The sequence below is a fragment of the Saccostrea cucullata genome, unplaced genomic scaffold (assembly GCF_032062105.1).
Source record: "Saccostrea cucullata isolate Sc308-1 unplaced genomic scaffold, CSIRO_AGI_Scuc_v1 ctg3407, whole genome shotgun sequence".
NCBI classification, from domain to species: Eukaryota; Metazoa; Mollusca; class Bivalvia; order Ostreida; family Ostreidae; genus Saccostrea; species Saccostrea cuccullata.
Window position 1 is genome coordinate 1 of NW_026930051.1, and position 110935 is coordinate 110935.

At 32.0% G+C, this 110935-nt stretch overlaps 2 protein-coding genes across 7 annotated transcripts; both read right to left on the minus strand.

The window, feature by feature from the left end:
• Positions 1 to 30124: 30124 nt before the first annotated feature.
• LOC134282785 (uncharacterized) lies at positions 30125 to 86026 on the minus strand. Of its 4 annotated transcripts, none has more exons than XM_062765179.1 (9): positions 85974 to 86026; positions 77540 to 77614; positions 74065 to 74187; positions 64770 to 65021; positions 64461 to 64538; positions 46932 to 47048; positions 43361 to 43561; positions 43043 to 43126; positions 30125 to 31435 (listed from the first exon to the last, which is right to left on the minus strand). In XM_062765179.1, exons 3-9 carry the CDS (start codon positions 74173 to 74175, stop codon positions 31319 to 31321), a joined length of 960 nt encoding a protein of 319 aa, XP_062621163.1. In that variant the 5' UTR covers positions 74176 to 74187; positions 77540 to 77614; positions 85974 to 86026; the 3' UTR covers positions 30125 to 31318. The 4 variants fall into 4 exon arrangements, with proteins under 4 accessions (XP_062621163.1, XP_062621161.1, XP_062621165.1 ...); XM_062765177.1 differs by lacking the exon at positions 85974 to 86026 and adding an exon at positions 81461 to 81679; XM_062765181.1 differs by lacking the exon at positions 77540 to 77614 and having other exon boundaries at positions 85974 to 86005.
• A 4880-nt stretch (positions 86027 to 90906) lies between these two features.
• LOC134282786 (uncharacterized) lies at positions 90907 to 99478 on the minus strand. 3 transcript variants are annotated; one of them, XM_062765183.1, is made up of 9 exons: positions 99329 to 99477; positions 99139 to 99252; positions 98321 to 98391; positions 97522 to 97758; positions 97340 to 97411; positions 95321 to 95440; positions 92709 to 92909; positions 92518 to 92601; positions 90909 to 92077 (listed from the first exon to the last, which is right to left on the minus strand). In XM_062765183.1, the coding sequence occupies exons 3-9, from the start codon at positions 98375 to 98377 to the stop codon at positions 91913 to 91915; spliced, it is 936 nt and encodes a 311-aa protein (XP_062621167.1). In that variant the 5' UTR covers positions 98378 to 98391; positions 99139 to 99252; positions 99329 to 99477; the 3' UTR covers positions 90909 to 91912. The 3 variants fall into 3 exon arrangements, with proteins under 3 accessions (XP_062621168.1, XP_062621167.1, XP_062621166.1); XM_062765184.1 differs by lacking the exon at positions 99139 to 99252 and having other exon boundaries at positions 90907 to 92077; positions 95321 to 95434; positions 99329 to 99478; XM_062765182.1 differs by lacking the exon at positions 99139 to 99252 and having other exon boundaries at positions 90910 to 92077; positions 99329 to 99475.
• Between the last annotated feature and the right edge of the window lie 11457 nt (positions 99479 to 110935).

Genomic DNA, 110935 nt, shown 5'->3' on the forward strand with positions numbered 1-110935 from the left:
TAATTTGATGAATACATGTAAATTATAGAATTATTTTGACTATCTCCTTGGAAAGCCGCCCTATATGTAGGAGCGTGTATTTAGAGGCAAACACCTTAGTGCGGGTATTACTGTCTCATGACAGCATCTAGTTTTGGAATGGTATAAAAAAAAAAAGGCCCGTCTTCCCTGAACTCCTTCTACATTTTACTCAGCAGCCTAATCATATTTTGGAAGATGGTTGATGGTGTCATGTAGATGTGCAGTAAGGTTTCGAAATTTTGATTTTGCCCCGGGGGGGTCAAATGAGGGTCGAAAAATGACGTTTTATATGCTAAAAGCCTCGTCTTCCTTGAACTCCTTCTACATTTTACTCAGCAACCTAATCATCTTTTGGGAAATGGTTGGTGGTGTCATGTAGATGTGCAGTAAGGTTTCGGAATTTTGATTTTCCCCCGGGGGGCCAAATGGGGGCGAAAAATGATGTTTTTTATCCTAAAAGCCCCGTTTTCCCTGAACTCCTTCTACACTTTACCCAGCAGCCTAATCATCTTTTGGGAGATGGTTGATGGTGTCATGTAGATGTGCAGTAAGGTTTCGGAATTTTGATTTTCTCCCGGGGGGTCAAATGGGGGTCGAAAAATGATTTTTTTTTTTTTTTTTTTTTTTTTTTTTTTTTTTTTGCGAAAAGCCCCGTCTTCCCTGAATTCCTCTTACATTTGACTCAGTAGCCTAATAATCTTTTAAGAGATGGTTGGTGGTGTCATGTAGATGTGCAGTAAGGTTTCAGAATTTTGATTTTGCCCGGGGGGTCAAATGGGGGTAGAAATTTGTTTTTTTTAAATATATTTGATATGTTTAATCACCCTGCTTTCAAGAACTTCCCTAATATTTTATGCATTAGCTTTAAATCATGATCATTTGGGAAATGATTGGTTTGTTTTGTGCATGTGTAATTAAAATGGTTTCAAAATCTGCATTTTCATGTGGATGGCAAAAAGGGGCAGGAAATACAAATTAAAGAGGAGGGAGGTCAAGGTCACAGAAATGTGCAAGGTGAAGTTTTTGTTGCAGTTAAATAGCTCTCACTAATACATATCAGCATATTATGTTTGATAAAAATATCTTCAATGATTTAATGAAACTGAGCTTAATTCACTTTTTTTAAGAAAAGAGAGGTCAAAGGAAAGGTTAGGGTCAAAATGTTGTTGCAGTTGAAAAGCTTACATCAGTATGAATTTACTATTAGCATATGAAGTTTAAAAAAAATATAACTAAAGGTTTATTCAAAACTTAGATAAACACATATTTTAAAAAGTGAGGTCAAGGTCAAAAGAAAATTCAAGGTCAAAATAAGTTGATGCATTAATAGCTCTCAGCAGTATCTATCAGCATATGAAGTTTGATAAATATATCTTGAATTGTTTATTCAAAACTGATGTAGACATTAATTTTAGAAAAGTGAGGTCAAGGTCACAGGCAATGTCAAGGTAAATAAGAGTGAAGCATTGTAAAGCTTACATCAGTATGTATCATCATGTGAAGTTTCATTACACAACTTGAATGGTTTCTTTAAATAAAGCTAAACACTAATTTAAAGAAAAGTTAAGTGAAGGTCAAAGGAAAAGTCAAGGTCAAAAGATATTGCTACAGTTGGATAGTTTACATCAGTATATGCATCAATATATGAACTTTGATAAAAATATCTAGAAAGTTTCTTTGAGCTCGATGGAAAGACAGATGGAAGGGTGGAGGATGGACATGACAAAAACTTTATATGCATTCCTAATCATGGCATGGCATAAAAAAACTTGAATCTACATTATATGAGGATATTTCCGTATCAAGATTATACAAGCAAATTCAAAGAATTGTGGTCCTCTGTTTTCTCTGTCTTAGTGAATGGGATGCCATAATTTATGGCAGATTGTGTGTCAAATATGCACCCCTATCATATGTTAATTTATGAAAATTAGGTCAAAGAGGAAAAAATCATAGCATGCTCGAAAATGTTTTGTTTTTGTTGCAGGTAATGTACATTTCAAATATGAAAGTCCCATCTCTTTTCAATCAAAATATATATATATATATATATATATATATATATATATATATATATATATATATATATATATATATATATATATATATATATATATATATATATATATATATATATTTTTTTTTTTTTTTCTTCAAAAGTAGGTTAAACTTCTAGGTCAAGGTCACAGAGTCAAAGTCATGATATATTTAGAAAAGTCTTTTCACATGTAATATACATGTATAATTTGAATGCCCTATCTTTTCTCTTTCAAAATGATCAATTTAAAAAGTTATTTTTTGGAAAGTAGGTAAAACTTTAAGGTCAAGGTCTCATTCATAGTACATTTAGAAAGTTTTGTGGTAATGTACATGTGAAATATGAAAGCCCTATCTCTTATTATTCAAAAGTTATGACCAAGGTTAAATTTATTGTGACAAAGATGGACAGACTAACAGACAAATAAGATTTAATGTTCCCTCCCTTTCCCAAAAACGGAGGACAATAATGCCCTTGCTGTTCTTGAGAAGAAGATTTATGATGAAAAAAATCCCCTGCATATTTCTTAACGCAAATCAATATTGTGTTTTTTATGTCATTTGTTTGTTTGTTCCTCCCAGTCCCTCCCAGAAAAAAGAATTCTGTATCTTGTAACTGAATGTAACGTCGATAACGGGCGATAACTCTTTAGAATGTGAAATTCGTCTTATTGCAGCATCGGATGACCTTTGATCCTTTAAACTTTAACCTAACCAGTTGCATTTCAGACTAATTTACCCAAATCTATACCAAAACTTGTACTTACCGACTGTCATAGGTCCCGTAAACCTCATGAAATATAATCCAATTAAAACACAAAATAATTCCTACTGACATACATGCAATTATATGTACACCACACTAGTACTGCACGTGCAGTGCAATCTGAAAATGATAATGGTAAAACTAGTACTTAATTTGGGTACGTGACGCAAGCCCAATGTGATGCAGGTCTTCAGATATATTTATAGTACAAGAACAAATTTTTTAAAATTATCATTTGCAAAAGATGTTTTATCTTAACTTTGCCATCTAGGCCTATTTCCTAAAACAGGCAAATAGGGTGTGTTTGTGTGTGTGTGTTGATGGGAGAGGGGTAGGGGGTTGACTAAATTGATGGGGTATATGGCAGCTTTCAAGGTGTTTCTGCCTAATCAAATATAAAAAGTCTGTACATTTTGAAAAAATCATCAAAAACGCTTTACACAAATTTGAATAATATTTGTTGTTGATCTATATGAGAAAATAGATTTAAAAAGTTCCAATTATGGGCCAAAAATTTATATCCTCCCTTTATCAAACCTAATTTACATCTTTAATTAAATTCTGTTGTCTAATTTCAGACTGGTAATGAAATAAGAATATGAAATACCTATAAGATCGAGGTCCATGGGTCACATGGTCACCTGAGCATATTATGCTCAATTTGATGAATACATGTATAATGTAAATTATTGAATTATATTTTTTCCTTGGTAAAGCCCAATTTGAAGGAGTGTGCATTTAGAGGCAAACACCTTAGTGCAGGTATTACTGTCTCATGACAGCATCTAGTTAATTAAATTACTTTGACTTTTTCTTCAATTAAACAACAATTAAATTACAGGCTTTCTAAGACATGTAATTAATTAAATTACAATATCTTTAATTAATTAAATTACAAATTACATTTTTTTATTTATTTTTTTTTTTTTGAAATATTTTATAATCATATGAATATTCAGAACTGGGATCATTCACTTGTATATAAGCGCAGCCTCTGCATAAACAATACAAGAAATATTAATTATGTTATATGGGCATTTTGTATCTTTGTAGTTTAAATCATTACTTTTATGTACAAAACAGTAAAGAACTATTCAAGATCAGTTTGATGCAACTGTCTCCACACAAAACCTACATATACACAAATTGCAAGGGTATTTTAATAGAGTAAAATAAGTCACAACTATAACCTCTCAAATTAAATATTTCTTTTTAAGGTAACCTTAACATCCTAAATTGCTACTCATGTTGATTAGAACATTTTTACTTCATAAATAATAACTGTACAAAACATAACTTTTTCAGATACAAAATTCATTCATAAAATTCTGTTTGGACGTTAAAATAATTATCAAATTGAAAGTTTTTCTTTTCTCAAACTAGCGGTTGATTTTTAATTGAAATAAATTGAATTATGTGTGTTTCATAGCTGAATAGACCTAAGAATGGTGGTGCAAAATTCAGATAAACATAAACCAAAAGAATTCAAATTTTATATAATGATTAGAAAGAAACTACATTATAATTATAAAATAAACTGTCTTCTGTATAGCTGAAGGACTGTGGATATGTTTTGTGATAAAATAAAAGACAGTATAATGCGGAGCTCGTGGTGACAATATATATCATGCATGTGTATTATATAAAGTAATTGAATGTAATTGAAAAAGCAATTGAAATTACATGGTATTTTTTCAGCGTAATTAAATAAATTACAATAACAAGTAATTGAAAAAAATGTTCAATTACAAATTACATCCAATTACTTAAAAAAATGTAATTAATTACATTCAATTACAACTACTTTTTTCAATTACCCCATCCCTGCTGTATACAGTATTGTATTTGCGAACTATTCTGTATCTAAAATACAGCACGGTCGAAAAATAAGTCTGATTCAATTTAGCAAAAGCACCTACAAATGGTTTCCTATCATAAATTTTGGAGAAATACCCGGTATTTTCCTGAGAATGTAAAATGTCAAAATTTCTCAATCACTTTTTAAAAACTTATTCCATACAGAATCTACACGTGATTTCGATCCAAACTAAAGGGAAAATTCACAATAACGGAAAAAATCTTCTACGAGTAAAATCGATCCAAACGAAAGGGAAAATTCGTAATAACGGAAAACATCCACTCTCCTCGTGCAAAATCATTCAAGTCCATTTTTTCCCGCGTTTTTATTTTTTAAAATCCTTCTAGCTGATGACAGCTACACGTCTCTTTCACTTCGTTTTTATTGTCGCAATTCAATTTGAAAATAAAAATGCGTGACATCAAAGTCCATCAAAGAATTTTCTGTATAAATCCTGTTTTTGTAAATCTAGTTAAACCGGAATTTTAAGACCCTTAAAATATATTATGACCAATTTCCATCTACAAAAGATCACAACAACGACGATTAAATCATCCACCTTTTCCATGAAGGTTGACTATCACTCGATGACGTATACCCCGTTAAATTGTCAAAACTAATCTGACCGAATTTTACGTTTTGCGTGGAAAAGTATATACTGCGGATGCGTACTCCCCGTCGGGGCCTCATCTACCGAACTTTGGCGGAATTTTGGATGCTGCTAAGTTATATTATTATTTATTTAGTCACCAATCAAGGGCCCTATGGGGGCATATACAATTAAGAGGCAAACAATATAATCATTATTATAACAATGCGAAATTGACATGATCCTCACTTGTAAAAGTTCTCAGATTTGAAATACTGATATACAGGGTAGTTCACAATAAAATATTAGCATTACATATAATTTAATAATAATAATAAAATATGAAGAAAGAAAAAAAAAATAATAATAAAATACCAAGCTCCTTTATACTGCAATGACCAGGCGGATAATAGCAAACAAGTACATGTAATCAAATTATTATTAATAATAATCATATTATTACAGTGGACGGAGCTCTTTTTGATTGATCCTGTCACAAATCATTTAGAGAACTCGACAGGTTCTGTATCGTAGATACAAATTTGGGGGTGGAGGCTCGTGCTGCGCACTCGTTCCCCCAAAAATTTGTATGTACGATGTAGAACCCGTCTCGTTTTCTAAATAATAATTAAAATAACACTGATTTTTCCAAATGTAATTAAGTACAGCTCCGTGTAAAAATCATACAAAATAGGCATATAGGTGATATATGAGGGTTCTCAGAATTTCATGATTTTCCACTCATAGATTTCCCTCGCACTATGAACCATGTATGCAAAAAAGAAATGTTTTGGTTCATGGTTACTATGGAAACGAGAGTAAAGGAAATTTTCTTAGCAAACAGCCAATTTTTAGCTTTGATAAACAAAAAAATCTCTTATTTTTCGAGCACTAATTAAATGTAACTACTAAAAGAATTTCTTTTTTATTGCTTTTATTCTCAAGATTAACAACTTAAGTGCTTTCACAATAAAAGACATAGAAATATAATTTAAGATATTTGTATGATAGATATGGGTATATATACATGTTTTACCTTTTTTGCTGACTCGGCATTTTCACTGATTTTGGAATTATTCAATGTCGAATTACTCAAATGATGGACCTGATACAGACATCGTGTGTACATGATATAAAAGCAGAGGATATTTTCTTTTAGAATTTGAATCCCGAAGCGTATAATTTTTTGAAATTCCTATTCGTTGCCTAGCAACAAAAATGGAAGTTTTTGTGAATAAAAATGAGAAAAGATGTAAAATCCTGAAGTCATAAATCACATAACTTCTTAACTTTAAATACTTTGAATAAATTAAAAAATAAATTACAATTTTAAAAACTTTTCTACAAACTAGGGACCATTTTACAATTTCATATCTCCATGGTAACAGCAATTTCTACATAGCAACACATCATAGAATGTTATTTTTAGCACGTCCATGTACAATTGTTAAAGATTCTTCAATCTGTTTTCATTTAACTTTAATTAGGCAGATGTAAAAATGCAATTAGCATCTTATAATTTTTTTTTAACCCATGGCAACGTTTTTGAGCACATAACAAACAATATAATCTATGAAGAGTTGATAGTCATACTCTGTTTCGCACTTCAACAGTTTTTGGTATACAGAATCAAGATTACGGGACATTCATTATTGACATATAAAATGATTGCTGGTAGAACATATGTATTAATATACATGTATACATTCTGCAAACAAGTCTTAAAAAAATAATCTTAGAATATATCATTACATTGTTGTCTCTCCTTTTTCATGCCGAGTTCATTCATGTTTCTAAAAGAAAAGAAAAGAAAAACGAGCATACACGCACGGATTTACAAGTTTTGAAAAAAAATATTAATGAACTTTGTTAATCGGCATTTTACGAAAGAAATGAATTCAATATTTTTATTAAAATATTTAATAACCAAAATGTTGTGTAAATATGCTTCATTAGAACGATGATAAAAGATAAAGTCAAAAACCTGGAAAGTGCCTGTTAAATGATCATATTTCAGTGTGATTTTTTTGTTGTCATTGCTAACGAAACATTAAAAGAGAGATTGCAATCTAAGATATATTGATCCAACATTCATGTATATGATTTTAAACAATAAACCTTTTAAAATTATTCATTTTAACCATTCATTTTAATTGTCAAAGACATTTAAGAGCTGGTTCTGAGGAATTTAAAATTAATAGATAATGTTATGGATTAAAAAATCCCGCTTCAATTTAACATTTTCAGTATGCTTGCATGGTTGAAAAATATTTACAGTTAAAAATCATAGCTTATAAAAAGAAAGTGATTTTATAGCGAGTTGTAAGGGGGTCAGCATTTCTACTTAAGTCGTAGGTCTTTTAAAGATCATTTTGTTTGTTGTTTATCTCATTGACCTCCCCTTTCCAACTTCCACCACTTTTTTAAATTTCATTCCTAATTTAGATTTTAAAAAAAAGAAGTTTTATAAAATAAGTTTATCCATAAAAAAAAGATATGGACCGGATACGAATTCTGAAGTTTTTCTTTCAGTGACCTTACACTTGCAAAAATGAATTTGGGTCAAGGTCTTGACACACCCTACGATCATAAACAAAATTTTTATGAAGTACTAGATTCAAGTTTATCCGTAAGAAAAATATGGATTGGACACAAATTTCAAACATTTTCTGTCAGTGACCTTGAACTTGCAAAAATAACCTTGGGTCAAGGAAATGAAACACCCTTAGGTCATATACCAATCTTTATTTAAAATGGGAACTCACCAAGTTTATCCGGAAGAAAGATATGGACCGAACCTATATGGTACAATGAATCTTACATCACTGACTTCACGGGAGGGGGCTTCCTCTAACATTTCGATACTTTTTTCTTTCAAATGCCTGAATTTGCATAGTTTAGTTTGACCTTCCGGTAACAAAAGGGGTGGGGGCTTCCAATCAAAACTTACATATTAAAAATACAGCAAAAGATAATTCTCAGAAAAAGTGAGTCTCCCTCCCACCGCATACTGCCGGGACAATTTAGACAATTCTCTTAATTCATTAAAATTTCTCAATAATATATTCTTGTCATGTATATGCATACTCCTTTTCGTGACTTTTTATGCACATGTTTAAAAGTTAGATTCTTAAAAAGATGATTCAAAAATGGCATAGCTAAAGTTTGCTGGAATTTTCAGATGAAATCAAAGTGAAACCTTGCATGTAACTTTTGGGTGGTTGGTACCCAGGGCCAAGGTTTTGTAGTTACGTGAAGGAAAGGAAATACGCAAAACTCTATCTAGCGAGCAGAAAGGGCAGATATTGATCTACTTATTTCATTCAAAATATTAGATGTAAAAATATATATAATAATACAGAAAATCAAAATATCTTTCTCTGTCTCTCTCTCTCTCTCTCTCTCTCTCTCTCTCTCTCTCTCTCTGCAAATTGAAGGGGACGTTTCACCCCCTCTGGATCCGCCAATGAAAGCATGTAAAATCCACCACATGCAAAGGCGGATCTTGTAACCCCCCCCCCCTTGATTTTTTTTTTTTTTGAAATTTTGTTTGTATTATCCTATAATCAAGGAAACACCTGTTTTGTTAGAATTCCTCACTGAAAAACTGCTGCGGGCTTCAGTGCAGCCCTTACCCCCCCCCCCTCCCATGCCTTCTACTGTGGCCCCATAATGAAAATCCTGAAATTAAAGGAATTACATTTATAACGAATTAGATTCCAATCCATGGCACTTTGATGTTTTACTGTCTATAGAAAAGTTTGAATTTCTTTCCTCAAAAATAACAAAGCCATGATTATTATTAGTAATATTAATTCAGAAGCATCCTAAGTGCAGATCCAAGTTTGTTCAAATAATGGCTTAGGGTGGTGATCACAATAGACGATAAAAGTGTAAAAAAAAAATGTGTAAAGCTATGACTAGGTGAAAAAATGAGGAAGCATCTTCAATTAGTCAAATAATTCAAGGCCACTATTTTATTTCAAGTTTTCAATACCAAACTTTGAAGATCTGACTTTTTTTAAATTCACTACTACATAACCGTTATTTGGCTATACTACAACAAAAAGTGAGTTATGTCCAAGACACGATGTAGTTACGATATCGACATAACGTTTTTCCCTGCTTTCACTGAAAGTGGGGGTATCAATATCGGTCTGTCTAGCTGGCCGTCCGTCTGTTTGTATTTCTTTTTGTCTGTAACACTTTCCTTTCCCCGCGATATCTCGAGAACCCTTTGGGATTTCACAATGAAATTTTACATATGACCTAGAGGAGAACCCTACTGATTTTGAGGTCAAAGGTCAAACACCAAGGTCATAAATTTAAAACTTTTGTAATTTTCAATACTCTCATTTCCGCACGATATCTCGAGAAACCTTAAGTTTTGCATTGACATTTTATACCACACTCCATAATGTTCTTTGGAAGACCCCTATTTGTTATACATTGAACATTGACAGAAGGAAAAGTTATTAAAACAAAAAGTATTCTAATATACACACAATAATAGAGACAATTCAAATATTATAGCTAGGATCAATATCCTATCTTTTTGATTTTTTTTTTTTTTTTTTTTTTTTTTTTTGCTTCAGTACATACATTTAATAATTCTGAATATCCGGGAGGGGGCTTTGTAGCAACGCACTTTGAAAAAATGACGCACTTTTTTTTCAAAGTGCGATAAAATGGGGACAAAATCAACACACTTTGAACTTGTATTTTTCAGTTACGTTTGCGAGTTTTATATGCATAAAACATAAGGAAAGATTTCAGCGTTTTTTAATCCATATCCAAGAATTTTTTTGAAATATGCTTATGCTTTCAAGCCCAATTTCAATAGAAAACATCATCTACTCCCTTATAAAAAGAGCTGAAATTAAAAGTAATTAACTATTTCACACTGATATTAAAATTATTATTCAGTTAACATTGAAATCCTATGCATTCAACAAAGATTTTTTGGCCAAGTTGACAATTGCATTGAATTATATGGGTGTAAAATGTAGGTGGGAATCGTGAGTTAGCGTATATAGTTCTTTAATAAAACTTGCCGCAATGTAGTGTTTTATAACAAAACATAAATTTCTAAGAGAGAGGGTACAGTATAATAAATGATTAATGTTAAAATGTACAATTTTATAAGCAACGACAAGATGACTGACATCCATGTTGTGACGAACTCAGCACAGGATTTACGATTTAAAGTACAATTTAGCAAATGGAAAGTTACAGACTGTCAAAATTATTTAAACACATAAATATTTACATTCGTTTCCATGGCAATATTTTTGGCTTGGGTTTTAAAGACTTGATTGCATAATATATAAAGAGCGATATATGGTAAGTGTCTCAATTGGCCCCTTAAAATGAATATCTTAATTGTACTTTATATATAGCTTTAATTTGTACAGCTATATATGCGACCTTTATTGGTAATTTTCATTCTGATCAAAATGCCGTTATTTTAGAAATATGACATCATGAAAGTAACGTTTTCCCGCCATTTTAGCATATTTTGTATAAAACTAATTATTTTCAAGCAGTTTTTCTTCCAGAAAATATAGAGCGCAGCCTAGAACATGATTTATATTTTTACCAAAGATATATCTATCCAATACTAATTAGTGACAGAAAAATTACGTATGTTCTACATTGTGCTCTATGTTTCCCATAAGAAAAAACATCAAGAAAAAGGCATATTTTTGGCTTTTTTGTTAGATTGCAAAAATAGCATTATTTCTCATGTCATTAACAGCTAGTGAGTGCATATAAATGTGAAAAATATATTGGAAATATTTCTAATATAATCTCTTCTACAAAATAAATATCAATTAAACATATTCGAATGTCATTCTAAAATGTTGATTTTTAGGGGGCCAAAATTGGCTCTTATCATATCTTTAAATTCTTTTGGCAATCATTTTAAACGCCCAATTTTCCGTGAAATTGATAACTGTTGAAATGCTTTCAACTTTTCATACATTATATATTGGTTGTTATGTGCTAAAAATTGTTGCCATTGGTTTAAAAAAATTAAAGAAAAAAACTTTTATAAGATGCTAATTGCATTTTTACACCTGCCTGATTAAATTTTTACAAAATGGATTGAAGAATCTTTAACAATTGTACATGGACGTGTTGAAAATAACATTCTATGATGTGTTGCTATGTAGAAATTGCTGTTATCATGGAGAGATGAAATTGTAAAATGGTTCCTAATTTGAAGAAAAGATTCAAAATTCTTATTCATTTCAAAAGAACTGCGAACGATAGTATTGTTCTCCCGCCTACCTCCATGTCAATTTTCAAAAGTTAACATATTCGATGATTTTTTAATATTTTTATATAGATAATTATATGAATTTTCATAAAACATTACTTATTTGGGAAAACAAAGAGAGATAACTCTAAAATTTTGGTAAAACTTGTGTTTTTCACTATAGAAATCAATGGAAAACGGAAAATATTTTTAAAACATCTTCCCCCCCCCCCCCCGTGTCACAAAAATTCCTTTTTACAGGTAATATGGAATGGTATTTCACAAATTCATACCAAAGCTTTTTGTGTGACACGGGGGGAACATATGTTTATTCACAAAAAACGATAAAAATGCTTATTTTCCACCAATTTCAAAGCGATATACAACTGAAACATTATATTTTATTGAAATATTTATGTTTTATTTATTTGCCTAAAACATAGGAAAAGATTTAATCATATCCAAGACTATTTCAAAATATGGTGATGCTTGAAACTCCGATTTCAATGGAAAAAATCGTCTACCCCCCTTTTTTCAAGAGCTGGAATTATGGATAATTTACTGTTTAGAGCTGGTATTAAGACGATTTATCAATTGCCATTGAACTGTTCTTTGTATTAAACAAAGATTTTATGGCCAAATTGCTATTCATATTGAATTAAATGGTTCCAAAATGTAGGCGGGAATCAAGAGTTAGCGTGCGTGTTTCTTTATTCAAAGTATTGAAAGATAAGAAGTAATATGATTTATGACTTCAGGATTTTACACTTTTCTCTTTTTTATTCATAAAAACATCCATTTTTGTTGCTAGGCAACGAATAGAAATTTCAAAAAATTATACGCTTCGGGATTCAAATTCTAAAAGAAAAAATCCTCTGCTTTTATATTATATACACACGATGTCTGTATCAGGTCCATCATTTGAGTAATTCGAAATGAATAATTCCAAGATCAGTGAAAATGCTGAGTCAGCAAAAAAGGTAAAACATGTATATATATACCCATATCTATCATACAAATATCTTAAATTATATTTCTATGTCTTTTATTGTGAAAGCACTTATGATGATTATCTTGAGAATAAAAGCAATTAAAAAGAAATTCCTCTAGTAGTTACATTTAATTAGTGCTGGAAATATAAGGGATTTTTTCGTTTATCAAAGTTGAAAATTTGGTGGTTGCAAAAGAATTTTTTTATCCATGTTTCCATAGTAACCACAACCAAAACATTTTTTGTTTTGCATACATAGTTCATAGGGCAAGAGAAAACTATGTGTGGAAAATCATCAAATTCTGAGAACCCTCACATACACGTATCACCCTTTGCATGATTTTTACACGGAGCTGTACTTAATTAAGGTCTTCCGTTTCCAACGGAAGACCTTCTACTGATTCTGATGGTAAAGATTATTATTAAGGTCTTCCGCTCAGGCGGAAGACCTTCTACTGATTCTGATGGTTAAGATTATTCCTATTATTCTTTTTTTTTTTTTTTCCTAGACGCCACCTTTGAGACCTCGTAACTCGCTCATTTCTTAACGGATTTCGCTCAATTTTTCAGAGTTTTTAAACGTTACAAAACTCAGTTAGAATGTTTTCAAAAATTTCAAAAATTTTCTTCCGCTTTCGAGTTATTTCCCTTTAAATGAAAATTTGGTACTGTTCGTTTCCAGACAAAGGCTCAGAAACGACAAAAGCTGGAGCAGAAATTCTACTGAATTCAAATACTAGAAGAATTGAAGTTGTGCACATCGCTTTTTCTTTTTCGATTTCTGCCCTCAAAACGGTGCTAGATAGGGGTCAAAAATGAGAATGCCTTAAGGCGCAAAAATTTAAATATATTTCTATATGTATCTTTTAAACTAAAAATAATTTGTTAAGGCATGTTGAACAAATATTGTGCATAATTTTAAGATCTATCATTTGACATCATTAAAAAGGGGCTGGCTCCTCAAATTAGGGATTTAGGGACCTTGAAAGATCTTGAAAGTTTTTGCTCTATAACTCAAAAACGGTATATATCGATATGAAATGGGTTCTTTAACATCTTATTGATCTCATGAAAACGTTATTTTGTTCGAGTGATGTGTTATTAAATGAGCAGAAAACTTTATAATCCATGTACAGGTAAGTGATTTTATACGGCAAGTGAAGAAGAATTCTATGTGCGTATGCGTATAACACCTATATAACTGAAATAAATGTAATAGGGTGGACAAGAATAATATACCTATAGCTAAATTGAATGTTTAACTTTGTTTAAATAAGTTTTTAACGTATTCTCTAGCTGGATGTCATACAGATTATTCAGAGACAACTTTCTCCTTGTGTTAAGTTTAAATAACAAGACGGGGGAGGGGGAAAATACTTATCATCTTTCCTTCGATTAATATTCAATGTAGCATTATCATTATTATTTATAAAAAAATAATTCAAGCTTAAGCATTGTTAAGATAATTCACTGTCATTTAATTCATGCATCGTGAATTTTCCGCGGACCCTGACTGTTTTGTGTGTGTACTGTTATAAAAGCCGTTCATCGATCGCACATTGACCTATATACATTCATGAGGTCAACATTACCGCTCTTTGATTTTTACTCGAGTCCTAGATTATTTGCGTTAATCGTAAGAATATTTCTAGACACAAATATAAAGGTTTTCTTGAACGTGTATGTGTATTCAAAGATTTAAAAGTGTTAAATGTTCGATTCTTTTCTTTGACGAATGAATAAAATGTGCTGCTTTTCTCTGCTGCTCAGGTATCTGGACGAGTTCATTGGTTACACTGATAGGTGACACAGGATGACCTATCGATCACTCTGCCAATTTTGATAGTGATTTTAGTTGCGCATGTACATAAATTAATGTTAAATTCTACCCTTGTGAAGTCCATTATAGTCTCGTTATTTAAAAAAATGGGGATATCAATACTGCAACTTGTTTTTGATTTGTACGGATGATTCTATTATTGGAAAGGTACACATGTAGTACGAGAATTTTTTTAGGCCCCGTCTCCCCGTCCACTTCGAAGTAATTGCAATCGTTACATGCATACGGGCCTATATCAAGTTATTCTAATTGCTATATATCAGAAAAAATTGCGATGTTGTTCAAATTAGCAAATACAAATAAACATGGCAAATGCGCACAGTAAATTGTAAGTGGAAGTGACGTTTCCAATTCTCATAAAAATCGAAAATTAAATGAAGCAACTTTGAGTTTTGCATGAATTGATACATAACTTATAATTGTATTGTACCGAATGTATTTCTTTTATTTCCTCGAATAAAAAGAATATCACTATGACACGATTTTACGGGTACATGATTGTAACACAGTACATGCTGTTTTACACGAAAGAGCGCCTAAAATATATATACATTCCGAGCTTTCAGAATACGAGAGAAAAAAATGAATAATTAGAATTTTTTTTAACAAATGCAGAATTGTTTCTGAGAAAGCCATGTAGTTGCATACAAATATTCCAAGCCATTCTTTCGTGTTTATTGGACTAAAAGAGATTATTTAAAAATTTCCTCTCATCGCGATTCGTAACCCCCCTTCCCTCAAATGATACAATGTTTTCCTTCAGAGTCGAGAATGTCAATTGGTTAGTTACAGGTCAGGACTGGTGTTGAAATCCATGATTAATCCATAACCTATTATAATGTTAACCAATAATCATACGCGACATTTTCTTTTTATTCGCAGGTTAACAAATAAATGAAAAAAAAGATTAGTATGCGTCACTAAACTTTCCTATATATAAACGTTTTAATTTCTAAAACTTGTGCCGATTAGAGTGTTCAATCGAGCATCGAAATGTGTACATGTACTACATGTATTAGTTTCTTTGGGTAAGTGGAGGTACCAGTTTTTGCTGCATTTTATTTCCGGAATTTTGCATTGCATTTCCGACAATTAATAATGTCATTTTTAACATTCTTTATTTCATTCTGGATTTTTACACTATATTTCTAGCAATTTAAAGTTAACAAAGAAGATGGAATCATTAATTTAATAGAATATATTTGGTTAAAGTAACACAAGTGAACTTGTGATGAAAATTTTTTAAACGTAAGTCAAGCAATAAAAAGTTAAAGTTTCGGTTTATACGGTCTCATCCGAAGGACCGATAAATACTGAGTGACAAATTCCTTTTTACTATTTAAACTCAAATTGATAGGTAAATAATTTAAGCATATGTCAAAAATAAGCATTAAAAATAATTCTTTCCATAAAATTAAATTCTGTTTAAACAATATAAAGCATTAGCAGCGCAAAGACAGACTTTAAAAAAAAAATCAGAGGTAGAATCAGGCAAATTTAATCCTTTTATGACACCACCTACCCCGTAACGAGACAGTTGTGTATACGTTCTCATCGAAATGACCGGTCTCCGCGTCTTGAACCTCCAACGTACATGCATATGTTTTGCATGTACTTGAATAATATGTATTAATAAGTCTTTAAGGAAATCTCATGTAGGAAACCTGATTTATATTCTAATATTTTCTAATTTTTTTTTATTATTATTCGTATTTCTCAATTTATCATGTTCGAATTACATGTATTTATTTTTTTAGGGAACATTAAACCTTCTTCGTCAGCCAGTCTGTCCATCTGTCACGAGAACTTTAAACTTGATAATAACTATTGAATGAGTTGATATAAGACTTTGATATTTCACATGTGCATTATTTATGACATCTGATTTTCAAATATACTGTGATTTTTGACCCTGTGACCTTGATCTTGGAGCTTGACCATTAAAATTGACCATAACTTTTGAAAGCTTCCATTTTATAAAAATGTATTAACTGTGATAATACCTTTCAAAACTCACTGATTTTTTACCCTTTGACCTTGAAGTTTGACCTGCTTTTCAAAAACATTAACAATACTCATACCTTTTGAATGAGAAGAGACAGGACTTTTATTTTATCCCTGTGTATTACCTAAGACTCTTTTCTAAATACACTGACTTTTGACAACTTGACCTTGAGGCTTGATCATAACATTTTAATGAGAAGAGATAAGGCTTTCATATTACACAAACATGACATGTACATAACCTGTGATAAAATCATTTCAAATACTAGTATATCATGAACTTTGACCTTGAAGTTCATCCGGCTTTTCCAAAATTCAAACATTGCTTAAAATTGACCATAACTTTTTACACATGTATATTAGCTGTGACAAGGCCTATCTAAACAAAAGGTATGGCTTAAATCATGCAGAGTGTGTTATGGCCTTGAATCAAGGTCAATTATGATAAGATATTTTGGCTGGATGCATTGTTTGAAAAAACATGTGTGAATTTGTCAATACGGTAGCACACAAATGGGATATGCTCATCACCAGCGTGTGTCATGGGTGACCCAAGGTCATTCTGACAAGGTCAAGGTTGCAAACATTGTTTTACTATCCTTTTTTTAATAGTAAAACATAATAAGTTGATATCTACCCTTAAAAGATTGCTTTAAAATTAGAACGTGGCATTTAATTTAATTTAATCAATATTTTATTATGTAAGTAAGATTACATAATTGGATTGGACATCAGGCATGGCCTATATAAGTCCTATCCAAGGTCAAGGTTACAAATGTTAAGAATTGACAATGATTTACAATGACGAAAAAATTTCCTTATAAGTTACATTAATTTATAGTAAAACATAATAAGATGATATCTACCCTTAAAAGATTGCTTTAAAATTAGAACGTGGCATGACCTTGACTCAAGGTCATTTCTCTCTGTCCGCAGCTCCGACGGAAGACCTACTCGTTGCTTTGCAACGAGCTCGGCTCTAGTTCTTTTTTTTTCTTCTACTTCCTAGACCGCAACTCTGAGGCCTCATATCTCACTCATTTCTCAACGGATTTCGCTCAAATTTTCAGAGGTTATAGACGTTTATAAACTCTACCAGAATGTTGACTAAAATTTCAAAAAGTCACTTCCGGTTTTGAGTTATTTCCCTTTAAACGAAAATTTATAGGCTTTCGTTTCCGGATAAAGGCTCAGAGACCACAAAAGCTGAAGCAGAATTTTTACTGATTTTAGGTAACAGAAGGATTGAAGTTGTGCACATCGGTTTTTGTTTTTCGATTTCTGTATTCAAAATGGCGCTATATAGGGGACAAAAATTAGAACGCTTAAAAGAGCGAAAATTTACACATATTTTCCTTTTTATCTTGAAAACTAAAAACATTTTGTTAAGACATAATGAACAAAAGTTGTGCATAATTGCAAGGGCTTTCATATAATAATATTCAAAAGAGGCTGGCCCCTATAATTAGGGATCAAGGGACCTTGAAAGTTTCTGCTTTATAACTCAAAACCGGTAAATATTTCGAAATGACTATCGATTATAAAGTTGTGCTTTAACATCTTACTGATCTCATGAAATTGTAATTGTGTTCGAGTCTTGTTTTAAATGAGCTGGTGCATGAACTGTATATGCACATGTAATTCTTTTCACTCAGCACGTAAACGAGAGCTTCTCATGCGTGTAACCAAAGCAAGCTTACTATAAATAATAAACATGGCTACATTGGATGCTAATATTCTTCAGAATAAAGTTCTCGAAGTGTTTGTGCTTTTTTTCTTACAAATTATCATGTTTATTCACTGACAACTTTCCCTTTTATTTCATTTTTTTAAAAATCGTATAAACCAAGTCTACTAAAAAGGGAAGAAAATATCATCTTTTCTTCTTATCACATAAAAGCAAACAATATAGTGAGAAAATAAAACATAACTAAAAAGCACATATACTATTCACAGCCATTAAGTGCACGGCTTTAACATTCACCTTGGTTGTTTACAATTATATAACGCGCCTCCCTCGATAGCGGCGGGGCAAAGTCGGTCACTGGGAATCAATCGGCATGTGATCCAGCGACCTACAGTCATACACAAAAAAACCCACTACAGAATGGTTAAATTAAGTCTTGATAAAATTGTTCCTTCTTATACTATCTCTGTCCCATGAAAATATTATTTTGTTCGAGTCTTACGTATGGTAGGAAAGAAAGCTAGATCCGTATTCACCGTAAACAAGGCTCCGTTCTCATTTTGATATTGAAGAACTCTTTATGCGTATAATTGAAATAAACCGTAAGTAATAAATATTTTAACACGCTGCATCATATCTCTTTTTTAAATTAGGTTTTAAACGTGTTCTTTGTTTCCCGTTCAGAGTATTCGATGGTATCTTTTTCCTTTTATTAATAAAGATCTTTCCAAGAGAAAGAGTTATAGAAAAAAAGTACGAGTATCTTTTATTCGTTTAAATATGAACATAATCAATATGAACGGAAACAATATACGCCCGGATTTCATGAAAAAACTTTTAAGAGTCAAAAAATACACAATTATTTACTGCGCGATTCTCATATTCACCTGGAACCAAGATTCTACATGTAAGTGTGTTTACCATTACGTAATCTATCTTTCGATTACACGCGGCCGAGAAATTCTAAAGCGACACACCGCGGTGAACCATTGACCCCGCAGTCATAGGCAAATAATTGGTATATACAAACCATTCTACAACAGTAAGAAAATATTATTTTCTCCAAGTAAATTAAATCTTTCAAAAATATCTTAAAATGTTTTAGGTTTGACTTTAGTACAAAACGCTGCACTGTGGGGCATTTATTTTACATGTACATTAATCAGTCTTCAATTCTTAAATATTCGTTAGATCCATGTGTAATTTGACGATTCATAGCGCAAGGACTGGCGATCTGCAGTTACTTTACTTCAACCAATATTTATTAAAATGCACAAGCTTTGCTCTTTTCACACACAAATAAATCCGTTTTCAACACAAGTTTTCCGAAACACATTTTTTTATCACAGATATTAACCATGGCTATACCAATTTTAAACTTCTTCCGAATCGTAAGGATAGAATTATACTCAATGAAATGGACTAAACATCGATAAGTTACACCAGCATGTGTAAACTTCATAAGTGACTTCTGTGCTGCACACTGTCTATTAATTTATATTACAGGTTTTATAGTAAAGTTCAAGAAATAATGATTTTAAAGCAATGAACTTAATTTGTTTTATAATTTATTCAAAAACCGTATAAATGATAAGTATAGTGTGCTAACGTTGTAATTTTGTTCCGTGATAATATATCAGTAGCAGGTTATACAATGTACATTCAAGTAGTAATAAACCCGCATATGTCCAGAATCGAAAATTTAAGAACTTATATACCGGGGTAAAAATCTTATCTGAATATTACAGACTTATCATGTAATTACACGCTTTTACAGCCTAAATTAAACTGTTAAAATCATAACCGGCACCAAAGTCAAACCATTTGTATCATTTACCGTATATAACTCAGTATTTTCTTTAAAATGATGAACTTATATCTAGCGGAAATTACTTTCCTTGTGGTTTAAAAAATACGCGTACGAGAGAAAATTAACAAGTGAGAGGCATTTTATTCAAGTACATTCAAGTTTTTACCAGCGAGTCCCTGTATCAAGTATTGTCTAATTTTTATTCTATTAAACATAATCTCCCTTTCCTATTTAAATTTAATTTATTTGATGATTTTATTCAACTTCAAGCACAATATCATTATGTAGTACTAAAATGAAGTCCATGCACGGATGCTATTGTACATCGGGAACTTTCTTTAATCCTTTATCCATGCATTCCTCCTTCAAGGAAAATAATTATGAATGAATTGATTGAATAACGTGTATAAAACCATGTGGTTTCGATTTGTCAACGTGTTTTAGATCATGATCAACAAATCACAACTCCTCGGGTCTTCCTGTCTAACAGAATAATAACCTCGAATGTATTACGTATACATCATGACATCCCCATGCTCCTCACCCCCTTTACCCAAACTTTGAAATGAATGAGGAAAGATATTTTATTTGTGGACTTTTGAGTTTAATTTTATTGAAAGTAAAGCTATTACCTAAAATACGTATTATGGAAAGGACTTTCAACCCCGTCTATCTTTCATAAATAGAAACTCCATGTTGTTTGAATATTAATATCCGGTGATGTTTTAAAATACCTCAATGTTGTTTTTCTGACCTGTGACAAAATGGTGCGAGATAATGCAAATTTCAAACATCTTCATCGGCCAATGACAGAAAAGTTGTAAAATTCCTGTCAGGGTTATGAACTTCTAATCACTAAAAGGTGTTTGTCTTGACACAGAGCCAAGGTTATTCTGTTAAGATCAAGGTCACGGACAGAAGAAATATTTTCTTTACTACGCTATGAATTAATAAATGAAAATCATTGGAGGCTCTTCTTGAAACATAGATTACTTATGATTGGAGGTTTTGTCATGACCCTGATCAAATGTCTTTCTGGCAAATCAAGATCACTGACAAAGAAAAAAATGTTTAAGCATAACTTTATAATTAAAATTTACTGGAGACTCATGCTGGGAAGAAAGGTTGTTGACATAAGAAAGTGCAGTGACCTTGACCCAAGGTCTGTACTTCCTGTCCACAGCTCCAACGGGAGACCTACTCGTTGCTTTGCAACGAGCTCGGCTCTAGTTACTTTTAATTACTTTGACAAATGTGATTAAATATATTTCAATTACTTAAGTTTTATTTTTACAAAATCTTGAAAACAAATACATATATAAACCGATACACAAGATACCGGTATTATCTACAGAATTGTTTGTAACAGTTTTGAGTTCAGTTTAATCATTATCAGAAATATAAGATTCACAATGTTTTCTTTTTAAATTAGTTTTAAGATTTACAGTAACATTTTGTGTGACATTAAATTGATCCAATACTTTTGAATTCATGTTCAGTTCTGAATAAGATTTTATTTCTATAGTGAACTTTTATTCCACGTTTTTTCCTTGGGTATGAGAGGGGTTTACATCTGAACAAAATTAGAAAAAAATGTCGGAAATGAAATAAAAAACTTCGGAAATGAAATGCAGCGAAAATCCTTACACATGTTACAAGAAATCAGACTATAATTGTTATCAAAACAAATTTCACACCTATTGTTCTGTATCTAGTCATCAAATGTGTGCAAAAGGGAAGCAAACCAAATTAAACATTAGGAGATATTTAATTATTGATCAAACACAAGCTCATGTCATACATGTATGGGTATACAAACTTTGTATCAATAAGAAACTTTTTTATAAACTTTCAACTTGAAACAGGTAATTAAAATGTAATTGAAAAGTAATTGAAAATACCTGACATTTTTTGAAATGTATTTTAATACATTCAATAACTTGTAAATGAAGACAGACTCAAATACAAATTACTTCCAATTACTTTGAAAAATGTATTTAATTACACTCAATTACAAATACTTTTTTCAATTCTGCATCCCTGATAGATATAGGTTGAAAAACACTATCTGTATTGCCATGACATCCATAGGGAAAGGCTACCCCAAGTTTTCTTACCCAAAATTCTTCTCGTTGTTTACGGAAAGGTGTACTCAGTGAAGGGCTATTTGTGTGGTGATACATCTTTTCGAGAATTTTAACTTTCATTCACAAAATAGAATGATCAGGTAGATTAAATTGTTCGAATAAATTCTGTTGATCTTCATGGTATGAAATCGATGACCTAATATTCTTTTATTACGTGATGCTTTGGTTTTATAGTCTGGTCCGATTTATAGAAAAAATACTTCTAACGGCAAATAATTATTATTTTGTCCAGCATAGTTTTTAACCTATTTCGAGTATGCTGAATCCGAAAAAATATGCTGGCCTTCATGAAAATGGCGTTAAAGAGGTAAAAATGACGGTTCAAAATGGCGGACGTCCAATTTTTCTAATTTCTCTTAATATCGTTCACAAAGGAGAAATAATGTGTGAATATCTCACTGAGTGTAATACAAGTATAAAAATGATAATAGAATGCATTTTAGTCGTTTCTACACTGAATTCGAATTTTCTCTGATTCTTTGGTCTAATGTTCTATATTTCGCTTTGTTCAGGATTTTACATAATATCCATACACTGCAGATTTGTATTTTTTTCCTCTGCATCTCACTATTCTACAACTGAATGATGGCGCAGCTGTAAGTTAAAAGTCAAAATGGCCATTCAAAATGGCGGATATTAATCTTTTTTAAACTATTTCTTAATGTCGTTTACATAGGAGAAAGGATTTGTGAATATCTTACTGAGCGTAGTACAACTATGTAACATGCCAACAGAACTATTAATTTGATCATTTTAAATCGGAAAATTTAGTCGTTTAAATTTGAATTGTGTTAATTAGCTCAAAATGGCGATTCTAAATGACGTCTGATACAGTGAAATTTCGTAGAAACCGCTTAATTATGGTTCGTTTTGCAGAAAATAAATTACAGTTTGTTTTTTTATATATATAGTATATTGATTAGTCCATTAAATATGAACAAAAAAATGCTTGAAAAGATTCACTTTTTTCTGGAAATAGTTAAAACAAACTCAACTTAAGAGTTCCAAATCCCCCCCCCCCCACCTTCGTATTTGACCGTACGTGTTCCAAAGCCTTTGAGCTCCCGTCCACCAAAAATCACTCCCGATTCCTGACATTATCAACTCTCACTTCTACCTCAACATCCCTCGGCACACCATAAAATATTACTAAAGAAATTCTTGTCCCATTTCATCGAACACTTTGTTCTAGCTTTTTAGCACTCATAAAAACGTAGTATTAGCCCCTAACATTTTCTATTCCAGCTTTATTTGGTATATGTTTCAGTCTGTCTTCGGAATTTTGGTATTTTCAACACGCAAGTGAAATGGTGCCCCGTATCAAGAATGACAACCCCACTGGCATGTAAAAGATCGTTTCTCTGGAGTTCGAAAAAGAGTAAGCTCAATGGGGGCCGCCAGAGAAACCAAAATCCTTCAAAAACAGATTATTTAAACTGATTGTCCGCCGAAACATGGCTGAAAAATTGCCGACTTGGCTTTAAACAATATACAATTAATCGACCAACACTCAAGGAACAACACATTTATGTTCAAATGTTAAAAGTATATTTTGCTATCCAAAACCATATGCAAAATGAACTAAAGATACTGTGAGCAATTAGCTTACTAAAGGATACCCCGGTCTCCCATATGAATATAATGATAGTGTCAATGTTCTTCTACGGGAAACCCAAAATATGAGTCGGATCAAAAAGTAAAATAGGATGTAACAATGGCAATATGTAATAAAGATTCTGCGAAAGTTTCATCAAATTTCATTCAGTGGTATGAGAGGAATTGCGGATAAGAGATGGGTACCCCAAAGCGTAACAGACGGACGGACGGACATACCGATTACTCTATACCCTCCCGCTTTTCAAGCGTGAGGTGTAAAAAACATCTCTGATATTCAAGACATGTAGCTCTTTATTTTGTGTCCTCGTATAGATTTGTTGTCTTTTAGGGTAGAAAAGCCATTCTATTAGCAAGAAAATTCTCAAACTTGATCATCTGAAATCACATTGTGTGCATATTTTGGTGAGAAAAGTTGTAAAATTATGCAATTTAAGAGCGCCTGTAGATTCCTCGTGATTCCTATCACTTACAAGCCTTCGTACTAATAGGCCTAAGCCATTCCTGATTTTGATCTAGTCAATATTTTTTTTGACAACAAAATTTTCTTGAACACTTCAAGACCTTTACAAGGCAACTTGATCCACACTTCTTTGTTAGGATAGTGTAAGGTTTTATCAAGAATCGAGGGGGGATTGAACACAAACATTTTCTTCTTTTAGATTTTGTAAATTTCAAAAGTTTTGAATTTCTATACACTGTTCAATACAAAATTATCCGTTCACAGCATGAAATATTTGAGAATGCAGTTGAATTTTTGATTGAGAATAACAAAATGCAAATGTAGGGACACAGAATCAGAGCTGGACAATCAAGAAAATTTATGGTTTACGTATATTATACTGATAATTCTTAAAATATATGTTTACATTTGGATATTATGATATATTCAGATTTATATGATGTAACAATTACTAGACCTATAATTTGTCGTGGTCAATCATTTTAGGAATAATACTAAGTTATGTTGCACTAGACCTTCCACAAGAACATAAACATTTTTTTTCTTCACTGGACTAAAAATAGATCAGGAATTCCCAACAACTGAATGTTTACTCGCCTTAATGCTCGGGGGATACTGCTCTTGGGGTAGATTAATTTTCATATTGTCCTCAAAACAGCAATTATTGTGTGATATTATTAACTTTTTATATGAAGAAGTATGGTGAGACAGGTAAAATGTAAAATGTCTTCGAAATTGTTGTCAAAAATTAAATTAACAATAGAAGTAATTAAACAAAAATCCGTGTTATAAATATCCTAAGTCATTAACAAAAATATCATCCAACTTTCATTGCATACTTGAACATTATTTCATGAATAAAAAAAACAAACTGTAATTTATTTTCTGCAAAACGAAACAGAATTAAGCAGTTTGGGTATTTTACGAAATTCGAGTGTAAAAGACATCATTTGAATTGCCATTTTAAGCTAATTAACACATTTCAAATTTAACGACTAAATTTTCCAATTTAAAGTCATCAAATTAGTGTTCTATTGTCATTATACATAGACTTAGTTGTACTACGCTCAGTAAGATATTCACAAATCCTTTCTCCTATGTAAACGACATTAAGAATTAAATAATTTGAAGAAAAATATGAATATCCGCCATTTTGAATCGCCATTTTGACTTTTAACTTACAACTGCACTATCATTCAATTGTAGAATAGTGAGTTGAAGAGGAAAAAATACAAATCTGCAGTGTATGGATATTTGCAAATGTAAAATCCTGAACAAAGAAGAATATAGAAACAATAGACCAAAAAATCAGAGAAAATTCGAATTAAGTGTAGAAACGACTAAATTTTCTGAGTTTAACTAATAATGTTGGCATCCTATTATAATTCTTATAGTTTTATTACACTCAGTTAGATATTCACTCATTACTTCTCCATTTTGAACATTAAAAAAATTGGACGTCAGCCATTTTGAATCGCCATTTTGACCTCTTTAACGCCATTTTCATGAAGGCCAGCATATTTTTTTCGGATTTAGCATACTCGAAATAGATTAAAAAACTATGCTAGACCAAATAATAATTATTTACCGTTAGATGTTATTTCTAGCCTTCTTTTTCAAAATCAGGACCAGACTATAACTAATATAATTAAGTCCACACAGATTACATTCTATTCCGTAGACAATGAAGTTAAGATTTTCTCAAGTTTTGGTATAGAAGCTATGCCCAGTAAGATTACTGGTGAAAGAAGTGTTAGTTTTCAAAATGTCACATGATTTACGTTTCTTTCACAAATCATTATGAAAAAGAAGACTTGATCAAAAAAATAATTGATGACCGTCAAGCGAAAACCACCCTTATGTGCATTATGATGTTATCGAGAAAACGAGCGCTAAAGTTGACGTCATAAATGTTTGCCGCATTTTGCAAAGAATATGCACTGTGAAGACGCATCATTAATTATAATATTTCTTCATACAGTAAATGCCTATGCTAAACAACATACTGAGTAGTCGTAAATGTGATTATTAAAGCCCACTGTTTAGTATGAAAAAAAAATAATGATTTACAGCAATCTGAAGGTGAAAATCCTTTGAAGTAGCGATTGCCACGATTTCGCCTTTATTTTCATTTTCGAGTAGCATTTTCTTTTCACTTTTAAAGCACAAAATTTTATGGGGGAGAAATCGCATATTATCTTGAGGCTAGGGCAGCAACAAAATGAACATAGATCTACTCTTATTTAACATAATTTTTCGTCACTATTTATTAACATTTCTATATTAATGATAAAAAGTTTAGAAAACCTAATCAAAGTGTAAGTTTATTGCAAACTAAACAGCATTATGTACCTAAAATCAAAAACAAGCTTGAAGGAAGGGGGAGGCGGGTCACAGGAATATACTTAATAGAATTTGGAAAACAAAGCCCTGATCGGTGCAAGGGGCATTTTTTTTGTGGGGGGGGGGGATTCTTGAAAAGCAATTAGAAAGCAAAACAAAACGAACTTTTTTTCATTTGTTATATTAATTAATTGCTTGTCAAGAATCCCCCCAAAAGAGATAAATTTAAAAAATGAATCCCTTCCTATGTGTCTGAAATAATTTACATGGATGTTAACATGTCAGCATGTACAAATACCGCTAATGAAGGGAAGTAACTTGTATTATGATTATTTATTGTTACCTGGCAACAGGAAGCGTTCAGTATTAACCACTTTTCGGTATATCTTATTTACATGTTTTTGATATGAAGAGTGGAAAGTAGAGACTGTTAATTATTCATGCTACAAAATAGTTGCTTAAACAGAATTTAAAAAAATTGATACATTTTTTTTTTACTGTTAATCTGTTGGAATAATAATGCAACATTATGAATCCTTCGATCAGTTAATGAAAGACGAATGCAGTCTACATATTTTAGGAAAAGATAATCACGAAACTGTGATTAGGTCATAAAAATAAAATTATTTAAATTGATTCAAATAAAACTTGAAACTGATGAAATATTTAGCATGTGGCTAATAAATCTAGGAAAGCTTTTTTAATGTGTCATTTAATCAACCAATCAAACCACAATTACACAACTCTCCTTTTTTCTTTATCTCTCTCTCTCAAAAGGAATTGTTTCAGTGATTTTTGCATGAATTGTCTTATGTCGCTTTCGATCCGCATCTGTCCAGAATTAATGTACCGAGGATCGTATACGTTTTGGTTCCTAGTCAATTTATCCAGATATGTGAAGTGTCCGGATACCTGAATTACCAGTTAAACAAGACAAAGCAACATTAAAAAATTCCGTTCCAATGAAAAATCGTCCGGATACTGAAGGGTCCGGATATCTGAAGGTCCACTGTATTTTGGTCATTGTTTCCGAAGGTGTCTTGCAGAGAAACTTCTTAGATTCTATAGGCGAAATCAGGTGTTATTCAAAAGTGCACATGTGACATTTTGCTTCAGATTTCATTTCAACTTAATATAAAAATGTACTAGTATGTCACACCAGGAGCACGAAACGCGTGCTTAAAACAGAAAGCAGCACCCTCCCTCTCAAAAACTTTATCCTGTGCTGAAATCCTAATAATTATTTTTTTAAAAAATATATTGACCCTAGCCACACTGCAAATTTCGAATTCACTCCTGGAAATGCATTTTTATCTGCATAGCTGAAACAAATACGCACGTAGGTAGGGTTTTGATTGTCTTCATTTTAGCAGAATTGTCGTCTACAATCAAACAGGAAAAACACATTGTCAATTATTTTCAAATAAATAATTATTTTCTTAAAACACACATTTATTCATCATGGAGACTTGCTATCTGTCAAAAATTTTACTTCCTATGCAAGTCCTGCACTGCACATTGATAAAAGGTGGTGGATGTTGGACTTCCTTTAATAAGTAAAATATTTTACAGTGTAGTACATTTGTATAAGTTGATTGATTTGTGAACTTGCTTTCCACCACGAGGCGCGACAAATGCAGACTTTTAGAACATAAGAAAGGGGGTGGGGGTGCTTCCAATCTTCCAATACCTTGGAGGTTCAGTGCCAAATTTAAAGTTTCACTAGGTATAAATTATATTGCAGCAATTTGTATTATACATAGGCGTTGGAACCAGGGGGGAGGGGGGGGGGGGTTAGCCCTCCATTTCGTTTGCAAACATATATACATAATATAGGCATTGAAAATTGGGGTTTAGCTTTTTTTTTGTTGCATTAGCCCCCCCCCCCCCCCTCTCCTCACACTTTCAATTAGCCCCCTCTTTCAATTTGCTTCCGACGCCTATGTTATTATGAATCTTTAATGGAGGGTCGGAGAGGACTATTATTTTGATGGAGATCTTCAGGCCATCTGTGCGAGATTAATAGAAAGTTGCAATCGAAACTGTTCCTCAATCTGCTCCCAAAAAAAAATAAATTCATTTGGAAAAAAACACAAGGACAGAAAGTATTTTCGACGAAAGCCTTGATTTAATTTATGTGTGAAATAATATTCTCTCTCTCTCTCTCGTCGCAGGTTCGAATCCCACCGCGTGAAGTGGAGACTGGTCCTTCGGATGAGATCATATAAACCGACTTCCCGTGTCGCAGTAAGCACTGGCACGACTGAAAAAGATCCCTACAGGTCTGCTCAATGGACCTAAGTGCCAAGTATAGGACCCAAATGAGTTAAAAATTCTCGAGAGAGACATTAAACAATATACCCGGTACAATCAATCTCTCTCTCTCTCTGTGGAAAATGATAGGACCGTTTGTTATCAGATTGCCTCTTATTAGGAGACATAATTTCCGTGTTCCGAATTTATTGAAATTCGTATACATGAGAATTTTTTTCTGTGGCCTGATAAATTTAGATATCGACAACGTACACATATTATAAATTAGCAACAATTACTTTCATTCTTATGTCGACTTGACATACCATGATCATGAAATTGTTCAATCACAAAAGACGAACAAAAATTCTGAAATAAAAAGATCATTCAAACCATCTATCTGATCTGTACTGTGTATTTTTTTTTGGGGGGGGGGGGGCATAAAAGTCTCTAGTATTTGATAGATCTGAGTTTTCAGTCGAGATTTTACGATCATAGACTGTATAAACAGATATAGGGCATAAAAGGCACAATAAACCTCCCGCCCCCAAGAACGATAAACTAACAACAATGATTGTAAAAAAAAAGAAACAAAACATCTCGTGATTTAGTGTCTTCTTTTAAGGGGGGGGGGGGGGGGGGGGGGGCTGTAATACAAACCTGATTTTTCTTCTAAAATGCTAACATTATCGATCATAAAAAGGAACAATAACAATGTAATTAAATAAAAATCACTTATGTAATGTCATTTGTTGTTCGAGGTGATTTTTCTTGTGCAGTTTTTACAACACAACCACGGAAACGTGATAACAAAATAATTGACGTTATGAAATAAAACACAGCGTCATGACAAAGAATTTGCAATTTTTATTTGAAGAATTTCACTAATTTCTAGTCTTTCAACAAAGACATGTCATATATCATTTGAAAGAGTAGAAAATTGTCTATCAGGATCACTAAACAACTCAAAATGTCAGAATTTTGACTTAAGGGTGGTTTTTGCTTGACCGTCATCAATTATTAAATATATCTGTGATAAAAACCTTACATTCGTTCTATTTTTTACGATGGATTGCTTTTATACCAAAATTGGGAATCTGAAGACTCTACATATGACATATGTTTAATATCCCTGAGCATTATCCGAGGGGCACCAAATGAACTCCTTGAGTCTGTGTCCCTTATAGACTAGAAGGAATTACGCCTCTTCATACTGCATGACGCACCTGCCAGTATCATTTCGTTATTCTGTGTATTCATTTAAGAATATAGGTCCCGATCGAAAAGAATGTCTTCCTTAGAAAGAAATCTATGAGTATAAGTTGGATTACCACGTGCAGAATTAAATCGAAGCTCTTCTAAAATACATTTTATAAAATAAGGCTTATAAAGAAACAACGGAATACATATAAAAGAAAAAACTATTTATTTATGTAAGAAAAGATTGAACATTTTTAAAACAAAGCTTGACATAATTACTCATATCTTTATTTTAAACAGCAATTCATAGTAAAGATAGTAAATTACCAATATGAAAGTATAATATACATGCGTCATATCTTTTTTATAACTGACTCCTTAGATTAAAATCGGTAAAATTTGTTTGAGTCGGAATTTGAAATTCTGAAATTATACTTTTCCAGTTAAGGTCAAGATCTAGTGAACGAATTTAGACTATTTTTGATGCTAGATCCATTATGACTTCAAATTCAATTTCATCTTTTTCCTTACTTTACGGCTCTGATAGAATTATGTAGAAAATACAGTTTTTTCATGGAATTCAATTTGAAGTCACATGAAAAGTAAGCCCGATACTTATATTAATTCAAAGAAGAGGCAAAGAACATACACATTACCGTTTTCCGAGGAACTGTAGGCAATCTGTATATATTTTCTTTGTCTGATAGGGAAATAACTCCCATTTTCATTACTGGTTTCTTAATTTTTTATCAAATATGACTGTTCAAAATATGATTTTCATCTTGTTTACCTACAAATTATACCCCCAAACACCACATTTGACCAAGCTAAAGTTATAAAGCATCACTTAAGGAATTTATTTCTTGAATTTGATATATCTGTAGGCACCTATCATTTACTAGATCTTGACATTGGTGTCCGGATTAGGCAGTTTTCCATTTCCATGAAATGGATTTCATATTCATGAGTACGAATTGCAATTGATTGATAAGTTAACGCATAAATGTGCTCCCTGGATACATTTTCGTTATTTGTATTTGTTGCATTCAGCTTATTCTTATATTAAAACATATCTTGAGAAACGTTTAACTTTTGAGATAGAAACTTCTTAAACTGCTTAGTCAATATACAAAATACTAACCATGTCGATAATGTTATTATAACTCACGTTAAAAAAATGTGGATGAAAATTTACTTATATATGTTCTTTGTCATAAAACATTCAAATATATTTTTTTAAATCTTGTATAATACAATTTTGCATCTTGTCTAACTTGCATTTTTCTTAGTTTGATGCCATTCTGGTTATAAATGAAACAAAAAAAATATTTCAAAAGAAACAGTAAGATACACATGTTTAACTTAAAGTGACAAAAATGTACAAATTCTTGATTCATTATCTACAACAATATCAGAAATTAATAATATTGAAGTTAGTTATTATTTACTTTTTTATGTTGTAAACAACAACAAAATCGGTCTGACTGTGGACAGTCACAAATTCCGAAATATGTGCGGCAAACTGCTACAGCATGAAGAAGCATCAGCACCTTTAAATATTTGCAAGAGAAAGAAGCCAGTTAACATTGTACAACTGTTACAATATAGAAGTGGTTGATTTTATTATTTTATTTGGTTGTTTTACTATCTCACAGGTAAGACAATTCCAGTCAGTTAATTATAAGGTAAAAAACTCATTAAAAGATGTGTATAATATAGTTGTTGCTTTCTAGACCAATCAGTAAATATACACCTGATAGACAAAGAACTATATGCGGTACATTGCATAATTATTGCCCCCACAAAAGTTAAATTTTGAAAAATTCTTGAAATGTGCTGAATTCTATAAATTGTATGAGGAATATAAATTAACAGAACATATTAAAGTTTCAAAGTAGTTTATTGACATTTTTTGTTTTCATGACGTTACAAACTAGCCCGATTTTATATTATTTTTCAGAAAGAGGACAAAAAGAAACAATTTCAACACTTTTGACTTTAAAATTTATAGAGCGCAAGTTTTCTCAGGAACAATATTTACATATTTCATTGATATTATCATTCTACACCTTATATCAAAATATTGACCCTGATCAGACCTGCGCTCGGTGACTTTTACTCAAAATATTGACGAAATATATACACTCATCTGGAGAAATCATGGACATTTTAAATTTATGTCATTTTTGTGAAGTCATTTCAAACATATGACGTCATTGCTTATAAAAATATTCAGTGCACATTCAGCATATATCCCCCTGTTTAAGAACATAATAAAATATTTCTCCGTCAAAGTTTGATTTGGGGGGGGGGGGCAAATATTGGTTACTACCGAATAGAGTTCTTTCATCTTGTCTCCATTTGAACCAATTTGAACTCTTTTTAACAAATTTAAATATTATCTATATTATAAAAAGCTAGGACCACGATTCATGAGAAATTACCCCTTCTTGAAAATAAACAAATTTCTGCTAAAAGACTGGGTTTTTTGAAAAAATAATTTTGTTTAAACATATACAATTTAGTATTAAAAAATGCGAAATGACAGAAAATTTGCAGAAATTTGCAAAGGGAACGTTTATTTTTGTAACGAAAGTGTGAGTGCACATGTGAGAACATATGAGATCATCTTTGCAAAAATGAAATATCTGACCACTCCCGAAGAACTGGTTTATTTTATTTTATTCTGAAAGAGAAATGAAATATATGGTGAAAACATTTTTCAAGCTCAATTATCATTAATGGAGTATTCTATTTAAGTATAGTAGCGTGGTCCCTTTTTATACCCTTGATTTACTGGTTAAATATTAGCAAAGAGTATCCTGCTTGATTTCATTTTGTATAACAAAGTATTTCTAATTAAAGCATTGTGTACTTATAATGAATAATTAAACATATTTAAAAAATACAAGCTGATTTTAACACACATCGCACTAAAAAATGCCAGAACATTTTCTTTCATCAGACTACGGTTTCTCTTTTACACGGAATCGGGTGGAGACATTTAGATTAGATACTATAAAAAGAATATTCTTGTAATTGATATTTTCCTTTCAAAGATGAATTATACAAGATTCACAATCAACAGCAAATAGAATTTTCTAATTATATAACTTGATCAATGAAACACTATAAAAAGATTAACCAAACAAGTCCATACTGACCGATATAAAACTGAGTACCATTCGACTGAGAGCTAGCAAGCACGTTTACTAGTATACTGCGGGCATTTACCCGTATCGACACAAATCCACGTGGTTTAATATGATTCTAAGCAGGTCATAAAGAGGTTAATGGCATGTAAATGAAGAAAGAGAAGAGGTTCAAAATCATAATACTTTTAATTAGAAAACAGAGCACAAGTTTGTTCAACAAAGATATTTTAACTCAACCTTTACACATATGATATACACATTATATATCAATCTCGATTCTGGACAAACCTGTGCTCAGTGTTTACGAAAGCTATAAAGTGTGTACTTGTCAGTTATTTCTTTTGATATTCATGAAAATCAAAGGACCCCAACTTCAACACGCAGTTTCGTATGCTGCGTATATCTATTATTTGACATTTGAAGATGATAACTCAAGTAGTAAAGACAGCAGTCATTAAATAAAATTTAATTTTTATAGCTTTTGATAAATAAGGATTATGAAGATAACGAACAATATTCGATCTCAAAGTCCATTTATATAATAGTGTTGTGTTTTGCGTGCACTATGCCTAAATAGTAGTCAGGGTTTGACACACGGTGCACTCACCTCCGGCTCGTGCACCATGTGTCAAACCCTGATACTATTTAGGCATAGTGCACGCAAAACACAACACTATTGTAATTATTATGCTGACTGTTGTTACTCTAGTTTCTTCATTCCCAATGTATCATCACCTGTAACATTCGTCTACTCTATTATGATGTCACCTTATGCAACATGTACGTCATAATCTTTTTCTTTAATTTTGAACGTTCCATGCTTTAGGTATAATCTACAGATAGTTTTAGAGAATATTATTTGATTGAAGAAAGGGGGGTTGCAAGAAACTATTTTAGAAGAATTATTTGTTTATTTTTAATTTAAATTATAAAATATTTGAAACTAAGTTTATATATATTATAGTACAATGCTGTAGATAACGGCGTCTGTGGTGTAATCGGTAGCGCGTCGGACTGACAATCTCAGGGTCGTGAGATCGCTCCCCGCTATGGGCGTTGTCGGATTTTCCTCAAAAATGGAAGCCGTGCACTATTTCGGCATAGTATGCTTACGATATATAAATCCTTAGAACACTATGCGAGAATAGTAGGGCATGGGTTATATAGAGACAAACTGACAGGAAGCATAATAATTTTATAATAGTGTTGTGTTTTGCGTGCACTATGCCTAAATAGTAGTCAGGGTTTGATACATGGAGCACGAGCCGGAGGAGAGTGCATATGTGTCAAACCCTGACTACTATTTAGGCATAGTGCACGCAAAACACAACACTATTGTTATTATTATGCTGACTGTTGTTACTGTATAAAAACGGCAATATTTTCTTCATTCCCAATGTTTCATCACCTGTAACATTCGTCTACTCTATTATGACGTCACCTTATGCAACATGTACGTCATAATCTTTTTCTTTAATTTTGAACGTTCCATGCTTTAGGTATAATCTACAGATAGTTTTAGAGAATATTATTTGATTGAAGGAAGGGGGGTTGCAAGAAACTATTTTAGAAGAATTATTTTGTTTATTTTTAATCTTAAGTGTAAAATATTTGAAACTAAGTTTATATATATTATAGTACAATAGTATAGACAAGGGGGTCCGTGGCATAATCGGTAGCGCATCGGACTGACAATCTCGGGGTCGTGAGTTCGCTCCCCGGTATGGGCGTTGTTGGATTTTCCTCAGAAATGGAAGCCGTGCACTATTTCGGCATAGTATGCTTACGCTATATAAATCCTTTGAAAACTATGCGAGAATAGTAGGGTGTGGGTTATATAGAGACAAACTGACAGGAAGCATAATAATAAACAATACAAAATAGGAACAGAGCAAACACGGACCTCCGAAACATCAGAGGTGGGATCAGGTGCCATGGGGGAGTGAGCATCCCCTGTCGACCGGTCACACCCGCCGTGTGCTCATTGTCATGATCAGGAAATAACGGAAAAATCCATCGTCAATTCAGTGTTTAAATAATGGACTAACAATAAGTATGAAAAACTTCAGTCAGCATTTGACTCAATGATAAACTGTATTTGATGACAAGGTCATTTTATCGACCATAGAACTTACGAAATGATGACTTTAAACGAGACTGCTGATATTCTTGTTTCATCAATTTGCTTGTCAATAATTCACCTCGTTTTAGAAATTGTTCATACGTAGAGCATGCTCTTGCGTATCGAATCAACTGAGATATATTTACTCCGTATGCAGCTGATGAAGGTATATTGCTGTATAAGTAAGGGAAGTTGACGATAGAAAAGTTAAAGTCATCACGTTTATCATAAAGCTTGGTTGTTAGTTAAGCATTGAATTTCATATTTTTGGCTGTCTTCGGTCCTATATCACACCTGGCTGTGCCGACAAATTGAATACCGCGCGTTAGCGCGGTATGATAAATTTGTCGACACGGCCAGGTGTGTTATAGGACCGAAGACAGTCAAAATATGAATTCAATGCTTATATTTACATTCTCTAATTTTCCTTCTTCGTAATTGCTTATTTCGTTTATCTTTAGTGTGAATTTAACGCCCTTCAAAACTGACGCGGTTAATAGACGTAAGAGCCGTTTGTGACGTCAGATGACGTTGCAAAGTTAAATAACGCAAACAAACATTGCGAGGAAAAAAAGTGACAAATTAATTTGAAAGGAACATTTGTAGCATTTTCACGTTAATTTAACAGGATTATAGTTTTTAATTAAATTGAGTCAAAACATTGTACATTTTGGTGTTCTCAGATTATAGAAAATGCATATAGTTCCTACTGTGTATTCTAACGCACGGTGACAAGGTTTCACGTGTGTTATAGAAATTTGAACGTCATGGATTTCTAATGAATTTCATAAGGAAAAATCCACAGAATGTAAATATATTACCATTAACGTCTTACCAAGTAAAATATCCAAGTATGAAACAGATATGTCAGACTCTGCGGTATTTTTTATCTCAGGCTCTCCTTGATATATCGTATCGACGTAGGAATGGAAATTACCATTGTTCATTAATACGGAAGCCCATTTAGGACTAATCGAAAAAAAATTTTGAATCCAATATAACGAATTGTCGAATTTGTTATAACAAATTAAATTCGTTATAACAATTTCTTTGTTATAACAAATTTAAAGAAATCGTTATAATGAATTAAATTCGACAATTTGTTATATCAAATTTCAAAAAATATTTTTATAGGTCCTAAATGGGCTTCCATTGACAATACGTACTCGATATATCTAAATGTCGAGTTGAAGGCCACAGCAAGTGTATTCATCTTTTCACGTTTAAATGTTCGAAATTTGACAAGTAATCGGTGGTATAAGAAGAGTTGTTAATAAGAGATTGACGTATTTATGAAGTATACTCATGCACTTTACAATAGGGGACGATTAATGCATGGTTTTATTTCTAAATATTGCTTACTTTGATTTTTATACGTAACATAAAAATAATGTATTAACACCATATATTATCCAAAAAAATGTCAAGGGCGATACTGACGCGCCAGAGATTTGCCTTTTTCTCATTAAAAATGATTTAATGTTATAACCCTTGATGTGTTTTTTTTTTTAGGTTTTTTTTTTATCACAAATTTAATGAATCTGTTTTAACAAATTAAATTCGTTATAACGAATTCAATGAATCTGTTTTAACGAATTAAATTCGTTATAACGAATTCAATGAATCTGTTATAACAAATTAAATTTGTTATAACGAATTCAATAAATCTGTTATAACAAATTAAATTCGTTATAACGAATTCTAAAAATCGTTATAACGAATTCAAAAATATTTTTTGATAGGTCCTAAATGGGCTTCCGTACTTTACAGTAGGGGACGATTATTGCATAATTTTATTTCTACAATTTGCTTGGGTTGATTTTTATGCATGTACGTTACATTATAACAATATCAATAAAATCATTAAATTAAGTATATAAGGAAAGCACACAGCGAAAGAAAAGTCGAAATTTAAAATGATGTACGATTGAGCGACTCCTTTAGCTATTAAATAAAAAACTTGATATCTATTTATATATATCTACGAGCAAATAAAAAGGTATTGGCAGAATAAAAAAGGCAAAAAAAAAATAAAAATAAAAAATAAACCCATGTATATATACATTTAATTTTATTTTGCGACTCTCCCATGCGTTGTGTTTTCCAAGACACGACCCCCCACTAAGTTACATTTACTGACTGAAGAGAAAATGTCTTAATTATTGATTTTTAAAAAGTCTAGTCAATTTCTAATTATTTTATCTAATAGGTAAACGTTTGCTTTTGCTATTTTAATTGTAACAAGCCCCGTGCAAGTCGTAGACAGTGCAAACCATGCAGTTTTTAAAAAGTTCATTTTTATCAGATATCCAATCATGTTAAAAGTGTGGATTTCATACTGAGAATACTGAACATTATCTTATCAACTACCCATTATGTACATGGTTGGTAAAAAAAAATAAATGATATTGATGTTGTTATTAAAATTGATACTCTGCATGTTAAGAGGAAATGTCAATACTCTTATTAGACATTTCCAGAGTTCGCGAGCTCGAGATGGATATTAGGATCTTTAGGGTGCATGTCAAGACATGAATTTCATGTTGAATACATATTCCCAATAACATTCAAAAGTTAATACCTGTATTTCGGAACACCAGAATAAAATTTTAGAAAATACTAGTAAATAAGGTTGTATCCTTTTAATTGTATTTAATTGCATTTAATACCTGTCATTTAATTTAGACAGTAAACAAGCCTCTCATCTTGTTTCCATTTCATCATCCAGATACAAAATACAAAAAGAGGCCGTTGGAAGTAATTTCGGTTGGGGGGGGGGGGGGGTATTAGTAAAAAAAATCCCCGACAAGCAAAAAAGTCAAAAGAGTTTATTATTGTGGTGATACAAGGATATATAATATCAGAAAGTAACCTTTATTGCTATTTTTTTTAGTGCAGAACAAAGTCAATTCCTTAACATTTTTAACATGAGAATGAAAAACACGTTTTTCTTTTTACATTGTACAACACACAACTGCAAGCACCGAAGAAATGTGCCCTAGTTCCCAGCACAACGTGCCGGGCTTATTTCGTAGTAGACCTCTCCCCTAGCTCCCCCGTTTCCCCAATATACAAAAACATTATTTTTCCTTCACTGATATATAATTATTAAGTTACAATTATTGATACATATATATTATTATCGTATCACGTCGAGTTGACTCGCGGATCATCAGATCTAACGAGACGCGAAATATGATGATGTCAAGATCAAGTTACTGTTATAATAATAAATTTATTATATACCCCCTCATAAATAGCAAAATATAGCAAAAGAAAACTTTAGAGATCAATTGCATAACATTTATCCATAAAACAAAGCATAATAACAAGGGACTTTTTAACGCGCAAGAAAAATAACGTCATATTTCTGCGTACTACGTCATCAGTTTCAGAGAGTGGTGATATGGATTCAGAAAACAATATGTTGATGATCCGGAAAGTCGGATCACGACGTCATGTGATAGCGTAAATTCAACAGTAAAATTGGGTGATACACATTAGGTATATAATAAAATGTGTGAACCGGTATATTCAATTATATTTTAGCATCTAAATCATTATATAAAATACGGGCAAGTAGCATCGTTGGGGGTATAAAAAAAACACGTTTATTCTATCTTGAATTGGTAGCTTTTCCATATTTCGTTATAATTTTCAAATGAAATAAAAGAAAGGAGAATCGGTTTTGAAAGAAATATGAAATAATTGATAGGCAAAAAAATTGCAATGCCCGAAAGTTGCACCCCAATCACCCCCGAAATATTAGTTCAGGGAAGTACCATAAAATATGCATGTATAGGTACTGTTGTTTTTGTGGAGGTGGGTTTGCCGATTACACCGAAAGAGAAATATACGTATATAACACAACTTTGTAGGATCAATCCTACATATACAGTGATATGTCAGGTATTCGTTTTAGCTCACCTGAGCCGAAGGCTCAAATGCGATTTTCTGATCAACATTTTTCCGTTGTCTGTTGTTATTGTCGTTGTCGTAGTCTTAAACTGTTCACATTTTCATCTTCTTCTCAAGAACTACTAGGCCAATTTCAACCAAACTTGTCACAAAGTATCCTTCGGTGAAGAGGATTCAAGCTGGTTCAGATGAAGGGCCAATTTTTCTTCCAAGGGGAGATAATTAAGTATTGAATTCATATTTTTGGCTGTCTTCGGTCCTATAACACACCTGGCCGTGCCGACAAATTGAATACCGCGCGTTTTTCCTTCTTCATAATTGCTTATTTCGTTAATCTTTAATGTGAATTTAGCTCATTTCAAAACTGACGTGGTTAATAGACGTAAGAGCCCTTTGACGTCAGATGACGTTGCAAAGTTAAATAACGCAAACAAACATTGCGAGGAAAAAAAGAGAAAAATTAATTTTAAACGCACATTTGTAGTATATTTACGTTAATTTAACAGGATTATAGTTTTAATTAAATTGAGTCAAAACATTGTACAGTTTGGTGCTCTTAGATAATAGAAAATGCATATAGTTCCTACTGTGTATTCTAACGTGAGGTGACAAGGTTTCACGTGTGTTATAGAAAATTGAACGTCGTAAAGAAAATTACACTGAATGTAAATATTTATGAATGAATGAAAAATTAATGGCATCTTTTAAAAAACTTTTCTCTAGAACCATTGGGCCAGGAAGGGTAAAACTTGTGTGAAAACATCCTCAGATAGTGTAGATTTAAGGGTTTTTTTTTCAAATCATGACCCCCGGAGGAAGGGCGGGGCCGCAATGGCTGATCAAAATTTTACATAGGAATACATAGGAAAAATCTTTAAAAATCTTCTCTCCAGACCCACTGAACAAGGAAAGATGAAACTCATGTGGAAGCATCCTCAGGTAGTGTAGATACAAATTTGTTCAAATCATGACCCTCTGGTGTAGGGTGGGGCCACAATAGCTGATCAAAGTTTTACAAAGGAATATAGAGGAATTTTTTTATTAAAAATCTTCTTCTCCAGAACTATTGGACCAGGAATGATGAAACTCAGATGTACGAATCTCAACGTAGTGTAGATTCAAGTTTGTTTAAATCATGACCCCGGGGGTAGGGCGGGGCCACAATGACTGATCAAAGTTTTACATAGGAATACATAGGGAAAATCTTTTTAAAATCTTCTTCTCAAGATCAACAAAGCCATAATTGGTGATATTAATATGGAAACATCCTCATGATCAGTTAAATCAAGTTAAATCAAGTTTGTTCATATCATGACCCCTGGGGGTAAGGTGGGGTCATATTGACTAATCATATCTTTACATAGAAATATATAGGAAAAAAATCTTTAAAAATCTTCTCAAGTATTTCAAAATTATACAAGTATATTTTATTGATATAGTGACACTCTCAACTAATAAAAAAAATTCAACCTCCCCCAACTAGTAAACTTTTCAATACTGAGCTGATTTGTGTTTTTTAAACTAACCCATGCGCTCAGGTGAGCGATGTGGCCCATTGGTCTCTTGTTACTTCCTTGGGAGCAATCGAAATAAGTTGGTCATTTACGTGAACAATAAATAATTTCTATTGGAAAATGGCCGTGTTGTTACGAATGACTTGCCAGATGATTTCAGAGTAGGAACTTTTTTGGTTTTTTATGGTCAGCGGTCTGTCCCTGGTCAAGGATCCTTTCAAATACAGATTTCCAGTGATTAAAGCATAATTATGTTGATGATGTAAAAAAAAAGGTTAGATGATGTCGTTGAATAAACAGTCGTTTGGCCAGTTCCGAATTTCGTATTCCTTGAGAATTTACTCCTTACTTTATTATTTTAATTTACATGTACATTTAGTTGATATATTTTTCAACAACCTTTAAATTATCTTTTTTTTTACAAAGTACACGTATACGATCATATAAATGCTAAAATTTGGAAAAATAGATATTGAAGAAACTTTAAAATACATCTAGAAAATATTACTTCTAACTTATATAAAACGGTGATATACGTTTTTTTTTTTTTAAAATATCACTGACGTTGTGTGATGTTATATAACGTTTTATAGCGTTATCTTGTTAGCTTTTCACTGCTTTAATTTTGAGTTTAAATTAGAATTTAGAAGGTGTATTATAAAAAATTTGGTATCGATATATTCAGAAAAAACTATCACTTTCAAAAACGGTCAAAAACTGATTTTCAAAAATTTGGTCAAGAAGGTCCCTTTTCGCTTGACGCAACTCATACTGTGGAATCATTTTAATTCGTGGGAGTCAATGTTCGTGGGTTGGTTGTGGGGTCGTAATTTCGTGGGTAACATTTATATAGAAGATTCAATAAATAACTATGTTTACAAGTTAAATGTTCATGGGGATGTAAATTCGTGGATAAGGGTAACCCTCGAAATGCACGGACATTGGTCCCCCACGAACATTGATGATTCCACAGTATGTATTATTGTTAAGCTGGAATAATTTCATATACATTTATGGGTTGTCATATTTTTTTCACATGTATGTAATATTGATGAATAATTCTTGATCTTTATTTTTTATTATAACCTTATTTTATTATCATGTACTTGCATTATTACTGACTATCATATCTTGACCTTTTATATGAGGAGAGGGTGTTCGTTCATGTAGGCCTTTTCTGTTGCCCAATCCTTATTGTATTATTTAATAAAATATGTTTAAAGTACAAATTATTCGCAGAATGCATTTTTCCGAAAGAGGAAAAATAGACTACATTTGCCCAATTTTTACTACAAAATGTATAGGCTTAGAGAAGAGGTTTGCTCCAGTACTCCACTATTATCAGTACATAATATTTAAGGAATGAAGCTTATTTCCAATTTATGTTATACGATATGATATAACATAACTTGGGGCAGTTTATGCTTTATAAACTGTGAAGCGGTTTATTAAAAAGCGTAAACTGTCCCAAGTTATGTTATATCGTATAACATAAGTTGAAATAAGCTTCATTCTTTGTAATTTAATTTCAGTATAGACAATGAGACAATTTTTCCTCCGGAAAAGGCTTAAATATAGCCTATTTTAAAAGTAACGTCAAGCGGAGTAATACGTTTTTGATCTTGAACATTGTTCGTTATTTCTATATGTTTCATTTTAAAATAAAATGCACAATTATAGAATTTAAAAAAAAAACATGTATAATCAATCAATCAATCGATTTAAATTAGTCCCTTGGTTTTTGACAAGTTAAAAATGTGAACACTTTACAGACATACAGAGAGAGAGACAGACAGACGGACAAATGACAGACGAAAGGTGACGATCAGAAAAGCTATTGTTAAGCTAAAGTTATTCTTGTCGGTCTACCTTAACTGCAACTGCTTTCATGGCGAAGCCATCACGGAATCAAATCTGTTAAACACAATCCAAACCATACTAACTAACAAATGATGTAATATTAATGTCCATTTCATTCTTTAATTACATGCAAATTGTCTGTTTTAACAATGGTGTTCTAAATAGAGACAACCAATTAGATTCTTCACGTGCATTACATGCACCTGTGGTGATATATCGAGTTAATTGACACTGAAATGGAGGTTTCTAGTAAAGAAAATAGTAACAGATTTGGAATTTGGTTTTAAAAGAGAGAATTTTTTAAAGCATGAAAAACCGTTAATGAAAAATCATTGCGCTTTTGCGAGAATGATGATGATTCAAATGGCGATTACTCGAGAATATATAACCTTGCACACGGAGTTAGTTTGTGCTAAAGAAATGCATATATTGATTAGCATATGTGTTGTAAGATCACCACATCTATCATCTTCGCTAGCCAAGGGTTTCCGATCCGATATCTACTCTACTAGGTTTCGGATCGGAAACCCTTGGCTAGCGAAGATACACATCTATAAGAAATTGATTTAATTTTATTTCAATGTATACCTCTATGATAAGTGATTGAAAGCCAACAATGATCACAGCCATATAACAAGGGTATATTTTGTTCTTCAAAACTTCGTAGCATCCCTGTAAAAGAAAAATAGATTCCTTTCAATATTTCTTTTATTTAACATACGAAAAATTCAGTTAAATCTTTCTCGCCCTCTCTTCCTTTTTGTGTATGTGTGAGTGATTGTGAGGGTATGGGAATGGCTGTGAGGGTGTGTGTATATTTGTATTTATTTCAAGTGGAAAATCGCGCATTATCAAATGTTTTAAGTCTTGTGCTGATGGAAAATTTAAATGTTTTTAGTTGATTACATTAGCTTTATATGTTCCACTGTCTACATTTGCATGGCAAGTTGAAGGAGCTGAAGAGTACGTGCTTTCTGTGACACCAATACAGCAAGTCTTCGGAATTTGTGAATTGGTTTGTTGACATTCCCCACTTGTTGTACACCAAGGTGTGAAATCAAAATCATTAGTCGTACTTTCCACAGGATTCACAGCACAACAGTCCAACTAATCCAAAACATAACAGTGATATTATAAAGGTAATAATACAAAATCACAGGAATGAAACGGTGTTCGAATCAAAAAAAAAATAACTAACTGAAATTTTTGGAGAGTGCAAGGGTTTCACACTATGAATTCTTGAATGTTGCTTGGGTTCACTCCCAAGCAAAATATAATTTTTACAAAAAATAACTATCAATCTGTTTGATTATCAATCTGTTTTGATAGCTAAATTTGATGATAAATAAAAGAAAAAAGTATATTTATATGCAATGCAATATATTTACTTTAATTATTATTTTTAATTCTGTAAAATAAGAGACTGTTCGCGGCAACAACATTTATCTAGATTGGCTTAGCTACTTTGCAAACAATTTTCATCATTTTGAAGTACATGTAAAACCGTATTTCATAATTTTCAGTTTATTCCTAATCTACAAAAAGCAGGCGGGAATCCAAGATTTTTCCAGGAGGGGTCCCCGGGAGGGGGGGGGGGCAGTATCACTTTTAGTTGGTTTAGTTTATACATTAAATAACCACAAATTCCAAAGTGATGGCACGGAAACCCCCATCTCTAGATCTTTACTCGTAGATCTGTGCGTGTAAAACATAGCTTATTTGTAAAAACAGAGGGATGTCAATCTTTAATTTGAGAAAATTGTTCACCTTAAAAAATAACGAATAATAATTTTGTCTCATGGGAGGGGAGGGTATGCTGTGCTCACAATAATAACAAAACTTGGAGGATTGGGGTATTTTCAAACTGTAAAGGAGTGAATGGAGTATATAAAAACAAAATTTATTTATCGAAAGGAAATCAAGATATAAATTTAGTTAAATACTTGATGCAGTATTAAGAAGAAAATAACGGGTACCTTTAGTCGTTTAATTAAAATGACTAAAAATTACGTTTACCTTAGCAAACATGACACAAGTGAATGAAATCATCATCAGTTCTGTTTTCTTCTTGTTTGGCTGTTCTCGTCAGAAATGGGTCAACTACATCTTAAAAACAAACATTTAATTTTTGCATTTTGATGCAGTCAAATAATTTTATTTTGGTAGCATTTTTGGACGTGAGTTGTAAAAGAATAATACCTATGTAATAATCGTTGAATTTTAGACCAAAAGCTGTTTGCATTAATTGGGGAACACAATCAACCCACATCCTAACTTACATGTATCATAATATTGTAAAATACAACATCGCGTACTTTGTTTATTACAAATTACAACATTTGTCTAAAACAAGAAAACAACAAAACATGACTTACAATGGTCTTTAGAAATAAAGTCAAAATGACCAGTCACAAGTCAAAGTTGACCAGAGACTGGTAATGTTGAGGAAACAGATAGTCAAATTATGTATTAACTAACTGAACGGAAGAAAATGACTTCAAATCTGGTCAACGTGACAAATTTATGTTTTCAGTGTAACAGTATTTAATCTCAAAGTCCATAAAACAATAAAATAGGAGCAGAGCAGACACGGACCTCAGAATATGGAATACGTATTTATACAAGAAATATTACTGAAAGTTATAAAAACATATATAACTTTTGCCCAGTGAAAAATACGTTATATCTTTCGGTGTTTTTTTTTTACCTTAGGAAAAGTACATAAAGATGTTTTCTTTTACATGTGTCTAATGAAATCGTATTTATATAATGGCTAATATTAAACATGCTAAAACATTCGTGGTGGTGGTGGTGGGCGTACCCACTACATGTCCAACATACACTATATACAGGACTGCTCCCTCATTAAAGACGCCTGTGACCTTTTTACTCCCCTGCACTGCAATTGCCTCTCTTTGCATGAGAGCAACTGCTTTTACGTAGAGTAAAAGGTCTTTATAATTTTTAATTGGTATAAATTATCTTATATACAATGCATTTAACAACAATTATAACCCACGATCTTAATAAAAGTTTGCACCCTCCCCATTTTTTTCTGATGTATAAAGTCTTCAATACCTCTATCAAAATATCTATTGATTGAATTATTTGTCTGCAAAGAAATGTGGGAATTAGATAAATTGCAATGAAAAGGGAATACTCTCTACTCCTATTTACAAGTATAACTTACTTATAGCCCCTCTATTTAAAAATTCCCAGATTTTTTTTTAATACAATTTCCATGAGAACAAAGGTCATGCTACTTTTTATACATGTATATGCTAATTGATGACTGCTTACCGTCAACTGACACTGCTCATAGAAGATATTGCCTGTTTTGTTATCTTTAATACCCATGCTTAATGTTTTATGGACTTTGATATTGAATACTGTTCGTGATCTCCATATCCTTCATTGATTAAAAGATTAAACTCGATATATTAAAATTGACGACTGAAAATTTTAAGTCATCACGTTTATCATAGAGTTAAGTTGTTACATTACCATTAACATCTTTTTCAGGTAAAATATCCGAATATGAAACAGATGTGTCCAATTCTGTGGTATCTTTTATCTCAAGCTCACTGGGATAGATCAAATGGACGAAAGAATGGAAATTACCATTGGTAATTGGCAATGAATCGTTGATATATCTTAATGTAGAATTGAAGGCCACAAAGTGTTCCCTTCTTTATATGGGATTTGCACAAATTTTGCTTCATATAGATACCTAAAATAGGTTTGCTAATAGCGGGGCGAATTTGGTACCCAAGGAAATTCCAATAGATTGTTGGAAGACCTGGTCTCCAAAAACAACATAGAAATTGCCAATCAGAAACTCATTTTTTTTATGTTACCTTCAGAGTACATGTGTACAATCAGAATGTTTTTTTAACAAAATAATGTTGCAAATTACCAATTAAATGGAAAGAAAATGTTCGAGTTCCATCGTAAAAACGGATTTCTAAATAGTACAAATGATTTTCTGAAGTGTGCAAACGGAATTTAAAATTTTACAAACGATTCAAGAATATTTAGAAATCTAAGTTTTAGAATTTCTATACCATATAAACAAATATGTGTCGCATAAAAGAATTTCTAAATCGCTCAAACGATTTTTTAAATTGTGCAAAAAAAATAATTCTTTTTTCTACAGATTTGAAACGCACTTTTACGCCGTTGTTGCTCACCAAAAAACATTCTAAAACACAACAGACAGACAAACAGACTGATGGAAGCTGGAAACTATTCGAACAGTAAAGATTACTGGAGCATATATCTCAAGCGAGCTATCACTTTTACACATGAAAGAAATGGGAAAAACAGAAAGGTATCATTAAACTTCACTAAGTTCTTTATTTTAACTTTAACAAAAGTAGCAAATAATAGTAATATTTCAGATATTATACTGTCTATATGTCAGTGATCTTTATAAAAATGTTTTTAATGATTTTTTTTCTATTTTGGTGTCACATACCTCTATAAATAGCTTGTTCCATGAATTTGACATCATATTCGCACTGTTGTGCGAGTCCTCTGTAAATACTTTATGTAAATTTTTGACCATATCATCTTTAGCATCGCTGTCTTGTATCTTAAGTGAAAAAAAACAGAACATATTTGTAAAATACTTATGCTCTCGTATAGCAGCTTATGGCAAGGGTTGAATTTACTTAATGTATGTCAAAATGCAAAGGTCAAATGGTAAAAATTGTTGGTATCCGATGGAAGGTTCTTGTCACAAGAAATACGCCTGTGATATATGAAAGCCGTAGTTTTAACTGTTCAAAAGTTATGACCAAGATCAAAGTATTTGAAAATTGCGTCAAAATTTATGATCTAAAGGTCAAAATATTAATAACCACAAAAGTCTTGTCACAAAGTTATTAGCAAAGGTTATAGTTTTTGCGGACAAATAGACAGACAGAGAGACAGGCCAGCAGGGCAAAATCTTTAATAATGGGAACACACAATGAATATTGTTGAAGATCGTATATTAGAATGAGTATTTAAAAAAATCTGTCGTTTATCCAATTGTTTAACCTGACTCTCGAAAACTGGTCTACTTATATAAGTTACTACTAAATGAAGACACCGCGCTGCAATGATCGAGAACTCGATTTACTTTTACGTGTTTTATACATTTTTAAAAATCCTATGTCCCTTCATGGTTTTCATACGAAAGCCATGAAGGGGCATGAGGATTTTCAGAAAGTTGTAAAATTAAACCGACATCTCTATTTATACAATCCGTTCTCTCAGATTGACAATCTGTTATAACGAATTACCAATTCGTTCCCTCAAATTACAGACTCCGTTATCTCGGATTGTAATTCGTTCTCTCGATTGAAACAATTCGTTGCCGTGGAATGTTCATCCTTCGCGCGAGGAATACATTTGTTTTTACGGGTTATATATCACCTGGGAAAATAAGTGTCAAACTTTCCGGCAACAATAAAACATAAAAATGCTAACGATGGAATAGCACTTTATTATAAAATAGGTCGGTAGGGTGAATTCTGGAAATCCAAAAATTGCACCCCAACAATCCGAAGCCTAGGAGTTAACTGGTTAACAATGATTCATGTAACATATAAATAATAAAATATAACAATAGCAATTAGCACACTTCAGAGCATGAGTGACAGATGGCTTAGATGGAATAAATCATGACATGTTGAATATATGGATTAAATAATTAATTCCCACATTTGGAGTTACATAGTAATTAGTATAATTAAAGTTTTCAAGTTGTAATTACAGCAAATTAACTTATTAAGAGTATATTTTAAAGTCAGCTAAAACATGTCACTAAAATTGTTTTTATAACAAAAAAAAACACAGTGATAATTCCCTCTCGCTTCGGAAAATGAGACGTCCTCGTCTCAGGAATATCCGGAACTGAAATGCGCAGCACTGGGTTGTTGGTACCAGTAACTCTTGGTAGGTGTTGGTAGCGGAAGAAAATGATGTCTTTTGGTAACACGCTTAGCTGAGTTGAATTTCCCATTTCCGTTGTTCGTTGGTTTTTGATTGCTTTGCAATGTTGATATTCGATTATGGAGGGCGGATGTCACTGTTTGGAGATTTTCACATTTCGTTATTAGTTCACTTATCTTTGTCTTTAAAGTTTTGTTTTCATTCTGTAACGCAGTTAGTTGGGTCGTATGGCCTGTTGATTTGAATAAATTGCAAATATCTTCTGAACTTAGGTCTTGGAATGGTAAAGCTTTTACTAACTGCAACCTATCGTAATAATTCTTTATTCTTTTTTAATCCCTTCGCCGTTTGCTTACGGACTTAGTCTGCAGACAAAGTATGCTCTTCCTTTGCGTCTCCGCAACAGCAACACTCATCGGACTAGATTTGGAAGCAGTCCGAGAAAAACACACACCTGCCGTAGAATCGCATGTTGTTGCTGACTTGTTGTCAGACGATCCTACAGACGGGTTTCCGAGGTTTGTCTTCAAGCAGGCCCGTCCTGACCCCTTGGCTTGATCCTTTTTGATCGTTGAGTGATCGATGGACGCCACTGGAAATGATTTCCTTTGGGAGGAACGGTAAGGTGTTGTTGCAGAAGAAAAACATACTTGCGCATAATGACCAAGTTTTCCGCACACGAAACACTCGGAACGTGTAGCTGGACACGTGAAAAGGTGGTCGTGGAAGTAGGATTTTCCGAACCTACCGCACCGTGGAAAGGATCCTGGTGTCGAGAAAATTCGTGCTGGTCCTGGTGTGATCCAAGGACGCAAAAGACAATGGCGCTGGTAAGATGTTGGGGAGGAGCGGTAAAGTCCTTTTCTCCAGGTTGACATGGTGTTGTTGAAGATACAATGTAGGTTTTCTCGGGGGAACTCGCTTAGTTGATGGTACTCACGATCAAACTGCTACAAATATAAGCAGCAGTCCCGGGTGTTATACCCTTAGGATATCTCCACCAAATTATCACCGGGGAAAATAAGTGTCAAACTTTCCGGCAACAATAAAACATAAAAATGCTAACGATGGAATAGCACTTTATTATAAAATAGGTCGGTAGGGTGAATTCTGGAAATCCAAAAATTGCACCCCAACAACCCGAAGCCTAGGAGTTAACTGGTTAACAATGATTCATGTAACATATAAATAATAAAATATAACAATAGCAATTAGCACAATTCAGAGCATGAGCGACAGATGGCTTAGATGGAATAACTCATGACATGTTGAATAAATTGATTAAATAATTAATTTCCACATTTGGAGTTACATAGTAATTAGTATAATTAAAGTTTTCAAGTTGTAATTACAGTAAATTAACTTATTAAGAGTATATTTTAAAGTCAGCTAAAACATGTCACTAAAATTGATTTTATAAAAAAAAAAAAATCACACCGTGATATTTATCATCAGGTCAAACTGACCCTCTGATATATTTTATAATAAATTGAGTTTTGACTTTTATAAATTAATTCATACATTTTTATTTCATAAAATAATTAATTTCATTTGAGATTTTTAAGAACATGTGTCATTTTCAGCATTCTTTTATCTTAGAAAAACAAGTAACACTTTGACTAGCTTAAAGCCATAAAGTTAAGAAGTTTTGTACATATTCACACATTTTCTGGCGATGTGAAATTCTGATTTATTTACTGACAAATAACATTTACGCAAAGCCAAGCAATTTGATTAAGAAAATCTTTTTAAGTCTACTTCACTCAATTAGTGTCAGTCCATCGGATTAAGGTTCTTTGTTAAGATTGGTATTTTTCTATCTTTCGGGTACAAGGCCCCCGACAGGTAAATATACTGAAAGGAAAAAGAAACGCAGGGTAAACTTTTGAGGTGAATTAAATTTGTTTTTCTTATAATACTTTTTAGTTTTCCTATCTACCTTTTAAAATCATCTTTCAAAAAGATATAACCAAATTCTCACATGATTTTGCCTAATTATTCGTAAGTTATTGAAGCTCAAATGACGATACCCTCCAAAAGTGAAAATCGAAAACTCTCATTATCTTCAATGTCTATCTCGTGCATTTGTCAGAGTCTTATTTCTCCTTTGCATGGAATTTCATCAGAGTGTTTATCTTTCAAATCCTGGCTATATTTAGCATTGGTAACCACGCAAAAAATAAGTCAAACGGCGCGCGCATGCGCCAGTGAGAAGAATACAACCGTAAGTTGACTGGCTCAAAAAACCAAATTGCAGAATTGTTTTCTTTCAAATTTCGTATGAATGTAAAGATTATAATCATTAACTCTATAAATTGCTGTTTTTGTGGTAGTAAGTTGGCGATTTAAGAGATGGCAGGACGAATAACCCGCTCGTAACATGACCCTGTTTCGCGTTACCGTCATCGTCATGGTTGATTGAAAACCACTCCAGACCCACTCTGACAACAGCTAAAACGTTTTATGGGGGAAAATTTACAAGAGACTGCTTAGTAAACCGTTGTTGCCTTTTTCATTAATTAGGCAATTCGAAAAGAAGACCCCATTGAACTTCCGTAAACTGTGCCAAGATTGCAATAAATTCATGATGTTTCTTAATATTGAAAAACGATGTGCATACCTCATATGCATCAAATAATGCAACAAGATTTGTTGACAAACTCGTCGTTATCAAATTGCACGTGTTTTGGGCTTTTTAGCGTTTTCCCTACGTGACGTCATAAATTTTACGGTTGAGTAATTCTAAATACTGATTTTGATGCACGTAACAAAATTTCCCTTCTGACCAATTTTCGTAATTTTCGGTCATGTGGTCAAATTTTTATCGAAAATTATGCTACCCTGCGTTTCTTTTCCCTTTCAGTATAATTGTGTTCGCCTTTGATATGTTTACATTTTACCCTGTATGTGCCTTACCTTGACCAAATCGAAGCCCAGCGCGTAACTGTTGCTGGACACTTCGAAAATAAAAGACGTATATTTTATTTCAACGACTTGGTCATATTTTACAGGTAGGCAATATTTTATATTACTTTTATAATATGCTTTGATTGAATATATGTTTTATATTTCATGATCTCAGGGTAAATGTGTTCAAATTAAATATGTTTTTGTAGCAAATTGATCTAGACCTGTACTTTATGCATTTTGATTTTCTTTGTTCTTGTTAGATTTAGTCATTTACTTAATTTCGAATGTATGTCGTAGATATGCGTAGCTCAATGAATTGAGATATACAAATGTTAACAGATATCGATTGAAAATTATCTATTTTTAGAGCTAAAATTATTTTCTCTAAATTTCTCAGTAACGCCAAATTACAATTTCTATAAAATTATGTACACAGCACTTTTCCGGAAGTTTAGATGTCACATGACCAGTTCTAAATTTATTTTCGCCTTTGTTTACATGGGTTCACTTCCGCCCAAAGTGAAAATGCTTCGGCACAAGAAAAACTCCGTTAAACTCATTCAATAACTTTGTTAACTTTAACGGGATGAAGATGTAAGTTTATAACATTGCATATTTTGATTACAACTGGTACAGATTTTTACTATTATTACGCACTTCCATATTTTATACCTCTTTATGTCAATGCATGTGCATTGATGTTGTGTATGTTTTTATTAGGCATTTGCTTACCCTTTTTGTTTGTTTTTATTTCATAAGTAAAAGTCCAGATTAATTTCCAGTTGTATCTAAATGAAAGTTAGTAACTGTTAAATGAAATTATGAAAATAAGTGAATAAATATGTAAATTGAGATTATGCAATATGACCCTACGTTTATGTCTGCTCCTTCATAACTTATGTACCTCATCATGGCTAAGTAAAGTTCTCTACCATGCAAGTTAATTTTCCCTCATCTTAATTATTACTCAAAATAATTCCCTTTTTATTTGTTTATTAATTGTGTAATATTTGTGCACATGTAAATCATAAGGTTGTTTACATAATGTGGTCATTGAATAATTTTAATTACCTGTTGCATTATTTTTAATTGTGCAAAGACTCATTGTTTATAATCTTGTGTTTTATTATGTCATTTATATTATGCAATACTTTACTTTTGCTGGACACTTCGAAAATAAAAGACGTATATTTTATTTCAACGACTTGGTCATATTTTACAGATTGTTAACAACACCCCAAATTTCAAGATGACATATACATTCCTTCCATTATTCAATTGCATGCACCATTAGCTTGTCTTCCAGCTGCGTAGTGCCCTTATTCATTTTTTCTCTTAGATATGGTAATGTATTTAATGAATAGAATATAGAATATTACACACTCTACATGTCATTAGATACATGTACTACAAGCCTAACTAAGAAAATTATACGAACATTTTTCAAATATATATTCTAGTACTTATATTTCATGTATTTGTAAAAGTAAAATCTGAAATTTTGGTGGTATTTTAGAATCATGGGAAGCCCTGATAAGAGTAAACATGGGTCCTGTGTAATTATTTTTTAAGTTAATCTACATTGACTGGCTTAATTTAAAATATTATGGAACGGGCGGTTGTTTAAACTAAATAGAACGCATTGGTTGATACAAGGGAATAAATTTTCCCAGCCCCAATTGAAATAAGAGAGAACAGATTGTCGAGTTAAAAAAGGAGGGAACGAATTGATAATCCGTGGGAAAGGATTGTATAATTCGAGATCTCAAATTAAATTTTTATTTTTTTGAAATATCGACGTGTCCCTTCATGTCTTTCATACTTTCGTACTCCTCAGCTTTTCAGCAGATTTTTGTCGTGACATCTATTAAAAAAATCTACATAATGTTGAACTTCTTAAAATACGTTGGATTCTGTAATGTTAATTTCTATATTCACTTAATATCCCATGATTAAAATCCATGTCAAAAATATTAAGTGGGGGAAATACATGTATACGTATTTTATAACAGACGGCTTTTTAAAAGAAAAAGACCAAAGAATGGATGTACTTAACGCCCCATTTAGTGTACTATACCAAGCTGTAAATGAAGTGAATCCAAAATATTTTACAAGCAATAGAAAGAGCTCCATATTACGGAAGCGTATTAGTGCCACTTGGACACTTCACTTTTTTTAAAATTTCTAAACGTTAATCTGTAAATTTTATACTTTAAAGTGTAAATTTTACACATTAATTTTTAAATTTTATACTTTAAAGTGTGAATTTTACACTTTAAAATGTAAAATTTACACTTAAATCTGTAAAATTTAAAGTGTAAATTTTACACTTTAAAGTGTAAATTTTACACTTTAATCTGTAAATTTTACACTTTCATATGTAAATTTTACACTTTAATGTGTAAATTTTACACTTTAATCTGTAAATTTTACTCTTTATTTGTTTATTCACATAGTCAATTTAGCAAATTCATGCATCCTAACACATTTTAAAGCCAACAGACCGTTAATCATGCAAGATAATATTTGATTCTGATTTTCTATTTCACAATAAATGCAAATGATAAGCAAGTTAGTACCGGTATTACTGATACAAGTAAAACTTTTCTTAGAATATAAATGAAGAGCATATCAAACATACATGTACATATTCTTGATGAATGTGATATTGATTGATTTTGGAACGGCAATGAATTTTATATATTTTGATTCAATGACGTTTCTTTAATGCTACGTTAAAAAATGACCGTAATATTAATATATCATTTCATCATGAACATAGAACCTTAAATGTGTAATATTAATCTGAACTGCAAATGAAAAAAATCTTTGAGATATTTATTTTTACTGTTCATTACACTATAGTAAAACTAAACAAACACATGTATATATACTGAAACAAAAGCAGATCCCTGATTTCTTATGCTGGGGAAAATCACGAGTCCCATGAGGAAAAAGTCCATCCTTGTTTATCATATACTAATAAACATGTACGAGTACATGTAAAATAAAAATATGCAAACAATTGTAAACATCACAGTTTAATACTTTTTTCAATTTTCAGAGGTAAAACATCACAAATCGACCGTTCGATCATAACCGATAACAGTTTAGGTTGTTCAAAATACAGTGTAAATTTTACAGATTAAAGTGTAAAATTTACACTTTAACGTGCAAAATCTACAGATTAAAGTGTAAAATTTACAGATTAAAGTGTAAATTTTACAGATTAAAGTGTAAATTTTACACTTTAAAGTGTGAAATTTACACTTTAAAGTGTAAAATTTACAATTAAAGTGTAAATTTTATAGATTAAAGTGTAAAATTTATAGATAAAGTGTAAAATTTACACTTTAAAGTGTTAAATTTACAGATTTAAGTGTAAATTTTACAGATTGAAGTGTAAATTTTACAGATTAAATTGTAAAATTTACACTTTAAAGTGTAAAATTTACAGATTAAAGTGTAGAAATTTAAAAAAAGTGAAGTGTCCAAGTGGCACTAATACGCTTCCGTAATATATACTTGGTTACATAACGTAAAACATTCGTACAAACCCCTGTTGCTATGAATCGAAATTGAAGCAACGAAACATTAGTGTTGCATTCCGGAATTTGATATGTACCCGGAGTGGTTTTTCGGACACTCAATCAATATTAATAGGAGGCGGAGGTATAATCGATAGGCGTCATTGTAGATACTCTCTCTCTCTCTCTCTCTCTCTCTCTCTCTCTCTCTCTCTCTCTCTCTCTCTCTCTCTCTCTCTCTCTCTCTCTCTCTCTCTCTTCAAACTCGAATTCGTGTTTTATACATTTACATGTACGAAAGCCCAGAAATCTCATTGGATGTTATCATTTTTTTTAAATGTGAAGAAACGCAAGATTAAAACATTTAATTTGCTAAATTCTTAAAACGGCAACCAAACACGCTCAAAGGCATGATTGAGACCAAGGTCAGGTTGGAGAATACAATGTAACAGTCTTCATGACAAAAGGGGTCCAAATGATCCAAATAAATATAGACACGAGGGTTGTAGGTAAATTTCGTGGACAAGCTAAAAATTTGATATAAGTTGCGTCATTGATATTTATTATAGGCATCTTTCTAATCCTTTACAAAATGTGAATTGAAAAATGTAAAAATTTTATTCAATTTCAGATGTTTAATTACAATTATGGCTTCATAATTAGACTTGGAATGGAGACCCGGAGCACCAAAAATTTTTAATTAAAAAATCATTCATCACTTATAAATTTCATTTGTATTTCATGAAATTTTGGGTAAATCTGGAAGAATTTTACATTTTGAGGTTGACAGAAGTTGTCACGTCAAACCTGCAAAATTTGAACGTTCAAAAATTCAAAATTGCTGAAAAATGAAAATTAGAAGATATTAAGATAGGATTGGAATTGTTAAAAAAAAAGACGTTTTCGGAATAGGGTGAACAGTGATAAAATTCTGCATAGACATCGGAAAAACATCTACAGAGAACAATACATTCTGTAAACAATCGGGAAACATAGTAAAAGAAGTTGTTCACTTGTATTTATGTGGCATATAATATTTTCGGACGCAATGAACAGTTTATAAGATGACATGCGAGGAGGAAAACCATGATTCCGAGATTAAAGTGCTGTAAAAAATGAATTTTGAACGTGATTATGACTTTGCCGTATTTCCGTACATAAAATCGTCTTTACACGGACAGAGGTTGGATGATTGCAGGATATGAAACAGGCATTGTTAAATATTTTTTACGTATGAAACTTGAACATTTTGTGCACATTTTTATGACTGGTTAAAACGACATCAGAAATGTATTGAGGTGACTATGTGCTCGTATTTAGCTTTTGACGTCGGGTAACGTCAAAAATTTTCCTTTTAGTGCTCCAGATATGGGTGTGTTTCTTTTTTGTATCTGATAAAAATATAACTATTTGTTCTGTTTTTGTTGAAAACTTGCATATTTATAAAATGATTGATTGATTGGATATTGTTTAACGTCCCTTTCGAGAATTTTTCACTCATATGGAGACGTCACCGTATGTCGCTGAAGGGCTTCAAATTTTGACCTTTACTCGGCACTCAGGGCCATTGAGCAGTGGGGGATCTTTGTCGTGCCAACGCCTGCCGCTGACACGGGGCCTCGGCTTTTAAGGTCTCATCCGAAGGACCCGCAACTTTCACTTCAAAGTACCGAGCGCATGGCGAAGGAACAGTTGACCCGTTTTATCGACTTAAGTCAGTCGCGGCCGAGATTTGAACGCACAAGCTCCCGATCACGAAGCGAGCGCTCTACCGACTGAGCTACCGTGAAAATGAAACATGAATTTAATGAAAATAATAGTTGCATATATTTTGTTACTGTTTGTCAGTAATTATCAATGTTTTCCACGGACTTTACGGACAACCCTTGTATATCACATTGATTAGTTGCCTAGGTAAACTTTATAGGCCTACATGAAGAAAGATATGGTGATAACGAACACGGACCTCCTAAACATCAGAGGTGGCATCAATTTCCATAAAACAATCACAAATGATCGTGAAATAACGGAAAAGTCAATTCAGTGCATAAATAATGGACTAACAATTGGTATGAAAAACGTCAGTCAGCATTTGACTCAATGATAAATTGTATTTGCTGACAAGGTCATGTAGACCATGCCGAAATGATGGCTTTAAAAGAGACTGCTGATATTCTTGTTTTATCAACTTGCTTGTCAATAATTTACTCGTTTTAGAAATTGTTCACACCCGCCGTGTGCTGAGATATATACATGTATATTGCTGTGAAATAACGATAGAAAAAAAATCCGTACACGTAACAAAACTTCAGTGTTCACTTTAATACATAAAAAACTTTATAATGGATTAACAAATGGTCAACAATTATAGAAAGAAAAAATATCACGATGAAATCCAATGTTCCGTGACAGCTTAAAAACAATAAATTGACTTTGCAACCGTGTTTTGTGATAAATTGATCATTATCAAATTATAAAAACTGGTTTCACTAAAAAACACAAAACATCGGCAAAATCACCATTGGTGAAATATTGATATCGACCATATTTGCAACGTTTTTCATTTTTATTTTAGTGCTTAACTGTACTTGATATTACTTTTAAAAATTATTAAACAGTATTAAAACCCATTTAAACACATTTTTCTATAGACTGTGCTCATTTTTATCACCAATTTATCACAATTTAAAAGTTTTTATCACACTTGCTTCTTCAACACAAGGTTAAGAGAATTTAGTGTCCTGAAAAAATCTTAGAAACATGGAAACAAACCATTTCAATCTTACGAAAATGATAAGAAATAGGTGCTCGTGGCAGTCTTATATCAGCTCAAGCAGTCTGAATTATCCTTAAAGCGGCGCACTTACGTGCTAAACACTCAAGAATATTGACCAAAAGGTACTTGTGTGACGACACTGTCAACTGATTGAACACATATATACACAATTCCAATGGTTTGGAAAGATCTATGCAGGTGGTGATCAGGGGTACATGGTATTCAACAATAAAGATTGTCTTGTAGTAATTAGAGCGAGTAGTGGGTCGTACTCCATCGAGGTTTTTTTTGTGTGAATTTTCATTTTGAGGGTATATCATTTCCTTGACACTTTGCTTAAAATTCGGACAAGATACCTACATGAAATTTACGCAGTATCGAACTTAATTATGCATCATTAACCAAGAGTTAAAGAAATTATTTATTATTTGCATTTGTTCTTTAAAACTTCTTAGAAGTTTGGTTCAGTGTATTATATAACTTGGTTTTTAGGTTTCTATTAACGTCTTTTTCAAGTAAAATATCCAAGTATGAAACAGATGTGTCAGTCTCGTGTTATCTTTTATCTCAAGCTCTCCTGGATATATCGTATCGACGTAGGATTGGCAATTACCATTGTTAATTGACACTACGTCGTCGATATATCTGAAGGTCGAGTTGAAGGCCACAGCAAGTGTTTTCTTCTTTTCACGCGTAAGATTTTGCATAAATTCTGCTTCATATGAATACAAAAATAGGTCTGCTAATAACGGAACGCAATTGGTTCCCATGGGAATTCCGATAGATTTTTGGAAGACCTCGTCTCCAAAAACCACATAGATATTGTCAATCAGAAACTCAAGCATCTTCTTGATGTCAACTTCAGAGTACTTGTGTGTGCAATCAGAATCTTTTTTTAACAAAATAATTGTGCAAATGACCAATGACTAGGTAAGTAAATTTACGAGTTCCATGTTTATTGAAAAAGCAGCTGTCAATGATATCAAAAAGCCTGGATTTTAATTTATCATGGGGAATGGTTGTGTATAAAGTTGAAAAGTCGCAAGTTTTTAAGCTGTTGATTTTGGTAAAATCTTGTGATTTCAAATTGTCCAAAAGTTCTTTTGAATTTTTTAGTATCCACATCTGATTCACACCACTTCTTGAATATATGGTTGCACAGTACTCTTGAAGTTTTTCCTTCACTACTGTCAATATCTTAGTGAGGACATCTATCTTAAATAGTCGTTTAATAAAATGGGATTCGGAAATGCACAGTTAGGTTTTAAACTAGGTTTCTCAACAACTGATGCCATATTTGTTTTACATACAATGATTACCAGACAATTAAGTCGTAAAGGTGGAAGACTAAATTGTTGTTTTATAGACTATAAAAAGCATTTGATTTTATAGATAGGAGCAGACTTCGGGTTAAGATAAGAAAACAGGGCATTGAAGGAAAACTATAAGAAATAATTAAAATCACTATATATCATTGTTAAATTTTTGTGAAAATAGAATTGGTCTAATACAAGGTGAGGTCTTATCACCAATATTGTTCTATCTCTTTGTTAATAATTGTGAATTACATTTTATGAGGAACAAATGTCCGTTTTTGAGTTTAATTGACTAAATATGTTCTTGATTATGTTCGCTGATGATATGATACTAATGCCTGAATCTGCTGATGCACTGCAGAAATTGTTAGACTCTTTATTTTTATGTAATCAAGCATGGAAGTTGAAACATAACACTGAAAAAAATTGTTGTGTTTAGAAATCAAGGAAATGTAAAGATATCAAAAAAATTTATGTTCCAGGGTAAAGAACTGGAGTTTTTTTTAATTTAATTACCTAGGTATGCTGATTAATTACGATGGGAAATTCAGTATCACGCGGAAGTATGTTGCCAATCAAGGTCGGAAAACAGTTTTTGCAATCAGCTCAAGAATGAATAATTACTACGTAAACATAGAAACAAAATGTGCAGTTTTTGATACATATGTGAAAAGTGTTTTATCATATGAAGCTGTAATATGGGGTTTTCACAAGGCCAAAGATGTTGAAAAAATTCATGGTGACTTTTGTAAGAAAATCTTAGGTGTGAAATTATGTACTCCGAACAATATGGTGTATTATGAATTGGGCAAATTACCTCTGTATCTTTCAAGAATACTTCAAATTTTGAAATATTGGAATAAACTTACGAAAACAAACAACTGTATATTGAAAGCATGTTATGAAGAAAGATTTAGAAATAGTGACAAGTGGGTTACTGAAATTAGGAATGAATTTGATACGCTTGGTAATTAAAGTTATCTTTTGTTCCAAAACTTTGATACTCTTAGAGAATTTGTTATAGTTAAGCAAAGATTCTTTGGTGTGTATAGTCAAGAAATCCTGCATAGTATTAAGATGTCTACTAGAGAAAGTTGTATCAACTTAGTATACGCCATCACAGAATTATTTATCAAAACTTATTTAACATGCATACAAAAATGTATCACAAGCTTTAGACTGTCTAGTCATAAATGACGGGTTGAAGAAGGTAGATATGTTGATGAGAATAGAAATAAAAAAATATATGTATATTATGTGACTTGAATAGTGTAGAAGATGAATTCCATTTTATATCAAAATGTCCTGCATATCAAGATCTCAGAATCCAATATATCAAACAGTATTATGTTAAAAAAAACCTAGTGTCTTTAAGCTAATACAATTGCTAAGTGTTCAAATTCTCAAAGAAATGTCTAAATTGGGAAATTTTTGTTCAGTGCAGCACAACGAAGAAAAGATTTATTAAATTGTCTGTAGCTTAAAATAAGTATGTAAATATTTGTTATCTAAATGAAAGATTTGAATACATGTTCAGCTCAACGCACTTTTTAAGCTCACATGGTTTTTCGCACAATTTAAGGCCACGTTGTTGTAATAAAAATTACCATTTTTGAACTGCAGTACAATGACATAACCCTTCGTTATATTACATATATAATGTCAAGCATAAATGTCTTTTAAAATTATTAGAGAGGTTTAGTAAACCAACGTGTACGTGTAGCACCAGAAATCTGTGCAATACGTCATCACTTTTGCTTATGACGAATTTCTACACGTATCCTCTTCCACAGGTTACGTGTAGATTGCCAAGTACACGTAAGTCCAAACTTGTAGCTCACAATTCTTTAACTTTTGTTTATTTTTCAAAAAGTCTGTTTTTTCTAAAGCCTTAATATTTAATGCAAATACCGATTAAAAGAACTGAACGTCACTAATTGATAAATATAAATTTATAGGGAGTTAAAATCACAACATCTAGATTTTCGAAACATGCTTTGACCGATTAAGGATATAAGAACTCTGTACAAACTTCTTCTCATAAGAACATGCATATATTTATGTAAAAAGGTGATATACGTATTAAAATTATTGCTTTTTCGGATGATTTTAAAATGTAAACCACTTTTACATTTAAAACACTTACAAGTACAAGTACAGGTTATACTTTGCTAAACAAGAAAAAAAAATGTTAACGTGTACGTGTAATTCTAACTTGTACTTTACACGTACAAGTGAGCTTGCTAAACCTCTCTACTATTTTAAGTTTCCAAAGTGAATGTTTTAAAGGGAAATGTATAAATAAATGTTTCGACTATACGATTCTACCGTAGGTTTATACAAATTGTATAAAACGAACTTTCCTTGATACCATGTAGTTGAAAATTTTAAATTTTCTTCTTCAAGGTGAGTATTTTTAAAAACTCTTATTTAATTTACAATACTCCTCTTGGTTTTGTCGAAATGTAGCACCAAAAAGGGATAACATTGCAGAAGGAAACCACACTAAAGGGTAGGATAATGAAGTATTGTTTATTTTTTCAATAGTAAATTCCTTCTGTGAAAAGGAAAATTCTTCTGCATTTACGGTTTGAAACGTTAAAATTTTGCATTGAGATGAATCTCTCATGATTCTAGATTTTAGAAGTTGACTCTGAAAAATCCCACCTTATTAACATTGAAAGCAGTCAAACAGATGAAAAATATTATTACCACCCCGAGTTAAAGAGTCAAAATGTACAGAAAATACAACTTATGTAGTAGCTGTATTATACCCATGTCTACGTTTCTGTCAAGAGCTATCGCTTTCAAAAGAACGGATAAAAAGACAGCTGCGATTGACAAGAAACCAAAAAAATTCAAATGAGAATAGTTGTTATTTTTCAGCCATGAATATTTCAAAGTTCTACCAATTGATTTGTGTGAATTATGTTTCAGTAAATGAAATAAAAATCCAATTATGTAAACAAATAGTTACTTTTAAAAAGTATTTTGTTGTCTCGATACACAATATTACATCATAACAATGTGACCTTAATTTGTGCGAAAAACCATGTGAGTTTAAAATGTGCGTTGAGCTGTATATGTTTACCTTGTTTGTAATACATATAATTGTCTGATGTCCAAATGACATAAGGAAATAAAGAATTGAATTGAATAAATAGTTAAATAAATCTATCTTATATTCTCTTGCATTTTGTGGGTACAGTTTTCATCATTTGCATTACGTTTGTGCTGTCTAATAAATAATGAATATGAAAATGTTTATTTCATTTGTACACAAAGCAATGAGATAAAAATGGAAATGTATAAAAATTATTCTTTTTTTCTTTTAAAAAAAAATAAAGATTTGAAAACACGAGTACACTCGCAGGTGAACATGACGTGATGAATTGTAATATTTAACAGGTCAATCGAAGTCCAATCAAGGTCAACGCAGTCATAATAATAGAAGCGAAAAGTTTATTTTGAACATCTTTTTGTTAAAAAAGGCGACATCCATAAAATCGATATAGTTTTTGCACCGAGAAAGACTTTGTCGAGATAAAACGTTCCATTTCCACTATGGAAGTTATCGCAAATCTCGCTCGAAAGTATTACACTGCGGCCGAAATAGCATTGCCTTGAGTGTTGACACTATTGGATTTGACAACTGAACAATTTGAATCCCGGGTTTCATTGTGTAAAACAAGCGATTTAATTGGTTGATTAGGACCCGCCCACTCTCGTGCAGTATCCTTCGCCTGTTAAGTTGGAAAGCGTCCAACGGCCTTGTGATTGTCGAAAACCGACGGTGACTTTTTGAACAAAATACACAAACAAACTACAAAATCACTTTTTAGCATGTGATATATTCCTTTCACAGACGGTACATGTTTATAGCGTTCGAAGACACACCTATTTTCAATTTATTGTACATGTAATTCTGCCGATTTTCTATTCACGGCATTTTCCATTTTCGGTGTTGCACCACCTGCTAACGTAGAAAGCATACCCAGCGAATACCGGAGCACCTGATGAAAATATATATATATATATATATCCAGAAAAAGTATTTTTGTGGTATAAACACATTGTATATTTTTCATGATTTACATTTTTCTTACAACAAAAGTTTACTGTTTTGTTGTCAAGTTGACATTTATATGATTTTGACTGTCAAAAATAATACCATGTTTCAAATGTGTGTGTGCTACTGCTATTTTAACGGTCGTCATGGATATTATTAAAACATGCGATCAGTAAAAAGTTGAAATCCTTGTGGGTTTTTTTTTTCATGCAGTGCACTTTTTACTGTAATGGCGAATATTATCCATATGTTCACTATAAAATAATTAATATCACTGATACATTTTCCAAATTTAAGTACTGTACGTTTAATTTTATTGATGTACTGAAGAAAAAACGGGAAAACAGCCCCGTTTTTCAATCGAAGAAATATGCCCCAGGTGACAGGTATCATTTTAAGTCAACTTCTGCCAGACTTGGATGGGATTTTATTAATATGAAGATCATTATACAGGTTACCCACCCACAATAATTTAATAAGGTATTACATAGGTCCAGTATATACTTCGCTCAGTAAGAAGAGGCCTACCACTTGTTTACAGCTGTTTCCATGAGAAAGTGGGTGGGCCTATAGCAAAGCACCAATCAGACTCTTTGTTGGATATCGCAATTGTATTTCAGTCAGATTTATCAGTGTCGTCACTCAACGTATCAGTTTATCAGTCCAAGTGTATATTTTGAAGCAAGATTTGCGATAAAGTTCTTAGTGCGCTCTTTTGTTAAAGAAAAAATGTCGCAAAATGTACAAATCCCGCGAGATTTCTGTGACAAACGTAATATAAACATGTAAACACTATGTTGGATGTCGGTGAACAAATCCAAACAAAAACTGAATGAATCATTTTATTGTTGTGGACTTTCTATACATCTAGAGAAGAAACGACAACGATATAATTTTTTATTTATTGTTTATCTTATGTATATCTTATGTATATACTTATCATCTAAATACAATTCACATGCCTTGGAAATGTCATATTTCTTATAAATGTCAATGGATGATGGATTTATGGTTCTCGCTCTCTTACATATGTCTATTAGTTTATCTATTCTTTAATCGGAATGACAAATACATTTAACTTTTAAATTGGATTGAGATTTGCATGTTTTGTATTATTCACAAAGTCGTGCTGTCCCAGTCAGACTACTAAACGCGTTTTGAACAGTCCCGTAATGGAAATACAACGTATTATCGCTTAAGCGTCCTCAAACTAATAATCATTCGATGATTAACAGCCTGGGAAAATGGTTTTTCTTTGTAGATAGGCCCCATGCGAAAATAAGTAGTGATTACTGTATCGACGTCTTTCATTTTGTAATTGTAAACTAGTTCATAAAACACAAAAAGAGAAGTACAAGAATATTACTATTAGCAGCCGCCAGATAAAATATTTCTTCATCAGGCACCAAGCAGCATCCGTAAATTAATTATTTTATAGGGAAATTAATAATGACATAAATAGTTTTACCTTTGGTCCTACTTCTATCGCACACCACAGTGATACTGATACGGTTGCCGCTAACAGCAATGAAACAATACCTATAATCTGCAAGAAAAAAATTAGCATATCAGAAAGATCGTTTTGATTCTAAGAAAATTTTATTTCTAATTTATTTATTTTTTATGTTTAAAAAAAAATCAATTCAAATTCAAATATAGATATCAAAATAGCAATCTAATAAATACGTTAAATTAAATTAATGATGGGCATATTTTTTTGTGTCTGCGTATTGTGTTGGAAACTTTCGTTCATGGTCTAGATAACTTCTTTACGTACTAGTGTCATGGTCGTTTTGATCGGCTTATAATCTATCTTTTCAAAATCTTCTGCAAGATTAAAACATGGAATAGCGTAGATTATTTTAAAAATCCCGATGACAATTATAAATGCGGCCAGGATTATGTTGCTGCAACCAAGTCCACAGGAAGATAAATTAATTGTGTTTAAAATGGTGTAGACACTGCTGGGAGCTAAAGTTATGCAGAGGATTGCAATGCCAGTTGTCACCCAGGCACCTCCCAAAAGACCCTGTAAAAAGAGGATGGAATTTAGCAAGTAACCTTCAGCTTGGAAAACGTCCAGTAATCACATGCATTTCTTCTAGAAAGATATAACACAATTTCCATTGCTGTGTTCCTATTTCGCCTTAACTGTGACATTATATAAATGGTGCCTGTTTTGGAGGGTATCATTTGAAATTGACACCCCAAGGAAAACCATTGTCAACCGACGCGTCAGCGGAGGTTGACAAAGGGGTGTCAATTTCAAATGTTACCCTCCAAAACAGGCACCATTTATTTTATTATACTGAATGTCTTATTGATCAAGGACGTCAGCAAAAAAAAAAACCGTCGATCGTCTTTACGTTCATGTATAGAAAGATTTCACACTCACCGGTTCACTAATCTCCTTATTGTTTGTTCGATACTCGAATTAGAGTCATTTATCATATAAAGCTTCGTTATTTCTGGCTCGCAAGCATGTTTCCTACACTCGCAAGCATGTATTGTCTGTCGTTTGTTGTTTTCAAGTAAGCTTTATGCTTTTATTGACGTCAAGTTAATTCCGGTTCTTTCAAACGCGCAACTGACGTTTTGAGAATTCTACGGTGAACCGTACGCGCATAATTTCCACGCAGGTGGCATTACCGTTGTGTTACCCGTTGTCACGTGTGTTGCTAAGGCTCAGGGTAATCGAACGGATTGTTAACTGCGTCTAAACCAATCAGATTTTAGTATTTAACATGAAAGTATAATAAAATGGTAAAACATATGAAAAAGTTTTAAGGCAAAGTGGGAATCTGATAATTCCTTCGTTAATGTAATAACTAATTCAATTAGATGTTTGTTTTACCGCTCAGTTGATTACATAGTTTAAAAAGAAATATTTTACAGGTAAAATGAAAAGAAAAAGTAATATTTTAATATCATTGACCTGTAGAGTAGTTGTGCAAGTAAAAAATAAGAAATTTGCGAAAAAATATTAATTATTAATATTTAAATATCAATTAAAATGTAATTTTTTTATGGATGCAGTGTCATAGAAAATACAAATTAAATCTAAAATATATGTTAGTATTCTGAAGTACTTTTCTTCTAAGAGTCTATTAACTTAACTTTTTTCATCGATTTTTATACCCCCGCTCCGAAGGAGAGGGGGTATACTGTTTTACCCTTGTATGTGTGTCTGTGTAACAAATTTTCGTCGCATTTTTCTCAGCAACCACTCATCGCAGATGCTTGAAATTTTAACACTATCTTCTCTGATGCATGCCATACGGTGGGATACATTTTTGGTCAAATCCAATGTCAGCTTCCTGTTTATCTGTGCGTCTGTCCGTTTCATACATAACAAATTTATAAACAGTAAGTTCCAGTTTCGTCTCAATAAACCCTAAAAGGTACTAAAACGAAAGGGGAATAGCAACTTTTACAGTTAAGGCGAAATGGAAACAAATCTTTCCATTAAACAAATCTCTGACATAGTACATGTATTTAGAAATAATATAAAATTAAATTATAAAAGCTATACTGATCATTTAATTTCTTAAAGCAACAAGACGCCTTTGATAGATTTCTTTCATGGTTTATTCCTACTCTTACAAGTAAGAGCCTCGGTTAACGTCCCATCGCTCCTTATGTTACGCGGCGCCAAGTCAAAAGCATCCAGCCGTAAACCTCTAGCATGCTGGAGTAGGTTTATTCCCCCCACCTCTACTGACTAAATCCCTCAAAGGGGAACTTGTAGTTTTTTAATTGTTACCTCCGTTTTCTTGAATTTACAGCCTAAGTAAAATACAGTTTTAATAAAAAGAAATTTACTAGCACAGTTTATTTGATTAAAAAAACTATAATAAAAGACGCTATACAAGTATTTTTCACTCATATGCATGTCACTGTATGCCGGTGAAGGGCTTCAAATTTAGACCTATACTCTGCACTCAGGGCCATTGAGCAGTAAGGGTTCTTTAATGTGCCGCGGACCTACGTTTTTAAGGTCATATCCGAAAGACCCGTGACTTTCACCTTTAATGCCGACGGTTTAGCGAAAAAACAGTCACTACCTATGTAGGTTTGACGCGGCGCTGCGAACGAGAATAGAACCCGGGTCTCCCGATCACGAATCTACGGTGGTATATTTAGAACACGCGTTTTTTTTTAAATAGCAGAAAAAAATTATCTTGTGAAAACGACTTATTATCTTGTGAAAACGAGATATTATCTTGTTAAAACGACATATTATCTTGTGAAAACGACATAATTATCTTGTGAAAACGAGATATTATCTAGTGAAAACGACTTATTATCTTGTGAAAACGACATATTATCTTGTGAAAACGACATATCATCTTGTGAAAACGAGACATTATCTTGTGAAAACGACATAATTATCTTGTGAAAACGAGATAATATCTTGTGAAAACGAGATATTATCTTGTGAAAACGAGATATTATCTTGTGAAAACGACTTATTATCTTGTGAAAACGAGATAATATCTTGTGAAAACGACTTATTATATTATGTCGTTTTGAATGTGTTTTTTTTTTTTTTTTTTTGGAAAGGATGTTATTATCCACCCATTCTGTTGCCGAGATATGACCATTTCTGACAAATTAACTGTTCTTGTCATAAAAATTAACTCACATGGAAAGAAATAAAAAAAACTCGGCAAAAACTTTTAACTTTTGTGACAGAACGCTACGGAGGGGGTCACGTGACCGCCAATATCACGTGATTCGCGCAAGCGCAGAACGGTGGTTGATGTGTATTAAAATCGGGGAGGATTAATCTAAAATATAATAAACATTAAAACCAAATATTGTTTCTTGTATGGAAGCTATTCAATTAGTTTGCGAACTTTTTGATCACCCCTCGTACATTGTAAAACCCCAAAAAATAGAGTCCAAAAAGATTGACTCAAAGAAAAGTCAAAAAAAGATGTAAAGTACATGTAAAGGAGTGATTTAAAGGCATTAAGAATGAATCCAAAGAATAGAAGAATGATTCCAAAGAATGCCATTTTCAGGCAAAACAGGGTATTTTGAACTCAAGGGGTATTCATGGTCCCGGATATAATAGTACATATGATTGGCTGCCTTGCCATTACATGCCACTTACTTACTCTTGGTCAAGAATCGTAATAGAAATGTTGCATTTCCTTTCAGTTTTTATTAATTAGTATCGATGGGCTTCATTGGTTTATTCTGATCAATTCCATTACAAAATGATTTACAAGATTATAGTCCATTGTTCCAACAACAACATCCAATTTGTTCTATCAAGATAATTATAGTTCATGGAATTAAAGTCCCGTTTCCAATTATTATGTCACTGAATGTGGTACACATATAATGTACATCCTGGTTTAATAAACTTTTATTTTATTTTACTGTCAATTCTAAGTTCACTATTAATAACAAAAATGATAATGATATGAAAATAGTCCAAATTTAAAATGTTCAAATGTTCTAAACCCTATAGCTTTACAGTAACTCAGGTGAGTGATGTAACGCATGTGCTTCTTATTTAGAGTTGACATGCAGGGATCCTCGTTTTTATTGACAGATAAGATTTCCTTCCATCTCCCAACTGAAAAAAAATATCTGAAAAATGTAAACAAAAATTTTCAATGAATATTGACTTTGAACCTGATTTTTGGATAGCAGACAATTCGAATATACCCTGAATTCTTTTTTAAAGTCATTACTTGCTCGGCCATTCTTCGCTTCTTCGATCTCGGTGACATTTGAGTGTCCATTTAGGGCAAGAAAAGCAAATAAAACATTTATAAACTTAAAGCAATTATGAGCTGCAAGTTTGATGTCGAAATGTTTTGCTGCAATTTAGTAATTAACTATTTAAATGACAGAAAAAAGAACATAAAGGAATTTCTATTCTTTATATATCAGACAAAAAACTATTTATAATTGCTTTGATTGAAGAAAAATTACATTATTGTCATCCTGTATAATATTGAATTCTAAAGAAATCTTTCTTTGAAAACAAAAATAATTCTTTATATCAGTCTAAATTAAACATGATGGTTCAAATAACATTCAAATTCATCATAATAGCATAATTTTAACAGCAAAATTAATTCCTCCATAAAAGAGCTCGTATTGCTTTAATTTTTTTTTCCAAATTAATTAAATTTATTTTTTTTTTCTTATATAAGAGGTACTGTAAGCAATGAGCTCTCTAAATGATACCCCCGCCTCCCATATAAATGTAATGGCAGTATCCATGTTTTGCTATGGGAAACCCAAAATATTCAAGTTTGTACAAATCTTGACCTCCGGGGTTAGGGCGGGGTCACAATTGACGATCAAAGTTTTACAAAAGAATATATTGGGAAAATCCTTAAAAACTTCTTTTCGAGAACAGCAAAGACATGATTGGTCATATTTATAAAAAAAAAAAGTATCCCCAGGGAAGATTTCAACTTGTTTAAATCATTGGGTTAGGGCGGAGTCACATTGGACTATCACCGTTTTTACATAGGAATATATAGGAAAATGTTTATCAAAGCGTTTGGTTGTTAGATTACCATTCCCATCACCGTCTTTTTTTTCAAAGCAATATGAGCTGCATTTTTGAAAATTTCATTATGCTGATAAAATGTGTTATTATGATTACTCTGTACATAATTTAAACCCTTATGATTAATGAGACCAAAATGAAGTTTAAAAATGCTTTAGAAAAAATATTTCTGTACGACCGAATAAACAGTATTATATAAGAAATCATCATTGTACAGGGCGACAATAATTCAATTTTGCTTTGATCAAATCGTATAAAAAGTTCTTCCAAATCATAAAAGAACAACAGAAGTTTATAAATGGTCCATTTTCCTGTCATTGAAATAATTCATTACCAATTTGCAACAATTTTTTTCGATGTCAAACATGCAGCTCCTATTGCTTTAAGTATAATATAATAAGAAACAGATGTGTCAGACTGTGGTACCTTTTATCTCAAGCTCCCCAGGATATATGATCGTATCGACATAAGTACTCTTGAAGTTTCTCCTTCACTACTGTTAATGTTTGAGTGAGGACTAAAGAAAGTTGAACATTTACTGAAACTCGCTATGTATCTTTGTTTGTCAGGATTCTTATGAAGTTTCGGAATCCAATATAGATATGGTAAAAGTATCATATTCCATCTGGAATTTAATGTGATATCATCTAAGATAGAATACCATATTCCAAAATCCAGTTTGACTTTCGTTTATAAGGTTTAAATTCTCTACATAGCAATTCAAACGTTTGCATAAAATGGAGGTAAAAAAATTTTCCTATTTCGTCGTTGTAGATGATTTCCTTGCACGTTTGTTTCCACATGGGTAGGTGTAGGTTTGTCATCATGGGTTGGGTAGTTCCGGGCGTTGACATGTTCTTTGTATCTTTGTGTTCATACATCTTACCATCTACACGTGCCAGCTATATATAGTTTGTCCAAAACAAGTTTCACACGTCTTTTTTCTTTCATCTACTTGCGCATAACTGGATATACCTTGCGCCGTTTGTCCTCTACCTCCAATGGAAGCTGTTCGTTTGTCCAAATCTTGGATTCCTTTAGTCTGTGTGAGGCACATTTTCTTTTCTTTATAAAAACTTAACATTGCCACAATGTTCTTTGGTATAGCTCTGAACTCATCTGGTTTTTCTGAACGATGAACTCTCTAAAGGAATTTTGTCAAGTTTTTTTTACTTGTTTTCAGTAATTCTCGCAAAAACAATTTACAGTTTTCTTCTCTGTTTTCTGGGATTCTGGTGAAACTAGTTATCTCTCATGGACCTAGAACTTGAACTACGGTACCTGTAACCCTTAGAGGGCCTCTTAATTGAGTGTGAGAATTATATTGTTGATGTAGGAAGTAGACGTTCGGGAAACACACCTTCTTCGCCAATCTATTATTGCAGCCCGGATGACCGGGCTGCTCTATACATATAAGTTTAAGTGTTGGTGTATGGGGATTGAGGTGGGAGAAGTTATTCAGACTTAAAGGTTTTGTAAACATTAAAATGATTGTCAATCAGAATGTTCTTTCCCTTTATAAATTACGAGATACATAATATATTTACTTCCATAAAGTGAATTTGTAAAAATATATATGTTTTTGATATTTTATATATAAAGTTGGTTCTCATTTACCATCGAAATATTTAGAACATCGAATTTTTCTAATAGCATGAAACGTGCTTTACACAGTTCGTGTTTAATATTCTTAAAGTGAAATACATTTTTAAAAATAGGTATTGCATGAGTTTAGTTTCAATTTATATTTCAGGCAGCCAAAATTTACTTGAGGAATACTTGATATCGCGATTACTTAACTTAGCGGAACTCTTTCGCGATGGAAGTAGGAAACGTCTGTTGGGTGGGGGCAAATGTGCTATTTAATATAATGCAAGATCGATCATTGTAGCATTTACAAGGACAGATAAGTAAAAAATCCTGGTGGAATACTTTGCTAAACAATCGCTGAACCAGCCTAATATATTTTTGAGAGGAGGCAATCCTAAATTGTTACATTTTTAACGATATTTTTAATTAAGCGAACTCTTCTAGTTAAATTTTCATTGAAAATCGTCACATTTTAAAGCAGATAAAATATTCTAAACTTTCCTTATACATGTTATATGACAATATAGTATTTGGAGTTCAATATCTGGCAAAACGTTGTGATTTAGGCATTAAATTGTTGGAATCAGTTGATTGTCACTACTGTAAACAATGTCATGTGCCCCAGAAATTTAGACCTTTCTCGACTCCCCCGCAAAAGAGCGGTAGTAAGTTAGATAACTGCGAGGTACTTATTGGTAGTCGCGATATTACGTATTGATAAAGTTTATCAAGGGTATCGTTTTTGTTCGATTTTCATCCGATTATAGGTTTTCAAAAAATTCTCAACTATCGTCTCTATCATATAGACGCATGCTTTTTTCACACATAAAGCGGTTTAACGATCAAGACTCATTGTTTACTTTATTTATTTCCCGGGCGACAATTGATGTTTACATCAATGTTTTCTTGTTAATTCGGAAAATAAGAAAAGTACGATGGGAGATATGAGCCGTCAAAATACAAGTAAGAGTAGCTCAATTATGTACGCAGAATCAATGGCAAAACGCATGAAGTAAATAATAATATAAATTCGTACATGATGAAATCTTGAGACAAAATACACTTAGATCCTTAGATTTATTGGGAAGATTATCTGTAAACTTAGAAGGGACAAAATCAAATAAACGTTTCTGATTTTCCCTCTATTTCCTCCTGTTCCGCTCATTTTTATTGTTTAATGAATGTTGTGCACCTTACTTCAATTGATCACAAAATGCAGCAAGATTGTTTTTATTTTCGTCTTTGATCCCTCGGTTAAAGAATGTTAAGTAGGATTAATATGAAAAGATTATGAAAATAATCGAGAGATTCACAAACTTCTATGTTTTAAATTTTAAATTTCAAAAGCGTATGTTCATTACTTTTTCTTAAATAACATTTTTGTTACTCCTTTCTCTAAGAGCCTTAGTTTAAAGCACACTGTATTCCGACGTCAACCTACCTATCATTTACAAAATCGTTTAATCAGTTATATAATATTTTTAATTACATCTTTAAACCTGTAATTTCTTAATAATGTTTAATTCTATAAATAAAAGGAAAGAGGTGGTTTAACAAGTAAAGACCGAATCCAACTCGAGTATACATTACCATTTTTTAGTTTTATGCAGTCGTAGGTGCAACATAACTCCTATTATCCCAAGTATTGTAACTCTAAGGTCAGACGACACGTTCCTCAAATGTATCTTTTGTATTTCTTTGTATTATATTTTTAAACAAGATGTGTTTGTGAAACACTACGCACCCGGCAGCAACAAAAAAAATATTTTTTCAGCTTATAGGCCACAATCAAGGTCACAAGGTCATTAATCATGGTGTCAATTGAAAGAACTTGATTAGTAAAGTATGCATACCAAATATGAAGTCTCTATCTTTTATGGTTCAAAGGTATGGTGAAGGTTCAAAAAAGCTATTTTTAACATATAGGATACTGTCAAGGTCACAAGGTCATTGACCTTGGTGTCATGTGATAGGACTTAATTAGTGGATTAGGCATGCCAAATATGAAGTATCTTTCTTCGTTCAAAAGTTATGGCAAAGGTTAAAGTTTGCAGAAAAAAGCTAAATTTAGCGTATAGGTCACAGTCAAGGTCACAAGGTCATTGACCAATCTTATCAGTGGTGTTTGCATACTAAATATAAAGTCTCTGTTCTTATGAAATGTGGAAAAAGTTTCATATAGGACAAGTTATTCTGGGTATGCATACCAAATATGAAGTCTCTTTCACTCATGGTTTAAAAGGTATGGCGAAGGTTAAAGTTTGCAGACAAACAGACAAATAGACAGACAGAAAGACAGACAGACAGGACAAAAACAATATACGCCTCGGATCTTTCGATTCGGGTGCATAAAAATATGCATATTTTTCACTTTCTTGTGATTTCTACACCAGATATATCTGAACAATCGGACACATTTCAGACGAAATGTTAGTTGAAGTGTAGGCCGTCTCCGGTTCTTCTATTACACGTTTTCTAGAATAATGCCCTGTTCACACGGAGAGTTTATTTAAGGAATAACTTTCTTTTTTTGTCGATTTTTGATTTTGTTTGAAAATTTTTTTATGTAAAATTTTCGATTGAACATCTTCATGAAATTGAAAAATCTGACAGTTATTCCTTATATTTACATGCTTTGATTCCACCAGTCCACGTGCTCCAAGCCCTGCTTCTGTCTAGCTGTTTGTTCGCCCTGCACGTGTTTTTTTTGGAACCGCGCAAATACATTGATGGAAATGAATTTATACTTTGTAATTTTATCTCAAACAAAGACATTGGAAATGTAAATATATCGAATTGAACACAAGTTACTGCGAATTAGCTTTGCTTAGCGTTCACACTGAGAATTTAATGCGAATTACTTTAATTCGAATTAATTTCTGTGCATTAAATTAAGCACAATTATAAGATGTTTCTATGTTTCTACTTGTGATGCATTTACCAGGATTATACTGACGATTTTCAGATGCATCTTTAAAACAATTCCTGTTTTATTCTGACTGTTGTTTGACTCATCTGCAGGTTTACAGTTGTGTTGATCACCTCCTGCCATGATATAACAAATCTACAAATGAAGAAAAAATATTTCAATAATTGAGAACATAACATATTGACTTTAATAGAGTTCTGGCAGTATCTATGTATGTACGAGAAATATGTTGATCTTTCAAAGAAAACTGATTGTAACTGTATAGCTTTAATATGAATATTATTTGTAAAACAAATCATTCAAGTAATTTAGTGATTTCAATTCATACACGTAGGTTAAAAGTCCGTCAAGATATATTGAAGTGCCTGAAATATGAGAGAAAATATTCAAAAGTTTTTAACCTGATCTCTGATTTTTTTTTTTTTTTTGTTGTTGTTTTACTTAAACAAATATACACATACTTTTTTTAATTATAAAGGAATGCGTTTAGGTTTTTTGCGAGTTATTGGTGTAAATCACACAAACTTGTTACGTGTTAGAGACTTTTATCCTTTTGGAATTTGCATTAATTTTTTTTATGCGAAATTTCAAAATTTTCTAAAAATCGGGAGAGGTTTTAGTCACAGATTCTCAAACTATAGTCTCAATACATTGTAGAGTGTATTCGATTAAGACAACCCGTGTCGTATAGTGTTAAATATACGCATGCTCACTGATTGAACTCTAGTGATCTAAATACACCATCTCGTGTTGTTTAGTGTTTGTATAAATATGGCGGGGAAAACAGTATATTCCCTGTATATCTGGTTTAAACAGAACAAACCATTGATTAACAAACAATATCCAATAACCAAATAAAGAATATCAGATAATTATATACAAGACCTCAAAGCTGAAATAAATTGTTGAGCAAAATGTATTTTTTTTTTTACAGATACATGTATTTTACAGATTATTTATCCTTGCAATATCATTTAACAAGTCAACACGTCCTCTTATTAAGAAAAAAAAAAGTAGCATAAGAATGTTTTCACATACATACATGTCAATAGTACTGGTATTAAATATTATTGTGACGTACCATCGTTTTTGAAAGGGGCCAAGCCAGAGAAAAACCAACAAAACTCCTATTTAGTTAGAGGAGGGGGGTGTAGGTCCCACTTCCTTCAACACCAAATTTTATTCATACAAGACGACTTCACCCTTGCTTGGCTTTACTGTAACAAAAAAGGGGAGGAAGCTGTCGGTGGTCTTTCAATGAAGATTTTTTAAAAGTAAAGAGATGTTTGGAAAAGAAGTGTGGGGAGCGCTTCCACCAGCTGCTACGTGCCTGCATTCTCTCCCCCCGTAACATTTTGCATGGGGTATAATAATTGGTCAGAAAAGTACCATAGCTGACAGTTTATAATAGTAATAATAATAAATTCTTTTATTTAGACAGGATAGCACAATTATTACATATGACTAGTTTACATTGTAGTCCTGTATAAAACATATTTACAGACAGATATAAAAAAAAGTAGAAACTAGAGTTAAAAAGAATATATGCATAGCATATTATATCAGACATATTTGTACATACTAATAAATAAACTACTAGTATTAAATATTGTGCCATACAGTTTTTATTTATATAGCTTTAGTCATAGGATGTGAGAGACATATACTTTTACCAAAAAATGTGACGCCGGTTGGAAAGGAAACTTGAGCTTATGTGTTTATTTCATGGTCTTACATGACTGTAGATTTTAATTTTGAGTCTGTAAAAATAATTTCAATATTTCAACTAAAATTTTTTTTTTGAAAAAATACGCATGAAATTGTTCAATAATTATTACAATTGTAATTAAAGGCTGAAAAGGTATTTTCTATATACTTATAACATTTATTGTAAACAAAGAATCGGTTTGTTCTGGGGACCCGGCCTCCATATTTATAAGATTACATTGTAATATATGCATGTAACTGTAATTGCTCTCACATTTGATCCTGTAATTATCTTAAAACTGAATTATTAATAATAATGATTTAACTTCATAAGGTAATTAACACGACATATCTATGCTGCGATTGTTAAATCTATAAAAATAATTTTTATTGGTGAATCATTATGCATCTATTGGACATTTTTGTAATCAAGGGGCCCGTTTTACAAAAGAACTTACACCTAAAATTATGGACAGGAACTTGCGTAATTGAGAAATTGTGTACATATTTCCACATATTTCCACATTTTTGTTTAAAAGTTCAAATATTGTTACATACTTAATATTTTGATGTATTGATCTCTGCTGCAGAGGAAATAAAGAATGTCTGTCTGTCTGTCTGTCTGATTTTCATACGTTTTAACATAAATTTGATGTGATTTGGTGCCTAACTAAATAAAATATGATATCACACTTCTTTATGTTCCATTTTGGCTGTTGAGTTTTTAGAGGTATGTGCTCTGAGACATGTTGTATGAAAATTAACCTGCAAAGATATGTATTTTATGGGTGATTTAGTTAGTTTAAGACTTATTTAAGGTATTTAAATAAAGAAATATCAGTTTGACAGAAAATTCTAAAAGTATGGACCAAACTTAAATACATTGTTTAACCAAACTTTTGTCATACAATGTAAGTTTATACAAGCCTTAAAGCAAATCACACAAAAATAAAATTTAATTATTAATAGTCCCCTCATATGATAGATTTAAAAATCGTTCAGTTTATATGGAGAATATAGTAAATACTGAAGTATCCCCCTAAACAATGACAAACTGTAGCAAACCACCACTAACCAGAAAAACAACTTCTAAATAATTTTATTTGGATATGATTGCACTTCATCATGTTTAGATAATTTTGGTTAAAGGTTGTCTTTATATTGAAAATGTTGAAAATTTGTATTTAATTTTTCTTCTCAAAATTATTTTAAGATTAAACAATTTGTCTTAAAGTTATACATCCGTTTACAATGACTTTGTGGCGCAGTGATATGGTTGCTGGATTGTGGACATAATGATATATCGTGAGTTCGAGTTTCACAGTGCGTGTTTCTTCTCTATGCTTTTTTTTCTCTGTGCATTTTTCCTACGTTTTCTTTTATTATTTTATAATACATGTATAAATTTAAGAGATATATAATACAACATTACACTTTGAAATTTAAAAAAAACCTCTAAAATTACTTTTACAAAAGTCATAGCTGCTATTGTTTTATTTTTAAAATTTTCTAAAAAAAAATCTTGTTTAGCATAAAAGTATTGAACAAGTAAAATTAGTGTCATGTAAAAACTTGCAACTATGAAAATATAACACTGGTCCACAAATGATTACATACACGTAGTTTGATCTTGAATTGAAAAGGTACATGTATCTATAAATAGAAACAGGTGATTTCCTTTAAATACTTTAGTCGGCCGTGTCGTCGGTAAGGCAGCTATGGATTTGTGAAATTATGCAGACCTATTAAGAAGCGAGACAAAAATAAATGATTAACATACCTCTTAAGTTAAAGTAAGGTCAGAAGATACCGTTTCTCAAGGTAAATGCATGAGTATCAACAAATTAATTCAAACCTGTACAAAAGAAGGCATAATACGTTTATGGTCATACAAGAATAAAGATGAAAAGTCCTATAATTAAGGAATAAACAACAATGTTAAAAAGTTCTCTGGGAAATGAACTTTTAGTTGGTCACATGATCAAATCCTGTGAAGCCCGAAGGGCTTCTCAGTAGATTTGATCACGTACCAACTAAAAGTTCATTTCCCAGTGAACTTTTTAACATTGTTGTTTATTACTTATATTTACATTTGAAACGAATACATTTCGAGTTAAATTGTATTTATTACAAGAATGGGCCAACGTATTGCTATGTAGTGACGCGCAATAAACTAGAAGTTGTTTGGTCAAAATAACACATCTCTCTGTGATCCGGTTGCGCTATGACCTCTGACCCCCAAATGAAATTCACACAGAATTGAACGTATTTTCTCTTCAATAGGTTCATCTAAGAAAGATATTTGCAAATGTAAATATTATGAATTGAACATAAATATTATCATATGGCTCAAACTCCAAGCTTTGGAATTTCTTGCTATGCAAAGAAAAAAAAACAGTCCAAATTTTCCCTGTGTATAACTAAGCACATTTTCTTCCGATCTCTTGAAGTTCTTGGTCTCTTGAACCAAAAACTTAGTCACATTATCCAAATGTTTATTGTATTTAACTCTTGGCCTCTAGAAATGTTGATAACACAAACACACAATCAAGCGTGTTATTAGTTAGGACTTCTCAGATATCAGATAATACCTGGAATGAATAATTTGAAGTACAAAAGTGTAACTTCACCCATGTGTCGTCCTGTGGTTGATAATTACACCAGAAAAAAATCACGAGGAATTTTATTCATATTAGCACACTGCGGGTGTGACAGGTCGGCAGGGGATGCGAACTCCTCTATGGCACCTCAAGCCTGAATTTTTTAGCTCCAATTTTGTAATGTTTAATGGACTTTTGAGCTTGAAAACTGTTTGTTATCTTCATTTGTTTCACTCGATACATTTCATGATCTATACATGAAGCTTACATTCACCAACATTATCTAAATGATCTCTAAAAACATCAGATCGACTGGTCACATCTACCTGTTATGATCTGGCCAACAAAGGACAATTTATCGTGTAAATAATACTCAAACAATACGACTTTGAAAAGTCAGGCGGCACTCAGCTTACCACGACTATGAAATTGCTGAATATAGGCAAGTTTTTGACATGATTGGTTGCATCAACTAGTTTTTTGAATGGTCTTGTTTGAAAAATTGTTCGTACATAGAGGATGCTCTTGCATATCGGATCACCTTGGAGACAAAAATTCTATATGAAGATGATAAGGGACCATTGCTACATAAAAAAGAACGTTGATGAAATGAAATTGAAGTTATTATTTTTATGATAAATAATGAAGACAAAAGTAGTGGAAGGAAAATCAAAGGTAATCTAACAACTAAGCTCTATGAAAACATGACGACTTCAACTTTTCAATCGTCAACTTCCCTTACGTATGCAGCAATATACCTTTAATACATGCCTACAGAGTTTATATCTCTCAGTTGATTTGATAAAACAAGGACATGCTCTACGTATATACAATTTCTAAAACGGGGTAAATTATTGAGAAACAATTTGATGAAACAAGGATATCAGCAGGCTCGTTTAAAGTCATCAAGAAGCTTACGCGGATGTGACCGGTCGGCTGGAGATGCTCACTCCACCATGGCACCTGGTCCCACCTCTGATGTTTTAGAGGTTTGTGTTTGCTCTGCTTCTACGTGGTGCATTGGTTAGAGGGTGTACGTGCTATGTTTTCCGAGTAAGTAGTTGATCCTTAGTCCCTACATGGTTCGAATTCCATGCTGCACGTGGAGATTAATCATTTGGAGCAATGTATAAACTGAGGTCCTTAGTCACTGTGTGTTGGTACGCAAAAAATACTCACTGCTTAATGTACCTGAGTTCCAGGTATAGATATAAATTTGCAGCGCCTGGGGCGTCTTCATATGAATGAAAAATCTGGTGAGGTACGTTAAACAAACAAACAATGTATAGATTATAAAAGTAAAAGGCGACAAAATACAGAGAATAAAAACGAGCTTTTAATATTAAAATTTCAATAGTCAGTTTACTTTTGATAAGCGAAGAATATTTCGTAAGGATTAAATGTCCTAGTTTCTGAACATTTTTTATAAGAAAAAATAATGATACTTATTTTTTTAACATTAAAAATGTCTCTGTATGTAAATTCAAATATTTGATATCATTGCATAATGATCTCTTGGATGTTTGACATCATAAACAAAAATGTATTTTCAATTTAAACTGAGCAACGACCCAGAATAGCTATTGAAATAATAGGAATTACTTTCAAGCCATATCTAAAAACTTGGTTTAGTTTCGAGGCTAAGTGTTTTGAAGGTTAGAATTATCTCGAATATCAGATAAAATTATCAGGCATATCAAACTATACACTTAAATCTATTTTTTGACGTCAAATTCCAAGAAAATCGTAAAGATAAATGGTACGGGAGGTGATACTGCTTTGAAATTCTTCCAAAAAGGTCGAAGAAATATTAAGATCCCTCTCAACACCATTACAAACTGTTTCTGGACATTTAGAAAAATATTTTGCATTTCTATTTATCAGTGAATAGAAATCAATGTTGTTTACTTCCATAGAGAAAATACTTGTAAATAACATGTTCAATTATTTTATTTTGGCCTTTTAAAATGTTGAGAACTTTTTAATTGATTTAAAATTAAGTAATTTAGTGTAAATTATTTTTCTAAGAACTTACAGTGTAGAAAGGAATTTTAATTAAGAGATAACGAACAGAATTCAAGCTGAAAAGATCATTTAACAACCCAAAATAGTGTCAGAGCAAACTTGGGCCTCCGAAACATTAGAGGCGGTATCAGGTGTCATGGAGGAGTGAGCTCTCCCCCCCCCACCCCCCACTCGCCAATCGGTCACGCCTGCTGTGTGCTTCTTGTCATGATCGGAAAATAACGCAAAAATTTTCGACCATTCAGTGTGTAAATAATGGACTAACAATTAGAATAAAAAACGTCAGTCAGCTTTTGATAAAGTGTATTTGCTGAAGTCATTGTATCGACCATAGAACTTACAAAATGATGACTTGAAACAAGATTACTGAAATTCTTTCTGATTCAGCAATTTGTTTGTCTATAATGTACCTCGTTTTAGAAATTGTACATACCCAGAGCATGCTCTTGCGTATTGAATTAACAGAGAGATGCAGATGATGAAGGTATATTGCTACACAAGTAAGATATTGACGATTGAAAATTTAAAGTCATTACAATTATCATAAAGCTTGGTTGTTAGATAACCATAAACGTCTATTTCAAGTAAAGTATCCAAATATGAAATAGATGTATCAGATTCTGTGGTATCTGTTATCTCAACTTCACCGGGATATATCGTACCGATATAAGAATGGAAATATCTGTTGTTATTTGACAATACGTCGACGATATATATAAATGTCGAGTAGAAAGCCGCAGCAAGTGTTTTATTTTTTTTCACGTGCATAATTTTGGACAAATTCTGCTTTAAATGAGTATAAAGTAAAGGATCAAAATAGTAATTTTTCAATATAAATATATATCGTACATACAAAACTCAAGGCTACATTAGACTACTAGCGAGAAAAAGATATATCACAATTGCTTTTACATGCTTAAAACAGAAAGGCAATGATTCTCCCCATTATATAAAACATAAGGTATCGATTCCTGTTCTGTATTTTCAAATCAATATTTCCTCTATACATACTCATATCGAATAGTCATCTTGATTGCTCCATTAACAGAAATCCCCAAATCCAGGACTCTACTTACCCTAAATTTCCTGAGTTGAATTATTATATGTGTATAACCTCACTAAATATCCTCTTTGCCACGTTGAAATCAAAGAACGATTGAAAAAATCTGAAAATAATATTAATTTGTATTATATAAAGCAAGTTTTCACCTTTTCATTGATGAAATAGAAAATATAACAGCATTTCACATTTGTAAAGCGAAAAAATAGAAGGCGTTTACCATGATTACAAATTCGTGAATATCTTGAGGCTTTGCCAACAATCAGAATGGTATCCAAGCCTGCACTTATTACGTAATTCAGAATTCAATCATGTGACCTAGATTCTGAAAATGAGGTCTTAATCAATAAGAAATCGTTTAAGAGCTGCTGACGGATTTTTTTGTGTAGCCTTTTTTTTTAATTCATCGTGTACTCTCTTTGCAGAAAATCACTCTGATTATTTTTGAAATTTAAGCAGGTGTTAAAATAAAAAGAGGAATTTAAAAAAATACTGACTTTGTTCTGTGTTATTCAACTGCTTACTTTAGCATTTTGTTATATGATATGTTAATGATATATAGTAAAACTCGGTTATAATGAAGTCACTGGGACCTATTAAACTGCTTCGCTATATCCGTACTTCGTTAAATCCGTATGAGGAATTTATAAAATTTGTATAACTGGGTGATCCAAGTTAATAAATTGATTTGAACACGATTTGGGAAGATTTTTTATTAAGCTTTAAATGTAACATTAACACAGTTTACTGTTTTCTTTTTTACATTAAAAATAATTTTTACCAAACAATAGAGTTTAAGATTCTCTTCAACAACATTGTTAAAATTGAAATGGGCTTCATAGGTTAACTATTCATCTGTTAAATTTTCAAAGTTGCGTCTAATTAAAATCCCATGGGCAAACTCAAACGACTTCTAATTTTTGTCTCTTTCAAATCTTGTATCATTATTACACTTATCTTGTAAGGAAACATCTTAAAATCAAACTTGAGTATTTTATGAAAACTAGCTTTATCAAAAAGGTGCTATCTTGTTATGTTGGACCAGTCTAAATAATTTTTTAAAGTTTCATTATCAATTGTATTAATGTTCTCGTTGAATCAGTCTTTTCTTGGTCTTCTTATACCAGAATTAAGTCGTGTAACTTATGGTGCCTTTAACTTCAAACTCCCTTAAAACTGTAAATAAGTATTCTGTTGATCACTTTTATTACAGGCTGTTGTTTTTACAAGGTTCGAAGTAGCAGATTTACACCAATAGTAAAGTTTGACAATTTTTACCAGCTGTTCACATGAAGGTTCCATATAAAAATACGATGACGTCACAAGGATTTTATAATTACCGGACTATTTAATTTCTCAACTTCTTAAAAAATTCTCAAAAGTTTGACAGATAAAAAAATATGCTTATACACCAGATGTTTGCAAAATATGAATGCTTTTGATTTGATCAAGGTTAAGATAATTAAAATTGCAACATATATTTTGGGATACCCTGAATACCAGTCGACAAAATGGTAACTAAATTCCCACTATTGGAATTCATTCATACAAATTGGTAGTCTATTAGTTATACACTGAATTGACGAAGGATTTTTCCTCTATTTCCCGATCATGACAAGGAGCATACGGCAGGTGTGACCAGTCGGCAGGGGATGCCCTCTCCTCCACGGCACCTTATCCCACCTCCGATGTTTTGAAGGTCCGAATTTTCTTTGCTCCTATTTTGTATTATTTTATGGACTTTTGACCTTGAACACTGTTTGTTTTATCACAATTTGTTTCATGCTAGTATTATTTGACAATATTCAGGGAAAATATGTTTTAAATAAAGAATTTTGAAGAGGACCAAACGTTAAATATAATCCAAAATACTAATATTATAATCACTTGTAAGACAGCCTTGTATTGGAAAGTTGTTAAACGAAACTAAATGAGAACATATTTCCAACAAAAATGTTTTACCTGGAAATCCGTGTCATTGATTTAAAATTTAGAATTGTTATAAATAAATATCCATTACGTAATGTTTTGTTGCTTGCTTAGTAACGCAAACAAGGAAGGGTATTTCAAATTATCGATCGTCTGAATTAGAAAATGTAAAGGAAGTGCTAAACAAATTTAAGTGTGTTTGTTTTTATACATCTTTTTGACGTTCTTTATTTCAATTTTTAATTTTATATCAGATTTTTTAAAAAAAAATGACATTAATGTACTATTTGAGTATTAGCAGCAATAAATCAATAACTTCAGTCTCACTGCATTGGCAGTGCATTTAAAAGGCAGACTGAAAGTGATTGATGCATATACAGCAAATAATATGGACACAGTTTTAATTTACCTGCCCAATTATAATTTAAAAATCTCCTCTCAATTTGTAATATATGTTTAATTCTAAAAATGTGATCACACACGCAGCATTAACGAAAAGCACATTGTCTTTTTTTGTCTTCATTTAAACAAAATCGTGTAATTTATCCAGCTTTTAGGTAACAAAAGTGCTTTCTGCAATATCCGGTTATGCTGCATAACAACGTTTTTCAATATTTCCAAGTCTAAAAATATACATACCTAAAAAAATCTAGTTAATATCCATTACTAAAACTCTATAGTTTCATGATTGGTTTTTCAATTATTATTGATATCTATAAATTACTTTCGTCAAACAAAGAAAAAAGTCCACAAAGCTAACAAAATAGACGTTTACCTGGTCCCGTTGGTATAGAGGCCTCTGTGTTTTTTTTTATAATGGTTGCCTTAAATACTATTTAAAAAAGTCGAACAAAGATATCATTTTTCGCGGAACAATCTAACATGGTCCCCAAGGTCGACTTAATGATACCCCACTTGATTAACTTCCATTGATTCAAATCATGAAATTGGAATAAAACGCTAATTTTCTGTCTTGGAATGAAATGCTAAATTATTTCTGTAAATTGTAACATGATTATGTTGTTTACTCTTTATATCTCCCGCTTGAAAATGAAAGTGTATATTGTGATCGGGAAAATGTATTTGCTGACAATGTCATTGTATCGAGGAAAAAGAACTTACGATCTGATGACTTTAAGCGGGACATCTGAAAAAGATATTCTTGTACCATCATCTTTTTGTCAATAACCTATCTCGTTTTAGAATTTGTACACACAAAAAGTATACTCTTACGTATCGAATCAACTAAGATATATAAACTCCTTATGCAGGTGATTACGTAAGGGAAGTTGACGATTGAAAGGTTAAAGTCATTATCTTTATCATAGTTTAGCTGTTAGATTATCATTAAGGTCTTTTTCAAGTGAAATATCCTAGAATGCATTATATGTGGCAGATACTGTGGTATCTTTTATCTCAAGCCCATAAATCACGATTTAAAGGCCATAACAAGAGTTTTCTTCTTTTAAAGTATAAGATTTTGGACAAATTCGGCTTCATATGAATACAAAGATATGAAATAAAAACTTTTGAAATGTTAGTAATTGCCTATTTTATGGAAATTTTGACAACAAATGATTTTTTGTTGTGTGAAAATGTTAATGTTTTATCATTATAAATTGTTAAGTTTATACTTCTGTTTAACGTCCCTCTCCAGAATATTTCACTGATATGGAGCGTTAAGTGCAAAAATTACATATTAGTGTTTGGAATTAAAGATATAAGTTTCCAGTTTTTCAAACTTAAGATAAATTGATTGCCCGTTTACAAATATTTTTCTTCTTTATTCAATATAATTCAAGATGATTTTGTGTGTTTTGTATCATATCAAAACGCTAAAGTGACTAAATAAAAACCATATTTCAAATTCATTTTTAAGGCATTGAAAGTTTTACATTTATGGAAGTATATGCATTGTATTGGAAATCTATAAGAAATATGAACGGTATAAATTGAACTAGCAGCTATAGTTAGTAAGATGATGTTAAAAAACTGTCAGCATAGACAAAAACGTTCTTAATAAGAAATTGGAATTATTCTATAAATTTAATAAACATAAGTTAACATTATGAATTTATTGACTGAGTTCGAGGGCAACATGCGTTTTGTCGGACCCCAGAATCAAATTGTCTCCCTTAGTAAGACATGAACAAGGAGCAATGGAGATTCCGGTTCATTAGTTTCATGCAATCATTTGCAAGTCTTAGGCTGCAAATTTATAGTCATTCTCGGCAATTTAACCTTTTAACAGTGAGATAATTAGTTTCATCTCAAAAGCTATTGCTACATAGGACCTCTGTTTACACAGTCTCATTCGAAGGACTGTCTTTAAATAAGATTGGAATATGCGACGAAAAAACTCCTTACTTCGCCACACTAGAGCAATCTCACTAACCACTGAGTCACACTGGTAGGTAAGGAATGAACAAGAAACATAACGTGGGCGTCAGGAAAAGACAGATATTAACATTTTTTTGACGTTTCTAGAGAAAATACTTCGTTTTTTAATTGCTTCATATATCTTTATACCAATAAAGTAATCTGAAATTATGAATACTCTTTCTTTTTCTATAAATATAACTTTTAAACATCAGACTTACGTTTCTAACGAGTCCTTATTTTCACAAGCCTGTACACAAGAAGTGACGTAATATCCTGCTTTCCCAAATAGTGGTTTGTCTCCTAGGTTTTATTTAAATCAAACATGCCATATTTAGAATTGAAAGAAGTGTACATGTTTTTGAACGCAATTTGAATAAAAAACAATGTATTTTTTTTATCTTGGTTTTTAAACCTTTTATCGAACCATTTAAATCCGATCTGTCGTGTCTTGCAAAGCTAAACATAATTTCGTCTAAAACGTACAGAAATTGTGATATGCTTTTTAAAGCTCTGTTGCGTAATTTGAGAAGAATTGAAAAGGGAATAAATATTGACTATACGATTTTTTAAAATATTTATTTACTTTGCAAGGTATGAATTTTGTGGAGCATAACATATTTGAACCATTTAGCCGTTCTGAAGTGAAATTCGTTAGCACAAAAGAGCAAGAAAATATATTAATTAAACAAAAATAACTTGTGTGACTCAAAACATGAGCAGATTTCAATTACAAACATGGTCGTTTTTACAAAAAAAAAGCATTTAAGAAAAGTTGTCTTAATGTCGATATTGAAATCTCCGTATAATCAACTAATCTGTCAGTAGCACACCCTTTTCGTACTTTTTTATTGACCCTACTCAAAGTATGATCCTGAGTATCGAACACAACTTGTGGTCAAAGAAGAAAATTATTTTATAAAATATGAAATCTAATGACCACAACATCTCGTCTGCAATACAAATAAGTCATTAGTTTGCTCTATTGTCATCTGAATATTAGAGTACGTAACAGATGTGGTAGAAAAGGTTCTTTTGTAAAACTGGTTCCTGGCCTTTCTGTGAAACATATGGAGATAAGGAACGGTATTCAAGTCCATAAAATTATACAAAATAGGAGCAGAGCATACACGGACCTCCAAAACATCAGAGATAGTAAATTCAGTGTTTAAGTAAATGAGACAAGCTGTTGAGAAAACAATTGCAATTACACAAAATAAATATTTTAGCATTTCTTCTATGATCGATGCAATGACTTTGTCAAAAAATTTAGCCTATCAAAGAGTCAAATGTGGACTGATGTTTTTTTTTTTATACTTTACAGTGTATGTTAAGCGATTATTTACACTGTGTGACTGGTAGGTAGGGATGCTCACTCCTTGTTGGCATCTGATCTCACCTCTTTGCTTTCCTCATGCTTTTATTAAATTAACTGTTTGATTGGATGCTGTTCCTTATCTCAATATCTTATTCCAAATATCAATCACAAGCTCAATCAACAACAAGAATTTAGAATACTTTACATAAGAATAAAACACAGCTGTGCTTAAAAAGGGACACGATAAATACACCAATAGAATTAACACATAAATAGAATAGTTTAAGCTTAGCATCGAATTAATATTGTATTTTGTACATTGTAAAACTTTTTTGTCTCACGAACAAGTCATTCACCCCCATCAATTGATTTCTATTGGATAAATTTTTGCTTAGAACATGAAGATGTCTGGGAAAGACTACTCTTGTCTTAAGCAACGACTAAAATAATCATAGTAGTAAAAGTTTCGTACCAGAAGAGGATACCATAGCACGGTTTATGAAATTAGGGTTAATATATAACAGGAAGTTATGCGAAATCCATTTAGGTCTCTTTCAAACAAAGAAAAGCGAATGGATTACATATACCTGTAAATTATACCCATCACACTTCTAAAGTCTCCTTGGATTGTCTGCTTATCAAAAATGCAAATATCATTTATACAAACAAGCAAATTCAAAGAATTGTGGTCCCCCGCTTTCGGTGTCTTTTTTGGGTGAGATGTCATTTTTATGACATTCTGTGTCTAATATGAACTCCCTATCATAAGTCATCTATTTAGAAATTATCACTGAACTCCAAGGTCAAGGTCAAAGGGTCAAAGTTGTTGGTATCCAATAAAAGGTCTTCCTACAAGGAATACGAATGTGAAATATGAAAGTCTTAGTACCTACCATTCAAAAGTTATGGCCAAAGTAAAAAAAATTGGAATTTTTGTTTAAAAGTGGGTTAAACTCCAACGTCAAGGTCAAAAGGTCAAATTGGTGGTACCCAAAGAAAGGTCTTGTCACAAGGAATACACATATGAAATGTGAAAGTCATAGCTCCACTGAATCAAAAGTTATGGGCAAGGTTAAAGTTTTTGTGACGGACGGACAGACGAATGAGATTTAATGTCCCCTCGCTTTCCCCTCACACCCCCCGTAAAAAATCCAATGTGAAAACTTTCAATTTATATGAAAACCTTTTTGACAGAATGTAATATATGTGACTCTAAACAAGAAAAAAGTAGACAAAATGCATACATACAGGCATGAACATCTTATTCCATTCATTTGCATTGCATTTTCACCACTTGTTGAATCGATTAAAAAGTTTTTTACGGAGATAATGAATCAAGTGAGTTTTGACAACTTGTTGTCCTTCAATCTACAAAGAATCGTATAGTAATTCTATTATAATGTCAAATATACAGACGTACAGTTTCTGCATGGTATTTATTTCTGTAGTTGTCAGATTTTATTTATCTTGAAACCATGTGGCTGATGCATGTAAAAAGGTTTACTTTTATCTTTTTTCCCCTTCGATACGCTAAAATATATACAGCAAAACTCGTTTAGTACGAACACGGATATTGCGAATTAACGGATAACGCGAAGTCAACTTGGATCCCCAGCTATATAAATTTAATGATTTTTTTTTATGCTTATAACGAATTGCAGATATCGTGAAGTAATTACATAGGTCCCAGAGACATCATTTTAACCGAGGTTTGCTGTAAACGCTTTAGGATAATTTAAAAAAAAATAAATCTCTTCTATTTAATTTATCTAATCAAATGTGATATTATTTAAGAGAAATTATTAGTTATACAGTACTTGTGAATTTTCCATCTCAGAAAATTTATTGATATTTGAATTTGATTTCTGAATAAGCAACTTAACACAAAAAATATTTGATGTATCGTGGTGGGTAAAATGGAAAAGAGTACTGTAGAAGTGAAGAAAATTAACTTACGCTATGTACGCGGTCACAAATTGTCAGCGGAAATTTGTCCAAGCGTACTTAATATAAATGTAAGACATATAGTGACAATCGAGAAAATCCGTGTAATTTTCTACCCGCGGATTAAACAGAAATTGAGAATCCGCGGAATTATGATCCCGTGAGAAAAAGTACGTCTACAGTAATTCAGAAAGGAAATTCTTCCTCTATATTTCACAGTCAATCTTTTCTACTTTTCCTTAAAATTTTACTTTTTTAAATTAATTTACACGACTCTTATGTTTAGGTAGGATCGTGCAAACTTTGCAATATTCCCTCACTTATGCAGCAATATACATGTACCTGCATCACCTGCATTGAAGTGTATATGTATTAGTTGATTCGATACGCCAGGGCATGCTCTACCTATGAACAATTTCTAAAACAAGGTAAATTATTGACAAGCAAGTTGATGAAACAAGAATATCAACAGTCTCGTTTAAAGTCATCATTTCGTAAGTTCTATAGTCGAAACAAGGGCCTTGTCAGCAATTACAATTAATCATTGAGACTAATGAGGACTGACGTTTTACATACTAACTGTTATTATTATTATATTGTCATTATTAATACACTGAATTGACGACGGATTTTTCCTGTATTTCCCGATCATGACAAGGAGCACACGGCGGTGTGACGGGTCAGCAGGGAATGATCACTCCTCAATGGCACCTGCTGAAATTCGTATTGCTTTTACATTATGAGGTTGACAAAAGTTAAAACTTTATAAACCTGCAAAATTTGAACGTTCAGAGTTTAGAAATGGTTGAGAAATCGAGGTTAGAATCAATTTAGACAGGATCGCCATTGTTCGAAAAAGGGACGTTTTCTGAAAAGGTGGAGCGGAGAGCAGCGATAACATTCTGCGTAGACATCGGAAAAACAGCAACAAAGACTCATAAACGCTGTAAACAGTCACAAAAATATAGTTTTAAAGGAAACCGTTCTTAAGTATTTAAGTGGAATATAAAATTTTCAGACGGAAGGAACAATTTACAGGATGAAATGCGTGAAGGACGAACATCATTCCAAGATTGCAGTAATGAGAAAATTTAATTTTGTAACGTGACTTTGCCGTATTTCTTTAAATAAAGTCCTTTGTACTCGAACAAAGGTTTGATGATTTGCAGGATCTGAAACAGGAAGTGTTAAATATTATTTTAGATATTAATTCTAATTTGTACACATTTTTGATGACTTCTTAATGCGACGTAGGAAATGTATTGAGTTAAACGGTGACCGTGTTGACAAAAGTTACATGTATTTTAAAGCTTTTAACATCGGGTAACGTCAAGGATTTTCTTTTTTAGTGTTCTGGGTATGAGTGTGTGTCTTTTTTGTATCTGACAAAAATATAACTATTTGTGCTTTGTTTTTGTTGAAAATTTGCATATATATACCAGCAGTCACGGTTTAAGTCATCATTTCGTAAGTTCTATGGTCGATACAATGACCTTGTCAATGAATACAATTTAACATTCAGTCAAATGCTGACTGATGTTTTTCATACTAATTATAAGCCCATTATTTATACACTGAATTGACTACTGATTTTTCCGTTAATTTCACACGGTAGATGTAACCTATCAGCTCACTCCTCTATACCTGAATCCACCTCTGATCCTTTGAGGTGAGCGTTTTCTCTGCTCCTGTTTTTGAATTTTTAATGTAATTATGAGCTTATTATATCCATATGTTTCATATTGTAATATGAGCGTGGTCCTGAACTCTTTCTTAGTACACCCCCCCCCCTTTATTTCAGACGGAACATTTCTCTACATCAGATACAGTCTATAAAACTGATGATAAACAACAAATTTTATTTGATTTTTATCAAGTACTTAAAAACAATAAAATATTACTATTTAGACTTACAACATTTACCTTAATGCACATCAAAAAAAATATTCAATTAAGTAGAGTTAGTAAGGCATCTATAGATTCTCAATTCTACACAACACAGAATATTACCATGATTTTAATAAAGTCAAACGTTAATAATAAACATATAAAGTACATTGTTTACGAATTGCTAAATAAATGTATTGCACAGTTGAGTTAGATGTATCTCATATTACATTATAAAAGCAACAACACCTATGCAGCCTCAATTAGTAAGCATGTAAAAACTAGACAAAAACCTAATCTGTTACAGGTTATATTTTTGAGTAAACCATAGATTTTCTTTAGAATTCTAATGTTCTGATTGTATATAAGATACAAACAGTAATCGATCTCATAAAATCTGTAATCAATTCACATATATGAGGCCCTGGTGGAATCAGATGCCTAGGGAAAGTTAGCATCCCCTGTTGACAGGCCACGTCCGTCATGAGCTCTGTGTTATGATCAGGCAGATGGAACATTCAGTAGTCGAATTCAATATAAGATTTTAAAAAAACTTACAATGTGTATGAAACATACGTCACAGCCAAAATACAACTAAGTGAAGCTTGAATAATGTTGTTGATATCCCTGTAGGATAAAAATAGTCTGTGATTATAGGACTTATCCGTCTCAATACAGAATATATATTTGGTTTTCAGAAACGATTTATACCAAGACTGATACAGTTTTACATAAACAGGGTTTAATCTGCCTTATATACTGTTTCAGAAACACTGGCTGGGAATTTAATGTTACATATTGTATTAAAAATCAATTAGATTCATATAATTTCAATAAAGCACAAATCTGCAACTTTCTTTCTCATCTTCTTTAGCTTCCCCATTTCCAAGAAACTTTGTCACTTGACAAAAAGGGTGCAAAGTACTCAGTCCTGTTCTACTCTTTATCCCATATACAGGCACATTGACATGTAAAGAGACACAGACATTGAATGAAATATAACCCCTTTGCCTAGTTAAGTGGCACTTTTTCTTCTTTCGTATCCTCTTCCTTATCCTGAATGTCCTCGTGTTTACATTTAAAGCAAGAACAGCAGATTTCTTTAAAACTGGCGCCTTGAGGAGTCAGGAAGTCCTTTTTCAAACATAACACGACAGAGATGATACCACAAGGCATCTAAAAATTAATTTTATGAGTTACTTCTTATTATCTAAATAATAAAAACAGAATACCGTCAATATCAAAATTGCAAGCTCAAACGTAGGGACAAATTCCTTTATTTTTTTTGGCAGGATTTCAGATATCTGTTGAGAATTGAAATCTTCAAAGTTAGACGATACTTGCATATTTCCTCAAGTTTGTTTAAAAAACAAATATTCAAGAAAACGAAAAAAATGACCCACAAGCTATTGAGGCCTTCAAAGCTGCAAGATCATAAACTTGTCATCTAATTTTTCTTGTTTTCATTTTTTATCAGTTTTTTTTTCAAAAATTGCAAGTGGTGTAATAACTTTGAGCATTTGATAAATCATATTTTCTTAATGTTATACATTTTGTAAATGCCTTTCTACATCCTCACAAATTTTTCATGAAAAATATTATCATAAATATCCTACCTCTAGAATTAAGATTGGTATTAAGACACCGAGGATATGTGACGAGTAGACACTGAGCTGAACAACTATGGCATGGAAACATCCCTGGTGAAAAATAAATAGATAAGATAAATAGACTGAATTAACTCCTGTGTGAACGGATGTTTGTCATTTACTTTCAACCGACTTTTTAGTTGATATTGATAATATACCTTTGTTTTATACGTTCCTCTGATAACTTGTGAATAACATTTGTCAGGAGCCGTAGAGTACGTTTCTTCTGTAACGTTGAGGCAGCAGGTCTTCGGAATTTCTGCGTTTGTTTTCTGGCATTCACCTTTAGTTGTACACCAAGGAGTTTTATCAAAGTCATTAGTCGTACCGTTTACAGGATTAACTCCACAACAATCTAGCTGTAAATAAAGACTTAGTGTAGAAAAAAATAATGATAATAACTACAGCTGTAGCCTGTACGTACGTACGTACGTACGTATTTGCCTAAAATTTAAGGAAAATGCATTGTACTTGGTAAGAAAAAAATATATAGTCATTCAACAATTTACCTGAAATATATAAACATGAATCAAAATAATAATGACATTGACCGACGTTTATATTTCAAAAGATGAATTTATTACAATATAAATTGTACGAGGTGTGACGATCAGACCGGAGTTATAATAATATATCAGGCTGTCTGTATTTAGAGCAGGTATAACAAAATTAAGGAAAAAATTTAATTCAACGCTTAGAGCTATAAATATATACTAAAATTATTATACATTATAATATAATACAATAAGCACATCTTTGAATACAAATCCAATTTTCTCTTTTTCTCTTTTAGAAAATATACAAGTAGAAAGAGCCAAAGATTACATATTTTATTTAATAATAATAAAATGAATAATACTGTAAAGATAATGTGTAGAATAATGTGCATAATTTTTTACAATATTTGCACATTTTTGGTATTAAGATGATTGCATTTTGTTACAAATTAATATTTTTCATTTATCTTAACCCCCTTTTTAAATAATATATTGGATTTCGTGTTAGTGCAATACTATTTTGACGTCATTCTGTAAAAACAAAGTTTAAATCATAAATAACTGTAATATATTATTTATGCAGTACTCCTATCGTGGTGTTCGATTTTTTGCGTTTATTTCTTGTTTTTATGTGCATTTTCTGTTTGTAAATAATGTATTGACCTGTATTTTCCATGATACTTTAGTCCTGTTTCGGAAAAAATGCGTAAAATTTGACAATTTCATCGATATTGACTAGCACACTTTGTAAGATGTACGTCTACACTCGTCGGATCTCTATAGTAAAATACATTGAACTGACTAGCGATCTGCTCCTTATATATACGAGTTGTAGGGAGAGCGTTGAAGAACGGGAAATATGGCGGACTATGACTATTTACGAGTATTGTTCAGCTTTAATATATTATTTAAGTAAAATATGTAAACTAAATTAACTCACTTTAATTTAGCATTGCGCATATCATATTTGATATATAAACCAAGTTTGCATATTACTTTTATTATTATTTACTTATATATGGCATTGAAGGGATTATGACAGTGTGAGGGAAAAAATATCGAAACTTTAAAATGCATTAATATTTTACTTCCATTAAAATGATCAAGGATTGGCTGCCAAATGAATAATACGTAAAGTGTTTACCAAGTTAATTGTATCAGGATCTTTGAAGATTAGTAAAGCAATACCTTCTACCAACTCAATTTTATTGTTACCCACAACCAAATTTAAACATGATACGCTCAATCAACTATACGTAATGGATATATGCCGAATACTGTTCTATATGTAAAATTATCAGACTGTTTGAGGCCCGTTAGGGCCGAAAACTGTCTGATAATTTTACATATAGAATAGTATGAGGCATATATCTTACTTAAAACATTGCCATTTAAATGTCCAAAAGTTACCTGAAGGAGTCCGATAATAACACAATGGGAGTTTAGGCATCAGTTGTTTTCTACCCATCTGATAAGTAGATAAAAGAAATGAGTGAACAGTAAAAGAGTGAGTGAACTCTTGTTTCATTCATTTCATTCATTCAATTGCAGTCGTTTCGTTTAGTAGGACAGGGGTACGGTGGTGAAAGATTTTTTGGAGGAACATTTTTATTTATGATGTGCCTAAATTGACATTGATACTGACATAATTTTAGGTGATATTATAACCATCACCATGGCAAGTAAAATGCGGATTTTTAACCTAGCTGAATTTTTAGCTTAGATATTGGAAACTCTCAGGTTTTGAAAGCGTGGCCATTGGGGAACAAACATAAAAGGAAATTGCAGAATCTTTTTTTTCAGAAATGGATTTAAATTCGCTTATTCAAAGTGCTGAATCAAAAACTCTTTTAAAGAGTGAAAATTAATGTTGTGGAAGGTTTAAACTCGGATTTTTTTCAAGGATTTGCTATTTTGTATTGTGATCAACTTAATTTCCTTGCGTTTGGTTTCCCTGAATTTTTTTCCTAACATTTTTATTGGGGGTTTCTGAACACATTTCATCTTAATTTCACTGTTCTTTTTGTTTTTTAAATACCGTCCGATTTTGTTATCATTGCCGTCCGATAATATATTATCAGACTGGTAATTATTATTATCGGACGGCTACAGGTAAATTTTTAGACTGCAAGAACAAAGGCTTGACGTCACAGCAATGTTTTAACAATACATACAACTATGTAACTTACTGGTACCACTTAATATGTTTTTAACATTTAATCAATTATTCTAATGTTCAAAATCAAATCCAGTATTCCAATACATGTACTTACTTTCATGTTCAAAAACATCTTATTCCAGGAATTAGATAGTTCATTTGTGCTGTTGATTGACACATCAGTAAAGTTTTCTTGTAGACTCTTAAGCATTTGATCCTTGTTCATTTCCTTGATCTAAAATTATACATTAAACATCTTAGTATTACATAACTATTCGAGAGATCGATAACAATTCGAGATTTTTTTTATCAGTATCTTCAGTGATTTTTTTCTACATTAAAACATACTTCTTAACAAAAGCATTTAGCTTTAAGGATGGTATTGAGAAGCCTGCTTGTTGTTTTTATAGCTCTCAAACAATTTGCAACTAAAATGCTAGTTCTGAGAATGAACAGTTTTTTTAAACATGACATGCTACTCTTTATAAATTGATGATTGATAGGGTTTTTAACAATCTTTTAAAATTTTGTAAATTCTATCGTTGTTATAATGATCATATGACATGTAAGCAACTATTGCCTACCCATAGTTCGCATTTTTGTTGATTTATATTTTAATTAATGTTTGAAATTTGATTTTATGGTAGATTTTACTATATATTCAACGTTTGCTTCATCAATTCATCGGGATTACCATGGGTGTAACTGGTCAATAGGTGATGTTTTCTCTTCTTGGCCAAATTATTTTTTTCTAGATTTTTTAAAGCTTGATTGTTTTCAATATCAAAGTCCATAAAACAATACAAAATAGGAGCAGAGCAAACAAGGACCTCCGTAACATCAAAGGTTGGATCAGGTACCATGGAGGAGTGAGTATCCCCTGCCGACTGGTCACACCTGTCATATGCTCCTTGCCATGATCATGAAATAACGGGAAAATCCGTCGTCAATTCAGTTAATAAATAACGGACTATCAATTATGTTTGAAAAACGTCAGTCAGAATTTGACTCAAAAATAAATTGTATTTGCTGACAAGATCATAGTATCTACCATAGAACTTACGAAATGATGACTTTAAACGAAATTGCTGATATTCTTGTTTCATCATCTTGATTGTCAATAATTAACCTTGTTTTAGAAATCGTTCATACGTAAAACGTGCTCTTGCGTATCGAATCAACTGAGATATATAAACTCTATATGCATGTGATGAAGATGTATTGCTGCATAAGTAAGGGAAGTTGATGATAGAAAAGTTAAAGTCATAAAGCTTGGTTGTTAGATTACCATTAACGTCTTTTTCAGGTAAATTATTCAAGTATGAATGCAGATACTAGAAGTGTCGGACTCTATGGTATCTTTTATCTCAAGCTCACCAGGATATATCGTATCGACGTAGGAATGGAAATTACCATTGTTAATTGACAATACGTCGTCGATATATCCAAATGTCGAGTTGAAGGCCACAGCAAGTTTTTTCTTCTTAACATGCAGATTTAATAGGTCTGCTAATAACGGTACGCAATTGGTACCCATGGGGATTCCGATAGATTGTTGGAAAACCTGGTCTCCAAAAAGATATTGTCAATCAGGAAATCAAGCATTTTTTTTATGTCAATTTCAGAGTACTCATGTGTGAATTCAGAATGAGTTTTAACAAAATAATTTTACAAATGAGCAATGACCAGGTAAGTAAATTTACGAGCTCCATTTTTAATGAAAATTAAAGCAGCTGTCAATGATATTAAAAAGCATGGACTTTAATCTATCATGGGAAATGGTTGTGTATGAAGTTGAAAAGTCATAAGTTTTGAAAATGTTGGTTTTGGCCAGATTTGCTTAATTACTAGTAATTAGCGTGTATCATTTTATGATTGAATCATACAATAACACAATTCTTGCTTTTTAAAAAAAAAAAAGTTTGCCAGTCATCACATTGACTAAAATCATTATACAATGACACATGCATTGACTTACCAACCTTAGAAGAAGAGTATTTAATATTCATAGCAATTTTCAATCTCCTTTCTTGCTTGGTAGATATATCGTATTTATCGGGTAGCTAAACCATCATACTGACATCAAATACAGCAGTAATGTTTAACTGTTTTGTATTTCATAATAACTTTGTACCTGAATTCTAGGGATAAACACAACAAGGATGACTACGGAACCCACACAAACCACGAAACTCAAAACAGACACCTGAAAAGACAGTTAAGGGAAATTTAATATAACGTTCATGAATCAGGAATATGATTATATTCAAACATTAATAAATCAATTCCATGTTTACAAAGGAGAAAAATACCTACCACAATTAACAAAATTTTCCTCCCCTTTACTATGATTGCTGTCAGTATACCTAAAACAGCTCCTGGTAACGTAGCCACGCCAATGGCAATAAGTAAGATTGGAAGGATACTGATTTGGTCTCCGAGTTTGTCTGAACCAACGCTGATGCTGTTAATGACTGGTCCTATTTCAGGATTTGCTAGGGTTCCGGCAGATAATAATATCCCAAGTACCAAGGAAATGATTCCAAGTAAAAACTGAATGAAAACATTGAATGACGTTCTTGAATTTTGTTGAAGGACAGAATGCAATTACGTGAGTTTTAAGATTTCTGTTTGAAATTTATTGACATTTGATTGAATTCCAGAAAAGAAGGATATCACAAAACAGATTTATATCAACAGTAAGATAAAAAAGATATTCTTTATTTCCTCCAAATTAATGGAGAGTTTGTATAAACAGGTAATTAACTAATTAACAACACAATGCAAAAAGAAAACATATTTATACATGTACAATTTTCTGCTAGAACATTACAGGTTTCGACAGTCTATTTTGCTTTTACCAAGATTTTGAATCCATTTTTATTGATGTTTTCTTATTTAACTGTTTAAGTTATAAATTAAGGACTTTTTTTATAAAAAAAAATGGTTTATACGTATTGCAACTCAAACACCGTCTTCTTTCTGATAAATTTCCATATCAGACGATCTTCTTTGAAATTTCAGTGTAGATTTATATGCAGCATTACTTTGTTTTTAGCTACATGTTAAGTTCATTATTAGTATGGATTAAAAAAAATCAGGAAATTGTACAAACCAAACAAATACTAATGGTCATCAATGAAATAGTTCCGAATTTCCTCCAGTCTGGCATGGTGAAGTCTTATGCTGAAAATTAAAAAGCATGTTGTGAAATTTCTGTTAATGAGTATGTTGAATTGATATACGCTTGTATTTATGTACATATATCTGTATATCACATTAAATATCTAATGAATGTTAGTCAGATCCTATGAAAAGCTCTTTTAAGTAACGTTTCTGTCTTTAGTGAAAATTTCAAAATTACATTCTTTTATTTTACTAATTACAATTTAAATAGTCTTTCAAAGAAATGTTCAATGATTTCTTGAAAGACTTGTGACGCTACAAGTATAATTTCAAAAGAAAAAAAAATGTCGTAAAAACAAGCTCTTTTTCTTTATCAGAGGAAAGAATCTTACAATTACACAGCTTAAATCCTATATTTCCTCAAGGAAACAGATCGATCTATTCTTTCCTTATCTTAAAAAGTCCTTTGTAAAATTTAACATTTTGCTATTTTTTTGATTAACAAACCGTGTTTTTTTTTAAATGAAAAAGAAAGGATACTTCTTATTAAACCTTTTCCGTAACCACTTTAATATGTATATATACTACCCTGATGATTATATCGGTAGGATTGCACATTTACTTTCAGTTTGATCTAATTAAATGTGCCATGAATGTTTTTCTTTTGTAAAACATATTTATATAATGTTAGCATTTTGACAAAGCGCTTCACATTTAAAATTTCAAGTAAACTTGTTTGTTAGTTTGATATGAAAACAAAAACAAAGAGAAATTTTATTCTCAATTAGATTAATGATAAATACATACCGTGATTACAGGCAGGCTAATCATAAATAGAACTGGATTTTATCTGACTTGTAGGGAACAAACATATTTGTACTTTCGGTTTCGACTATGACTCATAACCAATGCCGCGCCATTCTGCATAATATTGATTTATCGACATTAGTCTGTAAAAGTATTCAAAGAGAAAAGAACTGGCTATTCCAATGCTTACCTAGTATCTTTAATTTGTTTCCTTCTAGGTTTTTCTCAGATTTAATGCAGAACAGGAACGAAGGAGGACTCTTTGCACATATATTACCTTTAGTTTTTTGTAGGACACGATAGTAATTTGATAGCCATATTTAGTTTAAACTTCGCATTTAAAAAAAAAACAGTTTGAGCGTCACTGAAATAGATAGCGTTATCATCATAGTTAAGTCGATATAACTTAAGGTGAAGCACTTGTTTCATAGAGCTAACATATTCGAGTAATAGCAGATAAACATGTCAACTTATTGTCAAACAAAACACAAAAAAAATATGATATGTTCGAAGATTTTTATGTATTTGAGTTGTATTCTGAGTTTTCAGAATACAAGTATATAAAAATACAAGTCGGCTTAAAAGCGAGCACAATTAGGGGTCATTAGAATTTACAGGAGTTTTTTATAGCTGTTCTTCAACATTGTTCAAAGAATACATTCATTTTGACAATTAGCTCGAGAAACTTGAGAAAATTTTAATACCAATTTCACAGTTCAACAGAGTACTTCTTAAAAATGGAACTCGTAAATTTGCGTACCTTGTCATTTTTCAATTGCAATATGTAATTTTGTTAAAAAACAGTCTGGTTGTACACACAGGTACTTTGAAGTTGACATCAAAAAGATGCTGGAGTGTATGATTGACAATATCTATGTGGTTTTTGGAGACCAGGTCTTCCAACAATCTATTGGAATTTCCATAGGTACCATTGCGCCCAGTTATTAGTAGACCTATTTTTGTACTCATATGAAGCAGAATTTGTCCTAAATCTTATACATGAAAAGGAGAAAACACATGCTGTGCATGGCTTTCAATTCGACATTTAGATATATCGACGATGTTTTGTCAATTAACAATGGTAGAACCATTCTTATGTCGATACGATATATCCTGGTGAGCTTGGGATAAAAGATACCACAGAGTCTGACACATCTATTTCATATTTAGATATTTTACTTGAAAAAGACGTTAATGGTAATCTAACAACAAAGCTCTACGATAAACGTGATGGGTCAGAATAACCCTAAATGCCAAAGATCAATCACACAATTTAAACTTAACAATAATTTATTAACATTAATATATACAAATCATAAAGTACAAAAAAGAATCTAAAAATACATACATCAGAGTGTCCGTTGCTGCACACAATGTCCAGTGTAAGTATATCCCAGTCTCTTTATACACCTGTACATCAATGTTACTTATACGACAATTATTTATGCATCGAATTGACAGGGTATTTATACAGTAATATAAATCTAGAATATTCTAGAAATTATTAAAACATGATATTACTGGAACAATCTGGACATACACAAAATTCAAGAATGTTCTAGAAAAAATGACCGAACATGTTGACCACTCTGGAATGTTCAAGAAACTTAATGTTACTAATAATATACATGATGAAACAATACTAATACAACACACCTCACAACAAATTTAACTTTAAAATCGTCAACTCCCCTACTTATGCAGCAATATACCTTCATCTCCCGAATACAGAGTTATCTCTTAGATGATTTGAAACGCAAGAAAATGCACTACGTGTGAACGACTTCTAAAACGAGGTAAATTATTGACAAACAAGTTGATGAAACAAGAATATCAGCAGTCTTGTTTAAAGTCATCATTTCGTAAGTTCTTTGGTCGATACAATGACCTTGTCAGCAAATACAATTTACCATTGAGTCAAATGCTGACCGACGTTTTTCATACTAATTGTTAGTTCATTATTTGCACACTGAATTGACAACGGATTTTCCGTTATTTCCCGATCATGACAGGGAGCACACGGCGGATGCTATATCATGAAAACAAGATGGTTTGCGAAACACTATGCGCCCGGCGGCAACAAGTTCGAAAAAAGCTATTTTATCAGTCTTACACTTGGGATACGAAAGTATTTTAGATATTCATATAACACGCATTCTCAATTTATAGTCTCAATTCGCTTTAAATAATGTACCGCGTTTTAAGTAATATAATATTTCAAATAAATTTTATTTTCTGCCAGTCTTACGAACCTTTGTTGGTTGTTGATTAAAATACAACAATTGTTTGTTGTAGCTTGAATGATTGTCTTAGGAGAAAATCACATTTTATAGCAGAAATCGATATTTACGTTACTGTCGCCGATCATCGTGTAGTTTTTATTTTAAACCAAAAAGAATTTTTAAATCATTAACATATCTTTTTCTTAGTAAGATTGTCCTACATTTGAGTTATATTTTCTGAATATCACACCCTTCACACATATGCGTGTCACAGATTTTTAAAAATGTTAATATATTTATCAAATTTTGATGTCACCGCAAAATTATTACTTTTCTATTTGGAAATTCAAAAGGACTGGAAGGAATGATGAACTAACTCAATAGGACTAAGTTGTAACTTTTTAACATCATGAGCACCCTTTCTATTGCATGGAAAGGTAAAAAAGACACTGTTTATCTGTGTTTATGAACAATAGCCCCCCTTTTCTTATAAGTCCAATGGTTAAAAAATTCAACGATATTTACGTGTTAGTATTTATTCACAAATTAAGTAAGAGAACTACATTGTCCCCTATGGGCCAAATTGCCTTACACTCAAGCACTAGAATATGCCTTTAATTAACAGTGGAATAATTGAACAATGGCATTAAAAGTTACGATAAATCTCAGAAAGATATTTACGTTACCGATATTTACGTTACCATGTTTTAAAGTAAATAAGTATTAATTTCTAAAGCTGTTTAAACAGATTTGCGAGTGAATCTTTATGATGTAAATACTAAGAACATGAAGAAGTATACACTGTTTCTTAAAATGTCATTTTTTCTGTAACAAGAGTGCAGAAATGCAAATGGAAGTGCACATACAAAGGTGAACATTTTTACTCAATATCTTGTGCATCCGTGTGGTTTGAAAATTGAATTGACATAATATTATTCACAAGTAGAATCGTGGTTTAATGATTGAATCTTTCCATTTTGAGCAATTGGTTAATATTGCATAGTTTCAAGTGTAATGCACGTTATCATTCGGAACGTAAATTAAATCTGAAACAAAACTTTCTTCAAGTCTGTATTTTGCTGTTTGTTTGAACTGATAGTGATCGTCAACTTTAAAAAATGGTCATATACACTTGAACTGCATACCAAGCTAAATATTTTGAAGAAAAAAATATCATTTTTGTAGGAAATATAATTCCAGAAAATAGGCGCTGCGTTGCATGCAGTGGGGGGTGGGGGGGGGGTTTCTACATCGGGTAAAAAAAGAAAGACGGCTGTGGGTGTTGTGTGTCAAGATACTGGTTGAAATTGAATCCATTTCCATTTTTGTTGCTTTGCAAAAAATACATTTATTAACATGTATAAAATTTGCACCTATTTTTTCCCATTTGCATTGTTGCATAGACATATGACTTAGGAGGTATGCGTCTATGCTCTAATGGTACTGAAAATTCAATTTACGCTATATGAACGTAGAATGTATATTGCTCTAAAGAGCACATGTGATGTGCAACTGTAATTATTGACAAACTTTTTAAGGGTGGTGGGCGATCTTTGTTTTATTTTTGAGATTTGACGATAAAGTTTTCACAAACAATTAAGCATTTCTGGTATGTAGCAACAAGGGGGGGGGGGGGCAGTCCCACCCTGCCCCCTTTTTTCTCCAGCCTTACTTCAACTTCAGTAAATGTTCAGTGAAAAGCTGGTTGCCCCCACCCCCACTAATAGTGATGTACGGAAAATATATTGTAAAAATTGGTACTGAATGTAGTTGGCATTGAAAAAAGTTCGCCTCCCCCTCTAGGATTTTCGACTTTGAGCAAGTTTTCTCACCCCGCCCCCCCCTTTTTTTTGGCCTTGTCAACTTTCCAGGTAAGTAAAAAAAATTCTCTGGCTACCCCCCCCCCTCCCCCCACACACACTTACACTTTCAAAAACGATGCTATGTGAATGACTGCATTTGAAATAATCAACAGATTAAATGTTGGAAGGGGGGGGTGTTATGAATTACATGAGTCCTCTATAGATAAATCATTTATAACTTGAATTTTCAATTCAACCCTTTGTAAGAACACAGATTAGAAAATTCATAAAATTCAATAATTTGAAAAAATATAATCATTTTTCCCCCGAATATACTTTTATTTTTGTATGATAGCTATGTGCGATATTTACGTGATATTTAACAAACACTTCGTAATCAGGTAATGGCGAAATATTTAACCTTTTTATATTCTAAATAATGTGCGTTTCTCTGAGCAGATTAATAAAGAATCAATTAATGTAGCATTTCAGGGAATATTATATCATTATTAAGCTTATCATCGAATGTGCTAAAACTTGTTAAAATAAAAAGAAAATAATTTCATTAAAATGAAAATTATGTCCGTTTTATTTTTACTAATAATTGAATCAAAGATTGTACACCCCTTTTACAAAAAACGTTTCATAAATGTTTATAGTTAACAAAATTTGATGTGTATTATATTAATTTTGTATTTAAAAAAAAAGTCTTTCGTTTCCAAATATGGCTTTTCAACATCACGTAAATATCTTGGTGTAAAATTAGCCCTCCAACCGCTTTTATTTCGAAGGAGGCCAACAAAACAATGCATTATGTAAATCAAATTGCGATTTTTAATAACTATACACTTTCATGTTTCAAATGACGTATAAAAGTGTTAATTTCAGTTCACTAATTTTTTTGACTTTTCCCAAGATCGATTTGTGACTATAAATTGAGAATGCGTGATAAAGACTATACATAAACATATTTATTATAAAACTCACAATTTTGAATTATACGCATGAATATCATTATAACATTACATGAATTATATTTTGTTCCTTACACTATAGCATAATTTAAATTAAAAAAAATTCTGATCTATTTATATATAAAACTGGCACACTCCCAATTTTTATTTAGCTATAAACACCGACAGATTTCACACCTTTAATCGTACTAATTTACACAAAACATATTCTGGAGAAAAAAACACTTGCACATTAAATATGACATTTTTTGAAAATCATTACCTTAAACGGAATTGCTTAAAGCACATTAAAATAAAAGAAGATTATTGTCTTCAAGAAATAATGTACAAAAAGTAAAAACAACAGGGTAAATCCCCTTTCTTTCATCTTATGATGTAAACAAACTTGCTTTAATCTCAAAGTCCATAAAACAATACAAAATAGGAGCAGAGCAAACACGGACCTCCGAAAAATCAGAGGTGGGATCAGGTGCCATGGAGAAGTGAGCATCCCCTGCTGACCGGTCACACCCGCCGTGTGTTCCTTGTCATGATCAGGAAATAACTGAAAAATCCGTCGTCAATTTCATATGTTATGTCAAGATTAAAACATTTTGTACCACCTGGACCTTAAAATGTAGGCGGACCTTTTCTTATACAGGCCGGACCTTATATGTTATCGTATTAGGTGCCCAAGACCTTTAAACGAAGCGTACCAAATATTATGCGACACCGGTTGCAATCAGATGCTCGCTCTTAATTAAGTCAATTTGCAAAGACATGCTTATTGTACGAACAATTTCTAGAGCAGTTGACTGACAAGTTGATTAAACAAGAATATCAAGAAAACCGTTAAAATTCATTATTTTACAAGTTCTATGCTCGATATAATGACCCTCTAGAAAATACAATGACGTTTTTGACACTCATTTTAATGCCAATACACCCGTTTCTTACACACTGAATTTGCACCGATTTTAACATTTTTTTTATCATGTCAGGGAGCACACGATGGGTGTGACCAGTTGCCAGGAGATACTCACTCCTTCATGGCACCTTATCCAAATCCTGATATTGCAGAGGTCCTTGTTTGGTTTGCTCCTGATTTGTATTGTTAAATTGCTTTTTTTAAGCTTGAATACTGTCCATCTCCATATTTCAATAAGTCTCAGTAAAGATAATACATGTAAGATACTACTTATAAAGTCTTGTTGGAAATAGAAGAGAGAGTATTAAAAATCATGACGTTTCCCGATAAAAGCACATTATTGGGTATGTAATAAATTAAGGAATTCAAATCAAGAACATCATAAAAAAAATTTAATGTAAAAAGAAGATAATGAATATCTACATGTAGACACAACATTAGCAAAACAATATGAAACATTATGATAATGTATACACGAAATACACAGTAAATGAAATCAATTTAGTCTTTATAACCATGTCCAGGAGTATTTCTTCAGCAACATAATCGGTGATTATTCACTACCACTGCTGACAACAAGCGTACATATAATAAAGTAATTATTTGATTAACATGATTAAAGTGTGATATAATTGTCAAAGACAGGGGATAGAAAATAATTGCACATTTTAAAAACTTGTCTTTCAAAAGAGCGATTTTAAAAAGAGTAAAATACAGAGTTGTGTAGATTAAAGATATCATACAATATTGAATAAATCAATTAATCAATAAGTATAGGATCTCCCATGATCTTTTTTTTTTATCCCTGAGCTTTGTCGAGGGGATAAAAAAATCAAACGAGTTTGGTAAAAATCATATCCAACCACAAGTCATTGAGATCCTTTTGTTCTATGTTTTATAAATCACTATTAATGATTTACACAGCTTTGAATGAACTTCCTTTTATTTTACTTAACTATCATGCAAAACCCATTGTGATGTAACAGCAATTTGATGTCAAAAAATATTCAATGAGAGACATCCACGTACGGATACAGCGGTAAACATTGGATGAATTGAAAAATAATAAAATCCCATGTAGAATATTAAAATTTTGATTGTACATGATAAAGCTTTTAGTTGATTTTTGGTAGCCACGTTGTTTTTTTGTTTTTTGTTTTTTTTTCGGGTTTTTTTTTGGGTTTTTTTTTTTTGCTTAGCTATAGGTTTATTTAGATATCATGGATGAGAGGCTGCTGGATATAAAAGGCCGAAATCTGCAGACATCTATAAAAGAGACAAAATGGTTTAATTGGATATTTTAATATAGCTATATTAATCTAAAATCTTGTAAAACCTGTATTACAACTTGTAAACAATTATAAGAGAAATAAATCATGATGTTAAAATTAGTTAGAATACGTTACCTTTAAACCACCTTCTCGTCAGCACTTTGTTATACCCGCACTTTCTAAAGAAAATTTGGGTATATTGTTGTTACTCATGTCCGTCTGTCCGTCCGTCTGTCACACTTTTCTTCCCTGAACTCCTCCTACATTTTTTACAGTAGCTTAATCATCTTTTGGGAGATGGTTGGAGGTGTCATGTAGATGTGCAGTAAGGTTTCGGAATTTTGATTTTGCCCCGGGGTATCAAATTGGGGTCGAAAAATGACGTTTTTTATACAAAAAGCCCCTTCTTCCCTGAACTCCTTCTACATTTTACTCAGCAGCCTAATCATCTTTTGAGAGATGGTTGGTGGTGTCATGTAGATGTGCAGTAAGGTTTCGGAATTTTGAATTTGTCCCCGGGGGTCAAATGGGGTCAAAAAATGACGTTTTTTATGCTACAATCCCCGTCTTCCCTAAACTCCTTCTTTATTTTACTCAGCAGCCTAATCATCTATTGGGAGATGGTTGTTGGTGTCATGTAGATGTGCAGTAAGGTTTCGGTATTTTCATTTTGCCCCGGGGAGTCAAATGGGGGTCGAAAAATGACGTTTTTTATGCTAAAATCCCCTTCTTCCCTGAACTCCTTCATTTTAATCAGCAGCCTAATCATCTTTTGGGAGATGGTTAGTGGTGTCCTGTAGATGTGCAGTAAGGTTTCGGAATTTTGATCTTGCCCCGGGGGTCAAATGGGGATCGGAAAATGACGTTTTTTATGCTAAAATCCCCGTCTTCCCTGAACTCCTTCTACATTTTACTCAGCAGCCTCATAATCCTTAAGGAGATGGTTGGTGGTGTCATGTAGATGTGCAGTAAGGTTTTGTTATTTTCATTTTGCCCCGGGGGTCAAATTAATAGCCTCATCATCTTTTAGGAGAGTTAAATATTTAGAAAATTAGGTAAAACATCAACATCATAGGGTAAAAAATCATAGCATCCTGGGAAACATCTTCAATTCTTATGAGTAATGTACATGTCAAATGTGAAAGTCATATCTCTTCTCAATCAAAAGTTATAAGCAAATGCAACATTTTTGAAAAGTAGGTTAAGCTTCAGTCAAGGTCACCAAGTCATGATTTATTTAGAAAGGTCTTATCATAGGTAATAATATACATACATGTATAATATGAATTCTACCAAAATGATAAATTTAAAGCAATGTAATTTTCTTGCAAGTAGGTCAAACTTCAAGGTCATGGGTAAAAAAAAATCATGCCTTTGTCACAGGTAAATACTAATACAAATGTTTAATACAAATGCCTTGTCTCTTCACATTTAATAGATATGACCGTGATGACCAAGGTTAAATTGACAGAATGACATACAGATGTACATATTTCTATGTGTGCTTACAAAGTGGTTGTAGAGAAGTTAAAAATGTAAAACCTTTCCAGACAAACAGATGGACGACAGACGTAATGTGATAAGGAAACCAGAAAAACTCAAATGAGCTAAAAAGAGAAGTATTTTAAAGGAAATGGTTACAATGTGCAATTTTTGAAGCTGAAAATGTATATGTATCCATTATTGAAAAAAACTGAACATTTCAGAAAACAGTATGATTGAAAATAATAATCAAGGTGTTTTAAGTAGCAAAATAAAGGTAGTAAACTTTTATAGCTAAATCAATCGCAGAACTTAGTAAATTTTAAGATGCACAACCTTTTCAAATCTTATAATTATTGTTTTTAAAATACTTATATAATCAGTTCTGATTCAAGGGAGAACAAGAGATACAACCAACATGCTCATGTTTTATGTTATTTTTAGTAATTTGTTTGTTTATTGTGAAAACATCTCTCTCTTTTCTTTTTCCCTCATTTGGAGACACCGCCACTTAAAAATAATGAAGACAAGATGTGTTTGTTAAACACTGATGCCCATGTATGGCAGCTTATGGCGAAGATTGAAGTGTCTCAAATGCATGGCAAACTCAAAGGTCAAGGTCAAAGGGTTGAATTGTTGGCATCAAAGTCTTGTCACAAGGAATACACATGTGAAATAAGAAATCCCTGGTACTTCCTGTTCAAAAGTTAATTGCCAAGGTTAAAGTTTTTTTTAAGTGGGTCAAACTCTAGGGTCAAGTTCAAACATATTTATACCTGTTAAAAGTTCACAATGAATACACATGTTAAACATGAAAGCCCTAGCACCTACTGATCAAAATTTAAGCCAAATTACTGATCAAATTTCTTCAGACAAACATACAGACATTTATAAATACAAGAAGCAAAATATGTATATAGTCAAATGGAGAAAAAATCTATTTTGGTGTCACATTTCAGGGACAGGGAGTGGCTAGGGAGAGTGGACCCCCGCCCCCTGGAATTTGCTTTGTTCTTCAAATGAGACTATATACTGAACAAAAAAAATGACTTTGGACATTATCCCCCTTATAAAACATTGACCCTACGACACCACTATCATTGATTTTATTTTGTTTTCATTTTTTTCCTTTGCTTGTGAGGAAAGGTTAGGGTAAAGTTCAAAGATCATTGCATGGCACAGTAGTCAAATTTCACATTGTGAAGTCACATGGACAACGGGAGTTGTCCATGTGAAATTTCAGTTACTGTGCCATGCAATGATTTTTTTCAGGACCCTAAGGGGGGTTCATTTTACCCAGTCAAATCTATACTTAAACTTGTACTTACCGACTGTCACAAGTCTTGTCAGCTTCATGAAATATAATCCAATTATAACACAAAATGAATATTTTCCATACACATCTGCACCATGTGCATGCTATGTAAACCTTGGATGATTCCGTTCAGTATGAATCAGCCGAGGTGTGCCGAGTGAAGTTTAATCTAAAAATATGTTATGGGTGACGCAACCCAATGTGATGTAGAAATTTTCCAAAAGGTGTTTACATGTAAACATGTAAAGTTCAAGAACAAATTTTAATAAATTAATTCATAACAAACTATGTTTTAACATAACTTTTCCATCTACATGTGTAGCCTATTTAAAAAAAACCGTATGTTTCGTGAATATGAGTATGAGTATGTGTGTGGTGTTTGGGGGAGGGGGCATTATTTAATTTAAAAAGGTTCCAATTATGATCAAAACATTTTTTGAAATCTAATTCACACCATTAATTAGATTCTGTTTTTTCAAACACATGGGCGTCGGAGCCAGGGAGGGGGCTAGGGGGGGCTTTAATTCCCCCCCCATTTTTTTTTGTTTTTTTTTTTTTTTTTTGCAAAGATAGACATTTTCTATGTATTGAAAATTGGGGTTTACCTTTTTTGTTGGTTTAGCCCCCCCCCCCCCTTTTAATTTCCTTCCGATGCCTATGAAGTATATAAAATACCTGAGTCATAAGTCACAGGGTCTGAGAATGTTATACTCTATGTGACAAATACATGTACTGTGTAAATTATAGAATTATTTTGACTTTTCCTTGGAAAGCCCAATATGTACGGGTGTGTATTTAGAGGCAAACACATTAGTGCGGGTATTACTGTCTCATGACAGCATCTAGTTTACAAATTATGAAAGAAAATATAACGGCAAGAAGCTGAAAATAATAGAAAAATAAGTATTTAATACGTTTTATAACAATGTCTGTTGTATAAAAATTATGTATCTAACATGTGCTTTATCAATGCCTATTCTTAAATTATTGCTTTTTTAATGATACTCGTTAGGAAATGACAACCTCAATGGGTGTTCAAAAATGGGTGACGTATAATTTAACAGAACTGTTGACCAATAAAGTATTTCCAAGGACGTCATTTTTAGCAATAAAATGAAATAGCCAAAATCTTATTCTCTCATAGGAACTCTTCTTTATTAAAGATGCGTTAATCGTACAGAAAAGGGACACTGACTTGACAAAATCTCAGGATCTCAGACCGGAAGGAAAATAACAAGTTAATGAAATTTAACATAAATCACCCAGACAGAACAAAGATCAAATGAATCTCCAAAATTATCGCCATTTGCATTCCATCACGTTTCTACAAAAAGACAGGCATGCAGGTAATTGAAGATACTTTTGAATGATAGTAAATCTTATTGCCTCATGTTAAGCTGAACTTACTATTTTATCAAAGTCAACAGTGATTGTACATAGAATTTCTAATACTAGATGGTTTTCATCTTGTTATGTTTAAAAAGCTGATAATTCAGTAGTTCAGCTTTGCAGTATATTTTTTCATTTACCTGAATAACAAGGATTGTGACTCCAACCCCAATAACTTGATTAGAGTGAGATTCGATCTCGTCTTTTACTGCCTTGTAACATCACTGAAAGTTACATTAATATTTTTTATATATTTCATTATATTTCAAATTTATTCTTATTTCAAACAGTTTGGATTGTAAATATTTGATTACTTGGTCTTCCTTACAGAAAACAAAATAACATGGACTGACATAGACAGTGTATAATAGAAAGGAGGCGGAAAAAATAATTTTTAAAAAGAAATACATTTTTATTCAAAGTTAATATCAAAAC

Bases quoted from the DNA above. Each gene is read 5' to 3' on its own strand.
- LOC134282785 (XM_062765179.1), bottom strand. From the start codon at position 74,175: ATGGCAGGAGGTGATCAACACAACTGTAAACCTGCAGATGAGTCAAAC. The intron at 64,539-64,769 runs GTACGTAAAGAA...TTTTTCTTGCAG, and splicing joins TCAAAACGACCATGACACTA to ATTATAGGTATTGTTTCATT. The intron at 31,436-43,042 runs GTATACATTGAA...AAATATTTAAAG, and splicing joins TTCAATCACTTATCATAGAG to GTGCTGATGCTTCTTCATGC.
- LOC134282786 (XM_062765183.1), bottom strand. From the start codon at position 98,377: ATGCCAGACTGGAGGAAATTCGGAACTATTTCATTGATGACCATTAGT. The intron at 97,412-97,521 runs GTAGGTATTTTT...CTGTCTTTTCAG, and splicing joins GGAAAATTTTGTTAATTGTG to GTGTCTGTTTTGAGTTTCGT. The intron at 95,441-97,339 runs GTACAAAGTTAT...GTATAATTTTAG, and splicing joins TGTTTATCCCTAGAATTCAG to ATCAAGGAAATGAACAAGGA.